General features: G+C 40.5%; 1 protein-coding gene across 1 annotated transcript; it reads left to right on the plus strand.

Annotated features, from left to right (window-relative positions):
- Positions 1-50,556: 50,556 nt before the first annotated feature.
- LOC131229690 (CBS domain-containing protein CBSX1, chloroplastic-like) lies at positions 50,557-107,843 on the plus strand. Its single transcript, XM_058225676.1, has 8 exons — positions 50,557-50,881; positions 72,901-72,988; positions 73,065-73,129; positions 76,488-76,536; positions 104,528-104,580; positions 106,719-106,834; positions 107,217-107,274; positions 107,364-107,843. The coding sequence occupies exons 1-8, from the start codon at positions 50,654-50,656 to the stop codon at positions 107,442-107,444; spliced, it is 738 nt and encodes a 245-aa protein (XP_058081659.1). The 5' UTR covers positions 50,557-50,653; the 3' UTR covers positions 107,445-107,843.
- Positions 107,844-144,179: the final 36,336 nt, after the last annotated feature.

Here is a 144,179-nt window from a genome sequence, read left to right on the forward strand (position 1 = left end):
CCCAAGGCCTAGAAGAAAATGGATGAATAGTATGTATATAACACATACATCATGGTGGGCCTCATAAGACAATGGGGCCCACGGCCTTAACAATAGCTATAAGAGGATGGATAGCAAGTATATACAATGAGGTAAGCCTTGCACATGCAGCAAGTGGGCTTCACAAGTACAGCTGATGGGCCGCACACGAGCGGCAGGTAGGCCTTACACACGCAGCAGATGGACCATGTAGATAAAATACATCACAGTGGGATCCGCATCTGCCAGGCAGCGTGGGTAAAATATAACATTATAGTGGGACCCACAAGGGTGTGGGCCTCACACATCAGAGATGGGCCCCACCAAATGGACAAGGTGGATATAAAATACCTACAACATGGTGGGCCTGCTGCTGGACAATGCGTCCCAACCTGCTGGCATCCAGATAATGGACGGTCTAGATGAAGCAGATACATATCAAGTGGAGCCCCACCATCAGGATGGTGCTGATACAATAAATACATCAAGGGCCTCGCCATCCAGATGCTAGACAGTGAGGATATATAATGCATATATCGGGGAAGGCTTTACCACCCATAGACGGTGGATGGCATGGATGAAAAACATACATCAAGTGGGACCACATGTGTGGCCCACCAGCATTGAATAACGCTAATACTTGTGTTTTCTCTTCTATCCAGGCATGTTGGACGTGCTGCTGACGGATGGCCTAGAAGGACACATCATCAAGGTGGCCCCATGCTCTGGATGGCAAGGATAAAGCACATATCTCACGTGGCCCCACGGTCCATGATCTGGACGGTGTAGATGATGCATGATCATCACATGGGGTCCACACAGATGGATGGCTTGAATATAGAATAAATACATCACGGTGATCTTCACAAGCATCGTTCAGATGGACAGTATGGATACAAAATAAATATCAAGGTGGGTCCCACCTGCCCACACGTGTGGGGTGGGTTCCACACCCAGAAAACAGATAGGCGGCGTGCATATAGCACATGCATGAGATGGGTCCCACCGTCTAGGAATGCTAGATGGTGTGCATATAACATCAAGGTGGGCTCCATAGTCGTGGATGGTGTAGGCATGACACATACATCTTGGGCTGGTCCACACGTCTAGAGATTGGACGATGTGGATATCTCACATGCATCATGTGGGACCCACAGAACCTGCTGACATCAATACATCAGCTATATAGCTAATATAAAGTACATCAGCCATTCCACTTAGTGGGTCCCATGTGTGGGACCACCAGATATAATATTTTATATATATATATATTGAAATGCTCCAGCGTCCAAATGCGTTGGACGATGTTAGCCACCGATGTCATGGGCTCACTTACTTGACAGCGTGAATATACAATGCATATGTCAAGGTGGGTCCACGTGGTGGCCCACTAAGGTTTTGGATCTACTGATATTTATTTTCCCTTCAAAATAAGGTCTGCCCAAATGGTGGACAGCAAGGTAAGCCTCGGTTGGATGGCGAGTGCGTCCCACTTGGAGGACGGCATGGATAAAATACATACTTCATGGTGGGGTCCATCAAGGTGGGCCACACGGCCTCATCATTATCATAAAAAATGAAAGAGAGAGAGAGAGAGAGAAAGAAAGAAAGAAACTGCGGAGATGGGAGGAGCTCCGCCACTATGAGCTCCTCGATGGACATGCATACATCAAGATGGATCCTAAATGAGATCCATACCATCAATTGGTAGGCCCCACTTGGTTCATCATAAAAATTCTAATCTAACCTTACAAAAACACCCACTGATTTCGCTCCTTCTTAGCTCCTTGGACTCCTAAACTTCTTGACTATCCCTTTGATGGAAGTTAATGAAGGTTGGATGGCTAAGATGGGAGATTGGGTGGTAGGAAGTGGGCCACAATAGGCTCCTCTCTTTGCTCTCCTTAGCTTGGACGTCCACACTCTTAAGTTGCTTGCGAGTGAAGAGAGAAATGAGAGAGAGAGAGAGAGAGTGATGGATGGGAGAGAGGGATGGTGATGGGTGTAAGGAAGGGATGGGTGGAGAGGGAGAGACTTGACTTTGGACGAGAGAGATATGGATTGCCATGCCTTATTGGTAAGAGAGGGATGGGTGTTGTACTTGATTGATTAATGGGATTGATCTCTTCTCGGGATTTGCAACGGGCGATGTTTTCTTGAAATAAATGCGGGCCTTATAGGGTGCTACAAGAAATGGCCTCAGTAATGTTAAATAGTAAAGATTTTTAAAAAACCTTCTAGGCCGAAGTTGTTAATACAACTGGCTATACTCATTTAAGAGTAGGGCCAGAAAAGACGACATATGAGTTGTGGCATGGAAAGCTGCCTAGTGTCAATTATTTTAAGGTCTTCGATAGTAAATGTTACATTCTAAGAGGCCGCGAAAACTTAGGCAAGTTTAACCCCAAAACAGACAATAGGATCTTCTTAAGATACTCCTTAAATAGTCAAGCTTAAAGGGTGTACAATCTTAGCACCCTGGCAATACAAGAATTAGTCAATGTGGTTGTTGATGACTAACCCCATGACAAATCTAGTACTGGGATGGATATGGATGAAGATATGGGTCCAAGCGAAATAGGTAAATCTGATGAAAGACCTGCTTCTCCACAACTGTCTCAATCCTTGGGTGACCTTTCAGTCAATAAGGATCATCTTCTTAATCAAATCATTGGAGATCCTGGTACCGGTGTAAAAACCATAAGGCAACTTGAGACCATAAATAGTCATATCTGTTTCACCTCTAAGATTGAATTGAAAAATGTTATAGAAGCTCTAGAAGATGAATAATGAATATTAGATATGTAAGAAGAGCTACAACAATTTGAGAGAAATGAGGTGTGGCTGCTAGTTCCTAGACCACAAAACACAAATATCATTGAGACCAAATGAATATACAAGAACAATTTCGATGAATGTGGCAATGTAGTAAGAAACAAAGCTAAAATAGTTGTGTAGGGCTACTCTCGGATTGAAGGAAATGATTTTGATGAAACATTTGCCCCTGTAGCGTGACTTAAGTCTATTCGAATCCTTATGTCCATATCTTGTGCTTTAAAATTTAAACTATTTATAAAAAGTGCCTTCTTAAATGGTGTGCTTGAAGAAGAAGTATATATTGAAAAACTAAAGTGATTTGTTGATCCTAAATATCCTCATCAAGTGTACAGATTAGGGAAAACACTTTACAGTCTTAAATAAACTCCATGTGCGTGATATGAATGGCTAACTCAATTCTTAATTGACCACAAGTTGACTCGGGGGATTGTGGACAAAACACTCTATAAGTGTTAAAATGATTAAAACACTCTTTAGTTGTCAAATTTCATACGATCAAAATAGCTTGTCAAAAAATCTTCAAGATCAAGCTCAAGATCAAGAGAAGATCATGCTCAAGTCTGCTACATTCTCAAGAGAAGATTAAGCTAAAGATCAACTGATATTCAAGTACAAGATCAAGCTCAAAAGTCAAGACGAAGTCATTGATCAAGTTTAAGACAAAGAAATTCAGATGTGAATGAAATTCAGATATTTCACATATCTCAGGTAGTATAAAACCCTATAAAGAAGTAAGGTTTAGGTGCTTTCAAAAATTATTTAAATTGAGTTTTTACACTTGTGTTTGCTTGGAATTGACCAGCCTAAGATTTAGTTCGACTAGTCTGAGTTTTCTCGGCCAGACCAAGTTTAAGTCGAAGCAAAACTGTTTTATGGTTGCAAATTTGACCAGTCGAATTTTTCGTTCGACTAGTCGAAGACTGATCTTCAACTAGCCTAAGAAAATTTGGCTCAAAGACCAAATTCAACTAGGCGAACAAAGCTCTTCAACTAATTGAACTGATCCTCAGACTAGTTGAAGTTTGGATAAATCTTATCTTGTGCAAATCTGAAATCCTTTTAATAGAATCCGGTCTGCTCAGGCTAGTCAAAACTACCTCAGGCCAGACATAGATTCAACTTCTTTACCTATAAATTAATATTCTCTCTCAATCTGAAATATCAATTATTACTATCAAAATTCTTAGTAAGAGAGAGAGAGTGAGAGAGAGAAGCTCTAGTTATTAGCAAGCTATTAAACAGTATTTATAAATTATTTTTATAGATTTTGTTTAATTCTCTTAATCTCAGATTCTTTCATTCTGATTATAAAGAGAGTGAATACTACCCTTCTTTTGAGATTTAAGAAAATTAACTCAAGTAGCCATTGGTTTGAACTTAATTAAAATCAATGGAACCCTGGACCTTTTCTATCTGACTGATCATTGAACAATCAACATTCAAGATAGCGGTTCTTCAACTACAGCTTCTGTGGTGAAGATAGGTATAACTTCAATTCTTTATTTGGTTTTTCTGAGATAACCAAAAAATTTCAGTATAGGTTTTGTATGAGATAGCCTGAAAATATCAGTGAGGGGTTTGATTTTAATAGCCCGTTAAAATCACAACTATATAAGGTTTTAAGGTGACCCTGAGAAAACCTTTTTCATAGTGAAAGCCAAGATTACGTGGAGACTAATTTTGGGAGTGCAGTAGGCGTAACTATTTTAAAACAGTTGTTGACACACCGAACCACTATAATTCTCTATGTTATGTAATGAATATTTTTATCTTTTATGTGGTGAATGGTTGTATTTATATTTCAGTTCAAGTGGTGAATGATTGTAATATTTATTTTTATTTACTCTTGCAAAGTTTGGAAATTTGATTTTAAAGTAATTCGTGAAATAAGGTTGTCCTACCTAAACTTTTACGTAAAGGTTGTCTTATGAATCATTTGAAATCAACGCTTCAATACTTAGGCAATTGAGATCTCTGATTTATTTATTATTCAGCACTTTATTCGATTATTTGGTATAGTCCTATTCACCCTCCCTCTCTATGACCTCTTAAGCTCTCCTTTTCAAGTGGTATCTGAAAGGGTTGTTGTGAGACCCGTATCCTAGCCCGTACTGTTCCATAAGCTTCCGCGGTCCTCCCGGTCGAATTTCGGTGACCCGCGATCAGTTATCGATGTTTGCGTGCGATCCTAAGTCATGTCCCATATATCAGAGTCAGTTCGACCCAAGAATTGTACCCTTCCGACCGCGCCATTGCCGTGGTTCCGACGCCGCGTATTACGCACTGAGGTGATACCCAGGCTAGGAGATGTGGGCTTACTCGCCATTGCCGTGGTAACACGTACACAAGTTCTCAATATGGTATGCCCCACAGCCAAATAAAGTTGTAACTATAAAATTGTACATCGAAGGCCCTTTGATAAACTTTTGGCCCGTTTGACTTCCTGGGCTTGCTAAGGTCTAGAAATTAGTTGAGTATGTGGAAATAATCTCATGAAGGCCAACTATACTCACTGGGGGACCCCACCAGATGGAGAGTACGTATATATCATGAAAAGATCAAGTGAGCCTGCTACTGGATTGTGAGTCCAGCAGCAACCCAAGGCAGAGAGTGTTTCCACAATTGGGCGATCCAAGGATTGGACGGCCTGGACCAAACATGCATTAAGGTAGGCTCTACATACATGCACATTGAGCCTTAAATAAAAGGCCTAAGGTCTATGGTGGGCCTTTAACCACCCATAGAGAAACCTATGAGCTTACCTTAGGATCACCAAGGAGGACATCCAACCTCAACTGGTTTCCAAGAGGTAGCTCGCCACTACCCATATAATGAAAGATCTAAGGCCTAAGCAATGTGTAGACTAGTAGGCTATACACCAAGCCCAACTCATAAGCCATATAGTGGGCCCTCAAGTAAGGTTTGGGCCCAACCACAAAGGTCATAATTCCACATATTGTGGTGGGCTTCATGGTCAGCCCAATAATTCATTTACATGGGCAAGTTTCACATTTAACACAAGTGAGTTGGGCCTCACTTTTGGCCTAAGTACAGGGTCAGTTTAGTGGGCAGCCAAGGGCCCGACTTCTTGTGTATCATTGCCCCTAAGCCCATCACAATAGATAGGAGAGTATGGGCCCAAGATCAATGGGCCTATCCAAAAGAACTGAGTCCACAAGGCCTACTTGCTAACACAAACATGCATATACTATATCACATAATGGGCCTTAAAGAAATGGCCCAAAACAAAAGTCATCCAATTCATACATTATGGTGGGTTTGAGGGCAGCCCATAAACCCAAGAATACACATAGGCAAGGCCTATACTGACAGTGTGGGCCTTGCCACATCAGCCCAAAGACTTAGCAAGGACCTCCACAATATACATTTATGTGGGCCCCGCAAGTCAGCCCATAATTAAGCATTTCATGAGGGCATCACGGCTAATAAATACACACGGTCAGCCTGTAGACGGCCCGTTGGGCCCGTGAAACAATAAGGTCAGGACCTACACGATCTTGGGCTCAAGAATTAGGTTTCCAGCCCATTGGGCTTATAAACTACCAAAAATCTGGTTAAGGCTAAACCCCAACATCAGCACAAAGGTGGGCCTTAAGAGGAACTAATTATGCCCAAAAATGTCTAAGGAAATAAGGCAAGGAGTGTGTGCAATACTCCCTTAAATCTGGTGGGCCACAACAGCTCCAAAACAATCAACTATGGAGCAAATTTGGGCCCCTTACTGGAATTCCAGCCCACCCACTTCCTAGGCCTACGGGAATCCAAAAATTTATGTAATTCAGAAGGGTTACCAGCCCACGGTGACCCATACATATTACAGTGGGTCCCACCGGATGAGAGGGGAATGCACAACACACATTAGAAGTGGGCCATGCCGCTAGAATACGGGCCCAGCAACAGCCCAAGGTAGGGGCGTCCCGTGGTGGGTAGTCCTACGGGCCTAAGTATCTGGCCCAAAACTGATCCAAGTTTGCAGGCCACACCACAGTCAGTACAGGGGCCCGATGGCCATGAAAATTTACAAGATGGTCCTCCTATAGGTGGACCACGAATCCTCAAAATTTTGTGATTTTTTTATGGTCAGAAGTATTTTAATTAATTTAAATAAAATAGACCATCAAGAAAATCTGGTGAATCGGGACACCTGAACGTGGTGAGCCGGTCCAGCACTTGCCACGGTGTGCACGGGGCTCCATTGGCCCCAAAAATTTGTAGGTGAGTCCCACTATGGGTGGACCACCTCCCTGTAAATTTTCATAATTTTAGGATACTCAAAAGTATTTAAATTAATTTAAAGAATACAATCTATCCAGGGTGAAATATTGCTGGAATATAGCTGTCCTGAATTTGGGCCATCCAATGGGTGGGTTCTGGGCCTCCAAAATTCCTGAAATTTGGATCCAAGGTCCCTCATCAAGCCTAAAACAAGGTGGGATCCAGAAATATGGCCCACCTTCTTAGAAATTATTTTTTTAATATCATTTTTATGGGACTATGCTGCTGGACTGCACAGCAGAAATTTCTGGCAGTCTAGTATGTTGGCCCACCCTTTTGGATCCCAAATAGGATTCCTTTGCCCTGAAATTGTGTGGATAGGTCCTACCATGGGTGGGACATATCCCTACAAAAATTTATAATTTTTGGGATAGTAAAAATATTTTATTTAACTCATGCAATTTATGGATAGCAAGGTCCAGATTTTTATTTTCTTGCTGCAGCAATGCTACTGTCCCTGACTTTAGCACCCCATTTGAGTGGGCCCAGGTCTATGTAAATTGGAAAAATGTAAGGCCAACCTTCCTATACAAGTATACACTAAGGTGGGGTCCACAAAGGTGGCCCACCATTTCAAAATCAGGCTGATATTTATGATTTTTCAGCAAACAGTGTGGCTGGACAGTCCAAAAAAAATCTAGACCGTCCACCCTCCTTGGCCCACCCTTTTGGGTGATCAAATAGGGACATTTGAAGGTGAGGTTTAGCATACTTTTAGGTGGGGTCCACATCTCAAAGAGAAGTCTAAGAAATCAGGAAAAGGAGACCACAAACAAGGCCTACAACCCATACATTACAGCATAAAAAAAATTCCAGCAATCTGGACAGCAACATGTTGCTGTCTAGATCAGCTCAAAAAAAATTAATAAATGGGAAATAAATCATAGATTCCACAAGGTGGGGTCCACTCTGATGTGTCACACAACTCCCAGGCCCAGCCCCTCCCCAAAAAAATCCATAAAATCAGGCCCAAAGGCTTTCCAAATCAAGCAGCAAAACTAGGCAGCACAGTTGGGCCTGGGTGTCCAACAACTTGGGCCTGGATGTCCCAAAAATTTAAAAATTCTGGTTGCATGGCACATCAGGTGGGCCACATAATCATTACATCCAAACCACAGAAAGGGGAGAAGAGAAGAAGAAATGAAATCTCATCAAGATGGGGTCCATGGAGAATGGCCCCATCAAGATCACATGCATGCAAGTGATGGCTAAAAAAACCTTAACCAAGGAGTGGTGGACCTTCACCATTGATGTGGTGAGTCCTACACTCTCCATATGAAGCAACAAAAGATCTATGAAAATAAGAACCATGCAATCTATCCTACATGCTCACCCACTTGTTGGATCTTCAAGATTCTTCAAACACCATGCTCCTTAAGCTTCAGGGAGGTTCAATGGTGATGATGGATCTTTGATGGTTAGATCTAGGGGGAAAGAAGAGGAAAGAGGGCTGGAAAAGTTCAGCAATGGAGGACATTGGAGGGCATTTGTAAAGAGGAGAAGAGAGAAATGAAGAAAGAGAGAGGGAGATGAGAGAGTTTCTAAAGTTGAAATGATTACTTTCTTAGAAAAAGATGAGTTTTTAAAAAGAGAAAATAATCATTGCTCATGGGATAGGGTGGCTCATCATTGCCTAGAGAAGCTAATCTCATCATGGTTTTCTTAAGAAAAGAAGCCATCATTGCTAGGATAAAGGTGGCTTTTATGGGGAATAGTGCACATTGGGAAATGTGCAATCAGGTGGGTCCCACCAAAAATGCAATCAACGGTCTAAATAATGTGCGGCCCATAACTTTGATGGACACGCCGGATTTACGCATGAGACGCGGCGCTGGAACCGCGGCAACGATGCGGTCGCAATGGCATAGGTCTTGGGTCAATCCGAGTCGGGTCTACGTGACCAAACTCAAGGGTGACCACAATCACTATCCGAAGGTCTCGAGTCGTCGAAATTTGACCGGTAGGACCGCGGGACCAAAATACATGAGATGCATACTCACATACACACATGCACACACATGCAAACTCGGGTCAGGTCTTACAATCCTCCTCACCAACAAAAAAATTTCATCCTCGAAATTGACAAAACTAAGACAACAAAATGCATAAGCATCCTCATATATATCAATCGTCAATCAAAAGAAGGAAATGTAAGAAATACAAGCAATCAATCATCGAATAAATAGGGATAATGCGCTTTAATCTCGGCCCAACAACTAGGAGATCTGCACGGTCTACCATAACGTGCCTCAAAAGGAGCCATGCAGTCTCACTATCTCCTCAATAAACACCTTGCAAGTCGATCCATAGACCAGGAAGCACGCACTGGAATGAAATGAGCCGACTTCGTCAGACGATCAACGATAACCTAGATGGTATCGTGCCCGTACTGAGTCCTCGGCAAACCTGCGATGAAATCCATCGATATGTGCTCCCACTTCCATTCTGAAACACGCAACAGCTGCAAGGGACTAGGGGTCTCAGATGATCGGGCTTAACACGCTGGCAAAGCATCACGCTTGGCCACAAAACTAGCGACTAGGAAAAAAAAATACTGGCTTGACAACAAAACAAGCCAACAAGCTCAACATCGGTAATACAAAACTATTCAATGGGTAAGAACATCTCACCAACCAAAATGGAACACGATAATATCATCGGCCTAACACAGTGATCTTTCCAAAAATGTCACTACTAAGAATCCTCTACGGCAGACTCTAATGGCAATCTGATCAAACAAAAGCCCTTGGATACAAAAGGGGTACGATGCACCAAAACACAAGACATACATACGGAGACAAGAAAAATACCCATAACGACTCCCCTGATAACTAAGGGTCCTGCAAAGTCGCGTAAAATCAAGCTTGAGGTGGCTGGGGAGGTGTCTGTCCCCTCTGCATCTGCGGTCTCTGCTGTTGTGGAGGTCTACACTGCAATCTCGGCTGCTGTCAGGGTTTCGATGGCGGGAGCCACTGTCGCTGCCGCAAGGGAAGAGGGCACTTGCGCCTCTGATGCCCTGTCTGCCCACATCCATAGCAAATGTCAGTAAATGCCCTAGAAGAAGAAGCTGCTGCATGCGATGCTGATGCTCTGGCGGCTCGATAGGCTATGCACCTCTGCTGCTGTCGACGCTGCCGGGAGCTACCGGAGGGGGCCTGCCTCTTCCGGCCTCTCCTCTGATCACGATCCCTCTGCGAACTAGTCCACTTGGCCTCGCCCTGAAGTAGAAATATCACTAACGGAGCTCGTTGCAGAGTCGAATCTCGCAAAAGGAGACTCGCATGCTCCTGTTCCGCCTAACTGGGCATCTTAGGAATCGGTTGACGAGTCTGAAGAACATCAGTAATGACCTACATCAACTACTGGAGATGCTCAGCTCCTACTGGAATCGTCAGATAAGCGGGGGTAGCATTGGCCTCTGGCGAAGGCACAGGTATGGCGGGAGCCTCAGGAATAAGTACGATGGGCTCCAGATGGGAAACAGGAATCTCAGGTGGTGGAGCAAAAGTCACTCGGACCGCCGGAGCAGAATGAGAACCATGTCCATGGGCACCACGGCCACGGGCGTCATAATCATGGGCACCTCGACTAGACGGCATGGTCTATAGAAAGAAAAAAGGTAATGGAAACCTAGGAATTAGAATCCTTGAAGGCTCAAACAGAATGAGGGAAATGCACTTGGGACAATACTTGTCCTAAGATTGCGGCAGATATGTGATGTTATCCCTAGTTATTCCAAAATTACTTGCTATGCTCTGATACCAACTCCTGTCATGCCCCAGACTCGGTAACCGGATTCACAAGCAACCCGATGGCCGGTTCTGGCCGCAACAGCCTCCGTAATACCCCATTCTCGGCTCCTGCAGCAGGTTCCGATCCTGGGATCCTACAAGGAGGATTTCCATAACAATATAACCATTTTCAATACGAGCATACCTAAGATCATAACAAGTAAATCTGAGAATAAAAAAAGGCACATATCACAAAATCCACTAAGAATTTGAACTTTTACAAGTTTACATAAGGTCCAAAAGGACATAAATAAGATAATAGAAGAAAGAAAGGAAGGATGCAATACTGGGTCCTTAAGCTCAGCTCTAATCCAAACTCTGTCACTGCGACACCTGCCTAGGATCTCCTGCATGCATCAATCGTGCATAAGCTTATAGAAGCTTAGAGGGTGGTGTGAGTGTGTGATAATAGTGCATAAAAGAAAAATAGGAGATACAGGAAGGAGACATGCTCAATGAGAATATCACTAGCCTTACCAAGGCTTATCATGAATATGATGCAATGAGTACTGGACGCCATACCAAGGCAATGCATGAAGGGGCTTACATAACCAATACTAATGCAATGCAAGTAATGCCAGTGCTCATAACCAAACCATATGTCAAGTATATTTCCAATCATAAGAAAATCACCGGGGTCTATTACACTGCTAGATGACTGCCGCTCTACAGACCCCGCACAGTCAAACGAGCGTAAGAGACCTCACTACCCGCCTTTGGACAACCAATCACCAGCAAGGCCTGACGGTAGCGAACCCATTCACGAGCTGGTCAGACTCAGCCTAGCAATGCCCTCTTACATCAGGCGAGTAAGGCCATACCCCTATCCAACCGACTACACGACAGTGGGAGTCGCGGCCTAATGGTATAAGGCTCTCGTGCGCTCATATATTCCACCTGGTCACGGCGTTAGAGCAGATCCTTGGTACCATGGAAGTTTTGGAAATTTCACCCATGGGCATCCTATGCACCCGGTATGCTCAAGTAACATTTTCGGTGTCCAAACATGGCCATCCACGATGTATCTGTGGAGGCTACAACCCTGATGAAGCAAGGGTGATAATGACATATATTATGCAATGCTAGATGCATGAATCATACAATCAACTATGCATCAATTCCAAGCATCCAACATGCTCAAGAGGGAATATTACGTCCCTCAGGAAGACAGCATGTAATACCCAATGGCACAATCATAACCACACACACAGTGTCATCCAAGCATACAATGATGCACATGGGCCATGAAGATGGGTATAGGCGCATCATGCGGCGATATGCAAAGTAAATTACATTCCTCCTATCCAAGAAGGAACCAAGACTAGGTACTTAGACAATATCCATAAGGAATCCCACCTCTAGTGGGGGCTCATTTACCTGGGGTAGCCCACGAGACAAAACATACAACTACGGGTCTAAGTAATATAGAAATGAGCCTAGCAACTGTCTAAGATAAGTATCCAATCACTCTTAAATACAACCGGACCTAGAGGGGTCCATAATGGGGATATTTAACCACCATTCCCTAAAAAGGCATATCAACCATGAACTATATGGATAAAAGGCCCAAGGCCTACATTTAAGATAAAAATAAAAGTAACCACATACATATATTCCTCATAATAGGCCATAAAAAGATATAATACCACTTTTAACAACATGGGCTCTAAGAGGGGAATTAAGGCCCAAGGTCTAATTCCCAATGGCCATAGAATCCATGCATTAAGTTGGACTTGGTGGGCAGCCCACGTACACAATATACGGCTTTAAAAAATAGGTTTAAGTTTGGATGAAATGAGCCCCACTACATTAGCCCAATAACTAGCAATTTAAGTGGGCAACCGAGGGCCCAATACTATCCTTACCTCAGCCCACAAGTCCATCAAAATGGTGGAAGTCAGCCCAATGTATGGTTGGGCCAAGCTAGGATGTCCCTGCCCAATCTGGGCTCACTGGATGTCCCAAAATTTTGATCTTAAGATGGGGTCCTCATAAGATCGCTAAAAGTAACCCAAAGAATGCACTGATTAAGCCCAAAGATTATAAGAAAGCATAAGCATGTAACACGTACACAAGTTCTCAATATGGTATGCCCCACAACCAAATAAAGTTGTAACTATAAAATTATACATCGAAGGCCCTTTATAAACTTATGGCCCGTTTGACTTCCTGGGCCTGCTAAGGTCTAGAAATTAGTTGAGTATGTGGAAATAATCTCATGAAGGCCAACTATACTCACTGGGGGACCCCACCAGATGGAGAGTACATATATATCATGAAAAGATCAAGTGAGCCTGCTACTGGATTGTGAGTCCAGCAGCAACCCAAGGCAGAGAGTGTTTCCACAATTGGGCGATCCAAGGCTTGGACGGCCTGGACCAAACATGCATTAAGGTAGGCTCTACATCTATGCACATTGAGCCTTAAATAAAAGGCCTAAGGTCTATGGTGGGCCTTTAACCACCCATAGAGAAACCTATGAGCTTACCTTAGGATCACCCAGGAGGACATCCAACCTCAACTGGTTTCCAAGAGGTAGCTCGCCACTACCCATATAATGAAAGATCTAAGGCCTAAGCAATGTGTGGACTAGTAGGCCATACACCAAGCCCAACTCATAAGCCATATAGTGGGCCCTCAAGTAAGGTTTGGGCCCAACCACAAAGGTCATAATTCCACATATTGTGGTGGGCTTCATGGGCAGCCCAGTAATTCATTTACATGGGCAAGTTTCACATTTAACACAAGTGAGTTGGGCCTCACTTTTGGCCTAAGTACAGGGTCAGTTTAGTGGGCAGCCAAGGGCCCGACTTCTTGTGTATCATTGCCCCTAAGCCCATCACAATAGATAGGAGAGTATGGGCCCAAGATCAATGGGCCTATCCAAAAGAACTGAGTCCACAAGGCCTACTTGCTAACACAAACATGCATATACTATATCACATAATGGGCCTTAAAGAAATGGCCCAAAACAAAAGTCATCCAATTCATACATTACGGTGGGTTTGAGGACAGCCCATAAACCCAAGAATACACATAGGCAAGGCCTATACTGACAGCGTGGGCCTTGCCACATCAGCCCAAAGACTTAGCAAGGACCTCCACAATATACATTTATGTGGGCCCCGCAAGTCAGCCCATAATTAAGCATTTCATGAGGGCATCACGGCTAATAAATACACACGGTCAGCCTGTAGACGGCCCGTTGGGCCCGTGAAACAATAAGGTCAGGCCCTGCACGATCTTGGGCTCAAGAATTAGGTTTCCAGCCCATTGGGCTTATAAACTACCAAAAATCTGGTTAAGGCTAAACCCCAACATCACCACAAAGGTGGGCCTTAAGAGGAACTAATTATGCCCAAAAATGTCTAAGGAAATAAGGCAAGGAGTGTGTGCAATACTCCCTTAAATCTGGTGGGCCACAACAGCTCCAAAACAATCAACTATGGAGCAAATTTGGGCCCCTTACTGGAATTCCAGCCCACCCACTTCCTGGGCCTGCTGGAATCCAAAAATTTATGTAATTCAGATGGGTTACCAGCCCACGGTGACCCACACATATCACAGTGGGTCCCACCGGATGAGAGGGGAATGCACAACACACATTAGAAGTGGGCCATGCCGCTAGAATACAGGCCCAACAACAGCCCAAGGTAGGGGCGTCCCGTGGTGGGTAGTCCTACGAGCCTAAGTATCTGGCCCAAAACTGATCCAAGTTTGCAGGCCACACCACAGTCAGTACAGGGGCCCGATGGCCATGAAAATTTACAAGATGGTCCTCCCATAGGTGGACCACGAATCCTCAAAATTTTGTGATTTTTGTATGGTCAGAAGTATTTTAATTAATTTAAATAAAATAAACCATCAAGAAAATCTAGTGAATCGGGACACCTGAACGTGGTGAGCCGGTCCAGCACTGCCACGGTGTGGATGGGGCTCCATTGGCCCCAAAAATTTGTAAGTGAGTCCCACTATGGGTGGACCACCTCCCTGTAAATTTTCATAATTTTAGGATACTCAAAAGTATTTAAATTAATTTAAAGAATACAATCTATTCAGGGTGAAATATTGCTGGAATATAACTGTCCTGAATTTGGGCCATCCAATGGGTGGATTCTGGGCCTCCAAAATTCCTGAAATTTGGATCCAAGGTCCCTCATCAAGCCTAAAACAAGGTGGGATCCAGAAATATGGCCCACCTTCTTAGAAATTATTTTTAATATCATTTTTATGGGACTATGCTGCTGGACTGCACAGCAGAAATTTCTGGCAGTCTAGTATGTTGGCCCACCCTTTTGGATCCCAAATAGGATTCCTTTGCCCTGAAATTGTGTGGATAAGTCCTACCATGGGTGGGACATCTCCTTACAAAAATTTAGGATTTTTGGGATAGTAAAAATATTTTATTTAACTCATGCAATTTATGGACAGCAAGGTCCAGATTTTTATTTTCTTGCTGCAGCAATGCTGCTGTCCCTGACTTTAGCACCCCATTTGAGTGGGCCCAGGTCTATGTAAATTGGAAAAATGTAAGGCCAACCTTCCTATACAAGTATACAGTAAGGTGGGGTCCACAAAGGTGGCCCACCATTTCAAAATCAGGCTGATATTTATGATTTTCCAGTAAACAGTGTGGCTGGACAGTCCAGAAAAAATCTGGACCGTCCACCCTCCTTGGCCCACCCTTTTGGGTGCTCAAATAGGGACATTTGAAGGTGAGGTTTAGTATACTTTTAGGTGGGGTCCACACCTCAAAGAGAAGTCTAAGAAATCAGGAAAAGGAGACCACAAACAAGGCCTACAACCCATACATTACAGCATAAAAAAAATTCCAGCAATCTGGACAGCAACATGTTGCTGTTTAGATCAGCTCAAAAAAATTAATAAATGGGAAATAAATCATAGATTCCACAAGGTGGGGTCCACCCTGATGTGTCACACAACTCCCAGGCCCAGCCCCTCCCCAAAAAAATCCATAAAATCAGGCCCAAAGGCTTTCCAAATCAAGCAGCAAAACTAGGCAGCACAGTTGGGCCTGGGTGTCCAACAACTTGGGCCTGGATGTCCCAAAAATTTAAAAATTCTAGTTGCATGGCACATCAGGTGGGCCACATAATCATTACATCCAAACCACAGAAAGGGGAGAAGAGAAGAAGAAATGAAATCTCATCAAGATGGGGTTCATGGAGAATGGCCCCATCAAGATCACATGCATGCAAGTGATGGCTAAAAAAACCTTAACCAAGGAGTGGTGGACCTTCACCATTGATGTGGTGAGTCCTACACTCTCCATATGAAGCAACAAAAGATCTATGAAAATAAGAACCATGCAATCTATCCTACATGCTCACCCACTTGTTGGATCTTCAAGATTCTTCAACCACCATGCTCCTTAAGCTTCAAGGAAGGAGGTTCAATGGTGATGATAGATCTTTGATGGTTAGATCTAGGGGGAAAGAAGAGGAAAGAGGGCTGAAAAAGTTCAGCAATGGAGGACATTGGAGGGCATTTACAAAGAGGAGAAGAGAGAAATGAAGAAAGAGAGAGGGAGATGAGAGAGTTTCTAAAGTTGAAATGATTACTTTCTTAGAAAAAGATGAGTTTTTAAAAAGAGAAAATAATCATTGCTCATGGGATAGGGTGGCTCATCATTGCCTAGAGAAGCTAATCTCATCATGGTTTTCTTAAGAAAAGAAGCCATCATTGCTAGGATAAAGGTGGCTTTCATGGGGATAGTGCACCTGGAGAAATGTGCAATCAGGTGGGTCCCACCAAAAATGCAATCAACGGTCCAAATAATGTGCGGCCCATAACTTTTGATGGCCACGCTGGATTTACGCATGAGACGCGGCGCTGGAACCGCGGCAACGATGCGGTCGCAATGGCATGGGTCTTGGGTCAATCTGAGTCGGGTCTACGTGACCAAACTCAAGGGTGACCACAATCACTATCCGAAGGTCGCGGGTCATCGAAATTTGACCGGTAAGACCACGGGACCAAAATACACGAGATGCATATTCACATACACACATGCACACACATGCAAACTCGGGTCAGGTCTCACATACGACAATTGCTAAAGTCACTTCTTCAGATAGTTATAATATGTCTGACTATGAAAATCTCAGAAGTAATCACAAAAATGAAAATGAAGACGATCTTTAAGATGCCTACAATGCCCTATACATAGAGAGTTGTAAAATTGCTGTCAAGTTAAAAATTCAAAAAGAAAAATATGCTAAATTAAAAGAAGAACTTGAAAAAGCTATATTAGAAAAATCTCATTTTTTCGATTATTTTGAAAAAATAAAATTAGATTTAAGTTTTAAATCTTCTAAATTGCAAAAACTCAAAACAGAAAATGAGAAACTAAAACTTGAAGTTTCTTCCCTTCGGAGTTCAAAAGACACTTGGAAATATGCCCTTGGTGACTAAAAGTTTAAAAAATTGTTAACCTCATTGAGGCGATGTGGTGACAAGTCTGGTCTAGGTTATACTAAAAATAATTATTTAAAAACCAATGATTTTGCTCCTATCTTTGTAAGAGGAGAATCCTCAAACTCTAAAGGAAAGACTTTGAGAGATCAAATCATAATGATTTCAAAAACTCAAAACCCTTTCAAGTCCCCAAAATAAATAATAATGTAATAAGTTATAAACATCATAGGAATAATAAATCACCCTTAGCTGAAAAAAAATGTAGACTTGCTTAAAGAACTTTTGCAATCCAACTCATAAGATATTGGAGTTAATAGAAAAAGGAGAAATCCTAACTCCTATGCAACGAAAATCAAGAGATACTCCTAAACTTAGAACCGTAATGAAATGGGTTCCAAAGTTTAAGTGTCTTGTTCCCCACACAGCTTTCAAAGCCATTAGCCATTCAAGATGGTACCTGGATTGTGGATGCTCTAGATATATGATAGGTGACAAGGTGATATTCATGAATATCAGAAAAGTAAATGACGGCTCAGTCACTTTCAGAGATGGAAGCAATTGCAAAATAATTGGCTAAGGTAATGTACAACTTCCTAACTTACCTCTCTTTAAAAATGTGTTTTATGTTGAAGGATTAAAACATAATCTTTTGAGCATATATCAGATTTGTAATAATAAGCACAGTGTGAAATTTTTTGATCATGGATGTGAGATTATGAATGAGAAAGGTAGTGTAATATTAAATGGTCACAGGACATCTAAAAATTGTTATATAATTGATAATTCTTGCTCATCAAACCATTCATGTTACATGATCCAAACAGACGAGACTGAGCTATGGCATAAACTTCTTGGACATGTGAACTATAGAGATTTATATAAATTGAGCAAAAGAGATCACTTATGTGGCTTACCCTGCTGAAAAATATAGAAAAAGTCTATGGCGCATGTCAAATCGGCAAACAAATCAAGAGTAGTCACAAGAAAGTGAACTTCTTAGCCACCTAAACCTCTAGAACTTCTCCACATGAATTTAGTTGGACCAACTAGAACAAAGAGTAAATGTGGAAAGAAGTATTTTCTGGTCATAATTAATGACTACACCAGATATACATGGGTAGCCTTCTTAAGAGAAAAATCAGATACTCTTGATGAAGTCAAAAAAATTTTAAAACGTATCCAGACTGAAAAAGAGATATTTATGGTCAAAATTAGAAGCGATCATGGTACTGAATTTGATAATAGCAATTTTGAAAAGTACTGTAATGATCATGGTATATTGCATGAACTCTGTGCTCCTAAAACACCTCAACAAAATGGAATTTTTAAAAGAAAAAATAGAACTCTACAAGAAATGGCTAGTGTAATGCTAAATAGCATGAATCTACTAAAAACTTTATGGGCTAAAGCTGTTAATACTGCATGCTATATTATAAATCGTGTTTATATTAGAAAAACTAAAAACAAAATAGCTTATAAATTATGGTTTAATAAAAAGCCTTCAGTTAAATATTTTCAAACTTTTGGAAGCAAATGTTTTATATTATGTAACTGAGAAAATTTGAAAAAATTCGAAGCTAAGAGTGATGAGGGAATATTTTTAGGTCATACTCTAAATAGTCGGGCATACCAAGTTCTTAACAAAAGAACTAGGGTGATACAAGAATCTATAGATGTTGTGATAGATGATCAACAAATCACACCCAATCCTAATCAAGATGATGATGAAGTCAATGTGATTGATATACCTGACTCTTCATCTAAATTTGTCAATACTAAGATAAGATTAGTCAAAGACCATCCGAGTAATCAAATACTTGATAACTCTCGTACTGGTGTTTAGACAAGAAGACAATTAGAAAATATATGTAACTATGTCTGCTTCACTTCCCAAATTGAACCGGCCAATATAAATGAATCACTTGCTAATGAAAGTTGGATAATTGTCATGCAAGAAGAATTAAATCAATTTATTGAAAATGATGTATGGCACTTAGTTTCTAGACCTACTGATAAACATGTAATTGGAACCAAATGGATTTTTAAGAATAATATTGATGAAATGGGTAATATTATCAGAAATAAGGCTCAACTAATTGTATAAGAGTACACTCAAATAGAATGCATTGATTACGATGAAACCTTTGCACCAATTGTGCACCTTAAATCCATAAGATTATTTATTTCGATTACATGTCATAAAAAATTCAAAATTTATCAAATAGATGTTAAAAGTGCATTTCTAAATGATGATTTACATGAGAAGTATATGTTAAACAACCAAAGGGTTTTGAAAATTCCAAACTTCCAAATCATGTGTACCATCTTCAAAAGACACTTTATAGTTTGAAACAAGCTCCCAGGGCATGGTACGAAAAACTGACTAAATTTCTACTTAGTCATAATTTTATTATGGGCAATGTTGATAAAACCTTATTCGTCAAGAAATATAACAATCATATACTGATAGTTCAGATCTATGTTGACGATGTCATTTATGTATCTACATGCCCTAACTTATCTATTGAGTTTGTAGATCTAATGAAATCCAAGTTTGAAATAAGTATGGTTGGTGAATTAAACTATTTTCTTGGATTAAAAGTTAAACAACTTAAACATGGTATATTCATCTCACAAATCAAATATGCCTTTGACCTTGTAAAAAGGTTTGGTTTTGATAATGGAAAATTTTTCGATACTCCAATGAGTACGACTCTTAAACTCTCAAAGGATGAATCAGGTAAAAGTGTAGACTCTCGTTTATATCAAAGTATGATTGGTAGTCTTCTATACTTAACTGTTAGTAGACCTAATATCACTTTTGGTATTGGAATATGTGCTAGATATCAATCTAATCCTAAGGAATCACATTTTATTGTTGTTAAACGGATAATCAAATATGTTGCAAGTTCTGCTAACTTAGGACTTTGGTATCCGCAATATGCATCTGTACATATTGCCGGATATACTGATACAGACTGGGCAAGAAATATTGATGATAGAAAATCTATTAGTGGTAGATGTTTCTACGTATGAAACTGCTTAGTATCTTAGCTCAGCAAGAAACAAAATTCAGTATCTCTCTCTACAGCTAAATCTGAATACATCATAGAAGGAAATGCTTGTACTCAGCTAATTTGGATGAAAAGAATATTAGCTAATTATGAAATTGTGTAAGATACAATGATTTTGTACTGCGATAATTCAAGCGCAATTAATATTTCAAAAAATCTAATCCAACAATCTCGTACAAAACATATCGATATTCGATACCATTATATTCGTGAATTAGTTGAAGACAAGTCTATCATGCTTGAATACATTCAAACTGAGAAGCAGCTTGTAGACATACTATCATGCCCCAAACTCGAAAACTGGGCTCATAAAATTTTTGATTGCCGAATTCTGTGCCGACAGCCTCCATAATACCTCATTCTCAACTTCCAGTGCCCATAAGCCAGATTCCGATCCTGGGATCCTACGAGGAGGATTTTTCGACGTACATTTACCTCGTAAGAAGCATAACCACAAGTTTACCCAAGTCACAAAGGCAACATCATCATCACATATCCAATAATATCAAAACTTTTAAGTACAATGCATAAAAGGAAATACAATAACAATATCGAAAGCTCTAGAAGTTCGCTGCACGCTCCAAGCTCATTGCTGCCGCGACCTAATGCCACCTGCACGCATCTATCATGTAAAAGCTTATAGAAAGCTTAGAGGGTGGTGTAAGTGTGTGCGTAAGATAAGTGTCAAGCACACAATATATCAAAGCAAGTGGAAATACTAACAAGTCCATAAAATATCATCAACCTTATCCATGATATGCGATGCAAAGACATATAAGCCAATGACATATACTGAGAAAGTGATGTAGGTCGACTATGCAATGTGGAGACATAATGAACCAAATATCAGATACCGAGGATGCAATACAATATGCAATTCTTAAGAGCTATGAATACCAACAGCCTCATATAGGCCATATGAATGTAGAAACATAGCAACCCAAAATGTCATATGTCGCAGATGTAATGCAATATAGGATACAAATGAAATGACCAAGCTGGAGTATGAAGTCAGGATGATAGTACGTAGTATCGCAGGATACGGGGTCCATCACAACAGAATTCTATCCAAACTAGTCTCATACCTAAATTTGGATGTCAGACTCAATGTGTTAAACTTCTGATCTCAGGTTAGTCGCGCATCCCAACCAAAATTCTGGCCATTGCGAAGGTACACATAACAATTAGTGCACACCACCAGCCCGAGTGGATAGTGAGTGAATGAATGAATGAATGGTTAAAATGCTGAGTATGCAACTCCTGCTCAATAAGTCCACATATCAATACTGTACATCTATCGGATCATCATCGGGGTCTAGTACACTCCAAGCTGGCTACTGTCCCGGCCGACCGCGCCGCCCAGTGAGTGGAAAAGACCTCATTACCCACCTGCCAATAGTATACCAATGCCTATCTGACTCATCGATAGCGGACCCATTTGGGAGCTGGTCAAACTCAGCCTAGCTTATTGACCCCTCACTCGGGCGGATAAGGCCATACCCCCTCCCAACCGACCATGACACAATTGGAAATGCGGCCTACTGGTATTTGGCACTTGGGTGCTCATGTATCCACTTGGTCTAGACGTTGGGGCGTCTCCTAGCCATGGAGGTTTAGGGACTTTCACCCACGGACATCCAAAGTGCCCAGATGCTCGAACCAAACATTTTCGGTGTCTCATCTAGCCATCCACGACATGCCTGTGGAGGCTACAGCCCTGATGTCGCTAGGGCGTACAATAATCACCACACACAATACAAGATGCATGAGTCATACAATCCGATCATGCGCATACCATGCGCTCATGTGAGACAATCTCCGCCTATCAGGGAGTCTCATAACAACCTACCTAATAACATATGCAATGGTCAACTACATCTCATAATAAACATGCAGATGCTGCATATGAGCATATATATGGTGTTATGCTGTCACATACTCATAATCGGTATCGAAAATTGGCACTAATAATTGGCATCAATAATCGACCTCGATAATCGGCCTGATAATCGGCATCGACAATCAGTCTCGGGAATTAAAATCGGCCTCGACAATTGACCTCAATAATTGGAATCAGCCTCGACAATCAGAATCGGCCTCAATAATCAGAATCGGCCTCGATAATCAGAATTGGCCTCGCCAATCGAGATCGGCCTCGACAATCGGCCTCGATAATCGGATTTGACCTCGACAATCAGCCTCGCCAATTGGAATCGACCTCAACAATCAGAATTAGCCTCGATAATTAAAATCGAGCTTGATAATTGGAATCAGCCTCGACAATCGGCCTCAATAATTAGAATCGACCTTGATAATCAGAATCAGCCTCGACAATCAGAATCGGCCTTGATAATCAAAATCAGCCTCGATAATCGAAATTGGCCTCGATAGTCAAAATTGGCCTCGACAATCGAAATCGGCCTCGATAATCAGAATCAGCCTCGACAATCGAAATCGGCCTCAACAATCGAAAACAGCCTCGACAATCAGAATCAGCCTTGATAATCAGAATCGATAATCGACCTAATAAAGGGCCTAAGGGAATGTCACAATGTGGATATTTAACCATCATCACCCATCAATGTAGACATTTAACCATCATTATTCCCAAGAAGTGGCCCACATGGAGTCAACGTATCGTGGCACCATGGCCTCACATAAGGACCTAATACACACCACTATGGGCCTCGCTCATGGGTCGCATTTACATCACAATGGGCCTCATATACATCAAGTGGGCCGCATCGGACCACACCGATGGGCCTCATATAAATCAAGATGAGCTGCAACAATGGGCCTTGAATATACCACAATGGGCCGCAATACATAGGCTTCACACATCACTGTGGGCCGCATCACATGGGCCTAACACTCATCACTATGGGCCACATCACATGGGCCTAACACACATCACTATAGGCCGCTCACACGAACCTAACACTCATCACTATAGGCCGCTCACATGGGCCTAATACACATCACTATGGGCAACAACCCATGGGCCTCAAATGCACAACATGTGGACCCTGCACATGGGCCTAACACACATCACTATGGGCCGCTCACACGAGCCTAACACTCATCACTATGGGCCACATCACATGGGCCTAATACACACCACTATGGGCCGCATAAACATCACATTGGGCCTCACTCATGGCCATATAAACATCACATCAGGCCTCACACAAAGGCCTAATGTACATCATAATGGGCCTCATAGCAAGTGGGCCCTGTACAGCTAGCAGGTGGGCTTGCACCTCTCAAATGGGCCCCACCAGATGAATATGGACAGCATGGATGTAAATTGCACAACAGGTGGGCCACTTTGGACGGTCAGCCCAGCTGCATGCTGGACTTGATGGGCGCACAAACAAGTGGGCGGCCTGAATATACAAAACATACATACAAGGTGGGTTCCACCGTCCAATCCACTGGATGGTGAGGATGGAAGATGAGATGCATACGTTTGGTGGGTCCCACATGGGGCCCACCAGCTATACATACATATATATTATATATTATAATAGGTATATTATATCTTATAATATATATTACTAACCAGTCCAGGCCCTCTGGACGTTATTTATATTACTAATATATTGATTATCTCAAGTCCAGCATCTGGACGTCATGATAACGGACGGTTTGGATCAAGGTGGGGTCCACAGATGGATGGTATGGAATACAAAACATACATCATACATGGGACCCATAGAACTTGCTGACATCAGTACAATGGGCCCACCATCCTGAAATCGGATGGACGGCTGGGATAAAACACTTATATCATAGTGGGGTCCACTGCACGACGGTGCAGATAATACCCATGTATCACGGTGGCATCCATCGTCCAGACAACTGGACGATGAGGATGTAAGGTAAATGCATCACGGTGGGTCCCACCATCCATAGATAGACGGTATGGAATACAAAACATACATCGTGCATGGGACCCACAGAACTTACTGACGTACAACAGCTTCCAGATACGTAGGTCCCACAGAACTTGCTGACGTCGATGCAGTAACTACTATTGCTACTGTGCCCACCATCTAGACAGTGGATGGCTGGGATAAAACACATATTTCATGGTGGGTACCCGCTGTCCAGACCTATTGGACAGTGCAGGTAAGACCCATACATCATGGTGGGTGCCACACAGAAGTGGACAGTGTGGATCTCACACACCAGAGAGGTGGGTCTCACCTGAGGACGGTGGGTAAAACACCTACATCGGGTGGTCCCACGCAGGACGGCATGGATACACCATGCATCAAGGTGGGGTCCATGGCATCGTGGCCCACCAGCTTTGGACCAAACCGATATTTGTGTTTTTCCCTCGTCAGATCTGTCCCAAAAATGGGCAGCAACATGGTGGGCCTCAAGATCGGACGGTGAGGATAATACATCAATGTGGGTCATGCAATCGAGGAAAAAGAGAGGGAGAGAGAGAAAGAGAAAGAGAGAGGGAGAAAGAGAGAATGGTGGAGATGGGAGGGACCCCGCCACTACGGGTCCCTCTAAATACAATGCATACATCAGGTGGCTCCCATTACAAGTGGACCCAAAATCTAAAAAAATGAGATGATGAACACCCACCGTTAGATCACATCTTCCATCTTCCACCTAAAAGTTCTTGAGCTCTAAGGGAACAATTCCAACAGTTGAGATGGACTTTGGATAGTGGAGATAGGAGATAGGAAGGTGGGCCACACTAGCTTCTCTCATAAAAGCTTGGACGTTGGGTTACTTGGAGAATGAGAGAGAGAGAGAGATAAGAGAGAGAGGTTGTAAGAGAGAGAGAGAGACATCGTTGAGTGGTGGGTGTGAGTGATGGGTGAGTCATGGGTGTACTTGGTTGTAAGAGAAAGTTGAATTTGGGGAGGGTAATTGTACTTGGGGATGGGTGTTATACTTTGACTAGTAATGTGATTGATGGGATTGATTTGATTAGAGATTCTCTTTCGCGGTATTTCTTTTAAATAAACGGTAGCCCACAACTCCTGGCCAGCGTGTCACATTGGCGTGCGAGACGGGGCATTGGAACCGTGGCGACGGCACGGTCACTAAGGTACAAGTTTTGAGTCGAGTCGAATAGATATACAGGATGTGACATAGGATTGCGCGCAAATGCCGATTACAGGTCGCGGGTTACCGGAATTTGATAGATAGGACTACGAAAGTCTACGGAACGGTATGGTTTAGGGTACGAGTCTTACACATACTGACCAAACCGCTCAACAAAAATCGATTTTCCAATTTAAAGCATGATATTGGACTATGCATTGTTAAATAATTATCTTATTTTTTATGCATTTTTTATTTATGTTTATTTTTATTGAATGCATAAAATGATAATAATGATAAATTTTAAAATAAATAAGTCAAAAAAATTAGATTTGGTGATTTTTCGACCAATCGGTATACATACTCGACTAGTCGAAGATCATGCGATTACACCTAAAAAAGGGAAAAATTATTTTTTCTATTTCATTTTTCTTCATTTTCCTTAACTAGTCGGTGCCTCACTCGACTAACCCATCACCCAACCTTGCTTGTAAGTGTTTTTCTTCCAATTTCCTTCTAGTATTTGATAAATTTTTGCTCGTAAATCTCATTTGGGTGTTGTATTCTTGATTTGAAACCCTCTTTGAGGTGGTTTTTCTTTAAAATTTGATCTAGCTTCATTCCTTTTACTCTCTTTGATTTTTGTTTTTTTTTTGTTAGTCATAATGGAGTATCGTTTAAAGAAAACGGCAACAAGCAAAAGACGTGGTAGCTCATTATCTAGATCAACTCCACTAGGTGTGAGAATCCTACAGGCCACTGAAGAAGATTCAGAACACGTTAGGTATTTCCGCATAAGGGAAATAATCTCGAGAGATCAGTTAATCTTGATCACATTTTTTCCTTTAGACTTGTTCCCATTCTCACCAAAGTCGGTTGGGAAAACATTTTTTTGTTGGGGCAGAACGGCTTACCGTTCCATTGCTCAAGAAATGCGTACTTCCATATGTGATGTGTCCCTTATCACATTCATGATTAAATTCGTTGAAGGGACATTCACAGTTACTTGCTATATTATTTCGACATTGACTGAAATTGCAATTGCGGATAATGGCATTCCTATTGCTAATTTAACTGACAAAATGACCAATACTGAGAAGAAGCGATAACACATAAACTGTGTCGCTTTAATGTCGAATGGAAGTCAGGTAATGCTCTCCCTTCTAACCAAATGCTCCCCAAGTATCGAGTTTTACATAGAATTTTTACCTCCAATGTTTATCCTAGAATAGGGAATAAGTCCGAACTTACTCCCTTTATGGCTCGAGTTCCTCATTCTATTGTGTCGGGTATACAAGTTTGTCTTCCTTCATTAATCTATTACATCATTATTCAGTTTCGCTTGCATCCTAAGCATGATTTGATTCCTTTTGCATACCTTATGACTTGCCTCACTTTGCACTGTAATGTCAATATTCCATCGTCTGAGGCACTGGAATCAAAACTCTCATTTAATAATGCTAACCTGAATAAGATGAACTTGAAACCTCTTCCTGGCCAAAGTGAAGAAGAGGAGGAGGCCCATCAACCTAAAGACACTTCTATAGATGATATTTTTACTGAATTAGATGAATCCAATGATCCAGAAGATGCAGATTATCAGCCCTCTCATGTAGATGACTGTCTCAAATCTCTAGAGGAGAAGGTTGAAGCATTTCATGTCTCACAAGAAAATTTGGTTCAAACCCACAAGTCTTCAATGAAGTACATGAAGAAGTACTTCCATCGCATCAACCGGAGTTTGAATCAACTTGACCCGTCAATGCCTGCTCCTTCCTCGTCTGGGTTGGATTGAGATTAGTTATCTTTTGATGGAACTATTTTTATGGATATGAAATCTTTAAACTTTACTTTTGATGGTGCTTGGATGATTTCCTTAGACTCCCCAAACTCTTTCTTGTCATTTGCTTTTCCTGACATTTGCAATTTCATATGCTTATTTCTTATGCTTAATTCCTACTTTAATTATCTCCTATCTATATACTTCATCTTCATATTCATTATCTATCAAGTTAGTTCATTCTTCCTTTGTCAACTTGTGACAAAAAGGGGGAGAGTTGCTTGGAGAATGCATGTATGCATAAGAAAATTTGCTGAAATTTGTTGTTACATGTCATGTAGTTTGCATGTCATGTTTGATTGAAGAATGCTATATGTTATGAAATGTCGTATGCCATGAAATGCTATAGAGGAAGTACTAATTGAGGGGTGGTAACCTTTTGAAAACTTTTTGAAAACTTCAAAAATCTTCTCCAATAAGATTACAAGACTTCATTATTCTCTTTTATAATGATATAAGTTTTGTCACGAAATTGACAAAGGGGGAGATTGTAAGTGCTAAAATGATTAAAGTACTCTTTAGTTGTCAAATTTCGAATGATCAAAACTTGTCAAGAAATCTTCAAGATCAAGAGAAGATCATGCTTAAGTCTGATAAATTCTTAAGAGAAGATCAAGCTAAAGATCAACTGATATTCAAGTACAAGATCAAGCTCAAAAGTCAAGACGAAGTCAGTGATCAAGTTCAAGACAAAGTAGTTCAAATATTTCATATATCTCAAGTAGTATAAAACCTTAGAAAGACTGTAGGTTTAGGTGCATTCAAAAATTATTTAAATTGGGTTTTTGTCACGCCCCAATTTCGGAACCCGAGCACTACTACTTCTCAAGTCCCAAAATCGGGTCGAAGCAACTTCCTCGCCACTTACTGGACTTGGTGAATAGTTAGTGAACTCTACGACACTAATCCAGCTCATGGCAGGGATTTTCTTTTTCTTTTTTGAACAATTAATCTATTTAGGCATTTACACATTTTGTACATGGTATCAACGCATATCGAAGAGATGAACCTGTTCAACATGTCACACATAATATGGTGCACTAGCTCAACAATAATGAAGGAAACAATAGCAAACTCGAACAACTCTTGCGTGCATCCTGAAAAAGTATAAGTCATCTGTATGACAGCTCGTGAGTATTTTACATGCCGAGAGTAAAATACGGCTTATTAGGGCGCTCCGATAAAGAAATTCAAAATAGCCATAGGCATGTTATCAATCGAGTATGTTATCATAGATGAGCAGGTTATCAATCAAGCATGTCGTATAACTATACAGGTTATCATGAACATGACATCAATAATAGGCATGCCACTCAAAAAGTGACCATGAATTATTAAAATAGCCAATCATCATGAACAAGATAATTAAATTCTATTTTCTACTATATGACATATGATGGAAAGGCAATGGTAGAGCTGGCATGTGGAGTCGGGATGATAGTATGTGGTATCGCAAGCCATGGGGTTCATCACAAGGGACTTCTATCCAAACCAGTCTCATACCAGATTTGGATAACTAGACTCGATGTGATAAAGTCCTGATTTCAGGTTAGTCTCATTCCTAACCGAAATTGTAGCCACTGCAACTGTGCACATAATTATTTATTTGCGCACCACCAGCCCAAGTGAATAGTGGATGCATGAATGCATGAGTCAAATGTTGAACATCCCTTATTTCTACGAGTACATCTCCACAACACTGATACATCTCCACCAGGAATCACGAACATACCACACATGGGTAATCCACATCCTCACATAAGAGTGGGGCAACATCCCTCACTATCCGCTAGTACATCTCCACAACATATAATACATCTCCATCAAAAATCACAAACGTACCACACATGGGTAATCCACCATCCTCTCATAAGAGTGGGACAACATTTTTCATCATCTGCTAGTATATCTCCACAACACATAATACATCTCCATCAGAAATCACAAATGTACCACACATGGGTAATCCACCATCCTCACATAAGAGTGGGACAACATTTCTAAAAAGCAAAGTATTAAGCGTGTCAACCCCTACCCATCTAGCCATCAGCTTAACAATGGGGGACCCTGATTTATTTCGCCCTACCTGGCCTCAACAATCGGAATATCACCCACCTCGACCTAGCACACAACGGTAGGTAGGCTCGTCACACCTCTTCCCTTCCCGGTCCCGGCAGTGGAAAGAACTCTTACACCCATCATACTGTGCTCACCCCCACTCGACACACGATGAAAGAGGACCCGATTGGCCAATCTTAGTGGGTTCATTGGAGGATAGGCATCTCTAATATTAGGATCTAAGCCTAGGGTGGCTATAGCACACCCTTCTCAAAACGTCTCAACAATATCAATACTTAGACCATCACAAGCCATCAACACAAACATCTCATCAAACTAGCCGTCACATGGCCACTATATAAAACATCCACTCATGAAATATGTCATCCATGTAAGCCCACAAAATCAAGTGTATAATCAGAATGGCATGTACATACCCCAACTCCTCTGGACTTTCATCTAGGCACAGGGACCAACATGAGGGCCCAAATACTACCATACAGACCAACATGAGGGCCCAAACATAATACATAGATGCATCTCATCCTCATACGGACCAGCATGAGGGCCCAAATCAAAATAATATCCAAAATCTCTCAACTCCTCTGGATCATGTCCAGGCATATGGAATAACACAAGGGTTCTAATTTCATGATATGTTCATGCATGCACATAAAATGGATGCTCACAAATCAACCATGTATATCAAACTATCATATTGATACCAACATAACAGTGGCAGGATAAATCAAATTGCCAAGGCACGGCACGGCACATAGAAACTTGACAATAGACCTTCAAGTCATAGCCCATTGTCCATGGGAATATTCATCTACACCCATAATCCCTTCTTGATACGGGTCGGATCATGGCCTTAATACCCATAAGCAATGGGCCTTAACTTGGGCCTAACTAAGATTTAATCATCAATTCATAATCCAGTCTTATAAGACCTACGTTGTATTTTATCTACACATTTCATACCACATCCATCACATATTGGCTGCATAACACATGTAATAATCATCGCGTGTGAGCTACACATCACACATCATCCACATATCACAGCACATCACATACCATAATCATCTCATGCCCTCATGGTCGTCAGTTAACAATAATGTCAATTGGCCAAATAGACCAGCAAGCTAATAATAATCAAAACATCCTTCCCTTGACCATGGAAGTGAGCTCACTTGGCTTCTCATCCAATGGTTGCTTGTAACCAGCTTACATCCCAAGTTCCATGGGCAAGTAGGCTTTCATAAGCCCAAGGCACTAGGCCTAACACATGAATAACCAATGTGACGCAAAGGTCCATACATTTAAGTGTCTTCAATAGCACACTAAGGCCCTATACCTCTTGCGAATACTTAACAAATGGCCACCAGGGCTCACATAGCATGTACATACATAAGGTGCATAAGTTATAGTGGTACACAAGCTCTCGCATGCATCATCATTATCATAAACATAATTCAACATCAAATTCATCGTCACAACCTACATCATGCAAGCATGTGCATGATGTACACAGCATATAAGGATTCACATGCATCATCAATATCATGGCCATCATCCATCACTATCATACATGCCCTAGGCATTGTTGTCTGCCATGCATGAGGTTATCCTTACATTCACCAACATCATTCATTTACCATCATCCATGCATCAAGTAAAACATAGTTATCGTGTCCACGTTATCATGATAACAATCAATACGTGCATTGTTATCACTTGGATATCAAGCATGGTCGTCAACTAGCATGTTTTGTCATCATGCATATATATAATATCATCATCATTACTATTAGGATCATTTCTACTTTATGATTAACATAAGAAATGTCATAAGTACCACACATAATTACTCATCCATCATCAATGCATATGCCATAATTCACCTTCCATTAAATCATACCTATCATTTCAACCAACAACTCACCATCATCATTATCATGTTACCATACATGTATCATCATCTCACCTATCACTAGGCGCGTCCTACCTAGTGTGAGTTCCACATTGACCTTGGACTACACGCAAGGCATGGGGCCATATAGGTCAAGTGTGAGTCCTACTTGGTGAACCAATAGGCCAACTTAAGGGCATAAATGTCCAACTGCAAGGCTTTCAATGGTGTGAATCTAATTCCACACTAAGTAGGTGTAACGCCCTGAAATTCGGGGGTCGAGCATAACTCAGCTCCCGAGTTCCAAAACATCACTTATGCAACATTTTTAATGAAGGATGTATGTTGACTGTATTAGTGCATAAAACATGGAATAGATTAAGCCAAAACACAGATATGATTCAGGGATAAGTGAATAAAGCATGCGGAAGACTTATAGTAAAATATGTGTACAAGTGTAAACCCCTGAATTACATATACAAGCCAGATCGTATGAAAGTGTTATTTAACAAAATTATAAGTATCAAGTTACATCATTTAAGTTCCCAAAAATAATCCCATGATCCCGCACATCAAACCGAGGCTCGCTAGAACCCGTCTGAAAACTGCATATAAGATAAGGCAGCCTCATCATCATCCAGCTCCCGCTCCGCCTCAGAAGTCGCATCCACATCTGCAACATCAGAGCCTAAGACAGTCTTGTGGGTGTTTAACACCGCCCCAGAAATGTGGGAGTGAGTGATCAACTCACTGGAACAATAAGGCACTGGTTAACATGTTATCAGTTCAATCAAACAGTAATGATAAAGCAGGACAATTAAATAAATCCTAAGTACTCTTGTTAATGCAAGGATGTATGCAAAATGATGCGTGCCCTCACGCGTACACTCTCAGCGTCTTCATCTTACGTTACGCATGACATCGCCTCAAAGTGCGCCACATCTACAAAGCACATGCAAATGCGGTGCATGGATATGATTACCAAGTTGTTATTAGTCCATTTCATACAGCAGGATTGGGAAGCTAAGATACCTTCCTCATATCACCATTCAAACAGTGATCCATACTAGGGTCGTCAATCCTAGACATCTCATACGATCATATGTTTGAGGTCATAGCAAAGGGCTCGTCACCAATCAATGCACGCCTTTCATGCCCTTACTACCACAGTTCGGCTCGTCACCTCCTTGCGGTATCCAGGTATGCTCGAGGTCACTACAAAGGGCTCATCACCAATCAATGTAGGCCGACAGCACGAATATAGTGTCCCATACCACCATAATCGGCTCACGAGTTTAATTGCTCACTGGTTACTACGGGGAGGCTCGTCACCCCAGTGTAGGCCGACAGCTCAACCACGGTGTCCCATACCACCATGTTCGGCTCATGAGTCTTAGCGGATCAAGTACCACAGTTAATAGGATTTCACTGGTAAGTTCGGTACCCTAGATTCAAGCAATAGCGTCCATACATGGTGAACATACATCGGACAATCGGGTTACTTGACGAACTCGACTAGCACGAGCACACGTTGAATTGAACGACATAGAGTGCGCAAACACTCCGCGTGGCCAAACCACTGCCGACAACTCTAATATGGCTCGGGTTCGTCTCATACGTCCTACGTGGCGAAAGCAACCTCAACCACGAACATAGAGTCGATTACCGATTTCCTGGACTAAGGCATAGTCCCAAACACATTACACTACTACAGGTACTCATGTGGAGCGTAAAACAGTAATGGAACAGCAACTCAAATCATGGTACATAAGCACTTGAGGAATATCAACTTAACATAAATGTAAGCATAGGAGATGCTTGAATTTAAATAACTTGGAATGTAACTTGCATAAAAGAAATCATGCGCATCAATAGGAGTGTTGAGAATCACTTCTCAACGCCCGCAATTAGTGTAATAAGTTACACTTTAGATCATTCATGCATTTCTACAAACACTTAGCATACATGGAACAACATACATGACGTATGTTGGAATACATGCACTTAGACAATTCCTTTTACCAAGGAGTCGTCACACATGCATCTAACATACATACATGACAAATAATCATGGCAAACATAAGTGCATATTTTATATATATACGGTACTTTATAAATACACATAGAATACACAAATCTCAATATAGCACATGCATATCAGGAAAGCAATGTAAACGCAACATTTGGCATGCAGAATCTCATCCATAACAAGAATAAATCATTCACTGGCGTTGAAAGCCTTGAAAACCATAACCTATACACTTAAAGTCCGCACCTTAAGCAAAGAAAGAACCACCGAACTGATTTAGACGAGTTGTCTTCGTCAACGGCGATAGAATACCCTAAAACAAGGATAGAAATGAGATACAACAACACCAAAACTAATCTAAGCTCTAACACAGGTTAGGGTTAGATTAACTTACCCCAAAATGAACTCAGAATCGTCAGAAGAACGATTCAAAGTGAAGGTTCAAAGATGAAGAAGAACAAAGAAGAATCCAAGATGATTCACCAACTTATCTCTCTCACTTTCTCTCTCTTTTCCACTCTCTTTCCAAGCTAGGGTTAGAGAAAAATCGTATGGAAAAGAGAGCTAGGGTTTAAGGACTATAAATAGGCCTATTCTTGATGAAAATAACCCCAGGGTCAAGGTATACTTAGGTTATAACCAAAGTAAGCCTTTCTCGATCCAACGAAGCACTTCTGGTGGGCCTATAACCACGAAAGGTCGGACTTAAGCTCATTGACCATGGATCTAGGTCAGGCTGAGTTTTCATACCGACCGGCTCTTCAGATCAGCCGTGGCGGACCACACTCAATTCAACGGTCACGGGATCTTGATCAGGTCCACAAGCACTAGGGTATGCCTGGGCCAACTATCCTAATCAGAGGGTGAAATTGGGTCAGAATCCAACGGTCAGATTGCTTAAAATCGTCGCGCAAGAGACACGACTCAGATTTCATAAAAACCTATTAAATATCCAACCATTCTCACACTCTTCACTCCGAACTCAAGCAAATCGACCCAGAACATCAGATGGACTTGATTTTCGAGGTGATGGTCAAGCCCAACTCAGTGACCGCAACAGCCTAAGATCATCGCTATCGGACTTTCGACGCGCGGTCCAGGTCCGATCCAGATCTTCCAAAAATTCTCCAGAACAACTAGATTTAGCAATGGATCCCAGGTTTCAGAGTAACGTAGCGCTAACTAATCTACAAGTTTAGAGCCATGCAGATACAATTTAAAGTGATTGATGCGAATTTCACAAGCAATCGAGTATAGCGCTAATTACCCCAAAAACAACTACTTAAGGAAAGATTAGCACAAAATTTCCAAGGTCGTTACAGTAGGCCTCACACATTCCACCATCAACTAGAAACAATGCACAATCTCAAACACAAGGACAACATGCTAATATCTTTTATGTCATACATCATATTGGGCCCACTAGCCAAATACACAACAAACCAAGAAAAAACCTAATTATCCAGTTTATGCATTGTAAAATAGGCCTCTTTAAGCATGGTCCACTTGACTAGAGGTAATATGCAAGGCGCGCTGCCCAGTTTAGGGTTGCATCGTTTAGATGGACCCAAGGCCACCTATATCTTAAAAGAACATTTGAACAGCAAAATCACTCCACTAAATATTTTACAAGTTATATGAAACCCATTTACAAAACATGCTAGGTTGTCCTCATTACATGAAAGGTAAGGCCCATACAAGTTAGTTTTCAGAGTTTATATGCTGCATTAAATGCTTTGAGAAGGCAGTGGACCCCACTGACGTGACCCCACATAAATTTTACGTCAAACAGATTTTTGTACAATGTTGGTTTCTGGCCATCTTCAATTCAGATTTATGATCATGTAGGACCCACATCTAGTGAAAGGAAGAATCCATATGTTAGCTCTATGCATGGGCTTTAAAAATTATAAGGTGAGCCTCATTAGTTTGGTGTATACAATTTACGATGATGTCTCAAACATGTGTACTTGGAGGAAATGTGCAGAAAACACAGTGCAGAATTAGTTTTGTCCCGACTTTGAGTATGTGCCAAGATCACAAAGGACCACCTTTCAGTATGCCGTTAGGTGCCCTTGGTAGTACTATATATGTAATTCAAAAATTATAATATAGGACCAACTGGTTGTGTACACATAACATTTGGTATAGGGGAAAACATAGGTATTTTAATTTTCTACACAACTGTGCCTTGCCCCATTTTGGGATCCACTCCCTGATCATATGAGGTTTGATTTGGACCAAGTAAAATATAATTTCTCTATTCATTGATATATATATTAAAGGTTCCAAGTGGTGGCCTACTCGTATCTTGTGCGTGGGGTCCACTACAAAGGCCCAAAGTTGGTACAAAATGCAAAAATAATCACATAGTTTTTAGCAATGGGATCTGTTACAACTTTGGACCCACTTTCCAAACACTTGGGGATCATTCCTGACAAAAAGGTGGGATATCCCAACTCACTGATATAAGAATTAAACATCCCCCATAGTGGTACCCTTAACTATAAAGCGCCCACTATAAGGTATCAAATAGGCTTACATGTAATACAGTTAAGTACTTGAAAATTTTCAGCAAACAGGAAGTGCAAAGGAAATGAAATAGATCCAATGGCAAGTGGGGCCCACATGCTAGCAAACCATAGATAAGAGACACATATAAATGTATATGGGTTTCCATATTGGATGAACTAATAAAATGTATAAATTACAAGTGATCCCATACTCAAGTGGGTCAATAAGAGGATGAATGTTATGTACAATATATATCCAACATACACATCAAGTAGCACATGAAATGTAATGATCAGATTCTCTTTTGAAAAATCTGATCCAATAGATGGTTTTGGAATAAGTCATTTATACTATATATAGATCTCCAAACATACAGAGCCTTGGATTCATCTAGACCATACAAAACAATTCAAGGTTTATCCTTACGAAAGTATCTATCAGTTCAGAATTTTCTAAATTTTATCATGAAAGAATCTAACCATAAGGACTATACATATGATTATTTACTATCTCAAGTAAGTTAATAACAAATATCAAATACATCTGACCGTTGGAATCACGGATATGGCCCACACAAGAATGGTCATAATAAGCTCATAAATACATCTTTCGTATAAGGCTAAGATCTCAGCCGTCCGAACTCCGATTGAGACTTATTATATACCATTGGAAAGCTAGTTCAATTTTTACAAATCCAATGGAACATATATTTTTAATACATTCATTAAATGAATTAAAAATGGGTCCGTTGTTGGCAAATTAGAATCCTGTATGTGCTGCTGGATAGCAGCCAAGTAAACTAAATGCTACGAATGATTGGACCGTTGGATGACTACGAAATTTGGCCAGAGTTAACTCATATTGTGATTCATAATATTCCTAAATTTTAACTCCAATATTAGTATGATTGATTTTATACAATTTTTAGAAGTTACTATCCAGATACAAAAACAGGATTACAAGTGAAGGGTGTGGATATAATGTTCATCATAGTGGACCATACTGACGTGGGCCACTTGCTAACCACCATGGCCAGTAATACATAAAACCATAGGGATCCACATTAGTGGGCCCACATGCATTAAAAATATGAAATTAAGAAAGAGGAGGATGAGGAGGATGGAAGGATGGGGTGTAGACTCACCTCAAATGAATGGATGGTTGGATGATGATGTGTGGTCCACTCCATCTATGATTGATGGTGGGCCACACTTTGGCCCCACTCTCTCTCTCTCTCTCTCTCTCTCTTTTAAAATTTTAGAATTTTTTAAGTATAACAAAGAAATGAGTGTAAGAAAGCTCCAACTCTTATATAAGAAATTGGAGGTTAATGTGGCAAGATGATGTAGCAAGTTTATGAAGTCTTATTGGTGCTAGAAGTGAGGTGGAAGGTAGTATATAGTATAGTTAGTAGATAGATAAGGTGAATGGTGCTAAGCATGCATTGGCCAACGTGGAAGAAATCTAAGCATACATTAGTTAATGAATGGATAAGGGTTATGGGTTGTAGGTGATGCATGGTGAATAATAAAGTGGAATGTTACAATTGGTTATTTGAAGTGATGTGACATAAATCAAGACATGCATTGGATGCATGTGTAGGATGAGGTGGACATGGGTCATGATTAGTTTCTAAGGCATGAGGAGAGGGTTAATGATGGATTTTGGGGTAGAAGCCAATTTTTTGTCTTATAGTGCTTGTCTTATATGTGCTAGATACTTATTTGTCATGTAGTGATTGTCTTATCTTATAATAATTTTCATATTCTAAAAGTGAGTTTTAGGCCCACATGGGCCTAAATCCAATGGGCCTAACACAATAAAGGTTGCTTATGTTACAGGATACGCAATTTAAGCCGTACATTCGATGGGTCATATCTCACTAACGGAGCGTCGGATTGACGTACAGTTTTCACCATTGCGACCACAATGACGACGCGATTCACATGATAAAGGTCTCAAGGTCATCTAGAACAAATCACATGGGTGGGGTTGCTGGGTGCACTGGGGTGTGGTGTATGGTCTATCAACGGTGCAGATCAGGACATGTGTGCGCTAGCAGTCTTACTAAATACCAGGATCCCACAGTTTTTACACTTGTATTTGCTTGGAATTCGACCAGCCTAAGGTTTAGTTCGACTAGTCTGAGTTTTCTCGACCAGTCCAACTTCCAGTCGAAGCAAAATTGTTTTGTAGTTACAAATTCGACCAATCAAATTTTTAGTTCAACCAATCGAAGACTGATCTTCGAGCAGCCTAAGAAAATTCAACTCGAAGTCCAGTGACTAAATCATTTCAGATTTTGGGATCTTCGACCAATCAAAGACCAAATTCAACTAGTCAAACAGAGCTCTTCGACTAGTCGAACTGGTCTTTAGACTAGTTAAAGTTTGGATAAATCTTATCCCCTGCAAATCTGAAATCCGTTAAACAAAATTCGGTCTGCTCAGGCTAATCAAATACTGCCTTGGGCCAATCGAAGATTCAACTTCTTTGCCTATAAATTGAGGTTCTCTCTAAATCTGAAATATCAATTATTATTATCAAAATTCTTCTACAAGAGAGACTCCAGTTATTAGCAACTATTGAACGGTATTTATAAATTATTTTTATAGCTTTCGTTTAATTTTCTTAATCTCGGATTCTTTTATTCTGATTCTAAAGAGAATGAGTACTACTCTTCTTTTGAGATTTAAGATAATTAACTTAAGTAGCCATTGGTTTGAACTTAATTAAAAACAATAGAACCCTGGACTTTTTCTATTTGGCTAATCATTGAACAATCAACATTCAAGATAGCGGTTCTTCGGCTACAGCTTCTTCTACAGTGAAGATAAGTATATCTTCAATTCTTTATTTGGTTTTTCTGAGATAGCCAGAAAATCTCAGTGTAGGTTTTATCTAAGATAGCCTGAAAATCTTAGTGAGGGGTTTGATTGTGATGGCCCGTTAAAATCACAATTGTATCAAGTTTTAAGGTAACCTTGAGAAACCTTTTTCATAGTGAAAGCCAAGATTACGTGGAGAGTAATTTTAAGAGTGGAGTAGGTGTGGCTGTTTTAGAACAGTTGTTGACACACCAAACCACTATAATTCTCTGTGTTATCTAGTAAATATTTTTACCTTTTATGTGGTGAATGGTTGTATTTACATTTTAGTTCAAGTGATGAATGATTGTGATATTTATTTGTATTTACTCTTGCAAAGTTTGGGATTTTAATTTTAAAGAAATTCATGAAATAAGGTTATCCTGCCTAAACTTTTAAGTGAAGGTTGTCCTACGAATCATTTGAAATCAACGTTTCAATACTTAAGAAATTAAGATCTCTAATTTATTTATTTTTTAGCACTTTAGTCGATTATTTGGCATAGTCCTTTTCACCCCCCCCCCCCAAGGACTTCTTAAGCTCTCCTTTTCACACTCTTTGTTCAAAAGACCGAGGATTCCATACTCATCATGCAAATTTATGTGGATGACATAGTGTTTAGTTCCACATGTGAGGAAATGGCTCATTAGTTTGCCCACTTGATGCAATCTGAATTTGAAATAAGCATGGTGGGAGAACTGAATTTCTTTTTAAGCTTACAAGTCAAGTAGCTCGAGAATGGCATTTTTGTAAGCCAGACCAAGTATACAAAAGAATTAGTAAAAAGGTTTGGACTTGAGTCTGGTCGTACACATCACATGCCTATGAGCACCACACTGAAGTTATCTAAGGACATAACTAGAAAAGGTTTGGATCAACACTTGTATCGTAGCATGAAAGAGAGCCTACTCTATCTTACAACGAGACAACCTGATGTAGCCTTTAGTGAAGGACCATGTACTCACATTTCAGGCCGACTCTAAAGAATCGCATATAAGCATTGTGAAGAGAATCATTAGATATGTGGCTGGGACCAAAGACTTTGGCCTTTGGTACCCATTTAACACCTCAACCACAATTGTCGGGTACTCAGATGCTGACTAGACCAGGAATATGGATGACAGAAAATTGACTAGCAGCGGGTGCTTTTACATAGGAAACTACTTAGTATCTTGGCATAGTAAAAAAAGCAGAATTCTATTTCATTATCCACCATCGAAGTCGAATATACTGCAACAACTAGTTGTTGCGCCCAGCTTCTGTGGATGAAACAAATGTTGATGGATTATGAGATTGAACAAACTACAATGACATTATTTTATGATAATACTAGTGGTATAAATATCTCCAAAATTTTGGTTCAACATTCTAGAACAAAACACAGATATCCAGAATCATTTCATTCGAGAGCTTGTTGAGGAGCATATCATATCGCTAGATTATGTGCCCACTGAAAGGCAATTAGCTGATATATTAACTAAACCCCTGGACGCAAATTGATTTGGAAATCTCCAAAAGTTCATTGAGGCGTGTGTTACACAGGTAATTATCAACTTTTCATGACTTATTGACAAATCTGAGGATTTATAGCCTTATTTTGTATTTTTTATTTCTTTTGTCTTGTTTTAGTCTTGTTTAGGTGTGTGATTATGAATCTTAAATTTTAAATTTTACATACACTTGAAGTCATAAATTTGCCTTATCACATTTGAAAAACAAAGTTCATTGTCTGATGTTTGATGGCACTTCGATGCCATCGAAATATCGGTTTATGTCTAAAAAGGGTGCAAATGTTCCTCTTTCAAATCTACATTTTGGCATTTTTAAGCTCCAAACCCTAGTACTCACCGTCCAAGCTAGATTTTAAGGCTTCCAGCATTCCGATTCTCCTCTGTCAACTCTCGTCCAAGTCTTGCATCAGCTCCAAATCTCCTTTTCTCCGGTTCAATATGGTGTGGTAGGTTAAATGTACTTGTGTCTTTCCTAGATTGTCTTGGTTTCATTCATTTGCACACTCATTTCTTCCAATCTGAGTGTGCTTAAGGTATAAATCCCCTTCCTAAACTGAGCAAATCAAGCCTTATAGCACTACATCTCACACTACATCCAGATTTTGAATTTTTACTATCCCTGGGTTTTTTCTTTCAAAACTTAGAAAAGTCAGTTGAGTTATCTTTGTGAGCCCAAATCATTACCAAAATGCCCAAAGATAACAAGGGAAAGGCCCCTGCGGTTGGTGCAACCTCTTAGCCCACTCGGGTGAGGAAGTTGGCACCTCGGTGGGTGAATCGAGCAACCCATCAATCATCATCGCCTCAGCCATCACCTACTCATTTCGACCCTATAGAGGAGCCTGTTGTACCCGAGACACCCTCGACCGACAAATTATTGGAAAAATACAAGGGTCACAAAATTATATTTGAAAGAAATGTCGATGTCGCAAGTGTTTAACCCTATGGCATCGACAACATGTTAAAATCGATAGGGAGGGAAAACGTATTAAAATTTGGCGGTATGACTCAAAAGAAGCAAGTATATAAGTTCTTATCCAATTGTAGAAATCCCACACTTCACCCTCCTTTTGAAGTGGATGTTGGTATTCGTCTCATCAAAATCACACCATTGGTGTTCTCGTGTCCTGAGAGACCCAACCTGATCATGACCTTGCCTCCCCTACAATTCGAGTTATGATGACCAAATTTTTGTGTAGCGGGAGGGATCAGCCATGGATTCACGACAATGCATTGAGGTCATTTACCATGTCGAGTTAGTTCTGCCTCCTTTATTCCATATTTTCCACGAATGTCTATACACAGGGGACAAGTAGAGTTAATCTTACACCATTCATGGTTGACATCATCTATAGTGTGGGGATGGGAGTCCTCTTATGCTTTCCATCCATTATTTTGCATCAGCTTGCACTCCTTATGAGGGAAAGTCAGCCCACATATCTTCCGTTTGGCCACCTCATTGTTTCCTGGCTCAGGAGTGTGGGTTCTCACTGACCTCAAACACAACTATTCCAACATCGACAATCACCACAAAAAATATAAAGAAGATGTACCTCCCTACCTGAGCAATGGCACCGCACAGTAAGGACATAGATATCTCTATGGCTGGAGGAGAGGAGCAAACGAGCGCCGGAGTCGCATCGGCACATGAGCCATCGCAGCAAACCATCCCAGACCATCGGATCGCTTCAGGGAGATAATTGACGACACAGATAGCTATTTGAGCGGAGCGTCTGACTCGCTACAGGGAGACTCTACTTCCAAGCACACCACTCTGACATCATTACGAGGAGCGTCTGACTCACTTGGAGCAAATGGTGCATTCCCTCCAGCAGATGCCACATGAGATTTTAGCCGTATTGATATACCGTCGCGACAATGTCTCCAGCTCAGGACTCGAACCCTCTAGTCCGGGGGAGTTGAGTTAGGGGTCTAGCAGATTTTTATTTTTTTATTTTTTTATTATTTTTTATTTTTTTTGTCTAACCATCTTAGTCTTGTACTACCTTTTGTTTGACTAAATATAACCTAAGATGTACATTTTGGATTTTACTTTTTGTGGATGAATACTTATTTTAATTATATTATACATCCTCTTCTTATTGCAGATCCTATTGTGCTCAATTGCTTATTGTTTCTTTCCTGCTTATGATGCATGGCTTCAAATATTTTCGAGCTTAATTTAATCATACATGCTTATATGAATGACCTTCACCAATCACTAACAAAAATTGGGAGAAACATACTTCCACCATGTGTTATGTTGTATCTTTTTTGTAGCATTTGTGGTTCAGAGACTTAGGGGGAGTAATGAAGAGTGCATACAGAGTAGTTGCACAAAGCAATACATTGTAAATGTCTCGAGTCAACTTATATTTTAAATCTTATAGCAAGTCATGTAAAGTTACATATTTTTGGGTTGTATAAGTTTTGTTAGGTTTTTTTTTTCATATAATTAACAAAGGGGGAGATGGTCAGTGACCAAGTTTGTCAATTAGCACGAGTTGTGAGACATAAAGTCCGAATAGCCCCAAAAGAAGATTTAAGATTAAAGACTTGAACAATCAAAGGCATCCAAAGCACTGAAACGGTAAAGTATTGGGACCTCTTCAAAAATCTATACATACCTTACAAAACCTGACCTTCTATCCAGCCAAACCCCATAGGAAAAACCTATTCATGAAGTGTTAGTAAGTGGTTATGAGAAGAAATTTGTTTAAAAAATTTTTTATAAAAACAATTCAATTTCGATCCCATCGAACTCCTATTGAATTGTCTTCAATTGCATTGAAGACAGCTAGATGGCATCAAACTTGGAGCCCAAAATGTCCATCAAATTAAAGTAAAAAATTTGGATTATTATGATGGCATCAAAGCCCAGTCGATGGCATTGAGAAAGTGGCTCTAAATTGTCTAGCAACTTCAGTTTAAAAAATCTAATTTTCTCAATGGCATTGAAGGAACACTTCGATGGCATCGAAGGTCACTCGATGGCATCGACAGAACTATCCAGCAACATATTGAAGAAAATCCTGATTTTCTCAATGGCATCGAAGGTCCTTCCATGGCATCAAATGGACATTTCGATGACATCGAAGACCAATTGATGACATTGATTCTGACAATTTTTTGCCCGTTTTTTAACTGTTGCAAAACTTCTTTACATATACAAAAGAGGGGTTTCTTTACAATATTATGAGAAATAGAGAGAGTCTTATGTGTAACCCTAGTTAATACCCTACTTCCCAAGCTCTCTTTCCTCATGGAGTCTATCATTCAATTCATGTATTAAAGACATTCATTGAGCATTCAAAGCTTGGATTTAAAAATGTACTCCAGGATTCGTTAGCTCTAGCAATAACACTTATTGACATTTATTAACTCTAGCAACAACACTAATTAGCAAATCCTTTATGCTAGATAGCATTGAATGCTCAGCCTTGGGAATCCTAAACTTAACCATAGAGATTTATTAGAGATTTATTATTCTTAAGTTAGGATTCACCAAACCATTAACCCAAACCTTAGCATCTCCAAAAGCATATTGTTATTATGGTTGCGATTCAAGGGAGATGAAGATGCTTTACGATTCAAGAATATCTTCGATAAGGTGCTTTAATGGGGCTCATCCGCTTTAGGTAAGAAAGTATATTTTAGTCCATTATATTGGAAACCATTCCTTGTGTGGGATTGAGTTTCAAAGTTGGAAATACCAAACTCAACAAGTCTTTGTATAGGCCTCCGACAAGAGAGTACATTCGTCGTCCTTGTGTAGGACTTTGTGTTGGAGTTTGAGATCCAAACTCCTTAAGACCTTGTGTAGGTCATCAACGTGTGAAAATCATGTAAACCTTATGTAGGTTGTGAAGGTTTATGGTGAATCTGATCTAAAACCATATAAATAGTGAAATCCGGTGCACCATAAGAGAGAGTGCGTCAGTCGAGAGTGGAGTGGGCACGTAGCGGAACCACTATACAATGTGTGCAATTGTCTGAATGTTTTTTCTCTTATCTGTTATATTTTGCTAAACTATTTTATGAATTGTTCACATTGCATATAAATATCGTGGTGGAGCCCAAAAAGGTTTGAATGGTAGGAAACTCCTCTCCACCATTTCTAGTAATGTGGCCCACTTAATACACGTAATATTTTAGAATGGCCTAACTTTTTATCTCATCTTAACATATGCCAAAATAGATGGACAAGATTGATTTCTCACAAATATCACGGTGGGCCCACCAGCCATGGAGTTAGTCTAGTCATTTAAATGTCACGATGCCAACCTATAAGAGGAGTGGATTAGGTCTGGCTTGGTCTCACCTAACATGACCTGATTATGGGGCCCACCTTAATGCACATATTGTATATCCACACCGGCCATCCGTTATCCAGATCATTTTAGAACATGAGCCTAAAAATGAAGCAAATTCAAATCTCCGGTTGACCAAAACACAGGAAACAGTGGTGATTGATCATTAAAAACTTCTCACGGCCACAATAATTTTGGATCAAGCTGATATTTGCTTTTTCCTTCATCCGGTCGTACCTACTCTGCTCCCTAAAGAGGTAGACCATCAGTGTCCTTAGGTTGGAAGGTAGGTAGAGCCCACCATGGTGTTTGTGAAACGTTCATGCCTTCCATCCGTTTTGCTGGATCGTTTTAAGACAAACTCCAAAAAAAAATGAGGCAGGTCCAATGCTCAAGTGGACTACACTGGGCTGATCTATTTTAGGGTCTAAAGATTGCCCACCAGTAAGATCTTTCTAAAGCTAACCTGCTATTCAAATGGACCTCTTTTTGCTTGGCTCATGGCCGAAAGTGAGATGGCAAAAGGAATGAACAATGTCAATCACATGCCCGCACAAAACTGGGCCCAATCAACTTTTCGGATAGAATCGGAAACAAAAAGTATTAGGGGTAAAATCGACTTTTCGAATGTTTTTCGTCTGTGAATGTCAATCAAAGTCAAATAAGCACTTTTCTAACGGTAATTCCAAACAGTAGTGGGCTCGTGCTGACCCCGAACCAACGTCGACCCAAGCCCAACATGACCTGCTGCCACCCTTTATCTGTTAAGTGGGTGTGTCGTGTTGAATATCTCATTGTTTATCGTGGGTTGGATTCTGGATTACGGTCATGTTTGAATGGGTCAGCCACGATCTGAACGTACCTCGACGCAGCCCACTGCCCCGGCTATCTATGATCTGGTATGAATATAAACGAGGGCCCAGGAAGAGCCACTTGTGGTCATGGTGGACATTAGACCGGAGTAGCCCACGTTGACTGAACATGTGCTTCAGTCTTACCGTGGTCGGATGATCAGAACCATTCACATAAATGCCCTGAAAATTTACAGCGAGACTACCATTCATTTTGCAAGCCCTTTGCTTTATGGGCTATGATTATTTACTCATTGTTATTGTTTGGTCATGTGAATATAAGCTGGATCCCTCGTAAGTAATGGTCATTTTTAATCATAGGTGGGCCCCACTTAGGAAATGTAACAGTGGTAAGGTGGGAAAAAATGGTTGAGGAGAGTAAAAAATCCAGCTGCTGATTTGGCTAGGCCCAATATAGATGAGCCATGGAAAAAAAAAAACCATTGCTTGTTAGATGATCAAACCACTACATTAAAACAAGAGATCCCGGCAGTTATTTCCTTCCTAATAATGAGCGGTCACCATCATTCGACGACCCTGCTTTTGGCCATGGTTCATCCGTGGTGGGACCATGGTACCACCGTCCAAGTGGTCCCCGTATCGTAAATTCAACGAGGCAGCTCACCAGCATTCCCCTCTTTCGATTAACAAGCCGTCTAAAATCAGCGTTCCTCTCTTTTGAAAACGAGGTTTTCTGACCTCGCATGCGGACACACGTGCCAACCTGGTACGCGCGTAGGTGGTGCTGTCAACGGGCCAGGCCGGGATTGGCTTCGGCCTGGATTTTGAGCTGTTTGGGCCGGACCCTGCTGACCAGGCCTATTCAAAATTTTGATTTTGCTAGGCCCTATTGACAGCCCTTTATGTAGGACACTGCGTTGGCAGTGAGGCTGTGACCGGGCCCTCCTTGATACATGTGCTGTATATCTACACCGTCATCCATTTTCCAGCTCATTTTAGTGCATATGCCAAAAAATGAAGCAGATCCATATCAGAGGTGGACTTCACTTTAGGTAACGGTGGCAATTGAATAACCACCATTAAAAGCTTCCTGGGTCCACCATAATATTTATTTGCCATCCAACTTATTAATAAGATTTCATGAACATGGGAGAAGGGGAAAACACAAATATCAGCTTAATCCAAAACTTCTGTAGCCCACAAGCATTCAGTTACTATTGTTTCTCATTATATGGTCCACTTAAGATTTAGTTTTTCTTCACTTTTTTGGGCCCAAGCCCTAAAATGATATGCATATTGTGCATTCAGGGAACCATTGAGGTGACATAAAAGGATTTGATTGGACGACATGTCTCTGTCAGGGATCCGGCGGCAATGAAAGTTGTTCAATTGAATACTAAGGTGATTATAAAACCCCATAATTTAACCACAGCACATGTACCAATCAAATCCCAAAATGTCAAGTTGAATATAGATAACATACATCAAAATAGCCCGTGCATACAACCTCACCAGAGTCCGTGGGTTTGCTGGGCCTCACCGAATTGAGTACACCGGGATTGTAAATTCCAGCCAACACAGCATTCTTCTCTTTTGAATAACAAGCCGTGTAAGCATTACTCTCTTTAGAAAACGAGGTCGGTTGACCTGGCATTTGGACCCATGTGCCAACTTGGTACTTGCATAGAACACTGCCCAGATTCAGTGAGGCCGTGGAGCCCACCTTAATGTATGTGCTGTCTATCCATGCCTTTCATCCGTTTTTCCAGATCATTTTAAGTAATAATCCCAAAATTGAAGCAGAACCAAACCTCAGACGAACCACACTATATAAAACATTAGTAATTGAATGCTTACCATTAAAACTTCCCAAGACCTACCATAACGTTTATTTGCCATCCCGCTTGATCCAAAACTTTTGTAGTTCACATGCATTCGATCACTATTGTTTCTTATGGTGTGGTCCACCTGAGATTTGTATTTTTGAAAATGGGGTATTTAGGAAATTCCTATGGCTCGTATCAAACCTTTTTCTTATGTTAGTTTCCGGGCTTACCATATCAACGTAACCCCGTTCCCTAAATTCAACGAAGAAGCCAACACAGCATTCTTCTTTTTTGAATAACAAGCTGTACAAAATCAGCATTCCTCCCTTCTGAAAATGAGGTTTGCTGACCCGGCACGTGGACACACTCCCACTGTAGGCCGCCCAAGATGCGTATTGGGTGAGACCCACCTTAAAATTATCCGTTCAAGGTAGGTGTTTGAACTAGGGATCCGAATAGCCCACAACACCAGTTTTACACCGCTTCTACAGCACCAAACCCTGTGGGGTCAACGATGTTGTGTATGTAAAATCCACTCCATCCATCAGGTAATAACCATTATATGGACCGTACATGCATAAGATAAGTGCGATTAATAATACATATGTAACACACAAATGGAAAGTATGTAAATTTGCTTCCAAAACTACTATGTTCACACCGTGTCGCCTGCGGAAGTTTTGTATCAGGCTGCTTTTGGTATACTCTCTTCATCCTTTTGAGTTGCACCTGATAAATGGGTTTGATGAATGATAAAACCATGATGGCCCCACATACAAGTTCATGGTCGAAAACCCATCACCATTGTTCCATCGGTGCGGCCCATATAAGTTGTAAATCTAGATTTTTTTTTTTTAACCACAAGGCCTTACATCGAGGACATAACATGACAGACGGAGTGGATTTTATATATAAAATGTGATCTCCACAAACAAGGTTGTTTTAACACAATGTAAAACAAGGGTTGTTGTAGGACTTCCTTCAAGTAGGTGCAAGGCATTAGAAGAACAATGATCTGGCCAGAGAATGAGATTAAAAAACAGTGGGTTAGACCTTTTGCACGGCCCGGATTTCCTTCACACGCACGGATGGGCACGTGTATGCCCGTTACATTTGCGAGTGGGTCAGGGAACTTCCATAGAGAAAAAAAAAAAAGTAGACATTAACGTGCAGAGGTCTGTTCGATTGCACAAACTATAATAAGATATATCGGGATTTAGCAGCTGGATTCAGATTTTTTTTTCAATGATTGGAAAGATTTATTTGATAGGGCTAGTCCTGGAGTGTAACCCAGGGGCTTGTTTCCGGGCGTTGTTGATTTCAAATGAATTTGGAATCCTTAGTTATACATACTATATTTACAAGGCTTTCAATTTAATTACTAAATCAACTTTAATATTTCAAATCAATGTGCATGTGTAATATTTAACACAATGGTTATTGTTAATGTATTTTTCAGACAGACCTTTTGTATAGACTTTTTCTAGACCTACACAAGTGTAAAGAAAGATAAAGAAGGCCTTAGTTAATACAGGGGACTCTCTAATACCCAAGTCGAGATCAATGTCTTATAAAGTGGGGTAAGATCTCCAGAAAAGAGTTACCAGTCGAGTATTAGGGTTTTTCAGTTAACGTACTTTGGATGGCGGGAGGTACTCCTATATTTATAAGAGAACTAGAATACTATTTTGGGAGAACTCTTTCTTGATATCTTGGTGTAAACTGAGATTTTCCCCGAGATGATCGGTTTCCAAGATCATTGGGATCCGATATTATCCCTTGAGAATAAAAGAGATCTTTTGGGACGTTGGGGGATTCTCTGAATCTTTAGATTGGTCTTAGGTCGGAATCCAAAGCGGGCTTTGACTTGATTAACGAATTAACCCTTATTATCTATAAGCCGGTTGGGGGCATTGTCGATTTATGACCGACTTGTGGCCAACCTATAGTCGATCCATAAACAACCTATGGCTGACCTATGGTTGATCCGTAACCAACTTGTGGCATACCTACGGTCGATCCATAATCGACTTGTGGCCGACTTATGGTCGATCCGTAACTAACTTGTGGCCGACCCGTGGCTGATCTATAGCTAACCTATGGGTTAGGTCAGCACATATAGCCACTTGAAAGGGCTCATAGGTGGGCTCTTTGAATGTCCTTACAGTTACATCACCTCTCTTGGAGGTTACTTTGTCTTTGGACGTGGAGGCCTCACTTAAGGTCGACGTTCAATGGGCCCGAGCTGGTTTAGTAGAGTTGGTCCATTTCATAAACTGATATATGAACTTGTAAGTTTTTCCTCAACAGTTATAATACGTTATTGAAATATACACTTTGCCTCAAAATGATGAAATTGCATGTCTCAGATGGGTCACAAGCACAACATCATATCTGAGTGACTAACCAATAATTTTTAACCATTGATTTATATGGACAATGTTTGTATAGCACGGTTATCTTATTTAAGTAATTATAATGATGCAATTGATATTATGTTTAATTTTTGATATCATCGGTGGGCCACGTCCCCAGTAAATTAGTCGTTTAATGACACACGTGTCATGCATGCAACTATTGTAAGGATTTTAGATATAATTCAAGTTTTAGCTTCCATTTATAACTTTAGTTACTTTATGGTGCCAAACATATAGGTGATTTGAAATCCTCCTAAAATCCATGATACCAAAGGACTCCTACTAAGTTTTTAAGATTAAATATTTCAACCAATTAATTAATGACCATTCATTTTTAAAGCAAAAGAGCAAAATTAACTAATCATCCAACTTAGAGCTCTTATTTACTAGCCCTCTCCACCTTTCACAGTGAGACTCGTGGCATAAATGGTTTGGATTATTGGAAGATAACTGCAATTTAAAGGCTATGAAGTCTCCGTATAGGTTTGAGTTCGAGCCAACCTCTAACCGGTAAGCCGAAATCCAAAATCGAAGCCCTTGAATCGAGAGGTGAGCCACGGATCACCGGCCAGACGCCTGCGAGATCCTGGCCATTAGAGGATGGGTCAACCAAGCACAAGTACTGATCCAAAGATGAGCCCTGTACTTACCTCAGTTACACTCCCTGGTTGTAAGAGAACTTCAAACAAATATCAGAAGAAATGATCTAATGCTCTGATATCAAACGCATCCTTCTAGTCCACCGTTTCGGCGTTTCCCATTCACCTGCAGAGCACTTTCACAGCGGGACCCACATAACGAACGGATTTGGTTCTACACACGCAATATACGAATTCCCCCTCTATCATCCCTCGCGCGAATCTTTATTTCATTTCCCTTCGGTATATTTCCCCGAAACGGGCGGTGGTGGCATTATCCCTCGTTCTCTCTCTGTATTTTTCTTCTTCTCGTGACTGGAGAGAGAGAGAGAGAGAGAGAGAGAGAGAGCTGCTCCTTTCATTCGGTGGAGGAAGGTGCAAAAGAAAACCCATGGACTCGCTTTTCCTCACAGACGCTCTTCTCCTTTCTCGTCTCAGCCATTCTTCCACTCCCTCTTCCGCCCTTCGCCGCATGCCCTTCCTCTCTGCCCGTGGCCAAGCTCCCACAGCCGTCCATCGTCTCATCTTTCGATCCGTTGATGCATCAGAGCACGCTGCAAGATACCGCTGGCCCTCTACCACAGCCAGGAGCAGCGCATTGACGGCCAATTCGATACCGGTCCGTCACTTTTCTTCCCTTTCACTTCAATTTCATTCTTCGATTTCTTTTATTCCTTCTGCATTTATTTCCTTTTTTCCTTCTCTTTTTTCCCTGTTCTGATGTTTCATTGATTTATTGGCAGAGATGATGTTTTCCTTCTTAGGTTTAGACACGACTGTATTGGTTCGAATTCGAACTGTCTTTGAATTTTTCTGTTATTTCTTTGACTTGATCTTGAATTCTGTTAGGGCGATGCTTTATCAGATTGAACTGCAATTGAAAATGAACGAATTGTGTAGAGCTTCCTTAGTAGTTATGTTAAGGGGTCGTGTTCTGAAGTAGTGATTGAATTTTACTTTGGAGTAGGACTTGGAAGGTCTGTTACTGCAATTTGAGGGCTGCTACTGGATTAGGAATGCTAGGAGATGCTGTACAGTGTTTTTAAAATGAAAGACGAAGCAATATTATTGAAAGGCCAAAACCAAAAGGAGAATAAAACCAAAAAGAAAACAGAAAAGAAAAGGGAAAAAGAACAAAACTAGAAAACAACAGGGTGCAGCCCTACCCAACCAACCCTAGAAACAGATCAAGGAGCCCATTCCCGAATGAACGAGGCAACCCAATTACAAACCCCGATCTTAGAACCACTCAAATTACAAAAACAGTGATTATTTCCTTTGAGCCATATTGACCGCAAAAGTGTCCCCAATGCAAGCCTTCATCTAGAAGTCCCAAGAGAGCCAACCCCACCAGAGTGCCAAGAACGGAATAAACCATCAAGAAAATTAATACATCTTCTGGGAATAGAATGGGTTAGCTTCGCGTATTATGTGCACAACAAGAAAATTCCGGACTTGCTGAAACAAAAAATTAGGGAATCCTTCACTCCTAGAGCAACCGAAATAAAAGGCTCACTTGATCAACGAATTCATAATCATTTAGGTTCTTGTGGTAGGGGGGAGCCACACGCCATCGGAACCTGATCAGAAAAATAGCTTGCAACAAAAATATTGGCTATTGGCCAGAGTTTGGCAAGGGCAGGGAAGGATGAATGGAGGGAGGGTTTTCCACACTAAATGTCTTCCCGGAATCTAAACCTAGTCCCCTCTTCTATAGTAAAACTCAGGCCCTCAGTAAGCAACAAAGCAAACCTAAGCCACCGATTTCGATAGGAAAGAAGCCCTATACAATGACGATTCCTTGATCCACCATTTCCTAAAAGAGGAAAAATACTTGGCAGCAATAATTCTCTTCGAAAGGCTAGAGTCTTCAACACCAAAATGCCACACCCATTTGCCCAACATGACTGAATTAACTACATCAAGGCACTTGATGCCAACTCCTCCTTCCTCTACCGGACAACAAACTTCTTTCCAATTAAGAAGGTGAAACTTTCATGTGGTGAGCCACCTTGCCAAAGGAATTCCCTCTTAAGCCTGTCAATCCAGCCAAAACTGACCTAGGACACTGAAAAAGAGAGAAAATAGACAGGTAGATTGGAGAGGGAGGCTTTGAATAGGGTGATCCTCCCACCTAGGGAGATTGACTCACTTTTCTACGGAGAAAGCTTTCTCTTCAATCTCACAACCAGCTTGTCCTAGAGGTGCAAAGTGATGCAGGCTCATGGCCCACTTAGGTCCACGACCCATCTAGGTCCACTATAGGGCCTGTCAATGATATAGGCCCACAATCCACCGAAGGGCCCGACATGTGTTGCTTTTTGGATTGATTATTTATAGATTTGGGGGCCTAAATAAAGGATTATAATTTACTATTTTGGGGGCTGATAGAAGATATGAAGGAAATGTATTGATATGATTGAAGATATGGGTTGTTTTAAAGATATAATTATTTTCCATGTTTGCTTTTTATTAAGCTTCTACCATATTAGGGAAGATTAGATTGGTTTGAAATAAATTGTGATTGATTTAAAAATCAATATCTTAGTTGGGGGATTTCAATTAAAGATTTATTTAGGATCTATAAGGGGTGGTGGTGTAGGAGTTAGTCATTTGAATATTTTTCTATTTTTTTTTTAATTTTTAATTTTATTTTTTTAAGTTTTGTAAGAGGAGGTTAATATCAATAAAGTTCTCTGCCTCTTTACTCCATTGTTTTTGTCGGTATACTCTTCTTGTCGGTATACTCCAAATTTAGGTATTGAGATCTCATTGACTCGATGACTGAGTTACACCATTTTGGTATCAAAGCGATTCGTCTTTGGGGATTTTTTCGACTTTATGTCGTCTCCTAATAGCATTGAAAGAGGTGGCATAGGAAGAGTTTGCGCAAGTAGCTTGATTGAACTGCATACTCGCAGAGCAGTTAGATCAACTCACACATGTGGTAGGCAACCTTGCTAATCAAGTGGGGAAGCTTTGGCATGAAGGAAATTTGGAGATCGAAGTTGGAGCATGTGGACACATAGGGAAGGTCCCTACCAAAGTCCTAACTAACAACGAGCTGCCCCGGCTTACACCAATGTTCGAATCTTTCGATTGTTGGAACATGACGAAGAACCTGGAATTAAAGTAGAAATTTCGGAAATGATGAAGAGGTCTATCGAGTCAAGGGAAAAATTTGACATTTGAAGTGATCAATGCATTTATGTTGGACCTACACTTGAATTCACCAGTGGAACAATTGATGGATCCAATGATAGTGACAGTCACATTTATAGAAATGCAAGTAGGTCTCAATGATCAAATTGAAACAGCTTTGCAAAAGATGATTGTGGCATAAAAAATAGGATAAATGTTTCAGGATCCACGAAGAACTTTAAAGTTACAACAAACAAGTTGGTGCCCACAAAAGCATAGGCGAAAAATACGTCATTTACAGTGGACTCCAGTAAAGGTTTCGCTGAGTTAATGCTTAGGGTTTCACCATCAGCCTCTGCCAAAGAAGAACTCGATTCATTGCAGAGGTTTTACAGGTCTAAAGATTGAGATTGGTTTTTAACTCGAGGATGAGTTCTTTCAAAGCCAAGGAGAATTGATTCACACCCATAGCGCAGTTAGGCCCACGACCCATCTAGGCCCACTTTCGGGGTGATCAATGACGTAAGCCCATAGCCCACAACATTTGTTGCTTTTAGGACTAATTATTTACAGATTTGGGGGCCTAAATCAAGGATTATAATTTACTATTTTGGGGGCTGATTGAAGATATGAAGTGGATGCATTAATATAATTGAAGATATGGGCTGGTTCTAGAGATATAATTACTTTCCATGTTTACTTTTTAGTGGGCTTTTACCATATTAAAGAAGATTAGATTAGATTGGTTTGAAATAAATTGTGATTGATTTAAAAATCAATCTCTTAGTTTAGGGGATTTCAATTATAGATTCGTCTAGGATCTATAAAAGGGGGTGCGGTGTAGGAGTTTGTCATTCAAATATTTTTCTAAGTTCAAATTTTCTTAAAGTTTTGTAAGAGAAGAAGGTTGATATCAATAAAGTTTTCTCTCTCTATCTCTCTCTCTCTCTACTCCATTGTTCTTATTGGTTTACTTTTTGCAATTTGCGTATTCAGATCTCATTGACTCGATCACTTAATTTCACCACAAAGCTAGCTTTCCCAAACATAAGGGAAGGCCCAAGTTGAAAGAAGGGAAAGATCCAGATTTACAACTAGAGGTTTCAGCTAGCTGGACCACCTCAGCCTAAGGGATATTAATACCCAAAATTTCTCTCTTCTTAATATTAATCTTAAGACCCGATATCACCTCAAACCACATCATAGCTATCCACAAGTTGGACACCATTAACTTAGATACCTGACAGGGTTAAGAGCGTATCATTTGCAAACTGAAGATAATTAATCTCCTAGGGGAAATTAAGAACATGAAAACCTCCAAAAAGACCCTCGGATTGACCTTTAGGTAAATCTTAATTGAAGGCTTCAACCACTACCATGAACAGAAATGGAGAAAGAGGATCTCCTTGATGAAGGCCCTGGGAGGATTTGAAAAATTCAAATGGAGATCTATTGATTAGCATTGAGAATTTAGCCGAGGAAAAACAAGCATGAACCCCTTTCCTCCACTTGACCCCGAAACCCATACGATATAACTGTAATTAAGAAATGACTAATCTACATGATCATAAGCCTTTTCAAGGTCTAGTTTACAAACAATACCCTTCATCCCTTCATTAAGACGGGAATCCAAACATTCATGTGCAATGAAAGCACTATCAAGGATTTGTCCCCTGCTATAATGCACTCTGGAAGGGTGAGATAACCTTATGAAGAGCTGATATGATTCTCTGACTGAGAATTTTAGTTAATATTTTTTATGGACTCCATATTAGATTGATAGGTCTGAAGTTCTTAAGGTTGTCTGCACCTTCCAGCTTGGGAATAAGGTAGGAAAAAACATCCTAGTTCAGAAGCAATGCTACCCGAAGAAGAAAATTCTATTGCAAAAGCCAAAAGATTTGATTTAACAACATTAAAAAAAGTTTGAAAAAAAGCTATTGGGAACCTGTCTAGACCCGAGGCTTTTATGCCTCCCCAGGTCCTAAATGGTAACTTTGATTTCCTCCAAGCTGATGGGAATGTTAAAAGCCACAACTTCCTCTGTTAAGAGGGAATTAAAAGCAAGATTGTATAAAGCTTGCGTTGAGATCCCATCATTCGAGAGCAAGGCTTCATAAAAATTAAATATGGCTTTGGTGATAGAATCTTTATTCGTAACGCTATGCGTGTCAACAGCAAGGGAGGAAATACAATTGGACTTGGCCTTATAGCTGGCTATACTATGAAAGAATTTGGTCTTTTTATCTCCCCCTTTAAGCTAGACCGCTCGAGACCTTTGGCGCCACTTGATTTCCTCTTCTTTGACCCTAGTTGAATAATCAAAAGAGAACTATCTTTCATAGCCCGATTGGAATTTGAAAGTAGGCTTCCCTCTTTCAAAGACAACGACTTCATCTTCAGCTCCCTGAGAACTATCTTTCATAGCCCGATTGGAATTTGAAAGCAGGCTATGAACATAGCTTTATAGCCTGAGACTGAACACTACATGTTGACAACAAGATAGCTTAGCTTTAAACATCTTCAATTTCTTGAAAACCCTAAAACTCGCATGCCCCTCAATATTGAGGGATGGCCCCCAGTCGGAAACTAAGGTTAAAAAACCTTCAACCTCCATCCAGGCCAACTCAAAACGAAAGGGATTGGGGCCCTAATTAATCTCCTTGATATCCAACAAAACAAGATAATGATCTGACACAGGCTTAAGAAGTTTTGTTAGATGGGTAAGAGGAAACTTTTGAATCCATATGGGAGACGCGAGAATTCTGTCCAAGAGAGACATAGAAGGAGATGCTTGACCATTGGACCAAGTGAATCTCATCCCTCTAATCAGGATATCCACCAAACCATGACTAAGGACCTAGTCAGCAAATCCTCTCATATCGGTGGAGATCCAACCCCCTCGGAGTTTCTTGTCTGCAAATTGGATAACATTAAAATCCCCTCCAAAACACCATGGAAGATGCCATCTTTCAAAGACAAGATTTTAATTCATCCAAAAAGAGGTGACGAAGAGAAAGGCAGTTCAGACCAACATCCATTTGAAACCATGAGATACCTCGAAAACAACATTAATGGAAAAGACCCTCGCCCAATTGTCCTCTTTGCACCAAAGATAGGGATAACACATCCCCCCAAGCCCCCCCCTTCCAAATCGAATCAAGGGACACCCAAGCCACAACCTTACGACCCCACAGAGACTGGACGATGCCCTTATCAATAGATTGAAACTTGCACTCTTGGAGGACCACTATACTAGCTTTTGACCACTTGCAAATTGACTAGAGTTGGGCATTGAGTCGAGTTGGGCCGAGTTAGGGTTGACCCGATCCGACTTGGTTTTGAAATAGACTTGACCCGAACTCAGTACCGAGTCCAGCATGCGTGACCCGATTCGAGTCCGGGTTTGGCTTGGACTAACACGGACCGAATCTGACCTGGGTTAGGTGCGATGGGTAGTGGAAAGGAAGCTTTTTGCCATCTTATACAATAAAACCTCGTACCCGCTCTCGTTTGCAACTAGAAATTCTCGTTCTCCCAAGTTTCTATACGTTGCTATCGGCTCCACTTTTGCTCTACCAAATCCCAAGAAAAAACTCAATTCCAAATCTTAGATCCCACAATACGATATATTCATGATAAATTGCAAAAGGGACACAAGATTACTCACCCGTCATCTCGAAATCGTGGATAATGAAATTGATGGCCAGCATAATCGGGGTCGACGGGACTCTGAAAGAAGAAAGAGAAATATCATGCAGTAGAATCTGAGGCGTGTTTGGATACGCTATCGGATTGAATTGCGATCAACGGTGGGAAAGGGAAGTTTTTACAAGGGTGGTTCCGTCATTGTTGAGATGCAACGAAACTTCGCCTCCTAATTCCTTAGAGCCTGAACCGCGGACTCCACCGCTCTATCGTACGAATCATCTACGACTCTGTTAGGGAAGATGACCGTAGATTTAGGTTACACACACACACACACTACTCGAATCTGAGTCGAGTCGAGTCAATACCAAGTCGGATTTTGGGTCGAGTCAAGTCAAGTTCCTAGGTGACCCGGACTTGACTCGGTTTGAGTTCGGATTGGGCGAAGTCTACTCAGTTCAAATTGACTCACTCGGTTCGTGTCAAGTCGGGTCTGAACGAGTTGGACGAGTGGACTCATCCCATGTCTTGCTCTAAAACCGACTTAGCTAACACATGCTTTTGGGGGCAACCAAGCCCGTGCACATTCCACAAACCCTCTTCCCTTTCATGGTGAGGAACCACATCGAAGTAATCCGCAAGTTAATTGGCTCCCTACACCTGTTAGGAGATTTCAGGGATCTCCTATGAACATCCCCCGACAGCAAAATAATGCCTTTATAAACCGTAAGCTAGAATAAGGCCACATAATCCTCACCTCTATCCCCAAACACAACCCCGAGTAATCCACATGGAAAATAGTGTTCCTAACCCATCTTTTACTCCTGACAGTAGTAACTGAAATTGTGTGGAATAGGACACCACGACTATGCGTAGAAGCTTGGCAGAGCTATAAAATGAATGGCCATGTCCCTTGGATGTGGAGGGTGATTAGGACCAATAAAAATTTATGCCAATTAAAACACAAATTGCCTAATTAAACTAATCAAGGCAATTAACACTAAGGCTTCCAAGTCAATAGCGGGTCCAATCACATAGACTACAATAGATATGCCAATTAAACAAGTAGTGTTGCTGCTGAAGCTCTGTCTCCGTGATCCATATGCTATCTGAATCTAGCCAGCCCTTCCCACTTGACAAGGCACTCTTGATAACCTCCATGTCGTGCAGAAACCATTCGCTCATCCCAAATATCCTCTATCGTTTCTTTCTTGCTACGTGTGTATGGCAAAAGAGGTAAATGTTGGGAAGAATGGACAAATATAGGCCAAGGGTCATGTGACAGGTCGGGAGGGCTATCATCAGGATCAAGGTGATGGTATGAATAAAAGCTAAAAGGTGTAGGTACTAGACTCTCAAAAGATAAAAGATCTTCCACTTTGAAAATCCACAATATATGCATGATGTCCCAATTTACTTAGTATCTTATAAGGTCTTGCACTATCGGCTTATAATTTCTTAACGGCCCCTTGCTAAAACCGTTTGGTCCTCATACGAACCATCACATGGTCACTATCTGAAACTCTCTGAACTTGTGATGAGAGTCAGTGAATATCTTGTGCATTTCATTACTCATACTAATCCGTTTTCTAATTTCAACTTGCGAATCATGGATATGACATGAAAATGCATTTGCGAACTTTGATTGCCTATCGGAGACTGACATAGGAACTGATTCTATTGTTCCATCCTTTGCCTCTTTGTCAAATTCTTTCATAGTGATAATATGGAGGGACTTAGGTTGCGACTCTTCGTTATTCTCACTCTTCTTCGTGTTTTTCTCCTTTTCTGTGGTGATTGTGGGAGGAAGAGGATCCAAGACACCTAACAACTGCAAGGGGTGTGGTCTCAATAGGTTCAGCCTCTTCATCACTAGTACTAGTGACATTGGGGCCGATAAACTTATCTTCGTACTTGCCCTGATCAGCCACATCTCTATCCAACTCGTCAATGACGATGGCCTTATTTCGCTCTTTTGTAGGACATCGATGTGTGAAATCCCCATACCTCAGCATTTGTAACATTGCGTGGACTCATCGGCTCGCGCACTAGTACCAGCCAACCCTTTCCCCCATTTGTCTATGTAGTTGGGTCTTGAACTAGTAGGGCCCTTGGGTTGAGTTCCAATGTTTGGTTTGGCTCCTTACGAAGTGGGCTCGATGTTATAATCTCTCGGATCAACCCGCCTCACGAATGGCGGTTTCAGATATCGCTTCAACTCTTGCACCACCTGATAGACATGCTCTAGAGTGCTCACATCATGGTGAATGAGATCACGATTTACCTTTGGGCAGAGGCCCATTCTAAAATGAGACAGTGTGACTAGCGAGTCCTCTTGAACATTACATCACATCATGTATTCATCAAAGCACGCGATGTAATCAGTTACAGACATGGATCCTTGCCTAAGGGATTGCCATTGATCCAGGAGTCTTTGCTGATAGGAAATGGGAAGATATTTCTCTCTTAATCTCTTTCATCTCAACCTAAAGAGAGACTGGATCCTCCCTAGATCTTTCCACATTTTGTTTGACATTTGTCTATAACAATTTAGCTTGGCCCACCGGCTTCATATTGGCAAACCTTACACGATGGGCATTAGACATGTCATACCACTCAAAGTTGTAGTCTATGCCCTCCATCCAGTCGAGGAATGCCTTGGGGTCCAGGCGACCATCGAATCTAAGGGCCTTAACTTTAATGCTCTTCAAGACATGCGCATCTGGGTCATGGCGGTCATGATGCTCCTCACGATGTGTTGCATGTGCGCGCCGCCATGACCTGCATTTTGGCCTCACTCGCGTCCACAACCTTCAACTTGACCCCTGGCTTGAGAGTAGACATTTTCCCCGATGTCGGGGTTCGCTTGAAGGGAGGCTTCTAGCTAATTGACACGTGCGTTGGTCGCGGTCAATTGAGTAGCGGTAGTCCTATTGTGAACCTCAATGGCCGTCTGACTGTTGTTGATAGCGTTAAGGGTCTCGATAATTTGTTCTAGGTTCATGACGGTAAGGTGAAGACCAAAACCACGCCTAGATCGCGTGGGCATGCGCTAAAAACCTAAGGTGAAGACTCGACCATACCCTAGATGATCCTAGACAACTTTAGATGACCCTATATGACTCTATATGCACTGAATGTGCTAACAACCCTAGATGTAATGAATATGATAACCTATGCTAAACCTATGAGCTTTGATACCAAATTTGATGCGGGAAGGGATGATCTTACCTAATATGATGCGTTGAAACTAGATAGCGGATTAACTAAAGCAATCAAAAGACAAAATAATGTAGACTACCACAAGTTAAAGAAACTCATATTTATAACATTTTAAGGTTCAAAACACCTAATAGTCCCGCAATGTGATTCTTATAAAGTATCAAGTAATTAGGATCTTGTGGAAGATAGGACTCCCAATTAGCATATGTATTAAATCTAAACATTCAGGGAATCACTTGAGTTCTAAGGGTTTTGCATGTTTAGAGTTGTTTTAAGGGTTAGGGAATGTAGGGAATAAGTTTAGAGTATTTAGCAAACTAGGAATTTAGGGTTTTGATATAAGGATTTGAGGATTTTGGGAATAGAGATTTTAGGGTTTAGGGTTAATAGGTTAGGGAAAATTGGGGAAATTAGGTTTTGGGTTATAGGATTTTGGGGAAATCTGGATTAAGGTTCAAATTTGGGGATTAGGGTTTGGAAAGATTGGGAATTTTGGAATTTGGGAATCTTAGGGTTAGGGTTTGGGATTTATGTTTAGAAGTTTTGTAAAGGGGATCAAAGGGAAGAGGGAAGTCGAAGATTCGAAGCCAGGGGGCTACGGATTAGGGCTGGCCGTACGGACACTCTTCCTACGACACTGTTCACGACTAGAGCTTGGGTTCAGTTGGGTGTAGGTTAGGTCTAGGTTGGTTTAGAATCATTAAAAAAATGAAGAAAGAGAAGAAGATGAAGAAAGAGAGATGAGAAGAGAAGTACCTTGAGAGAGAAAATAAGAGGATAACTAGGGGAATCACTCCTCAAATGGCTTCACACCATCACAATCCCATTGCAAGATGAATTGCTAAATCACATAGCAAAGGAGAGGAAACTCCTTTCATTCATGATTCATAATAATCAAACCCTAAAGGTGGTCCAAACCTTTTATAGTCTTAGAAAGAGACTTTTACAAAAAAAAACCTCTCAGGAAAGAATTCTCATAAAAAAACCCATGTTTTAAGTAAAACATAAAATAGTCCAAAAATATTAAAATAAATCACAAAAACTGCTCAAAACAAATAAATCTAAACTATTCTAAACTATTTGTGGCCAATGGGGTGATCCATGATCAAGATGGGCCACGATCAAGAGTGGTCAAAAGGTTCATCGTGTGCGATCCAACGGGCAGATCGATGTGCCTATGCAATCCAACAATCCAAACGCTCCAAACAAGCAACCCTCGTGCATCTACTGAATGTGGGGTCTTCAATGATGGCTAGGAATGTGACTTGGGCCCCATGTGATGATCGTCTAACCATAAGTGCTTGGATGTCCTCATCACATGTGATGCCTCTGAAGTGGGTATAGGTGGAATACTTAGCTAGGAGGGTCACCCCATTGCCTTTTATTTTATTTTATTTTATTTTATTTTTTTAATTTTTTTATAGTGAGAAGTTGATTGAAGAAAAGCAATAATACCCTAGTTATGACGAGGAATTCTGCGTGGTAGTCCAGTTCTTACATCATTGGCGACATTATTTACTACCATGAGAGTTTGTCTTGTTCTCAGATCACAATGCCTTATGTTATCTTAACTCTTAGAAGAAATTAAACCCAAGGCATGCCAAGTGGGTTGAGTTTCTTCAAGAGTACTTGTTTGTCCTAAAACACAGGGCCAGGGTTGAGAACAAACCTACTGATGCCCTTAGCCGTAGAGTGACATTACTTCAGTCTATGAGCATTGAGGTCACTTGGTTCGAAAATTTGAAAGATGAATATCCCACGTGCCCAGACTTCAAGAAAGTATATGCGTCACTTTTGGATGGTTAGAGGAGTGATAGTGGGGTTGTCTTGATTGATAACTTCCTATTAAAAGGAGACAGACTCTGCATTCCCCACACATCCCTACGGGATTTCCTTGTTTGGAAGCCTGACACTGGTAGAGCAGCAGGTCATTTTGGTCGTGATAAGACAATTGCCCTTGTTGAGGATAGACTTTATTGGCCAAGTCTCAAGTGAGATGTAGCCAAAATTATAGGGCATTGTCGGACTTATCATTTGGCAAAGCAGAAAAGGCAGAACACATGTTTATATACTCCTTTGCCAATGCCACATGTTCCGTGACAAGACCTCAGTATGGATTTCCTCCTTGGGCTTCCCAAGACTATCAGGAAGCATGATTCCATTTTTGTGGTAGTTGACTGTTTTTCTAAAATGACCCATTTTCTACGATGTTCGAAGACGTCTAATGCCTCAAACATCGTGAAGATATTCTTTGCGGAGGTGATTCGCTTACATGGTTTGCCGAAGACCATTGTGTCTAACAGGGATGTGAGGTTTGCGAGTTGCTTTTGGAAGACACTTTGGCATATGATGGGCACGAGATTGCAACTTTCTTTGGCATACTATCCTCAGATCGACGGTCAAACAGAGGTGGTTGATAGGAGTTTAGGAAAACTATTAAGGTAATCTTGTGGGTGACCATACTTGGACTTGGGACGCAGTTTTACCTGTAGGCTGTAGCAGAGTTTGTAGACAATAGTTCAGTCAATAGGTCCATAGGCATGAGTCCTTTTGAAGTTGTCCATGGTTATGAGCCTAGAAAACCTATAGACCTCATTCCCATGTCAATCTCCCATAGGCTCTCAGAGTCTGCAGATGCATTTGCACGGCATATATCCATGAATTGCATGTAGAAATCAGAAAATGGATTAACATAAGAAATAAAAAGTATAAAGCACTTGCTAATTCTTATCTTTGGTTCAAAGAATTCCAGGTTGGTGACAATGTGATGGTTCATATTAGACTAGAGCGGTTTCCATAGGGAGCCGTTAAGAAATTGCAAGCCTATAGTGTTGAACCTGATAAGATATTGAAATGGCTAGGTCCCAATGTGTAGGTTGTAGATCTTCCATCTAGTATGGGGATTAGTTCCACATTCAATGTGGAAGATCTTGTCTCTTTTACAGGCTTATTAGTTTTAGATCTTGACCATTCTCCCGACCTGACCCATCCCATGATAGGTGGCCTTTACCCTGACTCCTCTTCACTACCAGTACCACTCTTACCATCTTTGCCTACTAGCAGAGAGGAGGTAGAGGATATTTTGGATGAGCAAGTGGTTTCAATGCGACATGGCGACTTTCAGAATATTTAATCAAGTGGAAACATCGACCAGTTTTGGATTGCACATGGATCACTGAGACGAATCTTCAGTGACTTAACCCGGATCTTCTAGAGCAGCGTCACAGTTTTATTTTGCCGGAAGCGAAATCTTCTCAGTTGGGGAGAGTTGATGAGGACATCCGACTGTTTAGGGTGTACCAGATGAGGAGGATAGGACACAGCCTTCTTTGTGGCTAGACGAGTGTTACATGGGGCCTGCAGGGTCTAGATCACATCCCTAGCTATCGTAGAAGACCCCACGTGCATGGTTTGTGCATCTTTGAAGACCCCACACTGAGAAGATGCACTTGATCTACATGTTGTAGAGTTTTGGACTATTGGATTGTGTGCACGTGTCGATTGGATCGTTGGAACGCGTGTATTGGGCCGTTTTACCACTTTTGATTGTGACCCGCCTTGATCATGCTTAGTTTATTTTACTTTATTAGGATTTAGTTGATTTTGGGTTTTATTTTATTTTGTGCAAGAAAGGGCTAAGTAGGGCCATTTTTAACTTTGAAAGTGCCTTTTTGCTGAAGTTCCTTTCATTAAGGGTACTTTTGTGAAGAACACCCTTCTTTGCTTTATAAGCTTGTGCATGTGAACCCCTTGGGGTCAATGAATATTGCAATTTCTCTTTGAAAAGAAAAACTCTCTTTGAGCTCTCTCTTGTGAATGGAGGATTGGGGGTGTGAAGCCTTCCATGTTTTGGAGTGAATCCAAGGTGACATTGTTCTTATTTCTTATTCCAGTTGTTGATTTCATCTTCTCTAACCTTGCTCCTCTTGAAAACCAACTTTTCTCAAAGCCTTTCTTCTTCTCCCATCTCTACACAAACCCTAACTACCCGAGCATCAGGCCACCCATCCTGGACAACTCTAAGGTACAGACCACCCGTCCGTATCGCATGTATGGCCGTACTATATGGACTGACCATACAGCCCATACGGACCTTCCCCTTCTCCCCATCAAGCTCCCATCTCCAATCCTTAATCCCCTCATCCGAAGGCCTAAACCTCCAATTCGTTTCTCTCTTCTAGAAACCCTACTTTCACCCAAAACCCTACATTTCCCTAATCTTCTACAACCTTAGCCTTCAAAACCCTATTTCCCAAATTTCTAGAAACCTTAAACCTTTTTTTTTTTTTTAAAATGAAAAATAAAAAATCAAACCCTAACCATAGACCTATACTTTTAAACCCTAATTGATTCAATTGAATTCGTATTGCATGTGGATGATCCGTATGCTATATGGAAGTTCCAGCTTCCATGGGTCTAGTGATTAATACTTATAAATCATCGTTGTGGGCATGTGATATCTGATTTCTCATAGTTATTACTGCTGAATTTTCTGTAATTTGCGATTAGTTGGTATGTTTAGATCTTGATTTGATTATTACATCCGTTATTTGGTTTCTATTACATATCATGCTAGTTTAGGTATTGGTCCTACATCAAAGTGGTATCAGAGTGGGAGCCTAGGGATTGAGTCTCCTCACTGGTGTGGGTGGATGATGCGGTGGCATCTTGATGTGACGCTAAGGATGCACCGTATTTCCACATTAGGGGTGGGGTGGCCCACGAAGTGGGGCTTGTGAGATGCAAGATGGCCACGAGGTGGGACTCATTGTGAGACCATGCAATTTGGGGACCTGCGCGACACATGGGTTGCCCATGGGGGGGCTTCCTTGGGTTTGCCTAGGAGAGCCAGAATATAGGGATAAATTGGTACTCTCCCAACAACTCTGGAGCTTTTGGTGTGTTGGTCAGTCTCTCTCTCTCTCTCTCTCTCTCTCTCTCTCCCTGCTTGCAGCTAGAAGCTACCTACCTGTAAACACTTTATAGCTTAAAGCCAAACAAAATAGATTGTAAACACTTCTACACCTGAAAAGAGTTTTGGGTGTAAAGTGTTTACAACTTAGAATTTTATACACATCCAAATGGCCTTTAAAATGTGTAAGCTAATTATTGTCCAAATTCAATGGGCAAAAGTTTGCACTGGTTTGCCTTTAGTGTTGATTTCGAGCTATGGGCCCTCTAAGGTTGGTCTCCTTTGGTGAACAGTCTGGATCATATCCATTTTTACATTCTTGGATTGAGGATGAATTTTGTGTCTATTACATTCAATGGACATCTGGTATGCTCCAATGTCAAAAGTGTCTGCTTTTAGATAACACACTTAATAGCAAGGTCTGGAATATCATTTGAATATTTCGCATTGGTATGTGAAATCCTTGAGATTGATGCTTGCTTCCTTCCCATATTATCAAACTAGTGTGAGACTAAGTTCCATTATAATTCTATTGGGGAGGAATCTATTGACAATAACATATTGGCAATACACACTAATAGAGGATATACTTTTTGATACATATCCTTTTATGCTAGATATATTTGCATCATATCATTGAATGACTTAGCCGCGATACTTTTCCAACGTGATATGGCACATTCAGAATTCTTAACCTTGCTTAAAGGATTCAAGTTTTGACATGTTTGGGAATGGCACCCTCATCTAGGATGTGAAGAATTTGGAGACTTCTTGCATTAGGACTGGACAATGCTACCATGTTGAGCAATGGTGTCAAATCGCATATGCGATCGTGTGCGATTGCATGTGCCTGTGCGCATATGCGATCGCACAATCGCATATGCGGTCGCATATATATATATATATATATATATATATATATATATTGTTTGAATTTTCAAAAAATTTAAAAAAATCATAAAAATAGTGAGAAATTAAGAAAAAATGGAATAAAATATTATATGCCTTTGGCCCTTGCAATACATTTAATTTAAGTAAAATAAAACCAATTACATAATGAATTAAATATTAAGTCATCATTCATCAAAAATTCAACATTCTATAATGTAGATAATAAATATCAACATTCAACATTCAACAGTATGATCAACAATCAACATCAATTCAGCACACATAGTAAGCAAAATGAAGAAGTTATTTATTTATTATTCATCTAATCATATACTATATACATTGATCTATTTGCCATTGTGGCATTTGATCACCACCATGTCCATCGTCATCATCACCATCATCATCCGAGTTTTTTCCTTCTTCTACATACACTTCTTCTTTTTCTGTTTCTTCATCATCTGTATGTACTAATACTTCATCAACATCCAATGGTAAATCTTCGGCTTGATCATTATCATCTCCTCCTTCTATCTCTTTAATTTCTTCAACGGGTTGATGGCTACTACTTGCCTCCCCGGCTCCCCCAATCATTCACCTTCTAGTGGTTCCTTCTCCAGGTGTCGATCCATATGCAGCATCTTCAACTTGCGCCCATGTCAGGTCCTTTTTGGCAAATACCAGGTCCTCTGTCTCTACGAGCCACTCGTTATCTGCATCCAACTCATCTAAGCAGATAGGGTCAAAGAAACTAGGCTTTTCTTTCCTAGTTTGGAATCGTTCTCGCAATTTTTGATTGTATTAGACGAAAACCAAGTCGTTAAGCTTTTTTAGATCAAGGCAATTTCTTTTCTTAGTATGAATTTGCATGAAAGAAAGCGCATTTGGCATTAGCTATTTAGGTAATTAATTTAGCTTAGGCTTTACATTAAAAAATTGAAGTTTAAAATTACTAAACTTACCGCTTCGACCGTGCTTCAATTGCGCTCGCAACTACTGGCAGAATACGTGAGTCCGAGAATCATCATAGCTAGTTTCTTTAGAACTGGATCCTTCCTGTTCGGGTCCACTCTTTAGGCTGCCCACCAGTCAGTTGAGAAAAATAGTTTTAAGTATGTTAGAGACACTTTGTAGAAAAACTATTTGTAAGGCGTTGACATTCATAGTACTTAGTAGTTAGTACTTATTGGGTAATTTCATTGTCCGATGCCTGATGACGATATCCCTTGAGAATATCCCCTCTTCGTATAGAAGTCTAGCAAAGTTGAGATCTTGTCTTGATCTTCTCTATCTGGAATCGTTCTTTCCAACATATCAATAAATCTAACAATATGCATAGTAAGTGCTTCTGCTGGATCAGCAGAAGTGAATAAATAGGTTGGATTAAGGATGTAATCAGCCGAATACAATGGAGATGACATTTGGCTGCCCCATCTTCTATCTATAATATCTATAATTGGCTTGCAATCACGGTCTCTATAGTTAAAATGGTCTATGATCTTATTTTTCGCCCTCTCCATCGCATCATATATGTAGCCCATTGCAGGCTTCTCATCTCCGTCCACCAATCGCAACACAGTGACTAAGGGCTCGGATGCTTTTAACGCCTTTACCACTTGTGTCCAAAAACTTTGTGAAAGGATTGTTTGTTAAACCTGTTTCCCTTCAGCCTTCTTTGACCAAGGCTCACTCGTAAAATTGGCCGATACTACGAAGCTTCTAAGTTTTGATTTTTTTGCATGTAATCTTTGTAGTGTTAAAAAGGTTGTAGCGAAACGGGTGATTGCTGGACGTAGCAAGTTACCTCCAATGTGTTTTCTCATTCGACTGAGAAGAAGGGCGTGTTTGTACATAAAGACCGTGATTCTTCTAGCCATTGCAATCATATTTATAAGTAACCTACCTATGTCTTCTTACATAAGATCAACACAAGGGGCCGCACAGGGGGTCCAAAATAAACGACGCCTCTTCTCCATAAGAAGACGTTCGACCATTACATACGAGGCTGCGTTCTCTGTAATTACTTGTATAACATATTCCTCACCTATTTCCTCAACTATATTATCTAGTAAGCTAAACAAGTATTCTCCTGTGTGTGAATGACCCGATGCATCCATGGACTTCAAGAACATCGTCCCAGCTGGACAATTTACCAAAAAGTTAATGAGAGACCGATCGAATCTATCGGTTCATCCATCGGCCATTAGTGAACACCTATATGTTTTCCACAATTCCTTATATTCAGTTATGAAGGATCTTGTATATTCAACTTCGGTTTTCAGGCATCTCCCTCATTTCATGATATGAAGGAAGTTTAAGCCCAAGTCCAAATTGACCTATAGCCTCAACTATTACTCTAAAGCTTCTCGATTTAACGGCGTTGAAAGCAATGCTGGTTTGGTACAACCACTTAGCAATATATTGAATAGTGGTCTTTCTATTTTTTTTGTTTATACCGGTTTTCTAAAGTTGTTTGAGCCAGCCTTTTGCCTCAATTCCTTTGGTCGATCACATCCTCGGTGTGTGGTCTACACCATCTATTCATAGGCCCACGTCCTCGGGCTCTTTTCGAGACCGTTGGTTGTACTTGTGGTATAGACCGACCTGTCAAAGTAGGGGGAGTGAGACTAGCTTCATCTACATTAATTACGTTTATATCTTTATATGCATCTTGTTCCAAATATTTTTCCTAATGTAGAGCACTATCGCATCTCTTTCTTGACTATTTTTTCATATACTCCATGATCTTCCTTCGGATTTCTGGAGTAATTTTGTTGCATGCTTTTGCATTTGACCTTTGTAAATGTGTAAGGTGTTGCTTGTGCTTTGCAATGCCACCAGAACTCAAATACTCACATAACTCACATACTATGTGAGTCTTATCCAAAACACTACGATAGTGCCTATACTTCCAACCTGGGTTACTTGACATGGGTTTCAAAGAGGAAGATTGGGAAGAAGATATTATGTTGGTGGTGTGTGTGTATTGATTGCCAGTACTAAAAAATAACTAAAAAGTAAACTAAAAACTAAAGTAAGAGACTAAAGAGAGAGTTACACACACACACACACACACACACACACTTACACTAGTAGTAGTAGAACTAGAAAGGGAGAGGGAAAAGAAAAGAAGAGAGAGAGAGAGAGAGAGAGAGAGAGAGAGAGAGAGAGAGAGTTACACACTTACACTAGTAGTGGAAAGGGAGAAGAAGAGGGAAAAGAAAAGGAGAAAGAGAGAGAGAGAGTTACACTTACAAGTTACACTTGTAGTAAAAGAGAGGGGAGATAGAGATTTACACACAAACAAAATTACAATTAAAAAAAAAAAAAAAACAAAAAAAAACAAATTCTTCAATCTTCATTTCTTATCTTCACTTTTGCCTTGACCCTTGAGTCTTGACTCTTGATTCTAGAATAGTGTAGACTTGTAAGTTGTAACACTAAGTCACTAACACAACACTAACTTGTAACTTGTAACAAAGTAACAAAAAAAGAATTTGTTAGAAGTTAGAAGTTAGAACTTGGATATGATTATGAAACTTTAAGAGAGAATGAGATAGAAAGAGAGAGTGGTGGGTGTGTTGTGTGAATATGATTATAATTTTTTATGATCTTTATAACTTGGAAAAGTTAGATACTAGAAAGAGAGTTCAATGGATGGAACTTGGTTGTCTTGTCTCTTGAATCTTGATTCTTGAATCCTTGTGGATGTATTTGTCCCTTGATTGAAACTTCAATCTTGAAAGAAATATGAATGGAGGAGTGGAGCTTGGGACTTGGAATTATGTAAGAGAGAGTGTAAGAGAGCAAAATAGAGATAGAGAGAGAGAGTTTGACCTTTGAGTGCTTTTATGAGTACTTAGAATCACTTTTTCTAGGGAAAAAAAAATCAAGATTAAAAAAAATAATAATAATAAAATTTCCAACGGTCAGAAAGCAGTTAGATTTCTGACTGTTGGCAAATATGCGATCGCATATTATCGCACATGTGGCACATGCGATCGCATTTGTGCAGTAAACATATATGCCATTGTTCCATATGCGATTTCTGCGCATGTGTGTGCATATGTGATTGCACATGACAACACTAATGTTGAGTCTATACCTGCCTTGGATCATGTCAAAACTAAAAACTAGGGTTCAGTCCATTGCCTTGATGGGTCCTTGCATTATTCTCCCTATGCACTGCTCTAGGAAAATCCTTCATTATCGAAGGGCTTACGAAACTAGGCCTGCTTGGATTGCTATTTACTGTGGTAAAGGAATGTAAAAGAGTAATCATTGCAAATTTACAATGTTTGTTTAAAGACACAAATCGACACATAAATCGATAGTCAATTGCAAATGTGAAAGGAGAGAGGTAAAGGAATGAGCAATCATTACAAATTTTACATTGTATTTCAAATGGAGGCTCCATATTATGGCTGTCATGTGGGTTGTTTGGGGGGCAAGAAATGCTTGTTGCTTTTGTAATGAATATTTGTTAGTTGAAGAGGCCATTTGTAGGATCAAAGGCCTTGTTTCCGAATGGGCAGTTTTTGTAACTCCAACCTAGGCTGATTTGGGGTCTTTTCTTTTTGCTTGTATTCTTTGTCGCCTTTTGGCGTGTTTTCAATAAAAATTTCTGTTATCTCTCCAAAAAATATTCGACTAATATCTAATTAAAAAAACTTAAAAAAAGGTTAAATATCCAATAAAATTAACAAAATACATACAAATAAGAAAAAATCCATAAAATAACAACCAACATCAAGCTACAAATCTTAAAGTATTTAAATAAAAACTTACAGACTTTGACAGAAGTGTAAGTCAATTAACAGAAAATGTCACCATATCAACCTCATAACCACGTCAATGAGGTTAAACACCATAGAATTTAAGATATCATATCTTAGTATTTAATATTTTAGTTGAAAATATTATTAGTTAAGTAAATTATGAAAATGCCCCAGAAAATTGGGTAAGCAGATATGGATATGGTGATATATGTATTTGACTCTGCTTTGAAGTCGGCTAATTGATTAAACATTTTTCTAATTGGGTAAAAATCTCATATCCGTATCTGATTTATTTATTATTATTATTATTATTATTATTTTTATTTTTTTTGGGGGTGGGGGGTGTGGTTAGATATTTCGGGTAATTGGGTAAATTGAATATCCATTGCCAGCCCTACGGATAGGGTTTTGAGGATGGGAGTTTGGGATATGAGAGGAGACGGATAGGTTTTTGGGAATGTGGAAGAAAGAAATCATAGAAATTAAAAGAGGAAAAAAGGTGATAAAAGAGGAGAAACCTCAATTCCCAATGTGAACTTGCTTTGATACCACTTGATGCAGGCTGAAGAATAAGATGAAATTTGATGAAGATTCTTAGCAACACATGCCGTGATTGAAGAGGGCAACACATGCTACACAAAACACAACTTTCAACATATCTTATTCTCAAACTTCTCTTAAACTTCAACTGTCATAACTATCACAAGCCAAGCGTGGGCTGTACATAGTATAATACAAAAAACAGAGCTCCTAATATGATGAAACTACTACACTGCCCTCACTGGGGCACTATTCACTACCAGTTCTAATGAACATGATTTTGACAATTCCGTCTTATTTAGTAAGCAATAAACATAGAAAATATCTAAAGCTATCTCCTCCCATTATAGGGACCCCATGGGGACTCCACAATTGTGGGCATGTGGGTCCCACTTGTGTGATGTAATTGATTGATGCAGGACAATTAACCACTTGCTCTAAAAGCTCGAATTGTTAGAGTATGGCGAATTAATTCCTTTATCTCATAGTCCAGGCCCCACATCTCGTAGGTTTAGGACCTCGGCCGAACCCCCTTTGTGGGCCCCAAATCACATGGGCCGCCCACCCTGAGTGTGTTCCCACATCCCACGGGCTACCCCACTCGAGCCCGGTGTGAAATGCACATTAATCACCCCTGGTGAGGAGTCTCGAATACGAGACCTCCCCCGTGGGCCCCAAATCACATGAGTCACCCACCCCGAGTGTGCCCCTGCATCCCACAGGTGACCCCACTCAAGCCCAGTGTGAAAATGCCCCTGCATTATTGATCCTCATGTGAGTCCATGAATTTGCTTGTCTCTTGAATCGAATTGGGTAACTCGGTCAAGTCTTGACCTAGTTGTGACTAAATTGTGTTTTTGGGGTAGAGGACAATGTGGGAATATTCCCTATAATCTAGAAGGTTTATAGCTACAGTGATGAAAATATCATGTGTGCATGATAAAAGCAAGGAATAATAAATAAAAGGACCCAACTGCTCTTAGTGATTGTTAACTGACAGTTTAGAATACATGCTAATCAATAATGCAGTCTAGGACTTGACAATCTGGGGCTATTGCCTACAAACTATAATTTCAGTGTTCAAAATATTATGGATGCATGATAAAAGCAAGGAGTAATAGAAGGACCAACTATTCTCAGTGATTGTTAGCCGACAGTGTAGAATACATGCTGGTCAATAACGCAGTACATAGTAGTCATTTACTAAAAAACAATGCAGAACATAGTGTGCACTGCCTTCCAATTTTGTCTTCAAAACCTTGCATAACCTTAGTAGTCCACTTTCATAGAAATTTCCTTTTGGCCTTATAAACAACATTACTTTCTGGTTTTCTGTGGTGCATTAAGTCTAATTGTTTTTCTCCTTTCATCAAAATGACTTCGTTCATGTGAACATATTGAATATCAACTCCAGATGCTTTTGTTTTGGAGCAACTTCACGTAGTAATAGTAATGCTGTTGTATCTTGTATGTTTGCTTTATATTCCTTTGCATGTCAATCTGCAGCCTAAGAATGCAGTATATACAGTGGGTGATTTTATGACGAAAAAAGAGGATCTGCATGTGGTAAAGCCTACAACTACTGTCGACGAAGGTATTATGAATTATTCTTTTCTTTTTTAAATCTTCTATACTGCATTGTTCTAAAATGCTTGTGTTGGCATCTACAGCACTAGAGGATCTTGTGGAACACAGAATTACTGGTTTTCCTGTAATTGATGATGACTGGAAACTGGTAAGTACTCATTCATATTCCTGTTGAAGTATGTTTTTGGGGGCAGAAAAGTGGAAAACTGTTAACCTTCACATTTGGGTATTTTTTTCTGCTTTTCTTCCACCAAAATTGTATTTTTCCCTTTCAAGTACTTGAAAAGAACAAAATATTGTTTCGGTGGAAAAAGAATACTGTGAAAATTTGTTAGGTCAAAATTCCAAACTCACTCCATGTCATTGATTTGGTTTGATTGAACCACAATAGTCGGCAAGCATTGGGGGCTTTAATAGCCTAATGAAGCAGTTGCAGTTTAGCCAGACTAATTGGCTGAAAATACAGTGGATTACCTGAAGCAGAAAATCAATGCTCTCTATGATTTAAGTCAATAGATGTGTATTGCACGTGCTTTTTAGTGTTGTTAAAAGTGACAATCAGTCGGCCACCTCTTTATTCACTGCCCGTTTGCAAGGGAAGGGTGGGAAAATTGCTTGGGCATCTTTGGGGTGGTGTTGGTGATGCCGAAGTCAATTGAGGGACTTCTGCTTTCGTGGCATGGAGGATGGCTTTATTGGCTGGCATTTGGGGATTATGGGGTGAATGGAACAACCGATGCTTTCGCAATCTTTGTGGGGAAGCATCAGAGGTTTTCAAAAGGGCTAGGATGTAATGGAATGGGCTTTGATCTCAAGTGTTTGTGACGATTGGGATCTTTCTTTTATTTCAAGGGCTGTCTTGCAATTCTTTTGGTCATTTTGGCTTTTGATTAATAAAATCCACCCCCCCGCCCAAGGAAAAAAAAAAGCCTAAAAGGAAAGATAATTCTTCTACAATGCCAAAGCCTCCTCTTCCATGACAAAAGCATAAAACACCTAGGCCATTGATTAGAAATACATACACATGGCTAGTGTTCAAAGTTTTGGTACCACTACAAGTTTTGCTAGCTGGGGATACAGAAACAATATCGATCCCGCCGATAATATCGCTGATAACCGGAAATGCGGCATGGGGAAACGGTGGAATTTTTCAATGGAACCTCATGAGATGCTAAAATATACATATTTGTATATTTAAGAATTGAAAAAGAATGCATACATAATAGGTTTCAATTTAATTGGGGCCTGAAAGCATGTTTTACGTAAGAAATCAGTCCAACCATCTCATCCATCCCATCTATCCATCCAACCTTCCATCCAAAGATCCATTGATATTTCAGAATATCAACAACACATGATATTTCCCAACAAATCGTTGACAACTAGAAAAGAAACGAAAGACTGTGGTCTTGATATTGCCAAGTTGTGATAATAATAATATTGCGATATTATCAAATATTATTGTCGACAAATTGAACACTGTATACAACCATGCGCCTGTAAAAAATATGAAACGGGAATTTTTTTTATTTTTTTATTTTTTTTATATACATATTTTTTATGATGTTAATGCATTGGAGATATTATCGAAATATCGCAGATACATTGGCGATACAGGCGACACCTGGAATTTACACAGATGAAAATATTGGTGATACACTTGTGGTATCGATGCATTGGCCATACAAGCGACTGTCTGGAATTTACACAGTTGAAAATATTGATGATATCGATACATTGGTGATATTTAGCTATACATCAACGATACCTAGAATTTTTTATACTATCAATATTATCGATATTGCTGCCAGTGTTATCGGTATCGCTGAGCTAGAGATATAGATAGTATCGGAGATATTTCAATAATATCGGAGATATTTCAAACAGTGCACATGGCATGTGTGGAGAACTGGAGATCGGTTCAAAACGAAGTAAATTAGTTTGTAGTTACTTTTACTAGTTCACTGAAATAAAGCGAATTACATGAACTATATGAGAACCAATGCTCTTTATCTTTGGACCACCAGATCTATGTTTTTGCGCCTGTCTTTTAGCCTTGTTAAAAGTTAAAACTTATATGAGAAGATGACAATTCCTGGGCTTGACACTACCAAAACCATGTAAAACTCATGGGCTAGACTCACCTGACTGTGGCATACACATCAAACAACCATGCAGTTTATTTAGAAACACATGCGTGCACATGGCATGTGTGCATAAGTCAGGCCATTCCGTGAATGGTCCATAATTCAAAAATGACATTGATCAGATCCTTGGTGGGAATCCAAGTAGTGGACTTCTTCTTGTTGAGCTTGGACAATTGCTTCTCTTTTTCTATCCATTCTTGCCCACATCGGCTGGTTTGTGTTGTCCTATGTGTGGGAATTTTGAACTATGGAACCTCCAAGGTAGGGCTCACCTTATCAATGGTTTGGGTCTCATCTAAATATGCCATCATGATGATTCTGGAGTGAGTGTCAACTGATCTTATAGTACGAAAGAGAATGGATCTTGTAGGCAATACATTCTGATGGATAAATAATGAACTAGGCAAATTGGACTAGATTCCTAGAAAACTGCAGTGAACCAAACAGACAAACCAAAGCAAACTTATCAAAGTAAAATATAGTACATACCATATATATGGAATGTTAATTTGCTCTTGTTAATCAATAATGATGTTTCTAAACTACTGTTGGGAATTCTCTGGCAACTTGAATCATAATAATGTGTTGGGTATCATGTTATACTTGTATGCTATGGCATCATCTGTACCATGGATCAATCCTGATTTTTAGTTGCCTAGCTTATATGTTTTGGATTAAAAAACTTGATCACTGTCTCATTTTTTTACTAAAAAATAAAAAGTTTCAGGACCTATATTGAATTTTAATGTCTCACAATCTGAATTTCTTTTGGGGACGGCTCAAAAGCAGACAATTTGACTAACCCCGATCCTGCTACAACATTTGCACATTTAGGTGATACTACTGTCCTCTCAAGAGGATTAGCTGTGGTTTTTGGTTCACACAACCAACTGTAGCCAATGCTTGTCAAAAAGCTTTTGTAAGTAATCGTGTAGGGGATTTTGGATTGTTATGCGGAATCTTAGGTTTTTATTGGATAACAGGTAGTTTCAATTTTTGGGATTTATTTGAAATCTTCACTAGATCCGTAATAATGGGGTAAATTCTTTGTTTGCTACTCTGTGTGCCTCTCTATTATTCGTCAGTTTAGTTGTTAAATCTGCATAATTTCCCCTTCATGCTTGTGCTTCTGTATTGTTCTCTTATCAAATAATAAAAAACTTCAACTCCATCTTAACAATCAATTTTTTGCTGGTAGTTTATTCCTTCATTGTTCTTTACCTGTATGTGTGTGGAAAAGTTTCTAAAAAGTTACCTTCGCGCCTTTGCCTCTACTTGGACAATGTAATATATTATATTCAGTCACTTTGGTACGCAATGCAGATTACTTTGTTTCTTATTTTTATCATTTTGCTGCAGGTTGGATTAGTTTCAGATTATGATTTGTTAGCATTGGACTCCATATCAGGTGCATATTTGAACTTTCATGTCAAATGTCACTTTTTTATTCAATTGTTTGGACAAAGACATGGAGTAGTTGGTTTTTCTTATTCATTTATTTTGACTCGTACTTGCCTGTTTGGATAGATATAACCCAAAATGTGGACATGGAAAACCCATAGGAATCCTCAAAAAACTATGGAATCCAATGTAATTTTGTTGTTCGGTTTTGAGTGTTGGTGAATGGTTGATAACGAGAGATGTCTCTTGTAACCATGGCAATCGGCAGTTAGGATGTATTTGGGAATGGGGAAATTGTTGGAAATTGATTTCATTTCCACCAATATTGTGCTTTCTGTTTCTATTGTAATAGTGGAATTGACCTTCATGATTACACTTTTCCTTGGAAAACGACTAAATTCATTTCCTCTCAAAAAGCTATCCATGGGCATTTCCACAATAATGTGAGACATCTCTTGCTATTGACCATTAACCTTTCAACATTTGCATAGAAATCAACCTAAAAAACAATATTGACCTTTCAAAACTTCCTTTATTTTCAATGTTGTCCATTTTCTAGGTGGGTTTTCCATATCCATGTTTGGGATTCACCATACACAAGCAAGCTTTTTCTTTTTTCTTTTTAGGAAGAAAATCGATATACATGTTTTTGACGAATTAGGATAACCTTGGAAAATGGAAATACCATGCCTACTTTTTTTATTTCCTCATAGGGAATTTTTTTATTTTTTATTTTATTTTTCCAGGGAGATTGATTTCTTTTCCAAGCTTTTCTGCCTTCCTAAAAAAATTGTTTAAGAGTGGGAATTCAAAAAATGTGTGGTAGTTCAACTTTCCTCTAGAAGTATTTTGTTGGAATGAGATAATTGGTTCCTTTAAGCACTTGTTTATGGTGTGACTGTTGATGTAGTAGCAGTTTTCATAGACTATTGTACACATGCTCAATGGTATGCCGGGCGATCCCTTCATGGCTGATACATGCCCATGAAAGGCCATTTTTTATGACTTCTTCATTTAAAGGGTATTGAAAGGCTAGGAACTCATTTTCTTCTAGATCTAGGCCTATGTTGCTAATCAAAACATAAGATTTGAGCCTGATTTGACGATTTGAAGTGAGAGGAACTCTTTTATTCTAGATCAATGATCAGACCTTTCTTTAATAATCAATATGGATCGTCCATTTTCCTAGTCATTGGTCATATGGCAAAATTGATGGTGATGATCAAACCATTTCCAGTATAACTGATATGAACCATCCAATCTCCTGGCCATTGATCATAATATTGGTAGGCTCATCCAATCAAAGTGGTTTTGAGAGGGATGGAAATTAAAGGGGTCACGCCTGATGGTCGGTCCATATCAATGATAAAATCTTTCTAGTATAATAAATATGGACTATCCAGCCATTGTTCATATGTTTGGGATCATTTGATCAAATTAGTTTTTAGAGAGATGGGCAATCAAAGGTGGGCGGTGGGCCTAGCATGTAAGGCCCAATCAATTTTCATGCTAAGATAATTTTAGCTTAACCAGTCTAATCCGGCGTGAAGCTGTATTTGTTAGTATTTATTTAATATAGTAATATAAGTTAAGAAAATGTTTTAAATTTCACCTTATTAATTAACTTTCCAAAATATATTTGGAATGACTGGTTGCTAATGTTAGGAAAATAAGGCTATTAAAAGCAATTGTTCCTCACTAAAAGCAATTGGAATGACCAGTTGTTAATTTTGCGAGGGCATATATTTGGAATCACTAATTGCTTTGAATGACTAGTTGCTAATTTTGAGAAGACATGCATATTTGGAATGAGTAATTGCTTTCAAAAGCAATCTCTCTAGGCTGATTCCTGTACAACATTGAAGAATAAGCTTATTCTACAATATTTTGTGTGCAGAACCCAGTGTGATTTACAGCCCTTATACAATTCGTCCATCATGTGTACCCACTTATTTCGGCATGGATCCCAAAAACCAGCGTTGTCCACAACATGGGTAGGTCAAACTGCAGGGAATAGTTGGGATGGAACGCCTACCATTTTGAATTGTGTGCCTCACAATGTATTTTATATGCCATCCAATCCATTGAGAATATGGACACCACCAGGATGAAAAGACATCACAAAAATCAGGCCATTCCAAAACCGCGCGGGCCACACAGCCGACATCACATGATTTTAGATGTTTAAGTCATGATTTTACAAGGTTTAGTCCACCTAGGCTTGGATTGATCTTGTTTTGGGGATCAACATAAAACATAAGGTGGTGCTCATGATGATGGGCATGTGGCTACATCATTGTTGGCCATTGATCAATAGATGTATTAGGAGCATCGATCACGGGAAATAGGGATTTGATCAATTGTTTTGGGTTGGGTTGGATTGGGCTCAGGCCCAAACAGTTTTCAGGGTCAGGCTTTTGTCCTAGGCCCATGTTGGGTTTAGCAGTGGACCATCACTTCTAGCCTTCCAATACATAAAAAAGGTGTATGCAGTTCACCATCTACTTTATAATGTAGATTCCTAAAAAGTATATACCACAAAGTAGAAAATGGAAGAAGATAAAAGTTTCCTAGACAAATTTTGAATAACTCCAAATGGGTGTAAGTTTTTCATTTTCCATCTTTTCTCTTAGAAAGTGACTTTCTAAGGGTTTGTTTGGATTCATGGAAAGCATGGGAAAGGAGATAGTGTTTCCCATGAAACTCAATTTCCGTTGTTTGTTAAGTCTTTCTTTGTGAGAAATTGTGCGAAACACCATCTTTGTTGAGAAGTAAATAAATTTATTTTCTCACCTTCATCTCTAAATGCATTTTCTCACGGTGGAAGGAAAATGGGTTTCTCAAGGGTTAAAAGCCCAAATGCGCCTCTATCCATGTTCAATCGACTCACATGTGCCACATGTGCCAAATGAGACATTATCCATCTTCAGTCATGCCCCACACATGCCACTATGCTACATGTGCCACCATCCATCTTATCTTGTGCCCCACATGTAAAGAGCCGCCAATGTGCTAATGTGCCACACCATTTTCTCTTGCGCCCCACATGTGCTATACATGTACCACTATTTATCTTCCTTGTGCCCCACATGCGCCAATGTGCCACACGTGCCACTGTCCATCTTCAATCCTCCAAAAATGGCACATGCCATCGTCCATCTTCAATTCTCCAAATATGGCATGTGCCAATGGTGCCAATGTGTACAAGTGCCATCATCTAGCTTTTGGTGCCCACATGTCAAATGTGCCAATGTGTGTTTTGTGCCATGTGTCACTCTACAACTTCAAGCACCTCACATGTACCACACGTGTCGCAATTTAGCTTAAAGTACCCACGTATGCTGTGTGTGCCACATGTGCCACTATCATCTCTAAGCATCCAACATGTGCACATGTGTCACATGTTCTAATCTAGCACATGCTAGTGACTACTTAAAATTTTTTTTAAGAATTTTTTTTTTTTTTTGCCAAATAACAAGCTTGAAGATAGATTTTAAATATATATGAAAATCTTGTTGAAAAACAAACAAGGAAAATAATATTTCCTTTCCCACAGTTTTCTGAAAATAAGGTTTCCCAAGAAACACTATTTCCTTTCTCATGCTCTTCATGAATACAAACTGGCCCTAAGGAAAAAGTTTCTTTCTCAACTATTACTTTCTTGGTACCCAAATGGGCCCTAAGAGAAAGAATGGATCCTCAAGATTTGAGGGGTATTCCTAGCCTTGAGAAGCACCATACAAACCAACTCTAAAAACTCTAGCCAAGGTTGAGATTGTGGTAAGGGGGTTATGATTAGGACTTAAAATCATGGAAGGTAGTGGACCCTTGGTGGTTAGGGTGTATCCTTGTTTCAGCACCATTCGCACATGTGCATGGTATTAAAAAATGGTTACATTATGGCTGTAATGGTAATAGTGTTGACCGTCATGCAGTATAGGGTCATAACCCCCAATTTGAAAAAAAAAACAAAAGGCCCTTACAGGTATGTATCAGCCATAATGGCGGTTACGGGTCCATAACGGGCTGATACGGGGCTGTAACAGGCCAATACAGGGCCTTTTTTTTTTTTTGCTTTAAAAAAGACCATTAAAGCCTATAATGCAACAGCTATAAGGCTGGCCATTATGGCCACCATTATTGTTATTGAATACCTTTCTTGTGTCCTCAATGAAAGATCAATGTAAACCTTGACATCTGGAGAAGAGTGTACCAAGAAAGGTGACAGAGAGGTGGAAGAGAAGGATTTGAGGGCCTCAAGGTCGAGATTTCTCATGATTTAGAAATGTTCATCCAATAGACTTGAGAAGAGCAGTCAGCAACAACACTCCTTGTCTCAGTGTTAGTGCAGGGATATATTTGCAATGTGGTGTACATAGTGGGGCAACTTCATGTTGACACAAGTAGTGGACAAGTTGAAACTGGTGTGTGTGAACTGGCAAAGCCCACAAAGTCTCATGTGTATAACAGGGAAGTAATAGTGACCCGACAGTGCCTAGAACGGTGTGATCTGATGTCATTCTGATTGCTGCATGCAACATTTTCTTGGGGAGGCGAAGGCTACATGACAAAGACGTGTTACACCATGGGAGTTTTGCGATAGAATGGCGAGAGGATTCAGCCTCTTCGTCGGAAATATCACCTACGACACCAACCAGGAAGATCTTGGCCGCATTTTCAGTAAGTATGGAAAGCTTAGCGACGTGTTCACGCCCTGGAATGAGAAATCCAACCGCCCCAGGGGTTTTGCCTTCGTGAGATTTCTGTATGTGACAGATGCATATGCAGTAATGGGTGTGTCAAATGGGAAATTGTTGGATGGTAGGACTCTAAATGTGGTTATGGCAAACCCTAAGAAGACCCGACAAACCATCAAACCCTCTCCAACGTTCTCACAGGATCTCCCCAGGCCAAACCTCTCGGCTCCACGGACTGCAGGCCCATCCTTCCTCAAAGTTGCCGAGGCAGATAATCGTATCTTCCGTAAGCGGCCTAACAGATCTAGCAGAGCAGGTCCAACTCGAGCTCTTGCCTCCCTGCCACTGAACATCCTCTCATTCACAGCCAATTCTAGCGGAGTCCAGATCAAATAGAGAAGCCTCACACTAGCCCTGGTGGCACATGCAGTGAACAACCAAGTTCCCCTAATTCGGCTTACTCAGACCCTGTCTGGGTCTCGGTACGCGACATCAGCAATCGACATTGCCTAAATAGCTCCAGACAATTTTCTGATCGCTTTCAAGTCTAGAGAAGAACTGGTCTCATTCATCTTAGACTCCTCTCTTCATTCCAAGATGGGCTCTCCAGAGTGGAGGCTTGGAGCATGAAATTGCCCTCTAAAGAGAAAGGTAAAGAGAAAGGCATCTAGATTTCCCTGTATGGCATCCCCGTGCATGCTTGGCTGGAGTATGTTTTCGTGGGTTTGGGATCCACCTTCAGAAGAGTGATCGAAGTCGACAGACGCTTGGTCCCTGGACTCGTTCAAATCAGGGCAAGAGTCAAGGTCATTTTTCAGTTGGGTAGAGACACCCAGAAGATTAGGAAACTAGATGTGGCAGATAGAGAATACCCAATTTGGGGCATCCTAGAGCTGATTCAGTCATTAGAAAAAGGGAACGTGCGCCCTCTAAACCCAATGGTAGCGGTTGAGTTGACCACTAGGAGTGGGTGGAGAGAGCTTTCCACCACCCCAGGCAACCACTAAAACCTTCTCATATCAGTAAGTCTTATGGAGAAAGCCCATCCCAAGGTGCTGTCACGAAGTTTAACTCCAGTCGGCCCAGCCAAGGTGTTTGTGAAAAGGCCACAGAGACTCCCTTACTTCTGTGCCCTCCAGCTGTTTGTGGGAATGTCCAAACCATGTCATTGCCTCCGATAGCTCAAGCTGTTTGTGCTATTGCCTCAGAGACCTCCAAGATCTCCTCTCAACCTGAAGGCCAGATTGAGGACTCGCTGAATGCTATGCCTGGAGGGTGCTCCGCCCGCACGATACTACTCCATAAGGAACACAGGGAGAGATCAAATGTAGCAAAGGATGCAACACAGTTGGTGGATTTCAACATTACCACTTCATTCAAACCTTAGAAACGATCAAGGAAAGTGTGTAGGGCTTTCTTGGAGGGACACAACCCCCTTAAGCTAGGAGCAACATTTGAAGAATTGGAGGCGAACGCTGATATTACTACCTGGAATTCTTTCCCACAAAGAACAACAATTAGGAGAGGCAAATGAAGATTTCCAACTTTCGGTTGACCTCTCCCCCTTTTTCCATAAATTTCCAATAGATCCCTCTCAATGGCCTCAATTCCAGAGTACTGAGTACCAGCCTGACCTCCCCCTCTCGAGTGCTAAATTCCCCCAATCAGTCACCCCTGGCTCGATCTACAGAGCTAGTTGACACAACAAATTTTGTTATCTAGCCCAATGCCTACTGCCCTGCTTCCAAGCTGGTTCATTCCCCTGCCTCAGCTCAGTGTGAGGGACCTTCAGAATATGGCCCCAATGATATGATACCAGCCACATGCCAGAGCCTCGATTAGGTGGAGATAGTTGCACTCTCACCTCTTGCAGAATTCCAGGCCAGAATGGAGGAGGCTGTTTGCAGGGAAGTTGGTCCCAAGCACTGCATATAACGTAGAAGGATCAAGTATCTGGCGGTGCGAAATGTCCGTGACGGTCTGCCAGTGAATTCTAGCAATAGAAGATTAGAAACAAGCTAGAATGGGAGGCTGAGAAAACTGAATTCTAGCAATAGAAGATTAGAAACAAGCTAGAATGGGAGGCTGAGAAAACTCAAGCACCGGGGAATTTTAGCCGAGCAAGGTATTTATGGATAATCTCCTCATCTAGAATGCTCGTGGCGTGGGTAATACACCTACCATCAGGACCTTGAAATGCCTTATCAATCAGTTCAAGCTAGTGCTCATTGCAATATGCTTAAGGATGAGAAACGAGTGAAAATTGGGCTCAAGTTAGGCTTCCACGCTTCAGTCTCCAATGCGGCTCAAGGCGGTAAAGTGTGGATTTTTTACGCATCATTTCTGACCATCGATCTGATTGCAGCTACCAACCAAATGCTCTCGATCGCAGTTGGGGACCTGGGCAATCCAACTGTAGCCATTGCCTCTTTTGTCAATGCAAAGTGCTCTTGAATTTTGCGTAGGGCCTTGTAGGACCAACTCGTTGCTTTGTCGACGGGCTGTTCAATCCCATAGGTGGTGGCAGGTGATTTTAACTCCATTCTATCTTCAATGGAAAGAAGAGGAGCTGGTAATTTCGACAGACACAGTTCATCAAAATTTGCTGGAGGGTTCAACTGGTCTGGGCTAATGGATGCAGGCTACTCGGGGAACAAATTTACATGGTGTAACAATTAGAGTGGGCAAGCTAGAGTATGGGCTGGGTTAGACAAAATTTGCTGCAACAGATCGTGGCTAACTACATACCTGTCTTTTTAGGTCCAACATTTGGCTAGGCTAAACTTGGACCACGCCCCTTTGCTATTGTCTTTTCCCCTTCAACCGAGATCATTCCCAAAGCCGTTCAAGTTCCAGCGAATGTGGCTGTTACATGATTCGTTCCAGGAGCGGGTAAAGAAGGCCTGGGTCTCGGATATCATGGGAGGGCCGATGCAGATCCTCCAAAGCAAACTCAGAATGTTAAGACGACGCTGAGTAGATGGAACAAAGAGGTGTTTGGAAATATATTCCTCAATGTCAGGAGGGCAGAAGATCTCGTCAGAGTAGAGAGTGCAGCGCAGTGCGTGGACAACCCGGACTCCCACCACGACCTCAAACTAACTAAAATCAAGTTGGCCAAATATGAATTGTGTGAGGAAATTTTCTGGAAGCAAAAGGCCAGAAACCACTGGCTGGAAGTAGTGTTCGCAATATCGATACTATCGGCCGATATATCGGCTGATATTATCGTTATCGCCCCCCAGCGAGACGAAACCCGCACGATAACCTCCGGTAGATACCAAAACCCCCAAAATCCAGATATCGCACGATATATCATCGATATCGCACGATTTCCTCCATTACTTTCGGATTTCGATAGAAGCACTCGAAGAAAAAAAGAAAAAAAGAAGAGAAATCGGAGAGTACCTGTAGGCTGTAGTAAAGATTGGTGGTCGGAGGTGGGCCATTGTGCAAATTTCTCGGAGATTCCGGTGAGAAATCAGGCCCGTTTGAGGAACGGAACGAGAAATCATCGCCATCTCTTGCTCCGGAACCCTTGCATGCGTTAAGGAGATGAAAAGTGAAGGAGAGGGGCGCAGGAGGGGTGAAAAGGGTATCGGATTGCGTGGTGGGTTACTGAGCATGCTCTTATCGTACTCAGTAAACTCAGTTGGGCCCACCTTTAATGTATGTGATCTATCCACTCCGTTCATCTGTTTTCCCATCTAAATTAAGGGGTTGATCCCAAAATTTAGGAATTTAAGTGGATCATACCACAGGAAACAGTGGTGATACTGATTTCCACCGTTGAAACATTTCTTAGCCCTGCAGTGATGTTTATTGGTCATCCAAACCGTTAATAAGATCATACAGACGTGGATGAAGGGAAAATACAAATATAAGATTGATCCAATCATCCAAGACTTCTGTGGCACTCAAGAAATTTTCAACGGCAAATGTTCAATTCAATCGTTTTCTACGGTGTGGCCCATTTGAACATTGTATATACTTTATTTTTGGGCTAAAGCCCTGAAATTATCTGCTAAAATGGATGGACGGAGCGGATAAAATACATAAATCATGGTGCACCTCACATGAGTTTACTCAGTAGGCTAAGCGTAGTAACTCACTAGGCAATCACATAAGTGGTGTCACCAAGTTCTGTGGGTCCCACGGTAATGTATGTGTCGTATCCACACCGTCCATTAATTTGGAAATGTTTTTTTAGGGCATGCCACAAACAATGATGTAGATCTAAACCTTTAGTGGACCCCACCACAAAAAAGTGGAGAGAGTGACGCCCACCATTGAAACTCGAAACCTTCCTAGGGCCCATCATAATGTTTTTGTTCATAAGTCCAGGAAGATATGGACTAATGGAAAACACAAATATCATCTTGATCATCCATCTCTTGTGGCCCTCAAGAAGTTTTTAATGGTGAATGTCACTCTCTCCACTGTTTTCTGTGGTGGGGTCTACTCGAGCTCTGGATTTGACTCATTTTTTGGTTCATGCCCTAAAATGATCTATTCAAATGGATGGCTGGTGTGGATAGAAAAAATACATCATGGTGGGACCCGCGTAACTTGGTGACGTCACTGTGACTGTGAGGGGCACAGATCAGGGGACGCGGATTTCCTGCGAAAGCCTTTTGCAGAAAGTTCCTGCGCAAGGATGCTGGGTGGGGCCCACCCAAATGTTTTTGAGATATCCACCCCATTCATTCGTTTTATGAGATCATTTTAGGATGTGCGACCAACAATGAGGTGTATCCAACACTCAAGTGGGCCATACGAGAGGAAAAAGTGGGCATTCAGTGAACACCGTTGAAGCGTTTTTATGGCCATAAAAGTTTTGTATCAGGCTATAATTTTGGTGTTATCATTTCATCCCATTGGGAATGACCTTGTAAAAGGTTTGGATATCATATAAACATCAAGGTGGAGCCTAGTAAGGTTTCAACGGTAGAAATTTCTTGCCCCAATTTTCCCTCTCATGTGACCTACTTGAGTGTTGTATCCACCTCATTTTTGGTAGAATGTACTAAAATGAGCTCGAAATACGGATGGACGGAATGGATTTATAAAATACATTCCAGTGGGCCCCACCCAACATCCTTGCGCAGGAACTTCCTGTGAAAGGCTGGTGCACCCCACACCAGATATATAGCGGAAACGGATTGGCTACTCCCCCTGACACCAGCCTTTTGCTGGTGGTCAGTGCTTTGTGGGCCCCACCATGATGTATGTGTTTCATCCATGCCTTCCATCTATTTTTATAGATCATTTTATAGTGTGAAACCAGAAATGAGGTATATCCCAATCTCAAGTGTACCACATTACAGGAAACAGTGTTGAATGAGCATCGACCATTAAAAACATTTTGGGGGCCATTAAAGTTTTGGATCAAGCTGATTTTTGTTTGTTCCCTTCGTCTGGGCTTGTATGACCTAATCAATAGATTGGATGTCAAATAAACAGTACAGTGGGCCTTAGGAGGATTTTAATGGTGGATATCCAATCACTATTGTTTTCATGTGGTGTGGTCCACTTGACATTTATATCCGTCTCATTTTTGAGATCAAGCCATAAAATGATCTGTAAAAATGGATGAACGGAATGGATGAAACAAATACATCATGGTGGGGTCCACAGAGCACCGACCACTAGCCACGGGGCTGGTGTTGGGGGAGTAGCCAATCCGTTTCCTACAGTTGCTGTAGGTATGTCGAACGCGGATTGCGTCCTACCCTCGCCTATCTCTGGCCCTGAACGGGCAGTTTTGTGGGTGGGCCCACCGTGATGTACCTATAAATCTAAGTCGTCCATCCCTTTTGCTCCGATCATTTTAAGCATGAAAACAAAAATGAGGCAGATTCAACGCTAAAATGGACCACACACTCTTGCATTTAATGCAACTGGCATTCGATGCTTTGTGCATTTAATGCAACCAAGCTTATTATTTGGTGTGGTCCACTTGATCATTGGATCTACCTCATTTTTGTGTTCAAGCCTTAAAATGATGTGAGAAAAGGGATTGACGGCTTGGATGTACAGATGCAGCACGGTGGGCCTACCCACAGAACTACCCCATCATTGATATGTATATTTCTCAAATTTTACTTCTTCAGTTCTTCTTTTGCTTTTTAATGAATTGGTTGTGTTTTTATACATGACTATGATATATTTATAAATATCATGCATTCAATTTAAATATAGTTGCATTAGTTCAGTTAAACATCGCATAGCTTAGGACCCTATACAAAGGAAATTTATTATGTGCATCTTTTTTTTGAGATGTTATGATTTAAAAGTGTGTATTAAGGGCTTTTTTAACAATCCCCAAAGTTTCATTAAAAAATTCAACCATTTTCCCAATGTTTCCCCATGTTTCCCAAAGAGTGCGGTAAATTATGTGATACAAACGATATATCCCGTGCAATAACTAATACGTATTTGTATCCCAAGGGTGCGATACATCGTGCGATACCGATATTTCGAACACTGGTTGGAAGAGGATGACAAAAATACCAAGTATTTCCACAATATGGTGACTGATTGAGCCAAGAGAACGCTCATCAAGGAGATTACATTGGAAGACAGTTTGGTGGTTACCGATCACGACTCCATTAAACAGGCAGCTATCGAATTCTTTTCTTCTCTCATGAAAGAAACTCCCACCTCCTCCCCCTGCGGATCTTCTAGATGTCATCCCGCCCTCTATATCAGATGAGGATAACACAACGCTAATGGAGGAGCCATCGATCGAAGAGGTCCTTGCGGCGGTTAAGGGACTCCCCCCGGATGGAGCTCTAGGACCGAATAGTTTTACTGGGGCATTTTTCCAAGACTATTGGAGTATAGTAGGCCAGGATATCCGCCTAGCAGTCCATTCTCTATTCTCCGGTGGATCTCTCCCAAGGGCTTTCACAACGACACTTGTCTGTCTAATCCCAAAATCCCAAGCTCCAGATAAATTTGCTGACTTCCGCTTAATCAGCTTGTGCAACTGCATCTATAAGATATGTTGTAAAATAATCGCGGATAGGCTTAGCAAGATCCTCCCCCGAATCATATCGGTGGAACAGGGAGCATACGTCCAAGGTAGAAGTATTGCAGAAAATTATGCTCTTGCCTAAGAAACTTTCAAAGACATTGACAGACAAGTTAAAGGAGGGAACATATTCATCAAACTTGATATGGAAAAGGTATATGACAGGCTGGATTGGGGGTTTCTGAAGGCAGTCCTCCGTTGGTTTGGTTTTGGGGAGAGCTGGATTGACATGGTGGAGAAATGTTGGACAAACTCTTGGTTCTCAATTTTGGTTAATTGCGAACCATGCAGTTTCTTCTGCTCCTCTAGGGGACTTCGCCATGGGGATCCTATCTCGCTAGGGCTCTTCATTCTGGCGGCTGAGGTCCTAAGTAGAGGCTTCAAACATATGATAACCAGTGGGCTTTGTCAACCGTTCAAAACAAGAAGGAACTGTCTGATTATCTCCCACATTCTATTTGTAGATGACACAGTCTTGCTCGCTAATAGTGGTCACATGTCCTTGAATCGGATCAAGTCCTTGATCGGTATCAAAGGGCCTCGGGCCAAAAATTCAACGCCTTGAAGAGTTTCTTCATTCTTTCCTCCTTCCATTCCGAAGCTTGGGTCAGGGTTGTCCAGAGAATTCTGGGCTTTAACCGGAGTGAGTCCCCTTTACCTATCTAGGAGTCCCAATTTTTAAAGGGTGAGTGAGGAAAGCTTACTTCCAACCAATGTTGGATAAGATAAACAAGAGGATCGTAGGTAAAATCCTATCCCAAGCTGGCAGAATCATGCTGGTCAATCACGTTCTTAGAAGCATTCCGGTCCACAAAATGGCGGCGACGGATATCCCTAGTACATTACTTGGAGAGCTGGAGAGGGCCTTTGCTGATTTCTTTTGAGGCTGGGAGAAGGACCGTAAAAGTTGCCATTGGGTCAATTGGAAGAATGTTTCTTGTCTAAAATTGGAAGGTGGCTTTGTAGTGAGAAGTTTGATCAGTGTTATGCAGTCATTCAGGATGAAAATGGCGTGGGTAATTAAGAGCAGGGGGAAGGATAGTTGCTGGGCAACGTTTATGAAGGGGAAATATTCGGCAGACATCCGGTCCGATGGCCACGAGTCCCTAGTAACCTGGGCCTCGCTCTTGTGGAAGCATATTCGTAAATCCTTTGCGGCAGTTGCAGCTCGTTCTTGCTGGATCAGAGGTAGTGGCATTTGCAGTTTTTGGGAAGATGATTGGTCCGATTTAGGACCCCTCTCGGACTGGAAATTTCTATCAACCCCCGAGCAGCAACAACTCGTCAGAGACTTCATTGGACGCAACGACTGGTGGGATTCGGCAGTGGCTAGGGTTCTCCTTCCTCAAGTTGTGCTAGACCACGTTTCGGACGAGGGGATCTGCACATCATCGGCGGAAGATAAGCAGGTTTGGGTAATCTTTTCCTCGAGCGAGTTCAGGTCAACTCGGCTCAGCTATCTTCTAGACCCCCTAGGGTCAAGAAAGCATGGTCCGTGTGGGATTGGCACTCGAAACTACCTCCTAAAATATCGCTGCTCACCTGGAAAATCATTCACAAAGCCATTCCAATCGACATTAGAACCCAAGCCAATTGTGTCCACATGGCTTCCAAATGTGTATGCTGTCGTGCCCCTTAGCCGAATCACATGGAAACCATTGTGATGCAGGGACATGTGATGACCTAATCCTAGATGCATGTATAATCAGGTTAAAGAATGTTCAAATAAATACACTAATCAACTAATTCTTTCCAATCAAAGGGATTAGGTAAATTTTAACACAAAGATAAGGTCATTCCGTTAGGATCATGCCCCTTAGCATCAAATCACGTAAACAGTAAAAAGGGAGGACCTAGGGATATGGGGATATCCTAGATCTAGCATAAGTTAGTCCACGGTCAAGTTTGGATTTGATTCTACCGACTAACCATCCATCTTTTCCGTTTAAACTAGAAAGGGGATATCTAGAGAGGAATAAAAGAGGTGAAGAATGAAGGGTTCGAGATGAAGAAAGTACAGGTCCTTTTGTTGTCAAAAGAAAAGAAGCATGATTCTTACCTTTTCCCCGCACCTCGAAGATCTAAAAGAAGGAAACCTAAAATTGGGGTGGAATCCTCAACACCCAAGGGCCAATCCTGAAACCCTAATCTCTTGAATAAAGAAGAAGAAAAATACGAATTTTTATTCATTCAATAATAATGAAAATAGGGTTTCTCACAACGTATATGTAAGCTATAGAAAAAGTAAAAGTGCACTAAAGCCCCTGAAAACAAGAAAAATAACAAAAAAGATGAAAAATAAAGAAAGTGCAATAAAGCCCCTGAAATAAGAAAGAAGAACAAAAACGCCTAAAACTAAAACACCTGTGTGGTAGGGTGTGAAATTCAACCCATGCATCTATGGTCAGGGTGTGGTCATACCCCTCCCGCACTCGTAGCACGTCAGAAAATGGGTCCGATGGACTCAACGTCCATCCACATCAACTCCTCCGCTCCAGTACTCTGTCGACGACACCTCCTTCGGTACACTCTAAAGGGTGCACTACTAATGTCCACATCACATTGACCATGTTTTCTCCTTGGGTGAGCTGGTGTCGTTAGTGTGGAATCACTTCCAGCCACTGTTCAAGGTCCACACGATGGCCCATGACTTAGCGTTCAGCAGAGCATCCAAATGGTGGGCGTTTGCCGCGCCATCTGACTGTCTACATACCTTAAGGGGCCTCGCTTCCATGCTAATTTTCTGGGAAATATGGATGTCTAGAAATGCAGCTCACTTCGAAGATTCCTCGACCTATGCTGCCAAAGTGATCGCCCGAGTACATCATTGGATCTATCGGCTTGGCCCAACTCTCCCACTCCCTAGAATTGTCAAGCTTGCATCTGCTATAGCCTTAGCCGAGCTGGGTATTGATGGTGCCGCGACTTCTATGAGGTTGGTCCAGGTGATCAGATGGACTAAACCCAAGTGGGCTGGGTCAAAATCAACGTAGATGGATCGGTGTTGGGGAACTTGGGCCCTTCAGGGGGTGGTGGCGTCACTAGAAATTGTGCAGGTGATTTCCTTTTCGCATTCGCTTCCGGTTATGGATTTGGCTCTAACTCTCGGGTAGAGATCAGGGCAATCTGAGAGGGCCTGTCCCATTGCGTGGAATTGGGCTTCTCTAAGGTGGAGGCGGAGAGTGATTCCAAGGCAGTCGTAGGAATCCTCAAGAGGAACTCCTCTCCCTCGTGGACCATGTTCTACTGGTGGGCCAGGATCAAGAGACTCATGATTCATTTGGAGGTTTCCATGACTCATTCCCCTAGGGAAGCGAACGGTGTGGCTAACGACCTAGCTTGAAGGGGCAACAACAATCAATCTCGTTTATTTTTCCACTCCACAGTGAATCTCCCCCAGATCACCAGAGGGCTGTTATTTCTAGATAGGGTGGTGCCGGGAAATCTGAGGGAGGGTTGAATTGTCTCTGGGTTTTTCTTCTTTGGTTTTCTCACGATAGGCGGACCTATTCCCCTTTTTTATGCTAGGTCCGCCCGAAGATCTTTTTGTAAAGTTTTCTCCCATACAATGAATATGTCCTTTATAATAATAATAAAAAAAAGTTATTCTCCACATATCTGAAGATGAGGATTACACTCGACTGCTTTTTAAAAAAAAAAAAATTATTTATTCAAGTACTAACAATGTTGCAGGGATTCTCCTTTCCAAAAAAAAAAAAAAAAAGAAAAAAAAAAAAGAAAAGAAAAAGGAAAAAAAAAAAGTCTATTTAGGAACGTAGGGAAGTTCATTTCAAAGTTGCAAATCCGAGGCAAAAAATCTCTCTAAAAGGGGGTGATGTATGGAAATGGAAAGAGAAAAAATGAGACTAGTGGAACAGCACGAACACACAAATCTGGGAAAGTACCGGGGCATCAAATGGGCTGTATCGGTTCCAAACTGGGTCTAGGAGTTTGCCCAAGAGCAGCCTTACTAGTGGCAGCAAACATGGGGTGTACTGTTGGTTTGGAAGCCAAGAAGTGCTGATGTCATGTTGACATCATCCATACAGCTGATGTCAGCATGACTTCACTCCCTTCTGCCATGTTGTCTGCATACGACTGAATGTTCGAGCCCATGAAGCCTACTCACTTGTCCACGCATGGACGCCTGTCATGAAGCAATTGCTTATCCATTAAGAATCTAGTATTTTAAGAGTTATGATTGAAGTAATCCCAGGCTTTAGATTAGCTTAGCCTGCTGTCCGTAAAAAGAAAAAAGATTAGCTTTGTGCTCGTATATGATTACTTTTCATCGATTGGACCGGTTGATGTATTTTTTTTTCGTCTTGTAGACAAAAGTGTGTAGACATTTTGGGTATGAGAGGGTATTTGAACCCTACCTAACAAAAGGTGAATCTTTTGTCTTATGATATTTGCTTGCTTAAGTTTTCCCATCTAGTGCTGAAAATCAGCCCAAATCTGTCAATTTCAGTTTTCTGCTGAAATCATTTTGTTAGGAAGATTTTTCTTGTAGCAGCCGATCTTAAACACCAAGATTGACAGAAAGGCGACAAGGTGATGCAGGACATGAAAATTAAATATGATATGCAAGATCTCAGGCTTTAGATTATACTAATTTAGAAACAATCACATAAAATTCCACATCCCACACAAAAGTTCAAACATTCAAGCAAGGGGAATTTGTGCGGGTCCAGCCTATACAGGCTAGGGCTGGATCAGTAAAATTATGGACCAAACGGTACGATACTCAAAGGGAAGTAAAAATTATCCACACATGCACAATAATCAGTCCCTAATCCAAGGGATTCACCAATTCCAATTCAGAGAACCCTAGGATAAGAAAAGGGACAAATAAATTGAAAGTAATGTAATCTAGGGTTAGGATTAGGGAGAATAGGTACGAGAAGAGTAAAATAGGTGGAAATCTAAACCTAAAGATAGTCCCCGCGCGTGGACAGTGGGCCAGGCCCGTCGCAAGTGCGTAGGGGTCTGGCCGCATGTGCGAGGGGGTGCCGAATGTGGAAAGCGCCTCCTTGGCTCTGGCTTGCCAGGGGAGGGCTTCAAAACTCCCAAGTTTCGTGTTGATCGGATGCGCGATTTGTGCGTGGTGCTCTGCCGAAGTTTTAGCCCTCCTGTAGGGTCAGTATCTAGAATTCTGCTGTAAAGAGGAAAATTGCTACAATAAAGGACAGATTTGAAGCGCGCATGGTGGTAGGAGATGAGAAATAGAGATGGTAGAGAATAGGAGCGAATCGGGATAAATGTGGCTTCGCACCACAGTAGTTAGCCCTTCAAAGAAGGGAGAGCTTTGCACCCAATTAGGTTTTCATAACTCGAAAAGGAACAGGAAAACGCAGCAATTTTTGTTAATTTTCATTAAGAAAAAAAGCCTACAAGGGGTGCTTACTTATAAGAAAACCCTATATCCCTAAAACTCGCGCCATATTCGCAATCTATTACTTGACAATGAAGTAAACACAAATAATAACTAATCAAAGTAATCTAAACCGTCCAAGATATTCTAAATAACATTAATAAACAAAACCTAAAATACGAGACTAATCAGACTAGTGGGCCACGATCATGAGGAACCATGATGGGCGTTATTTGACTATCGGGCCCACTCTAACGAACCAAAACTTAATCTTCTAACTAGGCGGCTCTCCTTAGACGTTGTCATTTATCTAGATCGACGGTGGGGCCCTCCTCGCGCCCGGGGGGGGCGCATGTGCGTGAGATGTCCCCATCACAAGGTGAGGCAATGGTGGAGATAATTTAATTCCTGATGTAACTGTGCTCCAAGTTAAACAAAAATCTCAATGGATCTCATGCTATTGTAGTTAGAATCAATATGCTACAATGACAAAATTTTGAGCCTCTTGAAAAGGAAGACCATTCTGAAGATCCATTGGAAGTGTCTGAAGCTGTCATTATCAAAGATGATGAAGAAGATGAATCTAATGTGGGTCAATTAATAGATCCAATGGATTGATTGATGAATCCATCACTAGATCTATTGGTGGATCCACTAATTGACAGGTAGAGAATTGATAGACGGATTTACTAATGGTTCAACTGTCGGATTGACGATTAGATCAGTGGATCTTTTTTAACTTATTTTCTTCTTTGCCTGCCAATGAAATTTTTATTACAAGAAAAGAATGAAGCAGCTATCGACTAAGATTTTGGATAATAATATCCACATAAAACTCGTTGATTGTAATCAACTTATGCAATAGGCTTTTAGATATCGCTTAATTGTAATCAACCTATATAATAGTTTTTCACATAGCGCCTGTGGGAGTTTTGTGCTCTCATTGCTAGTCTCAAGCCCGAATAAAGGAGGGTTGTGTCAGGTCAGCAGTCAATGTTTGACTGTTGCGATAACTTTCATCATGGATCTAGACATATGGCATCATCATCAGTTAAGCCTTGTCCCAATTAACTGGGGTCAGCTACATGAATCCTGCTTTGCCATTCCACTCTATTAAGGGCCAAACCTTCAATTAGACCATAGGCCGTCAAGTCTTTTCTTAGTACCTCCATATATGTCCTTTTGGGCCTTCTCTTACACTTTTAGAGCCTCCAACTTCTACCAACGCACTCATAACAGGCGCAGTTCTTAGTCTTCATTGCACATGACCAAACCATCTTAGTCTCCTTTCCCTCATCTTATTACCTATAGGCAATGTTGTCAAAATCATTACCCTATCACAAATCATAATAGGGGTTAAATCGTATCAAATCGCAAATCGTAAGACTTTTTCTAATTTACAACATATATATATATATATATATATAAATCATAAAAGATTAAAAACTCATCAATCATCCATTTACCATCAACATTTACCAAAAAAGTAACACATATCATGATATTACCAATTGAGAAAATGTATATGGTATACATATCATGAGAGTAAAGGATTCTTGTCTTTTTCCTTCATTGTCTTTCGAAAAATTTACCTTAACAAATATACGAGAGTCCTAAAATTTTTTTGTACTTTTCTTGAGCGTAGAATCATATTAGAGAAAATGACATTCAATTCCATTGTGAATCAAAATATATCTTGATTTCTTTATTTTGGGTTTTTGAATATCAAAATCCTCAAAAGAAAAAATATGACATTTTTAATAGGGGAGAGCCTTTTTCATATTTTATGAGCAAAAGGATACAAAGAAAAGGAAAATTTGAATAAAATATTTAATAAATTAATTTTTAAAGTAATTTTTAGGCCCATTTACACAATCTACAATTATCTTATGATTCGATACGATTATCTTACGATTATTTAGGATTTGTGATTTGGGTGTACGATTCAAATCGTACACCCATACAGTACGATATGAATTGTATGATTCATATCGTGAATCGCACGATTTTGATAACATTGCCTATTCGTACTACTAAATTCCTCGAATGCATTCATTTCTAATTCTATCCTTCCTCATCTTGCCACTCATTTGTCTTAACATCTTCATTTCAGCAACACTCATCTTGTGAACATATTGTTCTTTAACTGTGCAACATTTTATCCCAAAAAGCATGTTTTGTCTTATAGCTATTCTATAAAATTTTCCTTTCAGTTTGACTGGTACACAACGATCACATAAAACTCTTGAGGCATGCCTCCATTTCTCCCACCCAGCTTGAATTCTATGGCCAGTGTCCTTTTCAATCTCTACTCATGAATTATCGACCCGGGGTATTGGAAGTGGTCGTTTTGGGAAAATTCTTGGTCAACAATCTTAACAATTTGTCATTTTCACTCCTATAATTACTAAAATTGCACTCCATATACTTTGTTTTAGTCTTACTAATTTTAAATCCTTTAGATTCTAAAGCATTCCTCCATAAATCTAGCTTTGTATTTGGGCCCTACCTCTTCTTGTCAATAAAAAACTGTCATCTCATTTGCAAATGACATACATCACGTAATCTCTTCCTGTAAATGCCTCGTTAACTCACCCATAACCCATGTGACAACTCACGGGTTCAACATCGACAGCGCTGTAAGCCTAAAGTAATTAAGAGCTTTCTTGTCTCTCTACTAGTGGTCGTCACATTTATTACTGCCCCCTCATACATATTCTTAACAATGTCAATATATCCTTTTGCACTTACGACACAGAGATAAAAAGGGGAGACACGAATAGGATGCACCTTCCTTGGCAAGCTAATCTGGAATAGAATTTGCATCCCGTGGAACATGAACAAATTCAACTGTCATAGAAAGCAATTCATATAGAAAGCAATTTATTTATAAAGCCATTTATAGGGAAACTTGTTGCACAGACGTGGCATTTGTTGGAAACCCAACTCATAACATTTCTGGAATCACCTTTGAAGGTAGTAAGGCCTAAGAAGCAATCCTTGAAGAGAGCTACCTACTCTCGATTGCCATAGCCCTTGTAAGGGACTTAGGGTTGTGCCATATACTCCAACTGGCCCTGAGAAGACCAACTTAATCTTGCCTTAATGATTTTGGATTACCTTACTAACCGTGGAAGGACTGGGATTCCCTAAGAACTTCTGTCATTGTTCAACGTCCACCATTCAAACGGAGGAGACTATGAAACAAAACATGTATGATTCAAAAGCTCACTTTGAATCATCGAGTTCTGATCGTTTTGAAGATCAGTAATCCTTGCCCCTTTGAATTCTTTTGTCCCAATAGACCAACTCGCAAGAAGAAATTTGATATTCTTGGCCACCAGTTTTATGGGAGTAGAATGGTTGTCCGAGATTATGCTAATTTTGTTTGGGACAGGCAATTGGATGACCAAAGGCAAATTTGAAGACAATGGTTATATTGGCATAGACATGTGAAATCAATGGCAAGATCAAAGACGCAACGATGGTATGTTGTTTTAAGGAGACATAATGGAGACGGTGCTTATTTGTAGGACCTTTCTAACTAGGATCCTTTTAACTTGGTGGCACTCTTGCTTCAATCCCAGCTCCGAACTCATGCTCTTGCTTCGGTTTCTTGCCTATTTATACTTGTTTACATTATGAAAGAGATGCTTCCCCGCTCTTGCACCTAAATTTGTTGCCGTGTCCCTTACATGCTTTGTGCAACTATAAGACGGTGCAGTGTGCACAATGCATTGGGAACTAACAAGATATTTGTTAATTCGATGGTTGGGTCTCCACCATCAACTTCCCTTTATGTCACATAATATGAACATAAGGTCATGCCAATATATGTGCGTGGAGTTCTAAACTGAAGGGCGATTTCTTCCCAACTGGGAGGAAATGGTGCAGCCCAAGACTGGGTCCTATAGAAGTGGAGTGGATGCACGATTTATTTGACTGGAGGCTCGTGCCCTAGTCTCTGAATGATTAGTGATCTTGTTTTCTTGATAGTGTTGTGGGCCTTTTGTTAGTTCTCTCATAGATCAATGGACCAATGGGGTATTCCATCTGGTTATTGAACCCCATGCACATCAGTCAAACCTTGGGTCCATGCATGGTGTGTTGTAATCAGTGTTCAAAGTATCGGTATCGCTACAAGTTTCGCTGGCTAGGGATATGGAAACAATATCGATATCGTCGGCAATATCGCTGATAACCGGAAATGCAGGCAAACATGGGAAAAGCAGTGGAATTTTCAGCAAAACCTCAGGAGATGTTAAAATGTACATATTTGCATGTTTAGAAATAAAAAAAATTACAAAAAGAATGCATACAGAACAAGTATCCATTTAATGGGGCCTTAAAAGCATGTGCTGTTGGAAGAAATCAGTCCAACCATCCCATTCGGCCTATTTAACCATCCAACTTTCCATCTAAACATCCATCAATATTGCAAAATATCAACAACACATGATATTTCATTAAGAAATCATCAACAATTGGAAAGAAAATGAAAGATTGTGGTCTCAATATCGTGCATGTTGGGATATCGATAATATCGAGACATTATCAATATTATCAATGAGAAATTGAACACTACATACAACCATGTGCCCATGAAAAAAGATATAAAATAAATTTATTTTTTATTTTTCTAATAAGCAAACTTTTGATGATATCAATACGTTACCAATATTATTGAAATATCGTCGATACACTTTGATACAAGCATTAGCTAGAATTTACATGGTCGAAAATATTGGCGATATTGATGCATTGGCAATACAAGCAACACCTAGAATTTACGTAGTTGAAAATATTGACAATTACATTAGTGATATTGATACATTGGTGATACTTAGCGATACACTGCTAATACCTGGAATTTGTGATACTACTAGCATTATCAGTATCGCTACCAGTCGGTATCGCTGAGCTGGAGATTAAGTTGTTATCGGAGATAATTTGAACATTGTATGGGGCAAATTAAGTTTCAGATGGGCCATTATTCCAACAATTGGTGTGGCATGATTTTGGTTTGGGCCATTGATTGTTTTAATACTCTTGACGTTCAAATATTTTTTTTTTTTGTGAATCTTTAAGGCCTGAAGGATAACTCTACATCAACGACCACAACTACTGGTAAACCGAGAAGAGCCTCAAACTTGAGTTCTAGAAAGAACTTAGTGAAGCTAGGCAGAAGTGGGGAAGCCCTCGGTGCGTGTTAGGGGACTTTAACACAATCTGATTTAGACGGGTTGTGAAGGATCTCTTGAAAGTGGGAGTTTGTGGAATTCATCAACGACAACAAATTGTTGGATCTTCTGAGCAACGATAGCGCTTTCACCTGGTCCAACAATCAGGATCCCTTGATCCTATGTAGGCTGGACAGATTTGTCATTGATAAGGAGTGGAACTTCCATCTATGTTCTTCCTGGCAAATCATGCCAAAACCATCCTTGAAGCACTAGCCTATTCTGCTTCAAACTGACATCATATCTTGGGGTCCAGGGCCTCTGTAATTTGAAAACAAATGGTTTCTCTACCCTAATTTCTCTCAAATGATTGAGGAATGGTGGATTAATGCCGAATTTCAAGGTTGGGCTCGTTTCAGAATGGGAAAGAAACTTCATTTCTTAGAGTCAAAACTCAAAAGTCTGGAGCACAGCTATGAAGATGTGGAGAGTTGCATTTAACTACATCTAGAAGAATCAATGCAGCTGCTTGATAAAAACTAAAGTGAAGAAGGGATATCAGTGGAAGGGTAGATAAGAAGACTAGAGCAACAAAAAAGAGCTTAACAATATCATAATTTGGGAGGACATTTCTTGGCATCAGTGCTCAAAAACCCTGTGGTTGAAAGAGTGACCCAGCATCGCTTTTTTCATGGTATAACAAATTGCAGAAGGGTGAATGGCATTAGAAGTCTGTAGATCAGGGGTTGTTTACAGAAGATAAGGTTGGTATCAGGGAGGTGGTCAACTTTTGCAAGAGGCTGTAATCTTGTGATTGGAGGACTAGAACCTGCCTTGATGGGCTGGACTTTCAGTCGATCTCTATGAATGAAGCTGCATTCATTGAAGTTGAATTCAACGAAGAGGAAGTCATGAATGTTGTCATGCATATGAACACTGATAAATTGCCAGGGCCAGATGGATTCTCTATAGGATTCTTCCATCATTGCTGGGGTATTGTGAAGGGAGATTCATGGAAGTCTTCAAAAAATTTCATGCCAGAGGAACACTGAACGAAAGTATGATGGCTTCAGTCTGCCTTGCCCCTAAGAAAGTCTGGTGTCCTAGATGACGTTCTGGTGACCAATGAAAGTATACATTGAAGGAGGTGAAGTGTGAATGGATAGTCCGTAGAATCTGCAAGGGGAATCCCTTCGATAATGCTGACTGGGAATTCCTCTATATGTTGCATATTTGGGCTTCCGAGAAAGATGATACTTGTGAATAAAGGAATGTTTCTCATAAGCATTGTTCTAGTTTCCCATCAATGGGTTGTCAACAGGGATGTTAAAAAACAGTAGAGTTTAGGACAAGGAGACCCTGATGGGGACATCACGCGCACACGCGCACTCACGCCGCCCCCCTTACGCACGTACGTCAGAAGGAGGGCCCCACCGTCGATCTGGATCGATGACGATGTCCAAGGAGGGCCTCCTACCTAGAAGATGAAGTTTTGATTCAAAAGAGTGGGCCCATTAGTCAAGAAAAACCCATCATGGGATCTCATGATTGTGGCCCACTAGTCAGATTGATTTCATATTTTAGGTTTTGGTTATTAATGTTATTTAGAACATCATGGATGCTTTAGATTTCTTTGATTAGTTTTTATTTTGGTTTACTTCATTGCTAAGTAATAGGTTGTGCACATGGCACGAGTTTTGGGCTATAAGGTTTTCTTATAAATAGGCACCCCTTGTAGCTTTTTTTTAATTGATTGAAGATTAATAAAAATTCCGCGTTTTCCTACTCTCTGAGTTGTGAAGCCTAATTGGGTGCGAAGCCCTTCCTTCATCGAAGGGTTAATTACCGTGGTGCGAAGCCACATATATCCCGATTCGCCCCCATTCATCGCCATCTCTACTACCCATCTTCTACCATCCCTTCTTCTCATCTCACCCCATCATCTACATGTCGAATCAATAATCTATTGCAGCAATTCTCTTCCCCACAGCAGAATTTCAGAATCTGGCCCTACAGGAGGGCTGAAACTTCGGCAGAGCACCACGCACAAACCGTACATCGGATCGAGCTGAGATTTGGGGGTTTTGGAGTCCATCCCTGGCCGACCAGGGCCAAGGTGACCTTTTTCTGAATAGTGGGCCCCACACACGTGCGGCCGAGATCACATGTATGTGCGTCTTGGCCATTATTGTTGTCTACGCGTGCGGTGCTTCTCTGGTTCGTCTCTCTCCTCTCTTTCACTTCGCTTTCACCCAAAATTCCTAAATCTAACCCTAAATTACTCAAATCTTCAATTTTATGCCCCTTTTTCTTATCCTAGGGTTCCTTGATTTGAAATTGGTGAATCCCTTAGATTATGGACTGATTACTATGCATGTGTGGATGATTATTTCTTATCTTTGAGTATCGTTTGGTTCATAATTTTTATTGATCCAGCCCTATCATGTGTAGGCCTGGACCCGCATAGATTCCCCTTAATTGAATGTTTGGACTTTCATGTGGGATATGGAATTTGTGTAATTGTTTCTGAACTAACGTGATCTTAAGCCTGAAATCTCGCATATCATATTTAATTTTCATGTCCTGCATCAGACCCTTTGTCTCCTTTCTTATTTTTCGTTTGTTTCTGAATGTTGTCTGAGTCATCTGTTTTCAAGGGCAGAAGAGATTAGCAACATCAGAGGCTTGCAAGTTATTTCCTCTTTCTTGATACCATCTTGCAATTTGCAGATGACACACTGGTTATGCGCGACATGAACACTATTCAAGTCAATAACATAAAATGTATTCTTAGATGTTTTGAGGTGGTGTCATGCTTCAAAGTGAACTTGGAGAAGTCTTATGGATGGAGTGGTTATGGGCAAGGAATGGATTGAGTCTGTAGCCTTGATCCTGGATTGCAAATGTGGGTCCTTTCCCATTAGCTACCTGGGTCTCCCTCTTGTTGCCAAAGTAGAAATGCAGTCAAGCTGGGTCCCTATTATCAAAAAATTTGAAAAGAGTTTAGCCTTATGGAAGCAATCAAGTCTGCTCTTAACTTCCTAGGCTTTTACCTTTCTTCTTTAAAATTCCGGTTGCGGTTCTCTTTGAGAAGGTAGACGTGGGTAGAGAAAATTCACCTGGTTAGCTGGAACAAAGTGCAGATATCCAAACGAGAGGGAGGCCTAGGTTTTGGCCAGATCAAGGAAAGAAATTGGAATCTCCTAATTGGTGGTGGAGATTCTAGATTGAGAAAAACACCTATCCAAAAAGTATCTTAGAAGAAAAATATGAGCTTATAAACAGAAGAGACTAGGAGTCTGGGCCTAAATTGTACAAATGATGAGGCAAAAGCTGAAGTGTGGAAAGCTATCTATAAGATTAGGGATAAGAACAAAATGGTGGGGTAACTTCCTAACATCAGGGGTTAGATTCAAAGATAATGAGAGCGATCATGTTTGCTTATATGGATTGGGGACAGAACTCTAGTATTTAGGTTTCATGATGTCTACAGAGTGATTGATAACAAAGAAAACTCTCTGCATGATATACTTCCTCAGAGACGAGCTGGTCTGGAATATTTTGTTCAGAAGAGATCTATTGGAGGAAGAAATCAGCAAGTTTGCAGAGCTCATGCCTGTCCTGGGGTTGGTACATGTCCTAAGTAATGAAGATAAATCTGAGAAGGTGTAATGATTTGAGTGTTTTCTCAGCGAACTCCTATTTTCAAAATCTGTTGAGGGACACATCCGCCTCCTTCCCATCCTTCCTCTATTCTGCAATTCCAAATCATGTGTCAGCTTTCGTGTGGACATTGGCAAAAGGCAAAATCCTCACTACTGATTCATCTGAAAGGGAGAGGTTTCAGTGTGCCCGGTAGGTGTGTTATGTGTAAATGCACCAAGGAATCTCTCCACCACCTTCTTGTTTATTACCTTCTAGCATATGCTCTCTAGAATGCTTTCTTGAGCTTGTTTGGAATCAAATGGCCCATCAGACAAAAGTGAGAGAAGTCCTCTACAGCTGGGTTGATCTCCTTCAAAACTAGAGGAAAAATCTTAAGTAAACTCATTCCTCTTGCTATTTGGCGGAAGATCTGGATCGAAAGGAACACATGGATTTTTAAAAGTGTCAATTCTCCTTTACAGAAGACTGCAGAAAGAATCAAGTCGAATATTATCATCTAGGCTTTTAATTCATAAGGCTTCCTAAGGCATGTCAATATCTGATTTTTCTAGTTGCAGGAACAAGGTACTATGGAGCAGACCAAAGTCCTCCCCTCCAATGTCTTCCCCCTCCGCCGTTGAATATAACCTGGAAGATTCTCCTCTCTTTCTTGTGCCAATTCAAGTGGCATCTAACCATCAGGCTGTTGCATTTGCTCTTAGGGATGTGGTTGGACTGACCCATGACCTCTCCCAAGTCGAGAAGATTAGCATGGAAGGGTCATCTGCACTTGTCATCAATTTTTATTTATTTCCAAGTGAGATTCTTGTCCCATGGAATTTTCTTTTTTCTTTTTTGTAAGGTTAACTCTTTGGCTGCCAGGCTAAACATTTTGTTTTCCCTTGAAGCTAGAGCTCCAACCTCTCCTGTTGGTCTCTTAGATGAGGATGGGGCTTCATTCCCTTTTCTTAGTTCTGGGAACTCATTTCTCCTCTCTTAATTTAAATAAAGGTTGTCACTTTCTCAAAAGGAAAAAAGGTCAGAGCATTCTGGTTACTAATTTTGTGTGCTACATTGTGTAGCAAATAAATAATTTTGTGTGCTACATTTTGTGTAGCAAATGATGTCAGAATGACATGTAATGGTCTCATTTGAAAGTGTATTCAGTAAGCTAACAAAGCAGCCCCAGATTGTGTGATGTTAACATGAATTTGTGAGGTATGGTCGATTCAGGGAACGGTTGTATGGTGGGATTACAGTTGTTAGGAATGGATTCTGTTACCCTTTGCTTTGGAAAGGCGTACACAGGTTAACTTTCTCTTATGAATGAATGATGAATGACATAACCATTTATTCTTTATTTAAACTCGTGTGGATTTTTAGTGATGAAATGTTCATTTGCTTGAAGTGCGACTCTTCTAGATTGTTCAGCAACGCTACCATGTTTCGGTCAAAATTTAAATCATTTATTTATTTTTTCTTATGCTTCATCCTTAAACCTACAAATAATCTTCATCTTTGTTTACATCTCTTTCTACATCTGGCATGCATCAGTGGTGCAGCCCATGGTGAGTCATGATCACCTGTGGACCATTGTGTTCACTCCATCCTATTAGCACTCCAATTTATTCCATCCCAAAAGAGACTCAGGAAGATTGATGTTGTCATAATCCTTCACCTTTGGTTATCTGAAAGAGTTGGATGCTCTTTATAGTTATGTACTGGAGACCTTTTTAATATCTATCATAAGAAGGTCACTAGTTATTGTACTTAGCAAATAGTAATACATACTTTTTCTGCAGTAGAACCATCAGCAACCAAATTTATTGCCCCTTATTGTTCATGGTTTGGATTTTGCCCCTCTTTGTCAGAGTAACTTGTGTACACGATGCCCAACAACTTCTGTTTGTACTTAAGCTTATTACTATGTTTAGTCATTTATGTAATGTCATTGTTTGACTCTGATGCAAAATAAGAATTGAAGTTTTTTGCTCCAAAAATATTTTCCGATATTGACAGTTCTTTTTATCTTTCAAACTGTAAGTCTTCCTTGTTTGGTGATTTAGGTAGCGGACGGAATGATACAAGCTTATTTCCAGAAGTTGATAGCACTTGGAAAGTACGTTTGCAAATCTACTTTTACTTGCCATCCTTTTTTCATGAAATAATTTCCTGTTACTGCATATTGTTATGTGCAATGTGCCATGTTTGTGATGTTAGTGAGAAGATGTGCTTTTTGACAAGTTGGAGAATTCAGGAAGAGACGATCTAGTTCTTTCATGAACTTGGAAAATTATTCCATCTTCAACATAAAAGTTATCGAAACATTCTTTTAGTGGATGGTTCTGGCAAACTGAAATGAGTATAAGGACAGAAGCCTGGGATCTCCCCTCAAGAAAGGGGTGCCTTACCGACTCGACTATCTAGTGGTTGGCAATATCTTAGCAAACATGAAGAAAAAACATCAGATGCATCATCATTTGTGTTGGTGAAGGTCACCATTGATGCTTTGCTTTACATTCTTGGCATTAATTTCATTCCTCTCTTTCGTTGTGATTTAATATTTCATCGGTTGATATTGACAAAGAATACACTGGCTATACCAAAGAGATGAATGAAATCAATGCCAAGAATGTAAAGCAAAGCATTTACATGAAACACAAAAGTGTTTATCTTGTGCATTTACACACTAAAATTTGTATAATGGAGATTTTTGTTAGTCTCATATACAGTTTACATTAGTGTTCGAAATATCGGTATCACGTTACATATCGCATCCTTGGGATACAGATATGTATCGGTTATCGCACGGGATATATCGTTTGTATTAGGTAATTTATCGCACTTTTTGGGAAATATGGGGAAACATTGGGAAAATGGTTGAATTTTTCAATGAAACTACAAGGATTGTTAAAAAAGAACTTAATAAACATTTTTAAATCGTAACATCTCAAAAAAGAAGTGCACATAATAGGTATCCTTTGGATAGGGTCCTAAGCTATGCGTTGTATGACCGAACTAATGCAACCATATTCAAATTGAATGCATAACATTTTGTATGTGATGATCATTTCATCAAACACTCTTAAATACTTCGAAATTAGTCTCAATTGACAACTAGTTGAAGGGAAATTTCGAAAAAAAATAAAATATATTCTAATATTTTTTATTAATTTTAAAGTAAAAAATAATTTTTATTGTCTGAAAATTGACAAGGACTTAACAAATCAATAGATCAGCTCTCATACATGCTTGATTTCATGTTTGGAATGCAGCATTGCAAGCAATTTGGGAGAAATTGGGAAAATTTCGAATTTTCCCCAATTTTTTCCAAATTGGACCACCTACACTCAAATTTCGAAATTAGAGTGTATTTAATAATCATTTCATCAAATACTATAAAATACTTCGAAAAATTGACAGCTGGTTGAAGGAAATTTTTGAAAAAAAAACACATGGAAAGCATAAAGAACCAATGGATATCGAAATCAAAGCTCCAACTCCATGATTTTTCATGCAAAACATGAAGAACCAATGGATTTGTAACCATTTGACACTGATTTAACATAATTTCAACAAAAAAGGGGATTGGAAATTAAAAATGCTCACTGGATCGAACATGTGGGATATATCGGCACTACCTATGCATTTCGTATCGCACAAGTGGGATACAAGATATATCGTGGGATATATCGGCCGATATCGTCGATATTTAAAACATTGGTTTACATGAAACACAGCTGGCAGGTAGGACTTCTAAACAGTGTGCAAGGTGGGCTCCATCATCAACATGAGCTGACATAGATGTTGGGCTGGTCCATTCTACAGAACAGTCTTAGAAAAAGTTCCCAATGGTCAATCCACATGCAGCATGTATGTGATTGCCAGTCTGATTTTTGTGTTAGGTCCACCAAACTAATGCACTGGCAGATGTTCTACATGTTCCAGGTTGGCACATCTAATGGGTGTGAAGTATGCTGGGCTGGCAAACCTCTATATAATTGTCTATTCAATATCATTATGCATCGTGCAGACATGTTCGGCATGTTGGGATTTCCAGTGTACTTGCTTTGATTCATGGCCATGTGCTACACTGACATGTTCATGTGTCCAAGTTACATAGCATAGAACTTTTTTTGGCTTAATGCTTTTGGAAATTAACTTGCTACATGGAGTTTATCAGCTAAGAATTTATTAATTTAGTGGCTTCTAGTTTCAGTAGCCAATAATACCAATTGTTGGTTTTACTCATTGCAGACGTTTAATGAGATACAAAAGTTGCTCAGTAAAACCAACGGGAAAGTCATAGGCGAGGTGATGACACCTGCACCTCTTGTTGTCCGCGAGACCACAAACCTCGAAGATGCTGCAAGGTTCTAATCTTTCAATGCTTCTACCACCAACCATGTATATGCTGGTTGTAAAGTCTTTCACTCTTGGGCCCCATTGGATGCACTCTGGAATTGAATTGCGATGATTAGTACAGTTGCGGAAATGACCAAAGTGTAATCTGCTATTGTGGTATACATATTGGAGGGAGTTGGCTCCAATTTCAATCGCCTTAAACTCAAATTGGAATCGAGTGGTATATAACTGCAGTTCTGAGGGCTAGCTCCTCGCTATGAACACTGAGGAAGACGATTACAAGTTGGTCATCTCCACAAAAGTGACTAGTTACTGCAATTCAATCCATGGTGCATCCAAGCTCACCCTTGAGCTAAAAGTTGAATCTTAATCATGTTTTCTTAATCGCAGATTATTGCTCGAAACAAAGTACCGACGACTTCCAGTTGTAGACAGTGCTGGAAAGCTGGTAAGACCTGACCATTTTCCATTGCTTCCATTTTTTAACTCTCTTTTTACTATTGCGTGGTTCTTACTGATTGGGATTTGATTGTAAAGGTTGGGATTATCACAAGGGGAAACGTGGTTAGAGCTGCCCTTCATATAAAACGTGAAACCGAAAAGATGAACGGAACATAAAGACTGAGCAGTTTCTTCTGTCAAGTTCGATTCTTCACATCATCTTCCAAGATACTTTTCCTCAATGCAGCTTGTTGTCCAAGTATTTCGTTAGGCCAACTACAAGGCAGCTGGCGGAGAAGAGGTCTTGGGTCTACTACATCCTAGCTATATATATACATGAAAGCTGTTATGATTTTGCTAATGTATGATTTCAATCTTGTGCTTTGCCTACATAAAGCGGAATTTTTTAATTTACCGAAACTATTGTTTAGAGGCAGAAAAACTCATTGCTGGCACAATATTGCTGAATGTAGATGAAATGATGAAATCTTTGATGCTATATTGGTGCACCCTACTTTTCTCTAGAGAATATTTTCAAGGTGATTTATTAAATCAAGGTTGTTTGATTTCTATTCATATTCAGTTGGGTGACTAAGGGTTGGATCATTGGCATATAAGCAGATTAGTTTTGAACCGTGAAGAAACAAAATCTACATCCAATCAGTCACGGATCCATGTTGTAAAGATGATTTTACATCTATGCCACCAAGATTTATGCAATTATATAATAGTGTTTTTAGATGATGCTAACATTTTCAAGTTCTTTAGTGTGATGTTCTTAGTGAGGGGAGCTTTGCTTCTCTGTTCTCTGAACCATATCAGCGTCTATTTATCTATTGAATGCTTGGGACTGATTGGTGTTTTTATAGACGGGAGGCCCAAGTGGATTTTCATGGTTTCTGCATGATCACATGGTACTATGTGAATGCTAACACAGCTGGTGACTAGTGCCCAGTGAACGTACATGTGGACGGATGGACTCTTTCAACTCTAGCAAACATGATAAATGAACCATCCGTTATATAACACAATGACCATTTCCAAACCTCAAGCTAACCTCAGAGATTAAGTCGCACTAGGCATGGAAGGCATGGTCTAGGTTCCCTGTTCGTGGCAGGAGTTGAAGGGCTCCCCAAAATTCTCTTCCAGGAGCATTTCCTTGTGCAGTTCCTTACCTGCCCTAGACCTGAACGCAATGGGAAACATTGGAGGGGATATCCAGGAAATTGAGGTCCTGGAGAAGCCAAACTGAGAGGAATGAATGGAGTTGGGGCTCTCGTTGGGTTGGATGGCCCATCAGGCTTGCGGGCTTGGCATGCTTCAGTCCAGGCTTGGGTTAAATTACTAGGTCTGATGGCTGGACCTAGGCCTAAAATTTAAGCCCCTTTATTAATTAGGCTGCGCTTCAGCTGTCCCTAAGAGCTCATGATCCTGGCCTAATTTGGCATTTTCATCAACATCATGCATGATTGGGCAGACAGATATCTGCAGGGCTTTGGCTTGGGCTCAGGCTGGATTTGGACCGGGCCATATGTAATCCTCTGGTACACTGGCCTGGGTTGTATTTTCAGGCTTAGGCTTGGACAGACCCTGGGCCGCTGGTTGACAGCCCTAGATGGAGTCCACCAGTGGGCAAATGGATATATCCGAGCATATCACATCGCAATCACTGCAAACGTGATATCCCGCTTTCTCCTTTCCACTCGCCTTCAGCAAGACATGGGTGTTGCCCTGCCAATCCAATCTCGTAATTTGCCCCTTCACTATCCAGGAAAGCTTCCTTACCAGACCGGGGATAACATAGTGCCTGTTTAACCTTGCTAGACCCTGGGCCTCAACTGGGACCACTATTGGGATGACCTATTACCGAGATTTTGAAAACTCCGCGGTAATACACAAGACATTGGAAATTTCAAAATAGTGGTGGATTTTTAAAAATATAGGAAAAATAATAAAAATCATATAACTAAGAGCAATAGCATGAAAGTGGACGGACAGTCGAGATTGACTGGAGAAACAAAATAGGTCTAACCTTCATCTTGAACCATTTACATAGATCCCACTTTGTATTTCCTATGATTCTAAAATAACCCTTTGATTTGATGATTCTAACCATGCGATTTAGGGCTTGTAAACAACGTACAATCATAACAAATTGGCCCTATTCAAAGGGTTAGCATAATCGAATCGGCCTGATTCTTGTAACATGGTTTGCTTTAGTATGAGTGAAATAAATGGCTCAGATCAATGATGGGATTACCATGTGTACCACTTAAAATGTTTGGGACGTTGCTACTTTCCTGGTAATGTGGGTACCTCAGCCAAACCCATATTTAAATGTTAAACTTATTTATTAAGAGTGCCATTTGGTTGGACAATTTTTATGAAATTTCAGGGATTTTAAATTTTTTTTCTTTTTTTTAAAAATTGAAATAGTATTATTCTACTTTGTAATTACTTAGTTTGTTACATCAAAATATTTTTATATCTAATTCTAAAATTCATCAATTTAGTGATATTTTTAACTTCTATTTGGCCTTAAAAAATTATTTTGTGAAATTGTTTTATCACATTGAATCTCTCTCTCTCTCTCTAGAAAATTAGTGTTAATAAGTTTTAGAGAAAACTAGGAAAATTCACCACATATAACATAGCTCCAAATTCACACACATACACAACAATGTACAAGAATATCCATATATAAAAATAGTCACCTAACATAGGATGAGAGATAAAAGAGGAAAAATATATTACAAGCAATAATACAAATATAATATAAATAGGTGAGGAGACATATCCCTCCACCACGATCATCCAACCCTACCGCCCAGCCATATGTAGCACTTGTGACATGGGCAATTATATGTATAACATTCCCTTTTAAACTATTGCAAGTTGTCAACAAGCATCAGTTTGCCAACAAGGAAGGGAATATTGTGCACAAGACAACATCTTGGTAAGAATATCGACAATATGATCCCGAGATGTCATATGAGTAAGCTAAATGATGCCTAATTGATATTTCTTGAATAAAGTGGCAATCAATCTATATGTGCTTTGTCTTCTCATGACAGACAAGATTAGAAGCAATTTAAGCTGCACTAATGTTATCCACATAAACTGGAGTCGTAGTTGTAAGATGAATACAAATATCTGACAGAAGACCCCGAATTCACACAATCTTACTACATGTAGTAGATATTGCATGCTATTCAACATCTGTGCTAAATTTGGAGATTATGGGTTGTTTCTTGTACTTGAAAAACATGAGAGAAGTGTTAAGAAATATGCAATATCCAATAGTAAAATGGCAGGTGATAACACAACCAACCCAGTCTGTATCGGAATATGCCTAAAGCTCCAAAGGAGCACTGGAAGAGAAAAATATAGATCGGTCCACTATCTCACACAAATACCAAATAATCTAAAGCACGACAATCATATGAAGAGTTCTCAAGATAGAAATGGACTGACTAACAACTTGGACAACATATGCAATATCAGAACGAGTCATCATCAAGTACATCAAGCCGCCCACCAAGCGACAATAAACATGTGGGCTACTTTAAAAGGTTACCATTATCACAACCATAAGAGTCTGAACAAACTTTTGATCAATCAATTGTGCAAAAACAATGAGATTTGCGGTATAATTATGCTGGCTAACAAGAATTCCATACTCACATTGAGAAATCTCAAGACCTAGAAAGTAAGTGAGGGGGCTAAAATCCTTCATATGAAATGAAGAGCATAAAATTATCTGTAACTCGGTAACTCCAGAACAGTTGTTACTAGTCAATAACATGTTATCCACATAAACCAGAAAGATGATAATGCCATGAAAAGTAGTGTTAGTAAACAAAGATGCATCGTGTCTACTATGAGAGAAGCTAGCACCAACAACGATATTATAAAAACGTTGGAACCAAGCACGTGGAGTCTGCTTGAGGCCATATAATGCTTTCCTCAGATGACATACTATATCTCCAAAACCATCACTAGAGCCAGGTGGATGTTTCATATAAACCGTCTCATATAGGTCCACTATGAAGGAATGCATTCGTCACATCCATTTGAAAAATTAGCTGAGTACAAACTGAGTTAACTGTGAAAAGAGTATGAATGGTCTACAATTTCACCACTGGGGTAAATGTCTTATCATAATCGATCCCATATTTCTAGTTGTACTCTTGAGCAACCAGCCGTGCTTTATACCGATCAAGAGATTCATCAGATTTCAACTGTAAGGAATACACCCATTTGCTGCCAATAACCTATTGCTTTGGAGGAGGTGAAATAATGTCTCATGTATGGTTCTCAACCAATACTTTAAACTCCTCTGCCATAACATCTCGTTAATCACTCTGAGAAGTGGCTTATGAATAGGAGGTAGGGACAAATAGAATATAACGTGAAAGACATGGAAGACAGAGAACAAATTAGACGACCTAGAGATTTATGGGGCTGAATTGAGTGACGTACCAGTTGGAGACCAAATCAATAGTAGGGGGAATGAGGATCCACAACATGTGAAGTAGTCAGAGGTGGTGCTCTAAGTTGACGATGATAAATTTACAAGGGATGAGGAGTAGAAGTTGCCGGTATATTTGGAAAATCAGTTAGCTCAAAGAAAGAAAAATCTAATGGAGCAATAGTAGTAGATGATTAAGAATAAAAAGATACATGCTCCAGAAAAACTACATTATGAGAAATACGTACCCGTCTACAAGTAACATTATAACAAAGAAACCCTTTTATGGTATCACTAAAGCACAAATAGATACTCCGAGTGGACTTAGAGGATTGTTTGTTATGTTCCTGAGTTGGAAGTTGAATATAACTAACATATCAAAACACATGAAATGATGAATAATTAGGTAAAGAGTCAAAGAGAACAAAATATGAGGAGACATTACTAAGAAAGGGCATTGTCATATGATTAATAAGATATATCGAATGTAACATAATGTCATCCTAGAATGCACGAGGAACCAACATATCAAACATTAATGTATTTACAGTCTCCACAACGTGCTGGTTCTTCCGTTCAACCACCCCATTTTTCTTAAGGGTGTTAGAAGAGGTCTTTTGATGAATAACCCCACAATTATGTAAATATGTAGCAAATTCCAAATAAATGTATTCCCCCCTAAATTAAAACATAATACTTTAATTTTCTTGCCAAACTGAATATCCACCATGGAGGAAAACTGTTCGTAAATGTAAACACCTTGTGACTTGGAATGCATGAAATAAATCTATGTAAATGGAGTTAATCATCTATGAATTTAATATAACATAGTAATCCACATTTAGATAAAATTAGAAAAGGACCCCAGACATTAGTATGCACCAAATCAAATATAATAAAAGTACGCTAAGTACAAAAAGTAGCTTTATTCTTTAATAGGTATCATGAAGAACAAGAAAAATTCAAAGTATATTTATTAATGTTCAATTTATCTAATAAATCATAGGAAAATAAATGGTAAAACCTATCAAAATGTAGATGACCAAGACAATAATGTCAAAGTCTCCAAATCTATGAACATAAGAAATATTCAAAACAGATAGGTGAAAAAACAAGAGGTTGAAGTAACACTAGAAGGAAACTCCAACATAAAGAGGCGTCAATTCTTCCTAACCCTCCCAACTACTTTTCCTGTTGCTAGATCCCGTACAACACTAAAATTACAAAGGAAAAGAACCAAATGATTATTTTCAGTAAGCTGACCTACATAAATAAATTTAGAAGACAACTTATGAACATGAAACATATTTTTCAAAATAAAGAGCTGATTAGAAGTAGAGGACAACTTTACAGTACCAATCGACTTAATGGGCAGTAATGCACCATCAATTATAGAAATAACCTAATGACTAGTATAAGGACTGTTGATTGATGTTTAAATTTGTAAATCAATAGGTCTGTCGATGACAACTCGATGCCATCGAGCAGACTTCGATGCCATCAAAGGCTGCTCGATGCCATTGGAAAAATCTAAAAATCTCATGACTGGTTGCTAGACACTTCAGGTGTCTTGCTCGATGCCATTGAAAGAGATTGGATGTCATTAAAGTCCAATCGAAGTGTCATCAATAAAATCCAAAAAATACATGTTTAGTCACTGGAATGTTTTGGTGTTTATTTTGATGACATCGAAGAGGTTCGATGTCATTGAAGGTTGTTCGATGCCATCGAAGTGACATCGAAGTTGTCATCAAACGATTGCGCATAGTTACATTGAGTTGCATAAGTGCAGGATTTGTTTCCTATTTCGATTGTGATTCACCTAGAGATATATGGGTATAATTGGGAATAAGGGGTAGCTACGAACTTTCTAATTCGCTCGTAGGGTTTTCAAGCTGTAACTTGGGTGATTCAAGGCTTGTTCGAATCGGGTAAAACTCAGTCTCTTGTAATTTTTTGCTTTCATAGTGCATGTATGTCAGTTTATGCCATGATTTTTTTCCTGCAAGGGTTTTTCTACATTAAATTTAGAGTCTTTGTGATTAGACTTGATTATGCTATTGAAATATTTTGCTTGATTTATCTTTGTGTGCTTTCACGGTCCCCTAATAAGTGGTATCAGAGCCAAGTTGGATATATGTTTTCGTTTGCTTATCTATCTTGTTCTATTTATCATTTGTCATAGATTTCGGTCGCTTTTCAAGGAGTGCATCATCCAATCCTTGCTAAACAAGAAGACCAGTCATCTTGACTATCCAAAGGTTAAAATTATTTTTTCCAGAATATTTCTTAACATCGAATTTAAGATTAGAAGCTATTGATACTATACTTTCATATTCAATCTATGCCCTAAGGTTAAGCTCTGATACCACTTAGAGTACTCGAGACACTTGGGTGTAAATTCACTGGCTTTAATCGTGTCCTTAAAGTTTTAAAAGGGACACTCGTATTCATGAAGGCACAGAGGAATGGGAACCTTTACAGGTTAATAAGGAGTAATTCATCAGGTGGAGTTGCAATATCTGTAGTAGATTCACGTCTGCACATATGTGACATGCACGTGTAGGTCATATGAGTGAGCGATGAATGAAGGTACTCTCTGACCGTTGTTTAATTCTAGTTTTTAAAGTTTTAATTTAAGTATATGCGAGTATTGTATATATGGTAAACATTTAAGTTATCTTTTAAATATGAAAAACATGTATATAAGGGAGTTCTTGAATATGTGCATTTTGATATATGGGGGCCAATACCCGTGGTTTTCGCTGGAGGGTTGTCATGATTTGTCACATTCATTAACGACTAGTCAGGGAGAGTGTGTGTTTATTTTATGAAAAATAAATTCGATGTTTTCATCAACTTCAAGTAATGGAAGACGATGGTTGAAAAATAATCAGGGTGAAAGGTGAATGTTCTAAGGATAGATAATGGTGGAGCGGATGAATCAAATTTTCTTGTAGAGGGCCCGATACATGATTAGTAATGCTGAGTTAGGCAAGGAATTGTGGACTGAAGCCATGAATATAATTTGTTACCTAGTGAATTGGTCCCCTCCTACGGCCATTAATTACAAAATTCTGGAGTAAGTATGGAGTGGTCAGCAAGTAAACTATTCAAGACTGCTAATGTTTGGTTGTGAAGGTTACTCTCATGTACCATTAGTTGAAAGAAATAAGTTAGACTAAAGAGCTAAAAAGTACATCTTTGTTGGCTATGGTGGTGGTGTGAAGGGGTACAAGTTGTATGACCAGGTCACACAGAAAATCATCATTAGCCATAACGTCAAATTCAATGAAGAATCCTTATTTTGTAAGGACGAGCACGAGGAACTAGAAAGTTAGTTATGGATGTTCAGGTAGACACAGATGACACTTAGGCTAATACTGATACGTAGACAGAGGTACAGGAGGCTCAAATATTATGAGAAGGAATTCACCGCTGGATCGTAGGTTACTAGTGAGATACATGGATGACTCAAATATTGCATATGCCCTCATTATTGATGAGAGAGATCTTTCTACTCTTTAGAAGGCTCTTCATGAGCTTGATGCAAAAAAGTGCAAAGCTGCGATAGACGATGAGATGGACTCCTTATATAAGAACGAGAAGTGAGAGCTATGAAACTTTCCGTTGGCCGAAAAGCGAACGGGTGTAAGTGGATCTTCAAGAAGAAATATGATAGGTACAAGGTAAGGTTGATAGTGAATGGATATACTTAGAGAGAAGGCATCGACTTCATTAAGATATTCACGCCAGTTGTGAAGTAAGTATCTGTTAAATTTATATTAACATTGGTCATCCAGTATGATCTCAAGCTAGAGCAAATGGATATGAAGAGTTCCTTCTTGCATGGAAAATTGGAAGAGCATATCTACAAGAAGTAACCAAAAGGCTTCGAAATAAGAGGAATAGAGAATAAGGTTTGTAAGTTGAAAAAGTCATTGTATGGCTTAAAATAGTCGCATAAGTAGTGGTAAAAAAAATTTGATTCTTTTATGGTGTCGAGTGTGAAATATTACTTATCTATCCCTATTTATGCCTTGCTTTTATAAACATGATAGTGATTAATCGATTTAATTATGCATGCTTTCACGTGCCAGGTAATTTCGAGAGCTTAAGGTGAAATTGATGCTAAAAGGAAGATTTATACTTAAAAGATTATTAAATAAGATTTAGAGATTTGGAAGCCATTAATGAAGAATTCACATGCCAAAGATCCAAGGAAACCAAGTGAGGAATGAAGAAAATCGAAGATTTGAAGTGAAGAAAAAGAATCCTAAAAATTGGTCAGAAAAATCATATTCTGAAATTTCAAGTATAAAAAAAAAATCATGAAATAATTCCAAAAACGGACTTCGGTCTAACTGAAATCACACAAAACAGTCCAGCGAGAAGTGAGATTTTCAGCCTTTATTCGGTTCGACCGAAGCTAACTTCAGTCTGACCAAAATCGCACAATAGAGTCCAACGAGAAAGTGGAATTTTCAGCTTTAATTCGGTCCGATCGAATCGTAACTTTTTTGCCTAAGATTAAGGCGGTTTCAAAATCAGTCTAAGCAAAGCTTATAAATACAGGTCTTTTAAGAGTTTCTAAGCACAAATTAGGGTTGGAAGAGTGGAGCAAGGTGTTAAAGAAATTCAAGGAGTCCTTCCTTGTTCCCCAATCTTCTTCTTCTAGTTAGTTTTTATATTTTCTTTAAGAATTTTAGTTTCAATCATGCCTTTGGTTGGCTAAAGATCTTAACTAGAGCTAAGAGGTGAAGCTTGTAGTTTGTTTAAATGATTATCTTACTTTGATTCACATTTATATTGAACTTCTATTGATTTATAATTTGAATGAAGGAATATTTGAGTTTTCTGTGGTTTATTGTGACTTCAATTATAGTAGATGCTTGAAAAGTTTTTGATATATTTTTATCTTGTTTTGTAATTGTGAGATCTGTAAAATTCGTGATCTACCATTATCTCCTGGGCATGGTGGATGGTTGAATTCCTTATGATCACCACAATGGTGCTTCATGTGTGAACTAATTTAATGAAAAGTTCAGATTTGGTTTAACTGCTCTATCATCCAACCATCCAACTAGATAAGATGGGACTTCAATTTCAATTATGTTTGTTGGATCAAGTAAGGTAACATCTTAATAACTACAAGTGGATCCTTAACACTTTAGTTTCCTTTTTATTATTGATAACTCTTTCACAATTAATCTCTTATTTCAGATTCTAGTTTAGATCTTATTCTAGTTCTAGTTCTAATTATTTTTAGAATATGTACAAGTTAAGTCTTAGTAGATTTGACCTTAGTCTCACTAAGTTATTACTACAACACAACCCTGCACTTGGGGTTGTTAGCACATGGTGAGTCAGAAGTTTATTCGGAATGAATATGATCATTGTGTCTATTACAAGACACTGAGTGAACAAAAATTCATCATCTTCGTGTTGCACGTTGATGATATGCTTATCGCTAGTCATGTTACATCCCAAACTCGGAAAACGGGCTCACAGAATTCCTGATTGCCGAATCCAGTGCCAACAGCCTCTATAGTATCCCATTCTTAGCTCCCAGCACCCATATGCCAGGTTCTGATCCTGGGATCCTACAAGGAGGATTTTCAGTGTAATTTTTTTTGTAAATAAAGGAGTATAACCACAATTGTACCCAAATCACAAAGGCAATATCATCATCACATATCCACTAACATAAATAATTGATTACATTGCTAAAGGGGAAATACATATATCGATAATCAAAACTTTAGAAGAAAGCTGCACGTTCCAAGCTCAATGCTGCTGTGACCTAACGCCACCTGCACGTATCTATCGTATATAAGCTTATAAAAAGCTTAAAGGGTGGTGTAAGTGTGTGCGCAAGTGCCAAGTACACAAATATCAAAGTAAGCGAAAATACTGGCAAATCCATAAGTCATATAATATTGGAGTATGCAATGCAGATCGACTATTTAAATGCAGAGTCATAGAGAGCCAAATATCAGATGTCGAGGATGCAATGCAATATACAATTTCTGACAAACCACGATTACCATCAGCCTCATCTAGGCCATATAAATGCAGCAACATAACAACTCAAATGCCATATACCGCGGATGTAATGCAATATGCAGATCCTCGTAAGTCTATAATGCCATCAACCTTATTGAGGATATGTAATATAGAAGCATAGTAAACCAAATGCTATATGCTAAGGATGCAATGCAATATGCGGTGTGAATGAAATGAACAAGCGAAAATGTGAAGTTGAGATGATAGTACGTAGTATCGCAAACTGTAGGGTTCATCACAAGGGACTTCTATCCAAACTGGCCCATACCTGATTTGGATAGCTTGACACAATGTGGTAAACTTCCAATCTCAGGTTAGTTGCGTACCTAATCGAAATCATGGCCATTGCGAGGGTATTCATAATGATCTAGTTGTGCACCACCAGCCCAAGTGGATAGTGATTGAATGAATGAATGAGATGCTTAGTACACAAATCCTACTCAGTAAGTTTGCATATCAATACGGTGCACCTCTGGGATCATCACCGAGGTTTAATACACTCCACATTGGCCGCTACCTCCCTAGCTACGCAACCAAGTGAGTGAAGAGACCTCACTACTCGCCTGACTAGTAGTCTGCCAATACCTATCTAGCTCATCGATAGCGGACTCATTTGCGAGTTCATCAAACTCAACCTAGCTTACAACCCCCTTACTAGGGCGGATAAGGCCACACCTCCTTCCAACCGACTACGACATAGTGGGAGACGCAGCCTAATGATATACGACCCTCATGCGCTCATGTATCCACTCAGTTTAGATGTTGGAGCGTCTCCTGGCCACGGAGGTTTAGAGACTTTCACCCACAGACAACTAACGTGCCCAGATGCTTGAACCAAGCATTTCTAGTGTCCTATTTGGCCATCCACGACATTCTTGTGGAGGCCACAACCCTGATGTCACTAGGGTGGATAGTGCTCATATCACAAAATGTAAGATACATGAGTCATACCATCCAATCATGCATTAAATCTGCGCATACCGTGCGCTCATGTGGGGGCAACTCCGTCTTATAAGGAGTTCCCTAAATATCGCAGCCCAACGGTAATGCTATGATCAACCATTCGTCACAACATGCATACAAATGATACGCATGAGCATGTATCGTGATGTAATACTAAGCATGATCTCAGTGTGTCCTACTAGACTATGTATAGTAGTATGTTATTAGATATATAACAGACAATAATGGACAATCGGCCTTAACCGGTATATCTCACAAAAATAGTGGGAGCTAAATGACATGCCCCTTCTACAGCTATAGGAGTCCATGTAGTATGTCCTATTTTAGACTAACATTAGCCTCCCAAGGTACTAATATTTTATATATATCCCAAGATGGGGTCCACTGGAAGGATGACGGATTTAACCCATACATCGAGATAGGCTCTATACAGTGGATATACTAAATCTGGTACTACATATTCTTTCATCTACGATAAGAGGTGATGGTATACTAACATCGAGGATAGGCCTCACACTTGTCCCAAAGAAGTAAATGGACGGTGTGGATGACATATACATAACACGAGGTCCTAGTAATTGATTATAAGGTAGGATACATCTCACGAGGTGAGTCAAGTGGGTGTACAATGAGGTGAGTTCATAGGGTGAGCTAAAAGGGTGAACAATTGGGCTTCCTCAACCTCTTATCATGAATAAACTGGGCTTTCTTATGGGGTTCGATACATACACAAAGTAGACTTGGTGGAATTCATACATTTAGGACGATGTGTCCTTACACATGGATTGGGTAGCCCGCTTGTCATGTAAGTGGGCCTTGGATATATTCACTAAACTTGGGCAAGACACACACATCTAGGTGGGCCACATTTCCTATAGAAGATCCGGCATGAACACAAGATTGGATCCAAGATTTGGGTAGTCCTACAGGGTATAGTGGAGAGTATCATTATTAAATGGGGCCCAACGGTTTGGGATAACCCAACAAGAGAAAGATGGGTATTACTAGCATCAATGTGGGCCTAACAGTTTAGAGTAAACTTAATAAGAGGAGATGAGAATGGGCCTAATAATAGGCCTTAGGGAGATGCGCAATGGGGACATTTAACCATCATTTACAATGTGGACATTGAACCACCATTGCTCCCAAGGTGCAGTCCCTTTGGGATTGGAATTGGAATCACAACGGGGTTCTCGACCCTTAAAATCTCTTGAAGGATGAGTGGGTAGTGCGTATACAATACACACATCAAGGTGGGCCTCCTAGACGGGTCGCATATACATCACATTGGGCCTCACTCTAGGGCCACATATACAACTCAATGGGCCACACATATGGGCCTAGTATAAATCATATTGGGCCTCATCATATGGGCCACATATACATCACATTGGGCCTCACTCCAGGGCCACATATACAACTCAATGGGCCGCACATATATCATATTGGGCCTCATCATATGGGCTACATATACATCACATTGGGCTTCAATCCAGGGCCACATATACAACTCAATGAGCCACCCAGCAGGTGGGCCCTACGCCTATCAAATGGGCCCCATCAGGTAAATCAGCTAGATGTACAACACATGCATGCATTGAGAGGTACGTACCGGCCAGGAGAAACGGATGGATGGTGTGGCTAACACACATACATTAAGGTGGGCCCCACCTATCACCGTCCAGTAATGGATGGTGAGAATATACAATGCATACATCTAGTGGGTCCCACCCCCACACGTACAACACGTGTGGGGTGGGTCCCATACAGACAGACGGTATGGGATATAACACATACCTCACATCAGATCCTCAGAACTTGCTGATGACAATACAACAACTATATAGCTATGAGAGGTACACTAGCTAGTCTGTTTCCATAGAGGTGGGTCCCACGTGGGGCCCACCATAACGTTTATTTTTCATCCAATCTGATCATAAGGTCATAAAGACCTGAATTAAGAGGAAAAGCAAATTTTATATAGATTCAAAACTTCTGTGACCAAAAAGGGTTTCAATGGTAAACGTTCAATCTTTTACTATTTTTCTTCTTTATAGTGTGCACCACCTTAGTTCCGTGTACGACTGATTTTTGGGGACATTCCATTCCAAAAGGGAGACCCATCAAATGTACAATGTAGATGATCAACATATATCACGGTGAGACCTATGGTGGGACCCACTATCCCTGCCAACGTCTAAGCAGCAAGATGTTGCTTGTTGCAGCATCATCTGGACGCTGACACCAAGTGGCATCTAGCCTCTCTATATATATATTTTTATTTTATTTTATCTTTTGTTTTCTGGTGGATTTTCTTAGGTGGGGCTAAAATCAGGAGGATCCACTCTGCCGGTTGGGTTCTTAGGCCTGAGACAGGCCTAACAAGCCTAATATCCAATATATTTTGACACACAAAAACATCATAGTGGACCTTATCAGTTTATATCACCCAAAACCACTGCTTTCTACAATAAAGCCCACCAGAGATTTGATTCGGCTTTATTTCTCGGCTCAACGCCTAAAATGAGCTAGGAAATTAGATGGACGGTAAGGATTAGATACATACATCTTGGTGGGGCCTGTTATGGGTCCCACACTCCTCCCTATAACAGTGAAAGGACGCTCCTTGCTAAAGTGTTCTTTGGACGCTGGCCGTAGCGTCCGTTACACACCACCACACTCATGTTGTAGTGGGATTTCACCACCCATGTGGGCCCACTTGATGGACGACATAAATGGTGCACTGGATGGACAGCGTGGAGGGTCCACTGCATGGACAACGTGGGTAAAGTACACACCACAAGGTGGGCCATCATTCAAGGAAAAAGAGAGGGAGTGAGAGAGAGAGAGAGAGAGAGAGAGAGAGAGAGAGAGAGAATCGTGTGGTGGAGGGGAGGGCCTCCACCACTATGAGCCCTCCCAAGGTGGGCTATGTAATTACAATACATACATCAAGTGGGTCCCAATACATGTGGGCCCACCGATCAAAATCAACGGTGGACATACCTTTTCCACCAAAAATACAAGGTCTAGATGACCTTTACACAATAGGAAAATAAACATCATGATGGGGTCCATGGAGAATAGCCCCATCATGGGATGAACATATGAATCATGGTGGGCCATCGGTTACACCTAGGGTCCAAAGTGAGATCCATACCATCAATCGGTAGGCCCCACTTGGTCCATCATCAAAACATAAATCTAATCTTATAAAACACCTACCATTTTCTCTTCTTCTTGGTTCCTTCGAAAGCTATGATCCTTGGCTTCTTCTTTGATGGTGGAAGATGAGAATTGAAGGGTTGGATTGAGAGGTTTGAGGGTCGGAAGTGGGCCACACACTTGGCTTTCTCTCATTGGGAATGCTTGGACGTCCATCTCTCTTGGTTACTTAGGATGGGTGGAGAAAGAGAGAGAGAGAGAAGGTGGTTGTAAGAGTGATGGTGTAAGTGATGGGTGTGAGTAACATGAGGGTTGACTTAGGTAGGTTACTTAACTTGGGGAGAAAGAAAGCATGAGCTAGAGATGAGATGTGTACTTGATTGATTGATTGATTGATGTGATGGATTGGGAAGAGATTTTCTTGGGATTCGCAATGCACGTCGTTTCTTCAAAATATACGTGGGCCCACAACTCCTAGCCTGGGTATTGCATTGGTGCGCAAGACGCGGTATTGGAACCGTAGTAATGGCGCGATTGCAATGGTACAAGTCTTGGGTCGAGTTGACTCAGATCTACAGGATGCGACTTAGGGTCACGCGCAAATGCCAATTATAGGTCACGGGTTGCCGAAATTCGATTGGAAGGATCGGGAGAGTTTAAGAAACGGTATGGACTAGAATATGGGCCTTATAAGTCATATCATGTTTGAGATCAACTTACTGAAGACTCAGCTATCAAAAACAGTTGAGATGAAAGATTTGAGGGTTGCAAAGAGGATTCTCGGCATTGATATACACATAGATAAGAAAAGGAGTAGACTTAGGTTATCTTAGAAGGAATACCTTGAGACAGTATTAGTGAAGTATGGGATGGACATGACAAAGACGATCAACATTCTTCACGCAGTTCATTTTAAGCTTTCTTCTGAACAGTGTCCTAAAACTAGCGAAGAAAAGTAAGACATGTCTTATGTGACCTATTTGAATTTGGTTAGTAGTTTGATGTATGCCATGGTCTGTACGAGACCGGATATTTCACATGCAATGGGTGTTGTTAGTAGATACATGTCTAACCCCGGAAAGCAACATTAAGAGGCAATGAAATGACTACTTTAATACATTCGAGGTACATAGGGTTGCGTCTTATCATTTGAGAAATTAGGGGTCAAGTTAGTAATTACGTAGATTCTGATTATGCAGACAGTTTGGATACAAGAAGGTCGATCTTTAGTTACTCGTTTGTGCTAACGGGTGGAACAATCAGTTGGATGTCGAAGCTTCAATCGTGGTGGATCTTTCCGTGACTGAAGCTAAGTATATGACAGTGACAGAGGATTCAAGGAAGGTGTTTGGTTGAGGGGGATGATAAATCAATTGAGGCTTCAGCAAGAGGCCATACAGTTAATTATGGCAGTGAAAGTACAATCAATTTGGCTAAAAACTTTGTTTATTACTCACGTACTAAATGTATTGATGTGCGTCACTATTTTATCCGACAGGTACTTGAGGAAGGAGGCGTAACTCTAGAGAAGATTCACACGAGCGTGAATCTAATAAACATGCTTACTAATGTGGTTCCCACAGAGAAGTTCAAGTTTCATGCAATTTCTTTGGGGTTAGTGAAGGCGTAAAAGGAAGACGAAGTGTGCACGAGAAGCGATAGTGGAGCTATGATGCAAGACAAAATTAGAGATGAGGAAAAAAGGAGCTATGAAGATTGGTGATTAAAGACATGGTGGAGACTGTTGATTGATGTCTTAAATATGTATATCAATAAATCAATTGATGACAACTCGATGCCATCGAGTAGACTTCGATGCTATTAAAGGCTGCTTGATGTGATTGGAAAAATTCAAAAATCTCATGATTGGTAGTTGGACACTTTAGGTGTCCTGCTCGATGCCATTAAAAGGGGTTCAATGCCATCAACGATTCGTCAATGACATTGAAGTGCCATCGAGAAAATTTAAAAAAATATATGTTTACTCACTGGAATATTTTTGTGTTTAGTTCGATGCTATCTAAGTGACATTGAAGGTGTCATCGAACGATTGTGCATAGTTACACAGAGTTGCGTAAGTGCAGGATTTGTTTCCTATTTCGATTGTGATTCACCTAGATGCTATATATATATATATATATATATATATATATATATATATATATATATATATATATATATATATATATATATATATATAAGGGGGTATCTAAGAGCTTTCTAATTCGTTCGTAGGATTTCAAGGGTGTAGATTAGGTAATTTTCTGCTTTCATAGTGCATATTTGTTACTTTGTGATGTGGTTTTTTCTCGCAATGGTTTTTCCACGTTAAATTTGGAGTCTTTGTGATTGGGCTTGATTGTGCTATTGGAATATTTTGCTTGATTCATCTGTGTGCTTCTATGGTCCCCTAACAAGGACTAATATCATAACTGTGAGGAGAATTATTGGTCATATGATTTGACGCACTGGAATCAATATACCAAGGAGATAATAATGATATACCTGACAGGCCCGTAACAGAAATGGTCTATATAATCTGTTGAACCATCTCAGGGGTCAAAGGAGAGGTAAAAACAAAGCTAGCAGAGTCACTAGAAGTAGGTGCAGGATTAGGAAGAGTAGGGGTAGCAACAAAGGCATAACCACGACCGTGCCCATGGCCATGACCACCACGTCCTTGACTTTAAAAAACAATAGTAAAATCCTTCGCTTTTCATATAGAAATGTCATGACTAATATGGGATAGTAAGAGTACCACTCCTTGTATTATGAGACCAAATGTTTCACCTTTTTGTAACTAAAGCATGTCAAAGTGTGATTATCATGAGTACCAAATGAACCCACTAGAGTCGTATTAAAGGAACTAGGAGACTGATGAATAGATAAAAAAACCTTAAACTGTTGTTCATCTGCCAACAAATCATAGATCACAACATTCATGGATGGAAAAGGACTACGGTTCAAGAACAACCTGGCAATGCTCATACTTTGGGCATAGTTTCATTAGAAACTGCCAAACACATGTTCTCTCCTCACAAATCCTGATAAATATAAAAATCATTAAGAAACTCTGGATGCATCATTGCTATCACAATCCAAATGGCCATAATATCATTATAGAATTCTTGAATACTTTTATCACCTTAGAAAAGATGTACCAAATGGATGTGGAGCGGGTCACGGATGCTTTCATGTCCAAGATGGATCAGAGAAGGCTCGATCAGAGGCAGAAGTCATCAAGACTGTTGGAACCTTAAAACAGGCATATCTCGCAAATCGGAATGAGTTACTCGATGTACCATATATGATTTTGGGGTAGGACGAGCTACTTTATCCAACCAACCTGGTTATGCCAGGTTATACACACCAAATTTTCAAGATTCCATCAGATCAATAGTTGAAAATCAATTTTATTTCCATTTTTACTATTTATAGTAAGTTTTAGTTTGATTATAACTCTTTATCCTTTGAGCTTTAGGAGTTGTGTCCAACATGAAAAGTGTTTAGAAAAACTAGGAGAATAACGTCGTTAAGCCACATAAGACACTTACTATACATAGTAAATTAATATTTATAGTAAGTTACGAATTTTAGGGAGTTTTAGTTGTAATTTAATTATGAAACTTCTTCTAAGGCTTGGTAATCCCTATTTAAAGAGTTGTAGACTCGTTTATTTCTTCAATCAATCAAATTACAAATTTTATAGAATTTATTTCCTATTTTCCTTGCTTTTTTCCTTGTGAATTTGAGAAGTCTCTGTGATGAGTCCAGAGAAGCTTCATGGATTTGAAGTAGTTATTGTTGAGGAAGACGGTGATCGACCTCATCACGTTCATCCCTGCGTCAATTGGTATCAATAGAGTAAGGACTCCTCTCGGACCGATGACAAATAACGAAGGTATGGACCAAAATTATGTGGATGATGATACAAGGATTTGTTATCTTTCAGAAAGAATGAAAGCTTTCCATCAGGAGAGTCAGTTAACCATGCAAGGGCTATAGGCAATCCTCAACCGTATTGCAAATGCAATAATTCCGCCCTAAGCCCAAGGTGATGCTCAACCGATCATGGTTACTGTACGACACCACTAATTTTCATAAAGCACCACCTAATGATGGTGAATTGCAGGCCACCACTTTGATTGTGAAGAATCCGTTGTACATGCCAAAGGTAGAGATAGATTTATAGTGGCACAATATCTTTCAAACAAGGTGTACTATAAACTAAAAAGTTTGTAATGTGATCATTGATGTCAGGAGCAGTAAGAATCTTGTGTCGAAAATAATGGAGGAAAAGTTAAAATTGAAAATAGAAAGGCAATCATCTCCGTACACGATTAGATAGATAAAAAAGGTCAACAAAATAGAGGTAACTGAACAATGCACTGTCTCATTTTCAATTGGTAAAAATTATAAGGATTAAGTACTTTGTGACGTAGTCGACATGTAATCTTGTCATACGTTACTTGGTTGACCATGGTAAAATAATATTGATGCTCATATGTAGGTCGGGATAACGTATTCATATTTATTATAAATGGTAGAAAGATTGGCCTTGTCCCTATGGGAACGGAGAACCAACCCAAGACTTATAAAGTTGAGGATCAGTCTCTTATATCCAGACATTATTTCGTTAAACAATATGAGGAAACATGAGATGTAGATGCATTAGTTGAAAAGAAAAAAATATATGGAGCCTGTGAACATGCTAGATAATTTGAAACGAGTATTGCAGGAATTCAAGGCGATTGTGTATAATGAACTTGATAATAAATTGCCTCATATACAAGATATGCAAAACCACATTGATCTTGCCTCAGGGGCAAGTCTGCCTAATTGCCCACATTATTAGGAAGAATGTGAAATTTTGCAAGCCTAAGTAAAGGAACTGATCCATACTAGCCAAGTCAAGGAGATCATGAGTATTATGTATTATGTCAATTCAAGAACCTAATGCCAAGTACAAGAAAATGGCTACAAAACATCGGCATCAGAAGTTATCTTAGAATCATGAGGTAAGTCCCTTGATTAACTCGAGGACAAGTTTTTTTTTCCAAGTAGAGTGGTCTGATGTAAAATGTGTCACAGATACATTCCTAGCATGATTGGACCAAAAGAAGGTGGGCCATAAGTTGATTATAACTTTTGATCCGGGTATCGTTACGGCACACTTGACTGAGTATCAAGAACCGAAGTAGGACGAGAACTCGATGACGAGTTCTTTTAAAGTGGAAGGGACTGATGTAGAGCTGGTCACGAACGCTTTCATGTCCAAGATGGATCAGAGAAGGCTCGACGGGAGGCAGAAGTCATCAAGATCGTCAGAACCTTAGAACAGGCATATCTCACAAACTGGAATGAGTTACTCAATATACCATTTATGATTTTGGGGTAGGACGAGCTACTTTATCCAACCAATTCGGCTATGCCAGGTTGCCCACACTAAATTTGCGATATTCTTTCAGATTGACGGTCAAAAATCAATTTTATTTCCATTTTTACTATTTATAGTAAGTATTATTTGATTATAACTCTTTATCATTTGAGCTTTAGGAGCTATGTCCAACATGAAAAGTGTTTAGAAAAATTAGAAGAATAACGTGGTTAAGCCAGATAAGACACTAACTATAAATAGTATATTTACTATTCTATTTATAGTAAGTTATGAATTTTAGGGAGTTTTAATTGTAGTTTAATTCCGAAACTTCTTCCAAGGCTAGGTATCCCTATTTAAAGGGTTGTAGACTTGTTTATTTCATCGATTAATCAAATTATGAATTTTATAGAATTTATTTTCTATTTTCCTTATGAGGAGTCCAGAGAAGCTTCATGGATTCGAAGTAGTTATCCTTGAGGAATACGGTGATTGACCTCATCACGTTCATCCCTGCGTCACAAATCTTGCTATAAATGATAGAGACGAGCTTCATTGCTTTGTTTGTATATCACCCGTAAATGATCCCACATAGCCTTAGCCATGCGATATGAAATCAACCTAGCAACAATAGATTTCTCAACTGAATCCAAAATCTAAGCCGTTATATTTGACCATTCTTCATCTTCTAATCAGTCAGTTTCTCAAAATCTATCGATTTTGGAGTTTGAATAGACCCACCTATTAGCCCGTAAAGATCATGACCCTTCAAAAATGTCTAGAAGTGAAGAGACCAATGCCCATGATTGGTACCATCAAAAGTACAATGGGGAGCATCATTGAAAATTTTCTTTCTCCATAATCACAAAAAACGCACACTAAGATGCAACATCACAGAATAGAATCACCAACCAATAGTTCGCTCAACACATAATAGCTCCAACGATCCACCATAAATTTTTTTCCCAGATACAACTAGATCCGTATAATCAAACATAAGATTTTATTTATTTATTTATTTTGTTAGACCAGATCCATACGAACGTACGACACTTAAGAACACCAAAAGTGAACCACGAAATCCAAAAAGGGACTTACCAATAGATAATGATCAAACTACAAAGAACACCGGATCTGATCTTCTTAGATTACTCGCTCTGATATCATGATAAGTTTTGGAGAAGAAAACCAAGAGAAATTACCACACATAGCTCTAGAATGGTGTCCTTACTCTTGCTCGAGTGGTAGACTCTCGGGAGTTTCAACACCCGGTCAAGGGTTCGAGTATCCATAGGTGGTGAAATTCCACTAGCGTGAGTGTGTGGGGTGTGTGTGCGTGTGTTAAAAAAAAGAAGCTCCAGAATGGTAAGGTTTTCCTTATATAGAACCCTCAAAGAAAGCAATAATATATATCAATCCTAGGAAGAGAATAATGTACAAGAATATTCTTATATAGATATAGCTACACAACATGGGCCATGGGATAAAAGAAGAAAAATATATTACAAGCATTAATATAAACATAATGTAAAAAGGTGACAGACGAATTCCACCACGGCCTTCCAACCATATGGCCCAGCCATGTCTGACATGGGCAATCATATATGTGTAACAATGTCAAAGATCTGTGAGCTCCACCATAATGTAAGTGTTTTATCCATGTTGTCCAGCCATTTCTACCTCATTTTAGGGCCTAAAACGTGAAGCATATCCAAAGTTCAAGTGGACCACACCACTGGAAACAGTGGAGATCGAGTGTTCACCATTGAAACTTCTTGGATCCACCACAATGTTTATTTGCCATCCAACCTCTTCATAAAGTCGCATAACCCTAGATGAAGGGAAAACACAAATATTAGCGTGATCCAAAGCTTTTGTGGCCCCATGAAGTTTTCAATGGTAGGTGTTCAATCCCCATTGTTTCCTATGGTGTGGTCCACTTGAGCTTTAGATCTACCTTATTCTTGAGCTCATGCCCTAAATTGAGCTAGAAAAAAAAAGTTTGAATGGAGTGGATAAAACACACCACATGGTGTGCCCACAAATCTTTGACACCAGCTAGTTGGCTAGTTTTGGGGTCACTAGCCAAACCATGCACGCTTTAAAATAATAATAATAATAATAATAAATTATAATCATAGTTGGGGCCCATAAGATTTTGGATCTACAAGATTTTGGATCTAATATTTGTTATTAATTGGTTTGACTGAGCCAGGATTGAAAATCAACAGGCTGATTAGAGCCACATGAAAAGTTGTAAGGCTTGATTTGAATGATACTAAACATGAACAATCCAATTAAACCAAGTCAAAATTTAATGGTTTGATGACTACAAAATTAAAATTCGAAAATCTGATTTGATCAATATTGAAGATGAGGTCTTTGATTATGCAGAAATTAGAGATGGCCTAATTGGACCGATGTTGAATGTGAATGGTCTAATTTGAATGATACTAAAGATGAATAGTTAGATTAGACTGATATCAAAGATGAACGGTCTGATCAATCCAAAAGTGATGATCAACAATTCAATTGGGTCAATATCAAATATGAGTAGTTTGATTTTGTTAAAATTAGAGATGAATGATCAAATTGGGGTGATACTTGCAATGGATTGAACAAATGTTGAAGATAAATGGCCTGATTTGAATAGTACTAATGATGAATTGTCTAATTGGACCGGTATTAAAGATGAAGGGTCTTACTTTGACCAATATTGAAGATGAATGAATTGATTTTACTGAAATTTTGGATAAATTGTCAAATTTTGCCTACACTAAAAATCAATGGCCCATTTGGACAAGTATTGAAGTTGAACGGGCCAATTCGAACAATAATAAAGATGAACGATCCAACTGAATCAATATCAATTAACAACAATTTAATGACACTTTGAAATGAAAATTAACAATTTGATTGGACCGATATTGAAGCTGGGCAACCCAATTGTGCTAAAATTAAAGATGAATGGTCAAACGTGCTTGATATGGAAAATCAATGGCTTGATTGGACTAAAGTTGAAGTCTAATGGCCCTATTCGAACCATACTAAACTTGAACAATCCGATGGGACCAATATCAGAGATGAACAATTTGATTTGTACCAAATTGAAGATCCACGTCAGATTGGACTGATATTAAAGATAACCGTTGGACATTTGGTGGTTTTGAAATTAGAGATGAAGATTGGGTCGATGTCTAAAATTGACTGCCTAATTGGACTGATTTCAAACTGAGTGGCATGATTTGAAATGATAATAAAGGTGAATGGTCCAATTGAGCTAATAGTAAAGACGAATGGTCTAATTGAGAAGATAGTGAAGATCAATGATTCAATTGGACTAATATCGAAGATGAATGGTTGGATGATGATCGAGATGAATGGTTGGATGATGATCGATGGGCCGATTGGGTGAGTGTTGAAGAAACAATTTGATATTGAATATAATGGTCTGATTGGATCCAGTCAGACTGTTTCTCTCCAATATCAGACTTTTAATAATCAATATTAGCCCAATAAGATCGCTCATCTTCAATATCTGTTAGATCCAATTGATCATCTTTGATATTTGTAGTTGAGTATTCATCTTTAGCATCAGTAGCATTAGACCATTCTACATCAACATCAGTCCAATCATTTTCAATATTAGCTCAATCTAACCATTGTCTCCAATCCCAACATAATTGGATTGTTGATATTCAATGTCTGTCTAATTGAACCGTTCATATTCAATTTTGGACTGACTAGACCATTCAAGTTTGATATCAATTAAATTGGACCTCTCATCTTTAGTGTCATTTAGGGCCTATTTGGATGCATGTAAGTTAGGTAAAATGTAAGTGACTTACTGGTGGTGTTTGGGGGAGGAAATTTATCCCCAAACTCGAAAATCGGATTCACAGGAATCCTGATCACCGAATCTGGTACTGACAGCCTCCGTAGTACCCCATTCTCGGCTCCCAGCGCCCAAATGCCAAGTTCCGATCCTGAGATCCTACAAGGAGGATTTTTTCAACGTACATTTATCTCGTAAGAAGTAAAACCATAAGTTTACCCAAATCATGAAGGCAACATCATCATCACATATCCACTAATATAAATATTTAAATACAATGCTGAAAGGGAAATACATATATATAAAAAATCAAAGCTCCTGAAAACCGCAGCACGCTCCAAGCTCAACACTGCTGCGACCTAATGCCACCTGCACGCATCTATTGTGTATAAGCTTATAGAAAGCTTAGAGGGTGGTGAAAGTGTGTGTAAGGTAAGTGACAAGTATACAATGAAGCCCGTAAATCATACATCATCGAAATAAGCAGAAATACTGACAAGTCCATGAGTCATATAATATCAGAGTACACAATGCAGAACATAATGAGCCAAATATCATATGTTGCGGATGCAATGCAATCTGCAGATCCTGTCAAATCCGTCTAAGCCATATAAGTGCAGAAACGTAGCAATCCAAAATGTCATATGCCGTGGATGAAATGCAATATGCGATGCGAATGAAATAACCAAGCTGGAGTGAAGTCGGGATGATAGTACGTAGTATCGCAGGCTACGGGGTCCATCACAAGGGAATTCTATACAAACCAGTCCCATACCTAAATTTGGATAGTTAAACATAATTTGGTAAACTCCTGATCTCAGGTTAGTCGTGCACCCCAACTAAAATCCTGGCCATTGCGAAGGTACACGTAACAAATAGTTGTACACCACCAGCCCGAGTGGATAGTGAATAGATGAATGAATGAGTATGCAACTCCTGCTCAGTAGCCTGCCAGCACAGTAGCCTGCCAACTAGTGGTAGCTTGCCCAGGCCTTAGCCTCACCCACATCACACCTACCCACATCAGCGTCCGCCCACGTGCTCCCACCCACATGTGCAACAGTGACGGGGTGTCATAATATCATGTTAGTCCTCATATCAAGTCCATATATCAGTACAGTTCCTCTCTGGGGAATCACCGAGGTCTATTACACTCTACACTGACTGCCGCCTCCCTAGCCGCATAGCTTAGCGAGTGGAAGAGACCACACCATCCGCTTGACCAGTAGTCTGCCAATACCTACCCGGCTCATCGATAGTAAACTCATTTACGAGCTGGTCAAACTCAGCCTAGCATACAACCCCCTCACTTGAGTGGATAAGGCCACACCTCTTCCCAACCGACTACGATTAGTAAGAGATGCGGCCTATTGGTATTCGACACTTGGACGCTCATGTATCCACTCGGTCTAAATGTTGGGGCGTCTCCTAGCCTCGGAGGTTTTGAAACTTTCACCCAAGGACATCTTAAGTGCCCACAGTGCTAAAACTAAGTATTTCTGGTGTCCCATCAGGCCATCCACGATGTGCCTATGGAGGTACGGCCCTGATGTCATTAGGGCGCATAATGATTAAGTCACACATATGCAAGATGCATGAGTCACACCGTACAGTCATGCAACAATCTCGCGCGTACCACGCGCTCATGTGGGTAACTCCTATCAATGAGTCCGATAAATAATTTGCTCAATGGCATATGCAATGATCAGTCACTACTCATATCAAGCATACATATGATGCATATGGGCATGAGTCATGGAGTTACACTAAGCATGTTATAAGGTGATGAACTATCCTCATAATGAAGATGGGCTTAGACAGCCTACACACAACAAGTAGGGGCCTATCAATGGGCCCTAAGGAGAGTTATAATGCGGACATTTAACCAACATTATTCTTACAATGTGGACGTCAAACCATCATTGCTCCTAAGGCACAGTCCGCCATAAATACCATTACACAAAATATGGTGGAATTATATATTACAAAGGACCTTATGTACATCTCATTGGGCCTCGACCCATGGGCCTTAAACACATTAAATGGGCTGCATCACGTGGGCCTCATATATATCAAGGTGGGCCTTAACAACGGGCCTCATATATCACATCAGACCTAATCAAATGGGCCGAATCAGTGGGCCGAATCAAATGGACTAAGTCGAATGGGCCGAGTTCAAATAGGCCAAACCCAACTCAAATATTTTTAGAGATAAAAAAATGAATCATATCAAAAGATCAACTGGATCGCACTCCAAATATCAGTGGTGATAATGATTTCCACCATTAAAATTTCTAAGGCCCACCATAACATTTATTTTCCATCCAATCTGATCATAAGGTCACACAGACCTAGTTGGGAGGAAAAACATATATTGAGTTGATCCAAGATAGTTGTGGTCCAAAAGGACTTCAATGGTAAGCGTTCATCTCTCCACTTTTTCTGTGGTGTGATCCACCTAATAAATCTGCCTCATTTTTAGTCTTAAGCCTAAGATGGGCTTGCTAATTGGATGGATGGTTTGGATACAATACATACATCAAGGAGGGTCCCACACATGTCGCCAAGGTGGGCTCCACATAACCTGCCACGTCACAGCCATATGGCTAGTGTGTGGTACACGTGCCAATCCAATCCATATAGGTGGGTCCTACGCTGCAGGGATGCAGCTTACGTACAGGGGGGGCAGGTGCAGATGAAACACATACTTCATGGTACAGCCCACCGTCCAGCTATCGGGACGGTGTGGACCAACCATAAACATTAAGATGCGGTCCAACTAGGGCCCACCATAACGTTTATTTACCGTCCAATCTGTTAGTAAGGTCACACAGACCTGGATTGAAGAGGAAAAACAAATTCCATAATGATCCAAAACTTCTGAACCACAAAAGGGTTCCAATGGTAGACGTTTAATCCCTCACTGTTTCCTGTGACGTGGGCCACCTGAGCTTCGTATATGGCTAGTTTTAGGTGGGGGCTGTAAGCCCCATATCCTAGACCGTACCATTGTATAGACTTCCACGATCTTCCTGGTCAAATTCTGGCAACCTTCGACCCTTAACTGGTATTTGCGTGCGACCCTGAGTCACACGTTGTCAACCCGAGCCGACTCGACCAGAGACTTGTACCCTAACGACCACGCCGTCGCCACGGTTCCGATGCTGTGGCTCGCGCGCCGATCCGATACCCTGGTCAGGAGATGTGGGTTCGCGTTAGGTGCAAGGAAAACGTCGCGCGTGCAAATTTCGAGAGAATCTCTATGACTTGTCACCTCAATCAATCAATCACTCAATCCCATTATGTCAAGTACACATCACCTTTCACCCATTCCCAAGCAACCCTAAAGTTAAAAGTTTCTTACAAGCCCATACCCCTTTCTTACACAATCTACCCCTAAAGTCAACAATCTCTTACACACCCATCCCTCTCTCTCCGATCCATCACTTTATCACATCTCTCTCTCTCTCTCTACAACCCTCTCTCTCATTCCTCAAATCACTTTTCCAAGCAATAAAAAAATATCCCACGTATGAGCTTCCTAAGCTCTCATGGAGAAACTCTAGTGTGGCCCACTTCTTACCCCCTCATCTCCCATCTCAACCATCCAAACTCCATCTCCTCCGTTAGCATTGAAGCTAAGGAGCATAGGAAGCCTAGGGAGCAAGAAGAAGACAGTGAGTGATCTTGGACTCACATTTTCCCTTTTTATTATGTATTTATTTTGTGATTTAAGGGTCCATATCTATTGGGACCCACCTTGATGTATATTTTGTGTCAAAGAGGGGCCCATAGTGGCGGGGCCCCTCCATCACCTCCGTTATCACCGATCTCTCTTTTTTTCTCTCTCTCTCCCTCTCTCTTTTTATGATCATGGCCCACCTATGATATGTATTTTTACCCATGCCATCCAAATAGTGGGCCACCTTGATCCCTTTTTGGGGCCTACATGACCGGGCGGTCACACAAGTCTGGATGAAAGGGAAACACAAATATTAGCCTGATCCTAAATTGGTGGTCCATGTGGGACCAACCTTGATGGGGTGTATACCCACACCGTCCGTCACCGTGGAGGGTGCACTCACGCTGGGGATGTACTAACAGTGAAGTGTTAACTGACAGTGGGTGCATTGACATGGGTGTTCAGTGAAGTGTGTGCAGACGGTGGGGTCCATGGGACCCACCCACATCATCCATCCATTTTGGTGGGCCACGCTACATGCATGTGGTGCATCCATTGTCTAAGGACGGTGGGACCCAAACCATAGTTCACGTGGTAGAATACCTCATTTCAACACTGCGACCCACCCAGCTCCATAGCTCAGGTGGCAGACCGAGTGAAAGATGCCTCGTTTCAACACTTGAGGTCTTGGTTTTGATCCTTGCGGAGGTGACTAACATGAAGTGTGTGTACTGACATGGGCGTGTGCTGACGATGGGGTCCAAGGGACCCACCCACGCCATCCATCCATTTGGTGTGGGTCACACTAGCATGTACGTGTGGTGTCCACCGTCCTTAGACGGTGGGACCCACCCCACGTGTGGGGCCCTCCTGGATGCACGTGACTGTCCAGGCCGTAGATGGGCTAGACGTTGCTGTTTTATATAATATAATATATATAATATATATTTTATATATTATATATATTATATTATATCATATATATGAGATGGTGGGCCCTACGTGGGACCCACCTCTCCCTTTAAATGCTTAAAAGCTGCACAACAGTAGCTAGTCTTATAAATATATTATATATTTTATATATATGCTTAAAGCTGACAGTAGCCATATTATATATATATTATATGTAATATGTATGTGTTGTGTCATGCTGTTCAACCATTTGTGACCCACCAGGATGGCTGTTTGGCTGGTGGGACCCACCATGATGCAAGTGTTGTATCCATGCCGTTCAACCATTTGTGAGATTACTATACGGCACGGGAAAAAGAATGATGTCAGATCTAAAGTTCAGGTGGACCCCACCATTTAAATAGTAGATAGTGACATCCACCGTTTAAACATCTAATGGCCATGGTAGTTTCTAAATAAGTTGATATTGTTTTCACTTCATTTACCTTTATGCTAACTTATGAATATGTCGAATCTTAAATATGCATAAGGTTAGGCCCGATTTGATATAAATGAGGCCCATCGGTGCAGCCTATACATGAGGCCCGTCAGTGCGGCCCATGTGATGTAGCCCGCTTGACACAAGAGGCTCATTATGATATGTTTAAGGCCCAGATGTGAGGCCCACCTGTTGTGTATTTGAGACCCAATGAGATATAGGTTGGCCCATATGAGGAGGCTTATGTGACATAAATGAGGCCCATCGTGATTGTACATAAGGCCATGGCCCACTATATGTCTGGCCCTATGTAGGCCACTCCTTGAGAGCAATGTTGGTTAGATGTCCACATTGATGGGCAATGATGGTTGGATGTCCACATTGTGACCTTCCCTTAGGCCTGGTTAGGCCCATTCTCTGGTGGGTTAACCCAAATAAGTGGGCCCCATTCACCGTAGACGGATGACTCCATGCTATCAGATTTGACATAACCACGACCGACGCCGATTAACGACCTTGATTATCGGTGCCAATTACCGATGCTGATTATCGATACTGATTGTCGAGACTGACGCCGATTATCGATACCGATTGTGAGTACGCGACAACATAACATCAATACATGCCCATACGCATCATCTGCATGCTTACGATGAGATGAGTGATTGATCATAGCACATGCCATTGAGTATATTGTTATGAGACTCCCTGGAAATGGGAGATGCCTACATGAGGGCGCGGTATGCGCATGATTGCTATATGACTGGATTTCGTGATTCATGCATCTCGCATTGTGTGACATGTATACTGTACGCCCTAGCAACATTAGGGCCATAACCACCACAGACATATAGTGGTTGGCAGGATTGGATACCGAAAATCTTGTTCTACATGGGGTGCTATAGATATCCTTGGGTGAAAGTCCCTAAACCCTTATGGTACCAGGAGGTTGCTCCAACGTCTAGATCGAGTGGGTGCATGAGCGCCAAGTGCCGATTACCAGAAGGCCACACTTTCCACTGTGTCGTGGTCCGTTAGAAGGGGGTGCGGTCTTACCCGCCCGAGAGGAGGAGGCAAGCTAGGCTGAGTTTAACCAGCTCAAGAAATGGAACCGCTATCGACGGGCCGAGCCCGATATTGGCAGGCGGATAGTGAGGTCTCTTCCACTCGCCTTATTGTGCGCGATGGGGCGACAATTTGGTTTGGAGTGTACTAGACCCCGGTGATATTCCAGAGTTGAGCTGTATTGATATGTGGACTTAGATGAGGATTCATATGCTTGATTTGCATCTCGCATCGCATGGCCTAGGTACGGCCGACATCATTCATGCCTTTCATCGCATAGCCTTAGTACGGCTAACGGTATTCATGGATTCATCAGCATGTTTTGCATTACTCTGATACTGCATAACTGTATTACTATCTTGCGCACACACTTACACTACCCTCTAAGCTTTCTATAAGTTTATGCATGACTGTTGTGTGCAGGTGATGTTGGACTGCAGCAGCACTGAGGCAGGAGCGCATAGCAGATCATCTTGGAGCTTTTGTCCATTATCATTGTATTTCCCTTTATACTCATTGTACTTGTAAAGTTTTTGATCATAGTGGAAATGTGATGGAGTTTTTAGTTGTTGTTTGTGGGTTATGCCTTTGGTTATGCTTATTATGAATCAAACTGACGTTGAAAATCCTCACCTTAGCATCTTAGGATCAGAACCTGCCGAATGGGCGCTGAAAGCTGAGAATGGGGTACTACAGAGGCTGATGGCGCTGGATTCGGCAATCGAAAATTTTGTGAGCCCGGTTTCCAAGTTTGGGGTGTGACAGGGGCCCACTTCCCTAAGGGGCCTACCAAATGCACTGTGTTGATGTTCACGGACATCACAGTAGAGCCCACGGCTGGGACCCATGTCCCAACCCCTTTTCCTCTCCAATGCAGCAACGTGCTGCATCGTCAGCAGCGCCTGCTGCTTCTTTTTTTTTGAAAAATTATTTTTTTATGGTTTTTCGTACATGGGGCCCGCATCAAGTGAATCCAGCCCAGCCATTGCACTCTACGGCTCAAGACAGATCCATCAAGTCTAATATTAGATGTGTTTTGGCGTATAGAAACATTAGAGTGGATTTTAACGGTAAAAACCTTTATTTTCTAGGAAATAGCCCTCTAGAAAATCAGATTGGCTTCGTTTTTCGGCTCAACGCCTAAAATGAAATGGGGAATGGGATGGACGGCATAGATTAGAACCATACATCAAGGTGGGGCCTACATGGGCGGCCCTTCCTAAAAGCTTTGAACCAAAGCTATTATTTGTGTTTTCAGTTAACGTCCAGCATCCCTGGACGCTGGACGGTGTGGGCACACCACGTATATAAGGTGGGCACTGCTCATGTGGGCGAGCAAATGGTGGATGGTGTGGATACAACTCATATACAAAGTGGGCCCCACCTACAAATGCTTGGATAAAATACATGCTTCATGGTGGGGTCCATCAGGGTGGGCCACACGGCCACATCATCACATACAATAGAAAAAAATGAAAGAGAGAGGGAGAGAGAGAGAGAGAGAGAGAGAGAGAGAGAGAGAGAGAGAGAGAGACACCTATGATGAAGGGACCTTGATCTATGGGCCCTCCCTTTCAAGCATTCAATCATACATCAAGTGGGTCCCAATACATGTGGGCCCACCAAATCAAAATCAACGGTGGAGATTACTTCTCCACCAAGATGGAAGGTCTAGATGACCTCTTTAAATCTTAGAAAAGTAAACATCATAATGGGGTTCATGGAGAATGGCCCCATCATGGAATGATAATGAGAATCAAGGTGGGCCATTGGCCACATCTAAGGTCTAAAGTGAGATCCATACCATCAATCGGTAGGCTTCACTTGGCCCATCATCAAAAGAATGAAATCTAAGCCTATAAAAGCACCCACCATTCGATCTTCTTGCTCCGATGGAACACCGAACTCCTTATGTCCCTCTTTGATGGAAGGTGATGAGAAATGAAGGGCTAGGATGATGGATTTGGGATGGGAAGTGGGCCACACAACACCACTTTTCTCTCTTAAAGTTGCTTGGACGTCCACCACTCTTTTGCTTGAAAAATGTGTTGAAAAATAGAGAGATGGTAGTTGTAAGAGAGGTGATGGATGTGAGGTGATAGGTGTATTTGACATGTATGGGTGTACAAGAGAGAGGGTGAGAGAGAGAGTTGACTTTGGGGTTGCTCTTGTACTTGACATGAGGTGATTGATTGATGAGACATGTTGTAGAGATTCTCTTGGGATTACAAACACATGGTGTTTCTTCGAAATAAAAGCGGGCTCACATCTTCTGACCTGGGTATCCGATCGGTGTGTAAGATGTGGCGTCGGAACCGCGGCGATGGTATGGTTACAATGGTATAATTCTCGGATTAAGCTGACTCAAATCTATAGGATTTGACTTAGGGTCATGCGCAAACATCGATTATAAGTCGCGGGTTACCAGAATTCGATAGGGAGGATTGCGAGAGTCGATGAAACAGTACGGGCTAGGATACGGGTCTTACAAAATTGACCTGTAAGTAACTTAGGCAAATCTTCCAGGAAACTGTAAGGGGCTGGGGGTGAGAAGTCACTTCCAACGTTCAGATTTTTGAAAAGAGGGAAAGGGGGAGATGTCACGCCCCAAACTCGAAAAATCGGATTCATATGAGTCCCGATCGTAATATCCTGTGCCGACAGCCTCCGTAGTACCCCATTCTCGGCTCCAGCATCCATATGCCAGATTCCGATCCTGGGATCCTACAAGGAGGATTTTTTTTTTCTTATCTTCGTTTAACTCGCAATAAGCATAACCACAAGATTACCAAATTCACAAAGGCAACATCATCATCACATATCCACTAATATAATCAGTTGAGTACAATGCTGGAAGGAAATACATAAATAAAAACCAAGCTCCAGAAGACCGCCGCATGCTCCAAGCTCAACACTGCTGCAACCTAACATCACCTGCACGCATTTATCGTGCATAAGCTTATAGAAAGCTTAAAGTGTGGTGTAAGTGTGTGTACAAGGTAAGTGCTAAGTATTCAACATAATGACATCATTATATAAGACCAGAAATACCGGTAATCCATAAATCATACAATATCGGAATAAGCAGAAATATTGATAAGATCATGAATTATCAGAGTAAGCAGGAATATTGACAAGATCATACGATAACAGAGTAAACGAAAATACGGACAGGTCCATGAGCCAATAAATGTCAGAATACGCAATATAGAATAACTATGCAAGTGAGGAATCATAAATAGCCAAATATCAGATGCAGAGGATGCAATACAATATACATTCCTGATGAGTAACACAAATAGCATCAGCTGTACCTAGACCATATAAATGCAGAGACACAATAACCCAAAATGCCGTATGCCGTGAATGTTATGCAATATGTGGTGCGAATGGAATGACCATACTGGAGTGTGAAGTCGGATGATAGTACGTAGTATTGCAGGCCATGGGGTCCAATACAAGGGACTTCTATCCAAACCAGTCCCATACCTAAATTTGGATATTTGGACTCAATGTGGTAAACTCCTGATCTCAGGTTAGTCGTGCACCCCAACCGAAATCCTGGCCATTGCGAAGGCACACGTACCAAATAGTTGCGCACCACCAACCCGAGTGGATAGTGAATGAATGAATGCATGAATGAGTATGCAACTCCTGCTCATTAAATCCACATATCAGTACAGTTCATCTCTGGGATTATCACCAGGGTTTAGTACACTCCAAATGGTACTGCCGCTCTCCCAGCCGCACAGTCCAAGTGAGCGTCAGAAACCTCACTATCCGCCTGACCAATAGTCTGCCAATACCTATCCGGCACGTCGATAGCGGACCCATTCACGAGCTGGTCAAACTCAGCCTAGTATTACCCCCTACCCTCGGGCGAGTAAGGCCACACCCCCTCCCAACCGACCACGACACAGTGGGAGACGCGGCCTTCTGGTATTCGGCACTCGGGTGCTCATATATCCACTCGGTCTCGACATTGGGGCGTCCTCTAGTACCAAGAGGGTCTAGGGATTTTCACCCAGGGACATCTATGGTGCCCGTATGCTAGAACCAACATTTTCGGTGTCCCATCTGGCCATCCACGATATGCCTGTGGAGGTTACGGCCCTAATGTCGCTAGGGCGTACAGTAATCACAATACAAGATGCATGAGTCATACAATCCAGTCATGCATCAATCCTGCACATACCATGCGCTCATGTGAAATAGCCTCCGCCTATCAGGGAGTCTCATAACAATCTGCCCAATGACATATGCAATGGTCAACTACATCTCATAACAAACATGCAGATGATGCGTATGAGCTTGTATGATGACGTTATGCTGTCACATACTCATATTCGGTGTCAACGATCGGCCTTGACAATATGGACATTTAACCAACATTGCCCCCAAGGAATAGCTCACATAGAGCTAAACATATAATGGGCCCACGGCCCCACACAATGGCCCAATACACATCACTTATGGGCCTCACTCATGGGCCTCACATATATCACGTCGAGCTCCATATAAGGGCCTCGAATGTATCACAATGGGCCACGCCCACGGAGCTCGAATACATTACAATGGGCCTTGCCCATATGTCACGAATACATCACAATGGGCCTGCCCATGGGCCTCAAATATATCACAATGGGCTTCAACTACAAGTCGCATATGCATCATGTAGGCATCAACAATAGGCCTTGGCAATCGAAATCGGCCTTAACAATCAGGTTCGACACTCGGAACCGGCCTCGATACTCGGCCTCGGCAATCAGAATCGGCCTATACAATTGGCCTCGACAAATCGGAATCGATCGATAATTGAAATTGGCAAATCAGTCACAACAATTGAGGTCGATCGATAGTTAGAATCTGCAATTAGTCACGACAATCGAAATCGATCGATAATCAGAATCGACAAAATCGGTCACTATAATCGGGATCGATCGATAATCAGAATCAGCAAATTGGTCATGACAATTAGAATTGATCGATAATCAGAGTCAGCAAATCGGTTATGACAATCGAATCGATCAATAATCAAAATCGGCTAAATCGGTCACGATAATCGGATCGATCGATAATCAGAATCGGCAAATCGGTCACGTCAATCAGAATCGGCAATCGGTCATGACAATCGAAATCGATCGATAATCAAAATCGGTAAATCAGTTACGTCAATCGGAGTCGACAATCGGTCATGACAATCGAAATCGATCGATAATCAAAATCAGCAAATCAATCATGTCAATCGGAATCGACAATCGGTCATGACAATCGGAATCGATCGATAATCAAAATCGACAAATCGGTCACGTCAATTAGCGTCGGCAATCGGTCGTGACAATCGAAATTGATCGATAATCAGAATCGACAAATCAGTCACGTCAATCGAAATCGGCAATCGGCCTCGACATACGGAAATCGACAATCGGAATCGGTAATCGACCTCAACGCAAGGCGAGGTCCATAAATGGACGGCTGATGATGGATCAAGCAATATCAATGGGGCCCAAGCGTTTGGGTTAACCCACTCGAGAACGATGAGAATGAGCCTATCCAGGCCTAAGGGAAGGTCACAATGTGGATATTTAACCATCACTGCCCACCAATGTGGACATTAAACCAACATTGCCCAACATAAGGTCAAGCATGTAGTGGGCCCATGACCTCACATAAGGGTCATATACATATCAAGTGGGCCGCATCGTATGGGCCTAGTATACATCACTATGGGCCATGACCCATGGTCCTCACATACATTATAATGGGCTACGACCATGGGCCTCAATATACATCAAGCGGATCGCATCCACGGGCCACACCAATGGGCCTCATGTATATCGAGTCAACCATATCACATGGGCCACACCAGTGGGCCTCATATATACAACAAGTGGGCCCTGCTCATGGGCCTCAAACACATAACATGTGGGCCCTACACATGGGTCTTGTATGCATCAAATGAGCCACGTTTCTGGGTCTCAAATACATCAAATGGGTCACGCATCATGGGCCCAATATATATCACAATGGGCCTTGCCCATAGGCCATAAATACATCCCTATGGGCCTTACTCATGGACAGCTTGGATCAAACACGTACATCACATGAGGGCCACATGAACGGTGTGAAAATAAAATACATGAAATCAAGATGGGAGCCACAGAACCTATTGACGTTATTCACAGCAGCTATACTACTCGTGGGAGGTATACCAGCCAGCCCACATCTCACGTGTGAGGTATACCAGACAGCCCACATCCACTGTCCATAGATTGGACGACGTGGATGTAACACATCAAAAATCAAGGTGGGCCCCACATGCTGCCATGGTGGGGTCCACGTCCAATGAATGGATAGTCCTCATGATGGGGGTCCCACGTGTAGCCCATCAGCTGGGCAGCTCGCATTAGGTGGGTCCCATTATCAGGGTAGTCCCCACCATCCACGCATCAGGAGGGTGGACGGTGTGGAGCAAAACATAAATCATGGCATGGTCCACGGCTCAGATGGACGATTGATATGAAAAAGAGATGAACGACGTGGATGTATAGCACATCATCCAGGGGGCCACGTCGAGGGTGCAGATACACAAATACATTGCTGTGGTCCCCACAGAATTTGCTGACGTCGCCATAGCAGCTATTTAGCTGGGCTACTGGCCAAGCGTCCAAACGGTGGACGAACAGATGGAGCACGTGCATCATAGGTGGGTCCACCGAGCTTGCTGACGTCCTGGATTGACGGCATGGATTAACAGATGAATCACGGTGGAGTCCACATAACCTGATGGCATCATGGGGTCACTGATGAACGGTATAAATGAAGCCCATAAGTAGGTGGGGTTCGCATGTCCCGTGTAGACGGACGGCTGAGATACATATCACAAAGGGGGGCCACG

The sequence above is a fragment of the Magnolia sinica genome, chromosome 16 (assembly GCF_029962835.1).
Source record: "Magnolia sinica isolate HGM2019 chromosome 16, MsV1, whole genome shotgun sequence".
Classification (NCBI taxonomy): Eukaryota; Viridiplantae; Streptophyta; class Magnoliopsida; order Magnoliales; family Magnoliaceae; genus Magnolia; species Magnolia sinica.

Coding starts and splice junctions, on each gene's coding strand:
- LOC131229690 (XM_058225676.1), top strand. CDS start 50,654: ATGGACTCGCTTTTCCTCACAGACGCTCTTCTCCTTTCTCGTCTCAGC. Junction 72,989..73,064: donor TACAACTACTGTCGACGAAG/GTATTATGAATT, acceptor TGGCATCTACAG/CACTAGAGGATCTTGTGGAA. Junction 104,581..106,718: donor AAGTTGATAGCACTTGGAAA/GTACGTTTGCAA, acceptor TACTCATTGCAG/ACGTTTAATGAGATACAAAA.